The sequence below is a fragment of the Myodes glareolus genome, chromosome 18 (genome assembly GCF_982192425.1).
Source record: "Myodes glareolus chromosome 18, mMyoGla1.1, whole genome shotgun sequence".
NCBI classification, from domain to species: Eukaryota; Metazoa; Chordata; class Mammalia; order Rodentia; family Cricetidae; genus Myodes; species Myodes glareolus.
In genome coordinates this window covers 47,231,223-47,359,094 of record NC_142043.1, presented here as the reverse complement: position 1 = coordinate 47,359,094, position 127,872 = coordinate 47,231,223, and the positions used below count along the sequence as shown (strand labels likewise).

Here is a 127,872-nt window from a genome sequence, read left to right as displayed (position 1 = left end):
CATTGTTGGGCACCAAGTGGAAGCAGGATCTGCAGCAGGGTGACCTCTTTGTCCATAACTACCTTTTGTGATGAATTCACTTTGTTTCTCTGAAGTTCAACCTGGAGAGTGTAAAGTAGGAGCAAGGTCACTCCTTGGTCCCTGGGCTATTATGAGCTGGAAGGCTTGTGTATAAGCTCTGCAAGCCAAGAAGGCTTGAGAAAGCGTCTGGAAGCTGACCTAGGGAATTAGCTGATTTTCAAAACTGATGGGGTGGCTTTATGTCAGGGTTGGCTCATATCAGTGTCCCGAGGCATCTGTGGGTAAATCCCCGGGGAGCGAGAGAGTTTAACCGGATACCTATGGGCAAACCTAAGGTCTTCCAATGCTCTGTCCCTCCCTGCTGAAGGGGGACTCAGGCCACTGCCGAGGAGGGAAGCCTCTGACTTTGCCCTTGCTTCCAGCTTCTCCACTCCCATTAAGTGGAAAACACTCTCTCCCTGAGAAGGGACTTTTCCTGGACCTGACTCTGAGGGGTTCAGGTGACCCTTTGGAATCCAGCTTGAAAGTCCCTCTTGCATGTCCTGTGATCAGCCCCAGCCCCCTCGCTGCAGGTTCCAGCAGTCTAGGGGGATTTCTCACCAAGTGCTGACACAGCTAAGGGGAAACTCCCCTTCACCCTCCCCACAGAGTGTCCTTTAATGCTTCCATTGCACACAGAGCTGCAGCAGAGTCTGCATGCACAGTGCGGCTGGCTGGGGTGGGGAAGGCCAGCGGTAGCTTAAGCATCTTAAGGACCGGTTTTCAGAGGAGCAAGAGATCCCTAAGACCCTTCCCTGAGTAGTGTTGGAGAGAGGAGTGAGCAGAGCTGCATTTGAAGACTGAGACAGGAGGATTACCTCTAACTCAAGGCCACCTGGGGTAAACAGAGAGATCCTATCTAGACTAAATAAATAAATAGGAAAGAAAAGAAAGAAAGGAAGAAAGGAAGGAAGGAAGGAAGAAAGAAAGAAAGAAAGAAAGAAAGAAAGAAAGAAAGAAAGAAAGAAAAGAAAAGAGGGAGGGAGGGAGGGAAACAGGGCAATCCACCTGGGACTGGTTTGAGGGAGAGTCCTCTGACTCAATCTCTCAGTAGAAGAGAAATAATGTTAGACTTTACAGAAGACGCAGAACAAGAGTGGCATCTCAAGAGGTCAATCACTTCGTTCCTGTCCTAGTCAAATAGTTATGAATTCGTATTGAAACAGAAGGCACGGAGCTTAGTGCCCTCTACCAATTTAAAGGCTTATCATCCATCGTGCCTGTAAGTAGCACGTCTTCCTGACAGTAATTTCACAATGAGCTCCCCCACCATGAGAAACTTTGGCAGGCTTCCTGTGTGCCGAGCACTGTGACAGCCCTTCCAGATGTTATATCTCATTTAACCCTCAACCCAGTGAAACTCGTGACCAGGGAGGTCTTTGGGTTGTAAATGTCTCCATCTCTAATTCGTTGGTTTTCTGCTCTCCCCACCCCTTGCTGGGGATTGAACTTGGGGCCATGGGCTATCTCTGCTGCCTTTCTAGGGGTAAAGTCTCCCTAAGTCACTGAAGAGTCTCCAGTCTCAGCTCTGAGTGTTGACATTACAGGTATACACCACCATGCCAGCTCTAACATATTCTTCTGGTAAAGATAAATTTCTAATTTCATCATAGTCCAATTATCATTCTTATCCTCAATGGTTTTGCCTACCTGAAGTTATGAAAATATTTTCCATGACATTTTCTAGAGCATTGTTTGGTTTATCTTTGAAATTTGAATCTATGATCAACTGGAGACAGGTTTTGTGTATGGCATAGGATAATGGTAAGATGTATTTTCCAAATAAATACTTATTTGGGCTAGCATAGTGTTTCATGCCTGTAATTGTAGCATTTAGGCAGTTATGGTAAGATTGCTTTGAGCTCAAGGTTAGCCTGGGCTACAAAGTGAAACTCTTTCAAGAATGAACAAAGCTGGCAAGATGGTTCAGTGGGTGGTGTCAACTGGCAAACCTGATGATCTGAGTTCAATCTCTAGAACCTATGGGATTAAGGAGAAAACAGACTCCTGTAAGTTATCCTCTGACCTAAACGGACTCTCTCTCTCTCTCTTAAGTTGTCCTCTGACCTAGACGGTTTCTCTCTCTCTCTCTCTCTCTCTCTCTCTCTCTCTCTCTCTCTCTCTCTCTCTCTCTCACACACACACACACACACACACGCACACACACACATACTCTCTCACACATAACACATACATACATACACACTTACAAATACATATACACTCACTCCCATGCATACACACTCACACACACACACACACACACACACACACACACACTCACAGACTCCTTCACACACAAATGAAAATGTAATAAAAATTTAAAAGCAACAACACAAAGCACACTTACTTCTGAATCTTTCTGAACTTCCTGTTTGTTGAATTGTTACACCAAGGCTGCCTGTTTTTCATCATTGCCACTTTAAGTACATCATTCCCTGTCTCCCTCCCTCCCCCCTCTCCTTCCTTCTCTTCTCCTTCCTCCCACACTCCTTCCTCCCTCTCTCCTCTCCTCTCTTTTGCTCCCCTGCTGCTGTTGCTGCTGCTGCTGCTGCTGCTGCTGCTGCTGCTTCTTCTCTTCTTCTTCTTCTTCTTCTTCTTCTTCTTCTTCTTCTTCTTCTTCTTCTTCTTCTTCTTCTTCTTCTTCTTCTTCTTCTTCTTCTTCTTCTTCTTCTTCTTCTTCTTCTCTTCTTCTTCTTCTTCTTCTTCTTCTTCTTCTTCTTCTTCTTCTTCTTCTTCTTCTTCTTCTTCTTCTTCTTCTTTTCTTCTTCTTCTCTTTTTTTTGTGCTAGTCCAGTGCTGTCTCTCTAGGCTATATTTGAAACCCTTGCTCTACTTTGTATTTTGAGAGAGGTCCTGTTAGCTTGCACAGACTGGCCTTGAACTTTCCACCCTCTGCCTTAGGCTCGGATTATAAACTTGCAGCCCCAAGGCCAGTTTAAAGCAATCTTGACACCCAGTAGTCTAAGATACCAGCTCTGGGGTTTTTTGTTTGTTTGTATTGTTTCATTTTGAAGAAGATATTTTTATTTAGGTAGAAGAATGTTTTGCCTGCATGTATATCTGGTATCACATTTGTATGCCTGGTGCCCACAGAGGTCAGAAGAGGGCACTAGATCCCCTGGAACTGGAGTTTCAGACAATTGTGAGCCACCATATGTATGGGTGCTGGGAACTGAACCCTGGGTATCCTGCAAGAGCAAGTACTCTTAACCATGAGCACTTCTCCTGGTTTTTAAATTTTCCTTGGCTATTCTTATTCTTTTGCCTTTTCTGTATCCATTTTAGAGTACTCTTATCATTGCCTACAAGAACTTTCTGAGATTTGGTAGGAATCAATCCCTGGTCTGTGAGGAGAATTGTAATCTTTAGAAGACACCAATACCTATCTATCTATTTTTTGTTTGGTGTTGGGTGTTTGTTTTTGAGTTTGAATGTGTGTGTTTAGACAGTCAAGTGTAGCTCTTGACTGGCCTCAACTCACAGATATCTGCCTGCCAGGAAGCAGAATGGCGAATGCCGCTGCTCAGCTCTGTTTCCCCTTTCTTCATGGAAAGGCACAGCAGAGAGATGACGTTTATTTCATGGCTCCAAATATACTCACAGATGATGGTTTAAAATAATTATTTGGGGGGTTGGGAAGATGGTTCAGTGGACCCAAGTGTGATTCCCAGCACCCCAAGCTGCTCACACTTGCCTGTAGTTCCAGCCTCAAGGGTTCTAATGCCTCTGGCCATCGAAAGAATCTACACTCGCATGCACACACCCATCCTCCATACACAAAGTAATAAATAAATAAATACTAAAAGTCCATTCTTTTTAAATACACAGTACAGAGACTAAGGAATTAGAAGTAGGTCAAGGACTTGTCCACGCGAGGGAGACTCACCTACGAACACCTACCAGTGACCTCTGTGAGGGGTTTGCCCAGAACAACACCTTAGAGAACTTCCTGGTTTCTTTCTCTTCAGCTGGACGTCCTCTGATAGCTATCTCCTGCATCTTGGCCAGGGTGGGCTGATGATCATGGACACCCCACGAATCATCTTGGCCTAGTGGAGAAGGTCACATGAGCAGATAAAACAGAATGCAGAGCACGGCTCAAGCCACTGTGCTGTACAATGTCAGGGTTTCCCAGGAGGGACATGGGCTTTTGTATTGTTCTTTCAAGGGTACCCTTTTTTCCCTCTAGACAGGGTTTCTCTGTGTAGCTCTGGCTGTCCTGAAACTCACTCTGAAGACCAGCTGGCTTCTAACTCACAGATAACCCCCTGCTTCTACCTCCTGAGTGCTGGATTAAAGGCATGCACCACCGCCGCCAGGCTTCACATGACTGAGTGCTGTATTTTTGTGAGCTTTGTCATATTTTTCTAATGTTGCTATATGGATTTAACGACCTCTCTGTGATAGGAACAAGCTTTCTTTCCCTTTGTATATCTTCTCGCTCTGTTCCTGCTGTAAACTCATAGTTCAGCCGCTTCTCTGGCTACACTGCACACTGGTGAGGGCTTACCTGCTTTTGAAACTAGGGGAGGGCAGCTCACTTTGACTCACTATGCTTAAGTGGGCTTTCATCTAACTCTGTGAGAGGGTTTACAGAACATATGAGAAACCCAGTCTCCAGAGACACTCGGGTCACCATTCTGTACCTGTGTGGCTATGGATACACTTCGGCAGCGTCTACAAGACAGGGACAATGATTCTGCTCCTCCTATGGGGGCTGTCTGGTGGCTATATAATGCCTTTATGAATAGCACGAGACCTAGCCTGCTGTTTATCACAATGAAGCAGATATTTTGAAAATAGCTGCCGTATTTTGGTGTTATTCTCTGTGAGTGTGTGGGAAGAACTCCTGTACCCACATGCCCTTGTCTCACAGGCTGTGTGCTTTCTGCTTTGGATGCTGGTCAGTGTCACTGAGTCGCTATGATGAGGGCTGGCTGCTCTGAAACTCAAATCTTTGCCTGACTCTGCTTGGCACATGCCCTGGCATTACTGGTGCCCTTTCACCCTGAAGTCTGTGCTAGCCTTTCAGTGGAGTTGGGAAGAAAGGGGGAGGCGTGGCTGCAGCCCACCTGTCTCCTCTGGGCTGACCAGCCTGGTTACCCGTCACTGAAGCAGGACTCTCAGTTCCAGACACACGTGGGCTGGGCTAAGCCGACAGGGAGAAGACTTAGTGAATGAGAAGAGCAGGCTCGGGAGCCAGAAGGCACCTGAACTCTTTAGGAAGTTCAAGGTCAGGCACAAACAAGCTTCCTACAGGCAGTCCTTTTCAACTGAAATGTCTTTTCTTTGGCTTTCTTCCTAGTTCTCTGCCTATGTTTTTCTTGGTGCCCAATGGTCCTTACAATTATACGCATCTCTTCTGCAAGCGTAGAAACTCCAGAAAATCAAAGGCTTCCTTCGTCTTGTCTGTCACCCAACATGTGACCTTGGTGTGTGTGTGGTAGCTACGGGGTGTGTTTGTTTTGTGCTCGGAAGTTCCTGCCACAACACCTGCTGCTCAGTATCATCAAATGAATGAATGAATGAATGAATGAATGAATGAAAGAAAGAAAGAAACAATCAACCAATCAATCAACCAGTTTCAGGTGTTTATCCCATCCATTTATCTACTTCTTGCCTGGATTCCTGCCTCATTCTTGATGATCTATACAGTCTTGAGTAACTCTGTACCCCAAGGTTGCCTTGAAGTTTGTGATATAGTTCTGTTGACTAGAAAGTTCTTAATATTAGCTGAAATATGTGTTTCTAGAGACATCTAGGTAGTCTTGTTCTAGTCACACAATGCATAAACCCTTTTTTTTTTCTATGATTACCCTTTGCAGGATAGTCCCAGAATTATTTATGAGATACATCGAAATAGGCTAAAGAGTTTATAAAGGGGAAGAAATCGTTGGGCTGGAGAGATGGCTTTGCGATTCAGACCTCTGGTACTCTTGCAGAGGACCTGGGCTGCATTTCTAGAACTTACATGGCAGTTTACAATTGTCTGTACCTCCAGGTCCAGGAAACCTGACACCCTCTTCCAGCCTCCCCAGGCACCTCACATAGCGGCGCAGAGACATACATGCAGGAGTGCAGTCCAAGGGTGAGGAAGACAAAGGAGAAAAGGTAAATCAAGCCAGGCAGTGGTGGCACACATCTTTAATTGCAGCATTCGTGAGGCAGAGGCAGGCAGAACTCTGTGAGTTTGAGGCCAGCCTGGTTTACAGAGATAGTTCCAGAACAGGCACCAAAGCGAAGCAAAGAAACCCTGTCTCGAAAGAAAAAAAAAGTAAATCGAGGCAGAGGCGGATTATAAGGGACCTGAAGTACCAAGTCCAAGAACAACTTCAGTTAGCCAGGCTGTGGATTGTGTCTTTATCTTTGATGTCTTCTCCAGATATGGTGGGCTTCACTGGTAGACCTGAACCATCCTCTAACAGGTGATTATGGCCCTAGTTTACCGGGTATCAAATTCCTACCAGTCAAGAGTTTTCCACATGGCCTGGGGGAAGGCCCAGGCCACCTCCATTGACCCTCACTGATGCATGCATGTCCTATGACTGATTCTCTGCCAACAAGCCTTGGGGTTTGGTTTGTTTTTATGGTTGTGATGTTGCATCCAGAGATGTTGGGCAATCCCCGCAGGACCTTCTGTTCTCAGCTAGAAACCCTGCAAATCTTTCCTGGGGTCAGCAGGAAGGCTTTGTTGCTGCAGACTGTTTGTTTAAAAGGACTTGTGTGATTTCTGTGTGGGAGGGACTGGTGTGGCTCTGTAAAAGAAACCAGCTTAAACTGACTCTTAGACGGTATAATAGTGAGGAGCGCTAGCTAGAAGTCTGGGTCGATAGTAAGAGCTAAGAGCGGACCTTTAGAATACGTCCGAGCAAGCAGTTTTTTCTCTGTGCTCCCGGCAGCAATTGTTCCCATTTATACTCAATAGTTGAGAATAGCCGCCCTCTCAAGCCGATCCCCAAAGGCTAACTGCAGGCTGCTTGTCCATCAGGAAGCAGGTAGGCAGTGGTTACAGCAGGGCTCTGGATACCTCCCAGCCCAGTGTCCCCACTGATATTCAAAGGGAACAAGAAGCTATTTGTATCGAGAATGGCCCTGGCACTTGTCCTATCTCCTTTGCCACTCTCTCAGGGCTTGCGGCTCTTGTCCTATATGTTGCTTTGAAAGTACCCTCACAGGTTAGGAAATTTATAACATTCGGAAATTTATTGGCTCATGATGCCGGAGGCTGGAAGACCCAGGGGCCAGCATCCATTGAGGGCCTTCTAACTCTGTCATCCCTCAGCGGGAGGGCAAAGAGAGACAAAGAGAGCAAGAGGAGGCAGAACTTGAAGATGATACTGACATTAGGAATTCATCCACCAGGTCAGAGCTTCTTAAAGATCACCACCACCACCACCACCACACACACACACACACACACACACACACACACACACACACATCCTTGCATTGAGGCCATTTACAACACCTGATCTTTTGTGTGTGTGGGGGCACTTGCACTAAACACAGCAGGGCAAGCTTAACTGAACAACCTGAAAATCTAGGTCTATTCATTTGCTAAGTAGGATGTTGAGATAAAATACCACTGTGAATAACAGAAACTTGTCTTACAGTTCTTGAGGCTAGAGGTCTGAGGTCTGAGATCGAGGTACTGGGTACTTCGAAGGCTGGGGAGGAAGGTGTCTCCTGTCTATTTCTTACCTCTTGGTGATTTGCATTAAAGCATCACCTCCTTTCCACAGCTGTTCAAATGTCTCCTTTTAAAAATTTACTTTAAAAAAAGCATTCTTGCCCACCATGATGATGTAAGCCTTTAGTCCCAGCGCTTGAGATCCAGAGGCAGGTGGATCACTGTGAGTTTGAGGCCAGCCTGGTGTGCACAGTGAGTTCCAGTCTGAGTTACACAAAGAAACACTGTCTCAAGAAATCACACACACACACACACACACACACACACACACAAAGCCATGCATGTATATACGCAATAATCCTCTGTGTGTGTGTATGTGTGTGATGTGTGTGTGGTGTATGTGTGTGGTGTGTGTGTGTGTGTGTGTGTGTGTGTGTGGTATGTGTGTGTGGTATGTCTGTCTGTGGTGTGAGTGTGTGGTATGTGTGTGGTGTGTGTGTATGTGTGGTATGTATGTCTGTGGTGTGTGTGTGGTATGTGTGTGGTGTGTGTGTGGTGTGTGTGTGTGTGGTATGTATGTCTGTGGTGTGTGTGTGTGTGGTGTGGTGTGTGTGTGTGTGTATGTTGAGGGGTAAGGTACATGCAGTCAGAGGACAATGTCAGGGTCACTTCTCTCCTCTACCTTCACGTGAACTCTGAGATATGAACTCAGTCCTTTAGGCTTGATTAACAAGTGTCTTTACCCACTGAGCCATCTTGCTGTCCCAAGTTACATCAGTCATTTGGGGCTAGGCACTCAGCCTTTCCCAGGACTACAATGATTTTCTTTTCTTTATTTCTTTTAATTTATTTTTTTTATGTGCATTGGTGTTTTACCTGCATGTTTGTCTGTGTGAGGGGGTCGGGTCCCCAAGAACTGAAGGTATAGCCAGTTGTGAGCCACCATGTGGATGCTGGGAATTGAACCTGGGTCCTCTGAAAGAAGAGTCAGTGCTCTTAACTGCAGAGCCATCTCTCCAGCCCCATGATTTCATTTTCTGGTAGTTACAGTCTGAGGACCTGAGGGTTAGGTATTCAACACAGGGATCACCAGGGCCATAACTCATCCAGCAGAGGTAGTCATAGCGTCGGCACAGACACTGCCCTGTTGGTAACTAAAGTGCTGATTCTGACTGATGGGAAACCATGAAATCAGAAAGCTGAAGGTTAAGGGAGAAGACCCATCCTGCTGCAGAGAGTTAAAGGTATAGCTAATATTCCTTAAAGAATGCTGCCATAGCAGTGCAGATTCCCCGTGGCGAGCTGCAGAGCTGGCTCATCCCGGACAGGCTGGTACTGCCATGCGGCCGGGAGAGTCATCCAAGCGGGCGGGTGAGCAGGCACGGCGGATAAAAAGCTTATAAGACATAGTAAATAGACATAAGGCTGAACATTTATTACTTAAAGGAGAGAGAGAGACAAAAAGACAAAGGCAGAGAAAGAGAGAGAAAAGACAGAAAACACGTGTGCACACACCAAGAGAGGGAACAGAAAGAGGCCAAGATGGCGAGGAGAGGTCAGAAGTTGCTGGGAGTGGGCGTGGTTTGCCCCTTAAAGGGACCAGAGATCAAAAGGAATAACAATAGCCCCTTAGGGATGCGGAGATAGCATGGTAAAGAGATAGTTGGTAAAGTCCTTGTTGCGCAGGCCTGACCTGACTGGTCCAGCACTTGCCTGCCATGTGTGAGGCTTTGGACTTGATTGCCAGCACTGCCAAAAATAAAATAAAATGATAACTATCTCAAAGTAATCAACTAATAAATAATATAGATTAGTAAATAAAATAAGAATTTATGGAGGGTAAAAGGATATTTGTCTTGCCTTGAGAAATTTTAAAGTTGTGGTGCCCATGACCTCTGGCCCGAGGCTCCACCCTCTCTGTTCCAGTATTCTATCTCATTGCTGTCTTTCCCAGGGCCCAGCACCCTCTAAGGCATCATATAGAAACTTGTTTATTATGCTTATTTGTCCCCTCCCACTAGACTGGGGCAGAGCTCTGTTTTGCTCAGTGAGATCCTACACACCCAAGGTATTGGCACCCAGCATTTCAATAGTCAAATGAGTGGATGTTATAGCCTATGGCTTACATTCCCAGGTGGCAGATCACGTGACCTACCTGGGGCAGCTGAAGGCAGGCACATTGGCCATATTTGGCCCTATACATCTGTGGCCACTGACCTGCATGCCAGGCCCTCCTTTGGTCTTATCTCTGGCCACACTGGCTTTTCTGTCCCCATCAGTGGTCGAACACATACACTTTGCCCAGCTAGAGCCTCTCTTGCCTGTCTCTGCCTGACTAATCCTTAGTTGCCTATGTACCTGGCTGGAACTGTCTAAAATCCTTCTGTTTAGGCCAGTGCCACTAAGCAAGGAAAAGAACGAACTTGAGACTTTTTTTTTTTAAGACAGGGTTTCTCTGTAGCTTAGACTTTTTTGGAAAAAGAAAAAAAACCTCTGGAGAAACTTTTTCACATTCAATTTTGTGGTGTGTATTTGTGTGTGTGTGTGTACTCATGTAGAGACCCTGGGTCAACCTTGAGTGTCTTACTCAATTGTTCTCTAACTTATTCATTGAGGCAGGGTCTCTTACTGAACTTGGGGCTGGCTCATTGATTCACCTATACTCGTTGGCCAATAAAGTGCAGAAATTCTCTCTCTGTGTCCCTCCCCCTAGTAGAGGACTATAGGCATACACTATTGTGTCCAGCTTTTTATTTTTAGGTTTCAATTGATAAAAAATTATTTTATGTGTAGGGATGTTTTGGCTGCATGCGTGTCTGTGCACCATGTGCATGCTTGTCCTTTATGGAAGCCAGCAGAAAGTGCTGGATCTCCTGGAACTGGAGTTATGAGCGGTTTTGAGCTGCCATGCAGGTGCTGGAGATCGAACCTGAGTCTGATGCAAAAGCTTCATGTGCTCGGAAGTTCAAGTCATCTCTCTGGTCTGTGTCCTGGGTGCTCACAGAGTCAGGTTCTCATGTTTGCGTGATAAGCACTTTACTACTGAGCCATCTTCTCAGGCATTTTGTTTCTTTGCTTGCTTGCTCATTTATTTATTTATTTTGTGTGCTTGCTTATTATTTATTTATTCATTTGTCCGTCTGTCTGTCTATCTATCTGCCTATATATCTATCTGTCTATCTATCCATCCAAGGCAGAGTTTCTTTGCTGCCCTAGAATTATCTTTGCAGACTAGGTTGGCCTCAAACTCACAGAGATCCATCTGCCTCTGCCTCCTGAGTGCTGGGATTAAAGGTGTGCGCCACCACCACCTGACCTTTTAGTTTTTTTAACAGACAGGGTCTCACTATGTAGCACTGGCTAGCCTGGAACTTGCTACACAGACCAGGCAGCCCGGCCTTGAACTTGTTTTGGTCCTCCCACCTCTACCTAAATACTCTGTTTTTGCATTCAGTCTTTAAAGATAATAAACAACTTTTCATCACCTGGCATGGTGGAAACTGCTGACTCTCCTGACCTCTGAACTGGAGACTTGGGTACTGCCTTGCCTTCCCTGAGTCCCAACCTCTCTGAGTCACCCTGGAAACTGGTTCCGCAGGGGCATACCAGGAGAAACTGTGTGGCTAGGTTTGCAGTGATTTATTGGTCCTCTGTTTACCGCCGACTTAGATTATCCTAGGCCATGTGTGCAAACAAAGTAGGGAGCCAGCCTGGTCTCCCAGGGCATCTGGCTGTACTGCTTCTCCTCCCAGCAAGACCAGGGCAGATGCTTCAACAAATGATTGCATGACCGACAGCCCTTCCTAGGAACCTAGAGTTACCAAACAGACCGTTGAGAAGGGAAACCCAAGTAGGCCGTGAAGAATTCAAAAAACCACAGATGTGGAGAGGAGTTTCCCCTCTCTACCCAATCATTTTGTTATTCAATTTTTTTAAGTGGGGGTAGGAAGAGCAAGATAGGGTCTCACAGTACGACTCAAGCCTTCAATTAGAGAGCCTCCTGCCTCAGCTTTCCAAATACTTGAATTACTGGTTTGTACCAACACGCTCAGTTTTGAGATGAGGGAATCGAAACCCAAAGAGGACAAGTGGTGCATTTCAAGCCATGTAGCACATATTCTCAACGCCAACGCAAGAAAACAACTGTGTCTTCTGGGCCTGCGTTCCGGGGTTAAATATCAGGAGTTCTGGGTTCAGTCTCTGCTAGCTGTAGGACCAAGGCATAGGAAGAGATGGAAGTGAAAATTACCAGCTTCTACCTGGAAGTGGGCAGCATGCACGTAACCAAGGATTCCATTCTTTATTCGCTCTATCTGTAGGAAAAAAACCTCAACATGGGGACTTTGAAAAGTTCTTTGTAGGCTGAGCATGGTGGTACATGCCTGAAATCCTAGCACTTGGGAGCTGGAGGCAGGCCAGCCTTGGCTACATAGTGAGTTTGAGGCTAGCTTGTCCCTGTCCCTGTCCCTGTTCCCTGCCCCCACCCCAAATGTAAAGCAGGGCTGGAGTAGAAGCACAGGATAGTCTTCCAAAGGACCTGGGTTCAGTTCCTGGCCCCCCACATAACAGCTCACCATCATCTGTAACCCCAGTTTCAGGGGGTCAGATGCTCTCCTGGTTTCTGCCCGCACTGCACACACATGGTGTTCAGACATGCATGCAGACTACCTCTGTAGCATCTTGGAGATGAGAAAACTCGTGATTACAATGACAGAAGTGGTTCCTTTGGTGACCAATGACAGAACACAGCCCCTCAGGATGAAGACTTTACATCATTCATTTTGCCAGAACATTCTAAGGCACAGGATCCAAATTTTAGCTTCCCTTCATGTATGGAAAGCGGTGTTTTGCCCCTTTTCATTGTTACTGCTGATGCTGTTGTTTTTTGAAACGGTCTCAAGTGTAGTTCAGTCTGGCTTGGAACTTGCTAGGTAGCTAAGACTAGCCTCAAACTTAGGATCCTCCTGCCTCAACCTCCTAAGTGTGGAGATCAAAAGGGTATAAAATCATGCTCAGCAGTGGTGTTTTACTTTTTAGGGGGAAGAACTGGATTTATTATTTACTGATACCATTATAGTGTTGCAAGCTAGTGTTTAAAATTTTGTCAGGTTTTATTTGTTAAAGATGTACTCTGTGTGTGTGTGTGTGTGTGTGTGTGTGTGTGTACACAAAGGTGCATGTGGGTGCCTGCAGAGGTCAGAAGAGGGCTTCAGATCTGCTGGAGCTGGTGTTACAGCTGTGCGTTGTCCGACTCCAACACATGTCCTCTGAAAGAGCAGCAAGTCCCTTAGCCCCTGAGACCTTTCTCCAGCCCAAGGAATTGTCTGTTCCGTAGTTTTGGAAAATTACATGTCCTATGACAAGGCTACTTACAAAGTAACTGAGTCACCAAGTCACTGGCCTGTGTGTGTAGCACTCCCCTTCTTGATGATAGTGTGTTATGGTTCTATGACACTCCTCCTGTAGTTTTGACTGCTTTGGCGTGCTGAGTGCTTTGAACCAAGATGCTTCTGGCCTCTTTCTGCTCCCACCTCCCACCCTCCACACCCTTTCTGCTCCCATCTCACACCCTCCTTCTGCTCCCACCTCACACCCTCCACACCCTTTCTGCTCCCATCTCACACCCTCCTTCTGCTCCCACCTCACACCCTCCACACCCTTTCTGCTCCCATCTCACACCCTCCTTCTGCTCCCACCTCCCACCCTCCACACACCCCTCCTGCTCCCACCCTCCTTTTCTTGGAAATGCAAGGAGAGGCTTTCTCTGAAAGTTCCTTATCTTTCTGGAGATCCACAAGACTCACCTGTCACACGCTTCTCCCTCCACAGTCTCGTCACCCAGGGCAGAGACTGGAGTTGTGTCACAGACATTGTCACCTGTTCTAATGGCGGCCCCTGAGGGACCTTTTACACGCTTCACAAGACAACCTTCCTTTACTGTGCGTTCCCTCACCTCTGACACGCCAAGTATTGCCCCACTATCCTCGGCAGACACCCAAAGCTCCGTTCCCCTCTGTGGCTCAGGATGCTAGCTAAATGTCAACCATCTAGATTCCTTCGAGGCTTATACCTGTGGGAGCTTCTGCTTAGAATCCCATGAGATAATCGTATGTCTTCTCTCTTGTTCATCTGCCTACCATAGATAAATCCTCAGATCTTCAGAAGGTTAAAAAAAAAAAAAGAACTTTTTCTCTGAAGTTTGTAGGAAATTGATTTTGAGGGGCTGGTGAGATGGCTCAGCAGTGAAGGGTGCTCATTACCAGAGTTCAATACCTGGGACACACATAGGTGGATGGGGAGAACTTATTCCTGCAAGTTGTCCCTTGTACTTCACACACGCATTATGTCATGCAGCTTCCCCTGTAAAAACGTATCAACAAGCAGAAAATATTTTAATGTGGGGCTGGAGAGATGGTTCAGCAGTTAAGATCACTGGCTGCTCTTCCAGAGGTCCTGAGTTCAATTCCCAACATCCACATGGCAGCTCACAACTGTCTATAACTCCAGTTTCAAGACATATGACTCTCACACCAATGAACATAAAATAATAAATAAATAAATAAATAAAAATAAATAATAAAAACATTTTAATGTGATTTTGGGGTAGTAAAAGGGAATTAGAAAGGTAAAAGTATTGGATCTGATAGGGCTGGGGACATACACACCTGTGAGGAGTAAAACCTGTAGGCAACCAGTAGCTTGGTAGTCAGACTAACCTTACAAGGCTGGTGGGTGGGACCCATCAACTTGCTAAGATAAGGTCCATAAGGAATGGAGGTAAGACCTAAGAAAGGCTGGACCGGGCTTAGCTCATCACTGAACTCTGAACTTCTGACCTGTGATGGCAGAAGCAGGTGGAATAACAACATGTAAATATCAACTGGAGAGGCAGGCAGAGTGTGGGTGCTGGGGCACAGCTGTTACAATTGCCCCAAGAGAGATGTGACAAACTCTCATTGGAGAGTCAGAGAAGCCCAGCTCAGACAGTGTTAAAACAACTTGCCTGTGCCTTACTCCATCAGACATGTCTGACAACCCCTGCATTGCTAGGAGGAGCACTCTGAGAAGACAGAATCAAGAGAAAAAGTCAATGCTTTCCAAAGAAGCCATGGAATCAGACATAGTGACTCCAGGACTCTGGAGGGGGAGGCAGGATGATCAAGAATTTAATTCCATCCTCAGCTACATATAGAATTTAAGACCAGCTTGAACAACATGTGACCCTATTTACAAAATAAAACAAAGACACACACACACACACACACACACACCCCAACTAAAGTAAAACAGCTTGTGAATATAGCTTAGTTAGTAGAATGCTTGCTTAACATTCACAAAAGCCCTGGGTTTGATCCTTAGCACTGCATTACTGAGCAAGGTGTCAAACGCTTATCATGCTAGTCATTGGGAAGAAGGAAGAGATCAGTTCAGGGGCATCCTTGACCACAGAGTGAGTTTGAAGCCAACTCAGACTGGCCTCACAAAGATCAGCCTGCCTCTGCCTCCCGAGTAATGGGATTAAAAATGTGGGCTGCCACCACCCGGCGCTCGCCTTGCTTCTTACGGTTGTGTAACTTTAGTATGTTTTTTTAAAATTACATTTGGGTGTGTGTTTGTGTTCAGAGAATGTCCTGTGAAGTCAGTTCTCACTTTCCACCAAATGGGTTCCAGGGATGGAACTCAGGACCTAGGGCTTGGCAGCAGGCGTCTTTACTCTCGGAGCCATCTCCCTGGGTCCCAGTATGTAACTTTGTTATCGGGCAAAGAAGTTGGACAGTGTTTAAAGGAGGGTGATTCCCCTTTCACCTCAAAGAATAGTGAACACATTGACAATCAACACAGCATCCACCCCTCACATAGACCTGGCTGGCTGGCGGTGAGGAAAATGAACTTGTGTGTGGGTGAAGGAGGATGCTGGGTAAGAAAGAGCACAGGCATCCAGAGTAAGATCTAAGCGATTTATGCTGTGTGTCAGGCCATGACGCGCAGTTTAACCTGAGTGTCTTTTGTTGTTGTCGTCCAAATTATTTTATTTATTGGAAAGTTTTAAAATTTCTGTATTGGAGTGGGAGTGGGGGAGGGGCCAGCTGGCGACCTCGTGATGTGTCCGAGTACAGCTCGGCTGCTTTCAAAGCTGTTTTGTTGTAGGACTCACAGACTTCCTTCTGCCTAAGGAAGTTTCTATTTGTTTAGCTTTTGAGAAGGTCACTGTTTTTGATGTTTCGTCCATAGTAGGCATCTTTGGGAAGGGTGGGACTTCCTTGGAAAATTGGTCTCAGTTTTGTGATGGCTTGGTCACAGTGACTTTAGGGAATGGTACCTAAAACACGACCCTAGGTAGACCAGGGGGTCACTTTAACCGTGGGACTGCAGTGACTCACTTCTCCTCTCTGCTTCTTGTCACATGGCAATGACCAGGCACTTGCTTTGTTCTCTAGGCGACTCCCCCCACGCCCACCCAACAAACTGTGTCTGTCTGCTTTGCCATTGGCTAATCTCGCCTGTGGCTTCAAAGATTGTAATGAACTCAGCCTGCTTGCTGCTGGAGCTACAAGCCTGTTTCTGGCCCCTGTCTGGTTATGATGGGCTTATAAACTTCTTGGTTTTTTTTTTTCTTTGTTGAGATGATTTCTTTATGTATTCCTGACTGTCCTGGAACTCACTATGTAAACCAAACTGACTTTGAACTCTCAGAGTTTGCCTCTGCTTCCCCAGTGCTGATATTAAAGGCATGCACCCCCATGCCTAACTGCTTATGAACTCTTTGTTGGATTCTGTGGATTACTTTCTTGATTTCTTTCTTCTTCCAGGCTCATATTTGTGGGGCTCATGTGGCTTTTGTTCTGTTTATCTGCCTACTGTTGGAGTATTTTTACTTTCCCAGCTTCCTTTTCAGCGAGGTCTCAGAAGCCACAAATCTCAGATCTCTCCACAGCCCTGTACACACATACACATACACACTCATATACACATATATGTACCCACATACATACACACATGCATATACAAACACACACACACACACACACACACACACACACACACACACACACACACACACACACAACTCTCTAGCTAGCCGGGCAGTGGTGGTGCATGCCTCTAATCCCAGCACTTGGGAGGCAGAGGCAGGTGGATTTCTGTGAGCTCAAGGCCAGCCTGGTCTACAAGAGCTAGTTCCAGGATAGGCTCCAAAGCTACAGAGAAACCCTGTCTTGGAAAAAAACCAACAGTAGGCAGATAAACAGAACAAAACCAACCAAACAAAAAACAACAAAGCTCCCTGCTGAGCAAGGAGTATCAGGAACTGAAGTCAGGGCCCAGTGTTGATGGTGTTCGCCTTAAGGCCAGCACTTGGGAGATGAGCTTGAGGCCAGCCTGGTTACTGCATAGCAAGTCCCAGCCCATCCAGGCCTACGTAGTAGAGACCCTTTCAAGAGGGAAAAGTGTAATGGGTGGTGCACACCTTTAATCCTAACAGTCAGGAGTTAGATCTCCGTGAGTTCAAGGTCAGCCTGGTCTACAGAGGCTACACAGAGAGAACCTGTCTTGAAACCCCACTCCCCCCCTCCAAAAAAAAAAAAAGAAAGTAAAGAAAAAGAAGAAGAAAGAAGGAGGAGGAAGAAAAGGAGAAGGCAAAGAGGAAGTGTGCATGGGAGGGGATGTGCGCCTATATATGGAAGAGATACCACTTATTAGGCCATGGGTGGCTATCATTTTCAGCAGAACCAGATGTGCTGCTGTGAGTGCTTTCACAATTGGTAGGTGCAGGCACTGCAGTGAGATCCTCCCAGCCTAAACTGAAGACACCATGTTGGGAAAAATCCCAGAGCGGCTTCCTTCCTTTCCCAGACTCTCTGCATCAGGCAGACGGTCAGTTTCTTACCGGTTCCCAGCTGCATTTAATCCCCCTCAGTCTCCTGTTTTCTAGGGAGGCACCAAGGGTATCAAAGGACAGTTTGGGGCCCTCAGTTCCCCCTTCACTGACATATGGTTTTTTATTAAACTCCATAAACAACTGCGAACAAATGCGTCATAATAAGAACACCAGTTTTCTCTGCAAACAGGGTGAGGGGTGGGCAGGGTGAGGTTTTTTTTTTCTCAGATCTTGTTATGTACAGAGTATCTGGGAATATTGCTACAGTGTGTAGGTACTGATTGAGGTCTGGTTGGTGTTCTAAAACCTCAGTTTCTAACAAGTTCCCAGATGATGCCAAAGCTGTTCTTGGGAAATGACAATGTGCTGGAGGTGGCTTTAGGCAGCCCTACCTCTCACCAGCCAGCCATGGTCCCCTGATGTTATTCCACAGATTGAAGGACTGTGGGTGGGAGGAGGGCCCCAAAGTTTTAGGTTTCAGTTAGTCTCCCCCGCCTCTGCCCCCACCCCGCATGGGAGGGCAAGCTACATCAGGGCAGGCCTGCAAGTCTAGACCTGTGCTGTAGTCTCGTCTCTGCTGGAAACTGCCAGGCGTTGGTCCCTCTCCAGCCTCGGTGTTGTGTGCTCTCTGGAGTCCATCAGACAGATAGCCAAAGGCCCCTCTCGCTCTTTGTTTTTAATTCATAAATGTGAATAATCAACAAGTCTCCCCCAGGTTCATTTGAAGTCTGAAGCCTTGGCTTTGCTGCCAAACTTCACTTCCCCTTGTGCGTCTATGGAAGATGCCATCTTTCCTGGTTTCTCTGTGCCGTTGTTTGTCAGTCGCAAAGGAGAATCAAGAGATCTGGACAAGTCGGGGCAGAAAAGGAGCCTGTACACGGAGGCACTTAGCATAGTTTTTCCTGAAAAAACAGATCAGTCAAGATAGCTGAATTGGTTTGTATTTGTGTGAAGAATCAGGTGCATGGCGGTGGGGTGGGGAAGCGGACATGGCCCTCCGGTCACCCGGAAGCATGAATTCTAGATTCAAGAATGAGGGGCCAGAGAGATGGCTTAGCTGGTGCAAGCATGAGGACTTTGCTTCAAATCCCCAGTACCATGCAGAAAGATGGGCATAGCCATGCTCACCAACGTTGGGGTGGTGGTAAGGGGCTCAGACAGGTGAATTATGGTGGCTTGATTGTCCACACATCTTCCTCAGGCCTCTGCACTCATGCATGGTATGCACAGCCACACACACGTGTGTACACACAGAGGGGACATTTGGAAGTACTAAATAATTGTATGCATAGAGATGGCAGTTAAGTAGAGGGCTGGGGGCAGTACCTCTGACCTGAAGAAGTAAAAAACAAACAAAGCGGGATGGGGAGTATGCAGGACAGGCCTGGTGTAACTCTTGAGGATCGAGCACTGGAAGGGTGCTGGAACATCGTTAGCCCTTACACCACTGAGAACACACAGTAAGAGTGCAGAGGTATGTGGGCATCAGGGGCTGACCCAGGGGATCTGCATGGCAGAGAGAGATGCCTGGGACTTTTGGCTGTATAAGGGTGAGGAAGGATCCAGACAGCCTGCCAGATTTCTTTTGGGGGACTGAGGGTTGCTGCCATGGGGTGCAGAGGAGGCAAAGAGTTCCATCCTAGACACACCTCATGGCGATAAGGATGGTGCGCTAATGACACCCTCTTTTAAGTACCACCATTCACATTGGGCAGTGGTGGCACACTCCTTTAATCCCAGCACTCAGGAGGTCGAGGCAGGTGGAGCTCAAGACCAGCCTGGTCTATGGAGCAAGTTCCAGGACAACAAGGGCTACACAGACAAACCCTGTCTCGAAAACAAAATAGAACAAAAGTATCACCATTCACAAGGGGATGAAATTTAGGTATCTTCATGGGAACATTTCCATTCCATCTAGGTATCACTACCATACAAGTCATTGCTATGACTATACTGCCATCTGCTTCACCAAATAAGTTGCACCATACTTGTTTGAGAGGCAGTTGTTCCCCCGCCCCCACCTGGTGTGAAGGGTGACCTTTGTGATGCTAATGAAATCTTCGAATAGTAGTGATCCCAGCTTGGCTTCGGAAACACCATCTCTGTCCAGCATTTGCTATTTGCTCTACTGCCCGGTATATTATTTGCCCTCCATTTCCTTTGGGGGAGTAAAGGCTGGGGTAGTATTTCCACGAATCAAGTTGCCATGTTGTTTTTCATCAAACACCATCAACCTTGGTAGGAAAATCAAAGAAAAAAGACAAAGGGCCAATCCCTTGCTCGCTCAGTGTACTGGATGGTTTTATGTCGTCTTGACACAAACAAATCATCTGAAAGGAGGGAACCTCAATTTTAAAAAAATGTCTCCATGACTGGGGTGGTGGTACTGCATGCCTTTAATCCCAATACTTAGAGGAGGCAAAGGCAGGTGGATCTCTGTGAGTTTGAGGCCAGCCTGGTCTACAGAGCAAGTTCCAGGAGAGCCAGGGATACACAGAGAAACCCGTCTTGAAAAACCACAAAAGAAGAAGAAGGAGGAGGAGAAGGAGGGGAATGAGGAAGAGGAGGAGGAAGAGGAGGAGGAGGAGGAGGAGGAGGAAGAAGAAGAAGAAGAAGAAGAAGAAGAAGAAGAAGAAGAAGAAGTAGAAGTAGAAGACGACCAACAAACAAAAACAAAAGGAAAGAAAATCCCTCCATGAGATCAGATCTGAGCTACATTTTCTTAATTAGTGATTGATGGGAGAGTGCCCAGTTCATGGTGGTGCCATCGCTGGGCTGGTGATCCTGGGTTCTATAAGAAAGTGGACCGAACAAGCCAGCAAGCAGCATTCTTCCATGGTCACCATCGCTCCTGCTTGAGTTCTTGTTCTGACTTCCTCCAATAATGAACAGTGCTGTGGGAATGTAAACCAAATGAACCCTTTCCTCCCCAAGTTTCTTTAGTCATGGTATTTCATCACAACAATAAGTAACCCTAAGACACTCAGTAAAATCCCAAAGTCCTTCCTTTACAGACCCATGTCAAGTGGTTGCTGAGATTTGTCTTGTCTGCAGGCCTGCACTGGCTGGAAGTGGCCAGCTGTGTCCAGTATGTAGGGGTTGGGGTGGTGTAGGGGAGCGGGAGTCTTGCTCTGAAGCAATGTTCCTTCTTGAGCCTCTTGAATGCTGGGGTTGCAGGAGTGAACCACCACACCAGGTTCAAGTTATTTTTATGTGTAAATGTGTGTGTGTGTGTGTGTGTGTGTGTGTGTGTGTGTGTGTGTGTGTCAGACCCTGTGGATCTGGAGTACAGGCACTTGGGAGCCATTTTATGTGGGTGCTGGGAACCAAACTCACTGAGCCCCCCCCCCCCCCCCCCCCCCCCGTTTCCAGTCCCTTCAAGCCACCCTTCTAAATAACAAGCTTTTCAGGCCCATAACTTTAAAACTCAGGAGCCTGAGGCAGAAAGATTGGTTCAAGTTCAAGGTCAGTTCATAGCTTTCACAACAGAGTGAGACCCCAGCCTCAGACAAATAAATGCTAATCATCTCCCAAACTGCTGAGTGTATGTCCCATGCCTGTAATCTCAATATTTGGGAGGTGGAGGCAGGAAGATTGAGAATTCAAAGTTACCCTCAGATACATGACCAGTTTGAGGCCAGCATATGAGGACTTGTTTCAAAACAAAGAACTGGGAGGGAGATGTCATTGGGAGGCTGGGCTGAGGCAGGAGAATACCTAGATCAAAACCTTGCCTGCCCTACAGAAAGAATTCAAAGCCAGCCTAGGCAACTTAGTAAAATCTTGCATCATAAAACAACGATATAAGACAAATAAATAAAGGTTAGCCCTGAAGGAGAAATTGGAGACCAACAGGGCTAGTCTTCGGCGCTAGGAGAAAACCCCAGACACCCTATCCGGCGCACACACAGCCCCTACCCGGCCAGCAGGCGGCGCGCACGCGTTATAGGGCGGAGTGCAGAGCCCTCTCCGCGCAGCGTCGGACGTGCGCGCGTCCTAGAACGGCGAGGCCGCGCACGCCCGGGGCTCCCTAAGGCGGGTGGGTCCCCCAAGGCCATTTCCGGGAGGGGCGGGGCTGGCGGAGGCGCACCTCCAATCTCTGCGGCGGCAGCGGAAGGGGGAACTCGGATCCGGCGGCTGGCGGCTCAGTCGCTTGCAGAGCGGAGGCGTGCGAGGTGTGCGGCTGCAAGGCTGAGCCTCTGCGGAGAAGGCGCGGGACCTCGGCCTGAGGAGGTGGAGCCGCCGTGGCGGGCCGGTCGGGGCTGAGGCTGAGGGGAGCCAGGCCGGGCAGAGTGGAGGAGAGAAAAGGGGAGGGAGGGCGAGCTTAGAGGAGCAGGGGCGAGCTGAGGGGGAGGTGGGAGGAGGACGAGCCGAGAGGAGCAGGGGCGAGCTGAGGGGTCGCGAGCCTAGATGGGCAGGGGAGAGCGGAGCTGAGGGGTAGCGGGGCCCAGGCTGAAGGGGAGCGGGGTTGAGGCGAGCAGGGCCAGGGCTGAAGGGGTGCTGAGCTAAGGGCGGGAGTTGGAGGCCCGGGCTGAGCAGTTTCGCGGAGAGTCGGGGTGCCTAGCTCGGGCTGCGGCTGGGCGGGGAGGCAGAGCGGGCGAGGAGCAGCCCGAGATCTGGCAGGCCGTGGGGCTGTGGGACTGTGGGCCCGGGGACGGAGTTGTCTGGAGTCCCAGCCTGGGAAGGGGCGTGTCCCCCTCGTGGACTCCTCGGCTGGGTTTTTCTGGTTCGGCCGGCCGGAGTGTTGATCAGGCAGGCAGTGAAATCCCGAGCCTTCCTAGGAGCGAGGGAGGCAGCTGATCTAGCAGTGTGGCGACGCCTTTACGTCTTAGAGTAAACAGATGTGTTTCCCCTTTTCAGACGCTGAAAAAGAGGAGTCCGGGGAAGACTCCTGCGGAGGAAGATGCCCAGTACCGACCTTCTAAAGTTGGTGAGTCCGACCTAGAAGAGAGACCCTCAGCCCCTCTCTGAGTCATGTAGCGATTTCACCTCTGACGTTTGCTTTTGGTAAAAGCGGAGCATCTCTGCCCCCCCTTTTTTAAAAACCGAAGTTATAGTGAATACAGTATATGCAGATCTTACAAGATCCTGGAGAATCCTTTCCAGACTCACTGCAGATGGCTTGCAGCTTTTCCTGCTGTCGCAATTAGAGCAATTGCTTTTGTTTTGTTTCTGAAACAGTGTCTGGCAGTGTATCCCCGGGTGGCCTGGAACTCAGCAGAAATCCTTGGCCTTGAACTTTTAGTCTTTTTTTTTTTTTTTCACTTTATCTCCTAGTGCTGGGATTTTTGTTTGTTTAGGCTTTTGCTTGGTTGGTTTTTGGAGACAGGGTCTTGTATGCAGTCCTGGTTGGGCTGTATCTTGCTGTGTAGAGCAGGCTGGCCTGAAATTACAAGAGATTTGCCTGTCTCTGCTTCCTGAGAGCTGGGATTAAACAAGGGATCAACCACTAAGCCCAGTTTGTTTTCCAGGCAGAATCTCTCCGAGTAGCCTAGGATGGTCTTGAGCTAACAGTCCTCCACCTTCAGCCTCTTGCTGGGCCCTTTTTGAGATAGTATTTCACTAGGTAGACAAGACTGTCTCTGAACTCCTCATATTGCTGGAGCTGGCCTTGAACTCTGTACTTCAGAGGAGAGACCGGAGTGCTTGCTTTGTCTCCCAAACCTAATTAAGAATTCATCTAAAATAGGTTCTTGTCTCAGATTTAATGAGTTTTCAGTAGGTATTAAGTAGCATTTAGAAATGTTGGGAGCTAGCCGGGATCCCAGGACTCAGGAGGCCGGGGCCAGCGGATCTCTGTGAGTTCAGGGTCATCCTGGTCTACCAGAGTTAGTTCCAGGACAGACTCCAAAGCTGCAGAGAAACCAAAAAAAAAAAAAAAAAAATTAAATAAATACATAAATAAATAAATGTTGGGAACTAAATAAAAAGAATCTAGTCTCTCCATCCCCCATCACCTCCCCCTCCTCCTGGCAACAATTATTACAGAGACACTTGCTTATTGGATGGCTAATGGAGAATGGTTCCTAATAATGGGCAGTTTCTTTTCTTTCCTCTGATCTATCTGGATATGCATGTAAATGATGAATTCCCATACAGAAATAGAATATTCATGTAAGGACTTGTGCGAGGGTTAATGAACTTCTTTGTCTGAGCAGGGCTTGCATTTATTTAGTATATTTGGAATCCTTTTTGTTCTGAGTTATTTCTTTAGCTGTCGTTATACCCATTGATGACTTCCTGATACTCTAGAATGGGGATTTTGTTCTCCTAATTGCAATAAGGAATTGACATAGATATCAATGATCTTGACACATCATTTTCTGAAGATTCCATAGAGATTACATAAAATGCTTTCACTAGAGAAGTTGTCATTCTCACCTGTAGTGTGTTGTTACTTGGGGCAGAATGGTTTTTATTATGATCTGAGTTCAAGGTTCTCTTTCTGCTTTTTATGATAGATAAAACTGACACTTTGGCTGGGAAGAAAAGACTTAAAAAAGTGAAAAAACAAAAACAAAAACCCCAAAAACTTCAGCACAGGAAAATGTCTCAGAATCTCAAAAAAAAAAAAAAAAAGTCTGTGTGTGTGTGTGTGTTGGCTTCAGGGTCTTACATGCTAGGCCTGTGTTCTATTTAAATTCTCATTGCTTATTTATTTATTTAGCGCCAGGTTCTTACTAAATGCCTCAGTCAGTCTTTGAACTAAGAATCCTCTGGCTCATCAGGCTCTGACTAAAAACAATCTTAAAAGTCATATGGTGCTGGGTGGTGGTGGTGCTCGCCTTTAATTCCAGCACTCCTGGGCAGAAGCAGGCGGATCTCTATGAGTTCAAGGCCAACCTGGTGATCTAGTTCCAGAACAGGCTTCAAAGCTACAGAGAAACCCTGTCTTGAAAAACAAACAAACAAAAACAAATTAGACATACATCAAGACTTTATTAGAAGGGCTGGAGAGATGGCTCCAGAGGATGCTCTTTCAGAAGACCCGGGTTCAATTCCCAGCACTCACTGTCTGTAACTCCAGTTCCAGAGGATCTGACACCCTCACACAGACATGCAGGCCAAACACTAATGTACATAAAATGTAAAGATATAATTCTTTAGAAGAAGCAATGTATTAAATACAGAAAGAGATAGTCTATATACTTATTAAATTTTTGCCACAAACTCTGAAAAAATGTTCTGGCACCCTTTAATAAATGAAAAGTAGACTTTTCCTGACTTCCACAGTAGTTAAGTGGCGGAGTTGTTTTACCTCCAGTAAAATAATTTCAGAAGACCCCCTCCCTTTTACCTTTGTAAAACCACCTTTGGGACATGTGTCTGGGAGGTAGAGGATAGTTGATCACTGTGGCTGACCTCAGAGAGTTTGGGAAGACCAGAAATTGGAATTATTTGGGGGGCACTTTGGGAATGCATGTGGGGAGAAGATTCTTGTCTCCTGATATCTTTCTTGAAAGTCCCTGATGTATTATAAAATCTTGTTTGTTTTTCTTTATGTAGCAGTTACTGCCTTGGAGTTTTGAACTTTGTGCCTATTGTAAGGACAATGTTAAAATGTTTGGAGAGCGTTACAGAGTAATTAGTGTAAAGGGGATGTCTAGGAACAGCACTGAGAACCTCTGTGTGAGCAGTATGTTGGAGAGAAAGGAGGAAGATCACCTAGAGTCCACCTATAAACAAGGGGCTTGAGTTCTGTGTGTTCCTGCCTTCAGTTTTGTCTGTCTGGCTTGGGAGGTTTACCTGTCTTTTTTCCACTTGGTCACGCGACATGTCTTGGGACTGTAACACTTTCCATCTATGTCTCCGGGAGAACAAAGGAGCATGCTTCTCTACGGAGAATATCTCAAGAGGGAACTCAAGTTAGGTAGTTTCGTAGCAGCCTTTCTTCATTCAGGCGACACTTTCCTCCGCACTCTTCAGCTGTAGTTCCGTCTAATGGTGTCACTTTGTAAGTTGTCAAATGAATTCATAAAGCCAGGTAATAGGTGTTTTTTTTTTCTTGCCCAAAGATGAAGAAAAAGTTTGTAGATATTCTATATAAAACAAACTTACCTTATTTTGACAGTAATTTTTTTTTTCCCTCCCGATACTGGGTTTCTCTGTGTAGTTCCCGGCTGTCCTGAAAATCACTTTGTAGACCAGGCTGGCCTTTTGAACTAAAAAAGATCCATCTACCTCTACCTCCCGGCTACTGGTTTTGAAGGCAAAGTGCCACCACTGCCCAGCTGGTAAATGTTTATTTGGATAAGTCCTTAACCTAGGTAGTTTTGCTTCCGAGAGACTTTTGACGATCTTGGATAGACATTTCTTGACTACTAGCATCTTCTAGGTAAAAACCAGGAATAAAATCAAGCATTTAATAATGACCATGGCCTCCCCAGTCTATAGCAGGGATGTGTTATAGAATGTCTGCAGTCCTGAGGTTGAGAACCCAGTCGGAGGTCTCTAATATGCAGCCTTTATTTTCCTGTGAGTAGAGAAATGAGCCTCTTGCAGTGTTATTTCAATTATTTTGCCCGTGGCTCAAGCCCTGTTAATCTTGATATATCTGGATGAATCTATAGTGTGATCATATACAGGAGAATGAAATCCTGAAGAAATAAATGCTTTCCTAATTCAACATTTCTGCAGCACCCTTTGAAATCAAGCCTCATTCAGTTTTTATTTTTGGTTCAAAAATAAAATCTTGGGGCTGGAGAGGTGACTTCGGTGGTTAAGAGCCCTGGCTGTTCCTCCAGAATACCTAGGTTTGATTCCCACATGGTGGCTAACAACTATAAATCTAATTCTCGGGGATTCAGTGTCTTCTGGCTTCTTCCGAACCAGGCACACAAGTGGTTCACAGACATACATGAGGGCAAAATACCTTTTTTTTTTGATTGATTGATTTTCCAAAGAGCACCAGAGCACCACATCAATCCATTGAACATCATGATTAAAAGGAAAAAAAAATCAAATCTTTCCCAGTCCTTGAACTTGATCCATGACCTTTGACTCTTAAAAGAAATTATTTTAAATATTTATCTTATGCTTGTAATATGTGCATGTAGTGCCACAGAGGCCAGAAGAAGGCATCAGATCCCCTAAAACTGGAGTTACAGACAGTTGTGAGTCACCATGTGGGTGCTGGTAATTGAACCTGGGTTATCTGGACTCCTATTCACTACTGAGTGAGCCCTTTTGCCTTGACCTTTGACTCTTTTTCTGGGATACTTCCTTTCTGAATCTCAAGTGTAATTTAAGAATAGCCAGGCTGTGGTTGGTGGCACACGCCTTTACCAGCACTCAGGGGCAGAGGCAGGTGGATCTCTGTGAGTTCAAGGCCAGCTTGGTCTTGTGCTTTGATAGGCTCTAAAAAAAAAAATACAGTGAAAACCTGTCTCAAAAAAACAAAAACAAAAAAAGAATAAACTGAAATTGACACTAAAAGTTATTTTCTATTGTTTGAGCCTGGTTCCTTGATTGTAGGATTAATTGGAAGAAAGGGAAATTCTTTTGACTGACAGAACATTTAAAATTGTGTGAGCACTCCAGAGGTAATTGTAGGGTGGATACTGTATTTGATATTGTTCTAGTATTGTGATAAAGCAGAACTCTAATAATTTCTCCAGTCTTTAGTCTAAAGGAAAGGGGAATTATAAACAAGTAAGCTACAAATCCCATTGTTAGCCTAGCTTTGCATTCTGTGTGCTAGTCATTTTTAGTAACATTTGCCTTCTTAATTAATGAACATTACTCTAATATTACATACAGTGTGTGCACATAGGTGGCAGAATTGAGAAGCAGCCTGGGGTTAAGAATTTTCCATGGGGAATTGATTTGCAGTGAATCAGTCTTCATGCATAAGTACACAGAGCCCAATTACTCAGAGAAAGAAACCCATGCAGTTAATGGAACAGTGGAGGCCAAATTGGTGTGGCTTTATCAGTCATCTGGCACAATCCAACTGTGTATTCTGAGTGTTCTAGGGACTGTCTAGCAAGGCAGGGCAGGCTTAAAGAAAGCTAGTAAGGAACCATGTGTGATGGCGTATATACTAGTCAATGTGGTACATATTAGTCAGGGTTCTCTAGAGGAACAGAAGTAATAGAATCTGTCTCTGTCTGTCTGTCTGTCTGTCTGTCTATCTATCTATCTATCTATCGCCCACAAGGCTGGGTGTCTCAGCTAGTCTTCAGTATACATTGGAGTCCCAAAGAAACAGGCTCTAATAGCAGTGAAGGAATACCTCAGCGGCAGGATGTGGGAACTTGCTAGCGAGAATGAGGGCAAGCAAGTGAACAACAGCAAAAGCTTCTTTCTTCCGTTTCCATGAAAAGGTGGCCCAGATTTAGGGTGGGTCTTCCAACCTCAAATGATTTGATCTAGAAAAGCCCTCACAGGTGCGCCCAGATGCTTGGATTTTTAGTTAATTCCAGATGTAGTCAAGTTAACAACCAAGACTAGCCATCCCACCTGTCATCTCAAACTCAAGGGGCAGGAGGACCCTGACCTGAAGACCTGACTTAGTTAAATACTGAAATCCAGGCAAACTGGGCTACATGGTGAGACTGTGTCAACAAAACAAAACACCAAAAAAAAAAAAAAATAGGTAACCAAAAAACCTGACAGGGAATGGTTTGGAACATCCTGGCGCTAGCAGATAGAGCTTCTTAATCTCTCTTAGGTCTGAGAAGGCAGAAGAGGGAGTGTTTATTTTTAGAACCATGGGAGTTTAGCTGAAGGGGCGTGGCAGGTATCCTCTCGGATAGTAGCCTCTGGGAGGACAGGCCTGTAGGAAGGGAAACAGACTATTTTCCCACCCTCTGATTTTTCCACTGAAGTTAGCATTCCCCAACAGAAGCCAGAGACTACAAGGAGCCTAGTTAATTTAATTCATAGAGGCAGCCTTGTGAGGAACGTGGTAGAGCTAGAAAAGTTTGGATGGAGGAACTAAGGGAGGAGAGATGCTTAGAATGCTGAAGTCAAGTTAGTTTTTCCAGGAGCCAGTAAAGAGAATGTTGAGAAGGGACAGGATGGACCTGTTAGTAACAGGAGGGTAGAACCACCGGCCAGCAAGCTCAGAGCTGCTTTGTCCTGGTTCTAGTCATAGAAATTTAATTACCATTATGAAGCGCCTTTAGAAACCCGAACTCCAACAGTCTCTTCCTCTATCCCCTTCCCTCTTCCTCATTATATCTCCCCAACACTGCACCCTCCCCCCCAACCTTACTTTTTGGAAAGACAGGGTCTGGACCTTTAGCCCCATTTGGCCTTGCACTCAGGGTCGGTCTTTCACTCCCTCAATTACTGGCATGGATCACCACACCTAGCTTAAAGTGCCTGAATGTGGAAGCCAGGGGTCACCTTATCGTGTTGTTCCGTGGGGGGTCATCCGCCTTGTTTGAGACAGTCTGTCACCAGGACCTGGGGCTCGCTGATTATATTAGTCTAGGAGGCCAGTAAGCCCCAGGTATCTGCCTTCCACTGCCTCCTAAACTGGGATTACAAATGGGTGCTACCAAGCCTTGCTTTGAATATGGATGTTGGGGATTGAACATGCAGCAAATACTTTACCAGTTTAGCTCTCTTCCTAGTCGCAAAGGCTGCAAGTTGTAATTGTACAGGTCAATAAATAATTTCTGTATGGATATGCTATTACTACCTAGATCAAAGCGAAGAATTCCCAGCACTCCAGCAGCTTCCTCATGCCCCTCCACTCCTACTTGATGACGGCTCCAGGTGCTTATTCCTCCCACTTTAGATCACTGTTGATTTTCAGAATTTTAAGTGAGAACATACATTATTTTGTGAGTGGCCATTTTGTTAAGTATTTCATCTCTTTATGTTTTTCTTCTTGCTATTATTACAATGTATAAATAAATATTGCAATATATTCATTTTATTCTTGAACATTTGTTTCCGGTGTTTGGGCTGGTATGAATGACATTGTTACATTCTTGAACTAGTCTTTTTGTAAACGTCAAACAAACATTATGTCAAAATATATAGTGCCAGATTTCTATAGTAATTTTTTTTCTTTCTCTTTTGAGACAGGGTTTCATGTAGTCAAGGTTGGCCTCAAACTTCATCCATAGTCAGGACTGGCCTTTGACTTCTGAATCCTCTTGTGTAACACAAGTGCTGGAATTACAGGCGTTTACCACCCCCATACCTAACCTTTTTTTTTTTGTAGTTTTGAGACAGGGCCTTCCCTACAAGGCAGCACTGGATGATCTTGAATTTGTTGCCTAAGTCCTGGGGTCTGCTGCTTAATTTGTTTTTAGTTTTTGAGATGTTCTTAACTCTGTTTATACCTCAGATTATAACCTTAACTTCCATTCTTCTTGCTCTCACCTCCAGAATACTGAGATTACAGGCATGCCCCCAACCACACCCAGTTTATGTGGTGCTGAGGGTTGAACCCAAAGCTTCTTGCTGATTAGGTAATTTTGCCAGCTGAGTTACATCCCCAACCTTTAATTTTTTTCTCTTTATTTTTGAGGCAGTGTGTGGTAGTTTGAAGGTAATTGGCCCTCATAATCTCATAGGGAGTATCACTGTTAGGTGCAGCTTTGTTGGAGTGTGTATGATCTTGTGGGAGGAAGTGTGTCACTGGGGAGGGGGGTTGCAGTTTCCTATGCTCAGGATACTGTCCCGCCGACTTCCTATTGCATGCAAGTTGTAACTCTCAGGTACTATACCACCGTGTCTCTTGCATACTACCATATTCCCAGTCGTGATGATAATGGACTGAACCTCTGGAACTGTAAGAGAGCCACCCCCATTAAAGATAAGACTTGCTGTGGTCGTGGTGTCTCTTCACAGCAGTGAAAACTCTAAGACATAAAGTGTCACTGTGAATCTTAGGCTGTCCTTGAACTCCTTAAATTTGCAACTGGAGTGACAGAGTTCTCTAGACATTTTTTCTGAAGTTTGTAGTCACTGTTTTGAGCTGCCTTTGGCAGATAGGTCTAAAGTGGACTAGATCAATTATTTATTGAGTTTCATTCAGCCTTAATGGTTCCTAGGTTTAAAAACATTAGAGGGAAAAATTTATTTCCAAATTCTTGTGGAGGAGTTTAGGGCAAAGATGCCATGGTGAACCTGGTCTTTGTCTAGTATTTTGTTTTTGTTTTTTGTCAAAGTAGAAGAAAGCCTGTGATTGTTTGGCTCAGCTCGTTTTGAAAATATTTTCACACACTTTCCTAGCAGTCTGTTTGACTGTCAGAAACATACGAGTTTATGATCTGCAAGCTAAGCTAAGTCGTTAGTTGATTTAATTCTATTTTGTTGGCAGGTTAAAGGGCACTTGTAGCCTTCTGACTGATTTATTTGGTATTGAAGGTTAAATGAGCATATGCTTATTAAAATATATTCTGTTATCACCGTCTGTGAGAAAGTACAATGTCAAGCACAGGAATTAAAGTGAAGGCCTTTTCCAGCTCCACTGACTTGCTTGATCAATGCAAAGGCTCTTTTACATTGCTGTTTGTGAAAAGAAAAAAATGATTAGCACCAGATAATTTATTTGTCAAACATTTAGTAAGTGTTGATTATCAGTAGTGATTTGGTGTGTGTGTGTGTGTGTGTGTGTGTGTGTGTTTAGACAGGGTCTTAATTTTGTAGGTGAGGCTGGCCTGGAACTCAGCAGTCCTGCCTTATTTTCCCAAGTGCTGGTATTATAGGTGCTATGCCCAGCTTCTCCAGTAATTAAAGTGTGTATGTGTGTGTGACTCATACAGGTAAGTCAGAGGACAGCTTCCTGGCATCAGTTCTCTCCTTACACCTTTATGTAGGTTCTAGGGATTGAACTCAGGGCACCAGGTTTACTTGGCAAATGTCTTTACCTGCTGAGCCATCTTGCTGACTTTTGATTATTTTTTTTCCCTTTAAAAGTTTTTAATACCCACATAAACTATGTGCAAAGGCAGTAGTATTTATATTTTTTTAACTTTTCAATTTTTTAATGGGGACAGTCACTTAATAAATAGATAATCTTGTGAGATGGGGGTGGTCTTACCCTGTAGATCCGGCTGTCCTGGAACTTGCCAGTAGACCAGGCTGGCCTCACTCACAGACCTCCACCTGCCTCTGCCTCCTGAGTACTGGGATTAAAGACAAGTGCCATCACACCTGGCTCACTAAACAGATTTTTGAATAAGACAAATGATAGTGGTAGAAATCTGCCTGCTCTTTGAACTTAAGTCCAATACTTATCCAGAATGGGAATGAGGATAAAGGGGGAGGGGTGGAGATTTTCCAATTTGGGTTTTTATTTTAACTTATTTTTTAAGTGTGTGCTTAAAAAAAAACTTTAATAAGGTCAAATATTATTCATATTTAAAATGTAAAATGAACATATTAAAGACTTTTGTTCATATTAGGGAAACTTGTCACTTATAATCTTTTCAAAAGAGAAATCCAAAGCACACGTATATTTATAGAGCAGGGAAATTGAAAATGAGCCCAGTGTGGTGGCACACACCTGTAACCCCATCCGTTGGGAGGTTGGTGGAAGAGATTTCTGTGAGTTTGAGGCTAGTCTGGGCTTCCTGCTAAGTAACAGGTCAACCAGGAGCTGTATGCTAGTAAGTCCCTGTCTCAAAACAAAGGGAAATAAACCAAGAAAAGAGAATGTGCAAGCGGAGACAAGATAGTTTCTTCAGTAGTGGGGATGGAAGTTAGAACTTTTACTGAACTTTGGCAAACTTTGTTGCTTATATTTGAAAATTTGTTTGCCTGTCCATCAATTATCTACAGGTTGGCGAGCTGTAATGTTACCTTAGGGTCAGAAACTGTAACCCAGAGGGTGACCTAGATAATACTGGCTTTCTATTGGAAGCAAACATTTTCCTATTGCTTTTCACATATTATTAAAATATCTGAAACTCTGTCAGATGTTACTTCTAGATCGAATCCTCTCACTGCTCATTTCTGTTTTAAGACGTGGATGGTAGGCTTTCCCAAAGGTATTTATGTAGGTTGTAGGTCAGAGAGCAAGATAAGATCAAGTCCCTGGTTTGTTCTTGTGAACAGGATTGCAAGTTTCCAGTTGCTTAGTGACTCAGCTGGTGCATATTAAAATTTCTTAGCTCTCTGTAATGCTAGCATGCATATGTAGGGGAAAGATTTCCACCAATATTTAAAAATTTAGAAAGTCAGGGCTGGAGAAATGGCTCAGCAGTTAAGAGTATAGGGACTCAAGTTCAGTTCTTAGCACCCATATGGTGGCTCACAACTACCTGTAACTTCTAGTGAGAGCTGATGCTTCTGGTCTCTGCAGGCACTTGCATGCAATGTAAGTAATCCCATATAGACATGTACGTATACACATATTTAAAAATAAAACCTGTAGAAAATTTTAGACGTCTAGGCTTCTTTTTTTAAAATTATTTATTTTAATTTTATGTTCATTGGTGTTTTGCCTACATTTATGTCAGTGTGAGGGTGTCAGATCTTGGAGTTATAGACAATTGTTAGCTGCCAGGTGGGTATTGAGAATTGAACCTGGGTCCTCTGAAAGAACAGTCAGTGCTCTTAACCGCTGAGCCATCTCTCTAACCCTAGGCTGCTTAACTCAGTAATAAAGATAATCTAGTATGGTTAGTTATATTTATCTAACTTATGTGCTAACTTTATCCTCAGTTGTCATATGCTCAAAGAAATTAAATCTTCATGAAGAATATAGCTTATTTTAATGGATCTTACTTGTTCAATAAATTGACATTTCTAGTCTTCAAAAATGTCTTAATTACTTTTCTACTACCCAGAGGGTAGCATGGCAGTAAGCAGGCAGACATGGTGCTGGAGCAGTAACTGAGAGCTTATATCTGATCTACAAATGAGAGGTGGAGAGAGTTAACAGGGAAACAGTATGAGCTTTTGAAACCTCAAACCTTGTTACACATTTCCTCCACCAAGGCCACACCTCCTAATCCTTCCCAAACAGTTCTACCAACTGTGGACCAAATATTCAAACATGAGCCTATTTAGGGCAATTCTCATTCAAACTGCCACAAAATAACAATACATGTCTTTGTGCTTTGAAAGGCAACCTGGCTGGGTCTACACAGTAAGCCATTATGATAAATGAGTTTGGAGCACATTTAATAACACATTGGAGGAGCTTGCATAGGCTGAAAGAGCATTTCTCTATGAAATCTGTTTTTTCTTTTTTTTAATTTGGGGAATTTTTTTTTTTTTTTTTTGGGCTAGGGTCTGACAATGCATTTGAGTGCACCACCACACCTGACTCTTAGACTCTTCTGTGTCTCTCAGCGTTTCTTTTGCTAATTGAATTTAGTTCTTCACCTAATTTAAGCTACCTCTAGTACATATGTATAAGATGTATTTTTATTACTTTTTACAATTATTTGTGTATGTGTGAGGGTGTACATACGAGTGAGTCCAGTGCCTGTGGAAAGTAGAGGGCTTGGATTCCCCTAGAGCTGCAGTCACAGGGTGTTTTATTCTCCTAATGTGGGCACTAGGAATCAAACTCAGGCCCTCTGCAAAAGCAGTTCTTCACTGCCCAGAAGTCTTGCCGGTCCGTCTAGTACTTTTTTGATGGATTTCAAAAGAAAGGCGCTCAGAATTGTTACTAGAAGAAAGCAGCTTGTTTTTTTTTTTTTGTTGTTGTTGTTCGTTTGTTTGTTTTTTGATGCCTTGTCCTGATTGTGCACACACGTGAATTGATACACACACACACACACACACACAAACACACGCACACACGCAGTACTTTGGCTCTTCCACTTCTGTGAGTTTAAAAGACTTTACTTTTCCACCAGTGTACTCCCAGTGATTGGGAACATTGTATTATTTCTCCTGTGGCCAGGGTTATTTGATATATCAGTGATTGGAGAAGAGTTTTACTTTAGTACCTCAAGGCTGCAGGTAGAACAATTAAGCTTAGGAGTGCTTGTGGAATAATCCTGAGCATACAGTCTAACCTTCAGTGGGCAGCTGGAGAGAACCTGTGGGCCTGTATGCTTTCTGAGATGGATCTCAGACACTGATCACCTGGACTCCGCAGGGGAGGTTTAGGGGAAGTGTGCAGTTTGTTCTTGATGGAGCCTGTTTCTTCTGTATCACATCTGTTTGGCTGCAATGGCTGTTGGGTTTGTTGCTCAGTTCTCACTTCTTTAATGACCCCAGAGAGTTTTCCCTTTGGGCTTATGAGCTGCTTTTGCTGATTAACTCTGCTCTCTTTTGAGGCTCCTAGAGGTAATGTTTTCTTACCTGTTTACTTTGTACTTTGAAATCTTATAGAACGTAAGATTCTGGGTCTCCATCGTAGAACTCTCAATTGGTTTTTCTTTTCCTTGGTAGCTAATTTCTGCTCTAAAGCTCAGCCTTTTGATGAGGTGTGGGATGGGAAACAAAACAGATGACTAAATGAGAGGACGGAAATGAATACTTTTCCTACCCCAAGTCTGTTCTTTTTCTTATCAGAATCTGAGAACCAGGACTTTCACTTTGTAATAACATAGTCACCATAGTGGACCATACTAGGGAAAGCAAAATGGTGGTTTTTGGGTGTGTGTGTGGGGGGAGGCGGGGGTTCTTGTTTTGAGACAGGATTTCAATGTGTAGCTTGGCTGCCCTGGAACTCAAGTCTGTAGACCAGGTTAACCTTGAACTCACAGACTGAAACAGTCTTTAATATGTGATTCTGTAGAAAAGGACACCAGCATAGAGACAAGGCAAAAATGGCTGGTGTGGTGATTTTGTTCAAGCCGGTGGTTTTTTAAATCCCCGATTGTGAGAAGTTTCTGCCTTCTTTTTCCTATAGGCTGGTATTTCAGGGAATTCGTCTTCACATTCTTTTAGTACCGACCCCCCTCTAAATTGCCATCATTTAGGATGCAAAGCCTTATCTCATTTTTAAGCCTTATCTTCTTTTCTGATTTGGCCAATCAGTAAAGAACTCTTGAGTGCCGGGGGAACTGCCAACTAGGGCAAAGGGGCCCAATGCTTCCTGCTTGTCTGTGTCTTTTTGATGAGCACTAAGTATACTTTGTACTATAAATGGATGGTAATGATTTAGTTTTTGCAGAGGTTGCACCTAGGGCTTTATGCATGCTAGATAGGGCTCTCTACTTTTATGTCTTTCTTTGCAGAATTGCAAGGTAGCTTTAAAAATTTTTAAGTGTCTATCTAAAAAATAAATACTAGGAACAGTTGATCTAGTTGACCTGGCCGATTTATGGGACTGGTTTATTGCTTCCTGAGAAAGCTTGGAGAATTTCTCTTTCTTCCTTCCCAAGAGCTGGGCAATTGGGTCTCAGCAATGTAAGTGAACTGTTTGCTGTTTCTCTGTAAAAAAAGGATAGGGAAAGGGTCCTGACCCATTTCTCCCTACTCCTTCGAACCAGGGCGAATCGAGTGATCTACCAGTTAGCACCATCTCAGCCCTCTCACCTTTTTGTTTTTATTATTTTGAGATAGAGTTTCACTAAGTTGCCTAGAACTTGTGTGCTCCTGTTTCAAAATACATATTTCTGGGCTTCTTCGGCAGTAAGTGAACTCCTAGTGGGGATATTCTGAACTCTAGTCCTTGGGTAATGTGACAGTACTCCACTGATTTAGTAGAAAGTGGTAAGCCAGAAGATAGATTCTTTTGCAGGTCTGAGCTGAGGGGAAGCACATTTTGAAATTAGTCTTTGAGCCTTAGTTTCTTTATCATTGAAATGAGATTGGAGTAGATAGTCTTTGAGATTATTTCAAATAGTAACTTTCTGTGACTTTGAAGTCAGTAATTTAAAAAAACATTTAAAAAATGTTTTTAAACATTTTAAATGTTTAAATTTTTAAAAATTTTATGTGTATGATGTTTGCCCGTATGTGTATATGTATCACATATGTGCCTGTGGAAGCCAGAACAGAGTTTCTTATCTCCTGAAACTGGAGTTATAGATGGTTGTGAGCAGCTCTGTGGGTGCTGGGAACTGAACCTGGTTCCTCTGCAAGCTTTCCTAACTGCTATGCCATCTCTCTAGTCCCCAGAGTACTTTTTGAACTTATTTCTTTTATTAGCGGTCTATTTCTTTTAGAAGCAGGTAGCAGGTGTGTAAGCCTGTAGTTTGAGAAAGCCGCACTCAGGGACTTGGCCTTTGAGACTCCATTCTGGTCATTTGGCAGTGTCGTTCTTGGTTGTGAGGGTAGTGAAGCTGGGGGCCCCTACTTTGGCCGTTGAGAGAAATGACATGGGAGGAGCTGTGGGAAGCGCAAGGGTCGAGCCTGTGCATCTTCTGGTTTGCACGTCTCATAGTTTGGTTCTGTAAAATGAGGTGATGGGAAAGAAAAACAGAACCGGTTTGTGTCCTTTTCCCTGCCCCCACCCCCACTTTTGCAGTGTGATCTTTGGATGTCAGTATCTTTGCCTGTGCAGGACAGATGTGCTCTGACCTGTGATACTGTGATTGGCGAGCTTGTCAGCTCAGTGGATACAGAGCTCAGTTACCAATGACTGGTCTTTCTTTTTCCATATTCAGTCCGAAGCCATTGTGCCCTGAACAACTTCAGTGGCAGAGGTGTAAAACTTCCTGGGATCTTGCAAAGCACATGATCTAAAGGATATAAGTATTACAGCTATTTCACTTTAGTTGAGGAAGCGCTGAAGCAGATGGAAGGTTAACTCAGGTTATTGGTATTCTTAGCAGCCCCAGAAGACCGGGGGTTAAAGTCTGTGCTGTTCTTCCTGGAGCGTTGCTCCAGGTCAGATTAAATCACAGTGCCCCTAGACTAATGCAGTTTGACTGTGACTGACACATTAAGAAATGACCAATTCAAGGCGTATTAAATGTCAAGCACATTAGAAGCGCAAAGAAAATATTGTACTGGGGTAAAAGGATCAATCTTCTGTTGGGAAATAGCTTTCCCAGAGCTCTGATGGTTTATAGAGATCCGGAAAATCGTGACTGTTTGAATGTCTTCCTGGGTGAGTGGCTGACTTACTCTCTGCTTTAGGTCTCCGTTATGACCAGATGTGTGCTTTGGGACAAGCAGGCAATTTGAGAGGTTTTGATCATACAGTCTCAGCTTACATTCCACTATTCAAAAGCCAATAGTCAGTTGTTACAGGAGACTGTAGATGCTAAGTTTTAGCTTGGGATTGGTTGAGCTGATGTGAAAATGAAACAGGAGACAGATTTCTACGGGAGCAGATTTTCCTTCATCAGAACAGTGAAGGGCAGAAATCTACGAGGGAATGGAAACTGCGCGCTCAGGTTCAGGGGGCTTGGCGTTCATAGGTCGGGCAAGGAAACTTTGGGGTAGAGGATCCCACATGTAGAGCTGTTCCTCTGCATCTCGAGGTTATAAATACCAGTGGGAGTTGGTATGTTGATTACTTGTTATCAGAGTGTCAGTTTCCCTCTTTATAGCGTTTCCCAGCTCACCTGGATTTTTGGGGTTATTGGCCCTTAAATTCTTGTGCCAGTGGATATTGGTAGGTAGGTAGGGCTAGATATATAACTTTAGTTAGATGTGAGTGGTATCATGTACCTAAAATAGAGTCTGCCCCTAACATAGATTATAAATAGAAAGCCCTTGGGGTACTTTTGAATGCAATGTCTTAGGCAGTCTTTTGCCCAGGGACTCTAAGAATCAAGCATTGAAAGAAGACTGGAAAGATTAGGGTTGTAGTTTAGTGGTAGGGTATACACCTGATATGCGAGAATCCTGTGGCTCAGTCCCCATAACTGCAATAGCAACAGAGGGAGGGAAGGTGATTGAATGTTGAGTTAGGAAACTTAGGTTTCTGGTTTTTCAGTCCGTCCTGAACCTTTCTGTAGGATGGTAAGCACATCATTTCAAACCCATGGGGCCTCTGCTTATAAAGTGAGATTGTTTATGTTCTTAATCACTAAGGTTCCCTTTAGGTCCTAGATTCTGTGTTGCAGTGTTGCATCAGGACCCAGCTTGGGGTTTGTACTGTTTTTAAGACCCAAAGGAGCTGCCTTTTTCCAAGGAGATAATGCTAGGTTACTCCACAGAACTGTTCCGTGAGCCGTCTGTGTGGTGAGGCGCTTCTTCATTGGGGACTGAGCCTGTTGTTTGTAGTAACCCAAAAAGGACTTTGGGATGAAGCTGGAAGAAATTTCCGTGATTATATTTATTTGCCTACACAAGTTTGTCATGAACCTTTTTTACTTTGTTCTTACTCTGTCTTTGGAGATAGAGAATTTACAGTGGAACTGAATTCTAGGATTCCCATTCTCTTCCTGTTAATGAACACAGTTGGGTCCAGTGAGATAGCAAGGGCTAAGAGCAGGAGCTGCTCTTACAGAGGATCTTAGTTCCGCTCCAGCACCCACATTGGGTGGTTTCCAACGACATGTAACTTGGAGAGAGTTTCTCTCTCTCTCTCTCTCTCTCTCTCTCTCTCTCTCTCTCTCTCTCTCTCACACACACACACACACACACACACACTTGAAAATTTAAAAATAGTTTTTTAAAAGAAATTGACACCGTCACCAAGAAAGTATGTTCTTGCTATATTTAATTTTGTAATTAATTAATGAAGACTATCTTTATACTGTAATTTTAAGGCTTTTGAGCATTTGTTTTTCATTTCCTGTTCTTTGCTTTGTCTCTAATGTTATTTTTCATTCATTGCAATGAAGAATCAATATTTTATGTTATCTTTTGACACTGACAACATGTATTTTCTATGAGAACTAGGAAATACTACTCATAACACAGGTTTTGTTTTGGTTCGGTTTTTCAACACAGGGTTTCTCATTTGCTTTCTAGCCTGTCTGGAACTCACTCTGTAGACCAGGCTGGCCTCAAACTCACAGAGATCTCCTGCCTCTGCCTCCCAAGTGCTGGGATTAAAGGTGTGCACCACCAACACCCAGGTCATAACACACTGTTTAACTATGTGATTTAATCACAGCTTTGACCCTAGACTCCTCTGGTCTTTCCCAATTTTTATGCTGGAATTGCCATTGCTTTGTAGGATTGAAATTGTTGATAGCAACAGTGGACTCTGGGGAATGGCCACCTGTTGTAGAGCTGTTTCCATGGATAGCCCTCAGGGAACCTAAAACCTGCCTATTGTTAATTGCCTTTTATTAGTCCAATTACTAAAGGTATTGTTTTAGTCCATTTGGAATGCTGTAACATAATGCCTTAAACAGTGGCTTATAAACAACAAAACCTCATTTTTTTTTTTTGACAGTTCTGGAGGTTGGAAGTCTTAAGTTCAAGGCAACATAAGTTGAGGGTCCACTTCTAGAAGGTGGCACTCAGAAGAGAGTTCATATGAGGCGTTTCTAGACATTGTCTGTTTGCTGTGACCTCACTTAGAAGTAGCAAGTTCACTCTCTGGGGTCTGTCTCCTGTAAGGAAGCTAATTGTAATCATGGCAGCTCCTCCGTGATTTCATAACCTCCAAAGGTTTCTACCTCCTGATAACACTAGCTTGACGGGAATGTAAGCTTTAGTCAATAGCAGGTTCAAGCAAGATTTGTTAAGTACCCGTTCTATTTGTGAGATTTTGTATTCTTAACAATAATAGATATCCAAGAAGAAGAAAACTCAAACCAGTACCATCTTTTTTTCAAAACATCTTCTACCTCTTTAGCTTTCCCTTTCTTCTAGTCTTATACAGTTAATGGTAAACCACTTAACTGATCTCTCAAACTTGAGTTTGAAAATTTGGAATTATTTATACTATTCTCAGTCCATAATTTCTCATAGCCCAAAGTTTTTGTTGTAGTATCCTTCTGTTGCTGTGCTCAAACACTGACCAGAGGCTTTGTAGGAAAGGAAAGGATTTATTTGGCGTCTACTTCCAGGTCGCAGTTTGTCGTTGGTGGAAGTTGGGGCCCGAACTTGAAGCAGAAACCTCAGGAATGTTGCTTGCCACTTTACTCACAGGCTGAAGCATAACCCAGTGCAGTCCAAGTACACACCAAGTAACAGTCAACACAGTTCCTTACAGACATGCCCACAGGCCAGTGTCATCTAGCAGTCCCTCATTCCAGACTTCCTTCCTCGAAGACTAAGTCATGTCTGGTTGATGTTTGAAGAAGCTAACTGTGATAGCCACTAAATCCAGTTTCTACATCTTTAGAAATGTCTTTCAAATTTGTATTGCTAGTTGGGTATGGTGACTTGACTCTATAACCCCAGCTGAATCGTTAAGATTACTGCTAGTTCAAGGCTATCCTAGGCCATGTAGTGAGTTCTAGGACAGCTTGGGCTATAATGTTGAGCTCTTATCATTAAAACAAAACACAAACTACCCCAGTTTTGCATTTTTTTTTTAATAATGAGGAGAGAAACGTTTGTTAGGGTTATGGCTTCAGAAGGTAGAGTTCATTGAGGGACTAGAAAGGCATAGAAATGTGGTGGTCAGAGCAGGAGACTAATTAATCACATCACATTTTTTTTTATTAGAACATAGGAACCACAAAGCAGAAATATGTATTTTTTTCTTATCAAATTGATAAGAAATTGATAGAACATTCCAAGTGTTATGTCAGGGCAAACCCAGCTCATTTCTCCCTTGCCCTTTCGAGCAATTACTCAACTGAACTGCTTGTCGCTGATACCTGATCTGAGTCATCTTCAACAAATAATCTTTAAGCAAAAAGTCACTTGCATGTTCAACAATTTATGTCTTTTTTATTGTCCTGATTTATTTCCTTTTTACTTAGTATTATTTTTCATAAATTTCTTTATAAAAAGATCTTTATTTTTAATGTTTCAACATGGATATATAACATGTGTTATAGTGTAAGCATTTCCCTATCTGGACATTTACATTTCTTGAATTTTTCTTTTGTTGTTAACAAAAAGCATTAAAAGGAACACACTTGAACATTTCTCTCTGTGAACATAATAAGAGGTTTATAGAAGCCCCCAAAGTGGTGTTTCTGGCTCAAGTAGATAAAGATTTACAACATTAGTATATGCCATCTACTTACTTTAGCAGAACTTCTTATCGATTTATAATTGACCTTTCATGCTTTTTATTTAAGCCTATTACTGTTACTGTTGTTGTTGTTGTTATTACATAATTATTGAGAAAGGGTTTCACTATGTAGACTAGGCTAGCTTGGAGCTCAAACTCATTATCTTCCTTGCCTGTCCCATCCTTCCAAATTCTGGATTATAGGCATGGCGTGCTTTTATGGCTAGCTTTCAAGCCCATTTTTAAAATTTATTATTTTTTTTAAAATTTATGTGTGTTGGTGTTTTCTTATGGATGTTGGGTACCCTGAAACTAAAATTACAGAGCTGTGAGCTGCCATGTGGGTTCTGGGAATTGAACCCAGGTCTTCTGGAAGAACAGTCAGTGCTCTTAACCACTGAGCCATCTCTCCAGCCCCCCAAGCCCATTTTTAATATTCTCCCTGCCTCACTTCTTGGCTTGATGCATCCCTTTCCCCTCCACTATCCACAACTGTGTTCGCTTAAGATTGTGTGCTTGCTGTGTGGTGGAACTCAGCAGTGGATAAGACAGACATGGTCCCAGATCTGTGTGGCTTCACTCTTACCACGTGGTAAGAATGTGTGCTATACCTAGGTTCTTTTTATGCATTTTCAGCTGCAGTACTCTTCCTGTATGCCATTTTTTTAATGTCCCATAGAATTTTTTTACCTTTTTAACTAACTTAAAATTTATCTCTCTCAAGCCGGTCATGGTGGCATATACCTTTAATTCCTGCATTCAAGGCAGAAGAAGGTGAATGAGAGGCCAGCCTGGTCTATATTGTGAGTTCCAGGACAGCCAGGACTCCATAGAAAGACCCATTTTAAAACAAATATGTTAGCAAAATTATTCTCTTTATCATTCTTCCCTTTAGTAAAGTAACTTTTTCTTGTTGTTTTCTTAGCATACACTGGCCCCTATCTATATATTTTCTTCTGAAGAATTTTGTCATTTGTATGGATGCATGTAATGTATATACGAAAGTGTAGGGGCAAGAGAAATGATTTGATTAAGAGCACTTTTTGCTCTTTCAGAGGACTCTGGTTTAGTTCCCAGTCCCCACATGGTAATTTATTACTATCCTAATTCCAGTTCCAGGGTATCCCATGTTTTCTTCCAACTTCCTCTAGCACCAGACATGCATGTGGTATACAGACATACATACATGCAGGCAATACATTGATACACAGAAAATAAAATTTATAATGTAAATACATCCCCCTTCACTGGGGGCAAGGTACTAGCTTAGTGCCTTAAAAATGTTAGCTAGTAAGCTGGGCAGTGGTGGCACACACCTTTAATCCCAGCACTAAGGAGGCAGAGGCAGGTGGATCTCAGTGAATTTAAGGCCAGCCTGGTCTACAAAGCAATTTTCAGGACAGCCAGAACTGTTACACAGAAAAACCCTGTCTCTAAAAACCAACCAACCAAATAGACAAAAATAAAAAAAAAAAATAATAACAAACTGTGAGTGAATAACAAAGTATCCAACAAACTAAGTTTTGCAAGGCGCTATATCCTAGTAAATAGGCATAGAACAGGTCCTAAGGGGCCTAACCTTGTAGTCAGGGAGATAAGAAATGGAAGAGAAGACTGCTGTAATGCTGGTTGTGATAAGCCTATCATAAATTAATACTTGACAGAAATGTAGAGATGAATTTTTAAGAGTGAGATCTGTCCAGACTTGATGACTCCATTCTGTAATCCCAGTTGTTTGGGAGGTTGAGGCAAGAGGATTTAAGTTTGAGAACTGCTTTCCCTATAAAGTGAGTTCAGGACTAGCCTGGAAACTTAGTCATAGTCTGTGTCAAAATTATAAGTTAAGAAGGACTTGGGATGTCACTCAGAGAGAAACCGTCCCAGAGTACTAGCAGTGAGATAAAGGTGATCCCTAACACTGACGTGATCAAGATTAGTCCTCTTATTTTACAAAATAAGCAGATCAAAAATTGTATCAAAGTCCACGTGGCACTGTTAGATGGAGCAGTTGTAGAAACTTTGAGGGGGACAGAAGATAAGATTATTGCTGAGGTGTGGCCACATCGTGAATATCAGCTTTGCCCTTTAATGAGAATTGAAGAACAGACTTCCTTTCTCTGCATTTAGTAATGTTTCTGTTTTTTCTTTTACATTTCTAGAAGGACTTTGAGCCTTACTTGGAGATTTTGGAAGCATATTCTACAAAAGCCAAGAATTATGTGAACGGGTATTGCACCAAATACGAGCCCTGGCAGCTAATTGTGTGGAGTGTCCTATGTACCCTGCTGATAGTCTGGGTGTATGAGCTTATCTTCCAGCCAGAGAGTAAGTATACTGCTTCTTGTGTAAAGGTGGGTCGGAATGTCGGTTGATGGGTTGGAAGCATCTCTTGATTTAGTTCTGCCTTTTAAAATCTATTTAGATGGGAAATAGATCCTAATTTATGAATTATGAATTCTGTTAATACTTTTGGATAACTATTACTATTTCTGGTTTTGTGAATTTTTTTAATTTGTAGTTGACATAAAAATTTCTTAGCTATTAGTTACTATAAAGATTCCCAGGTGTCTCAGAGTATAGCTTACACACTTTTCAGTACCAGTTTCTTCCTAGAACATAGTGTGCATTTGAGATTCCCAGAGTGCAAATGCATTGCTTTCTTTGGAGCAGTGCTCACAGAGCTACCACTTGTCCGTCAGGGGGCCCTAGGAATGTCTGCATGAGTAGCATGTGGCTCCTCTTCCTTTGGAGTTGTGCTTCTGTTAAAAGGACAGTAATCGTGACTTCTCAGAGGGACATGGAGCTGCTGGGAATGAGCTTCCTTTCGGTGGTTGGCTTGCAAATGTCCCAACCTTCCTAAGGCACAAGCACCTTTCCTGCACACCTAGACCTTCAGGTGACTATGACCGTAACCTTGTAAGTTACTTTCTCCCACAGGCTGCTGTGCTTGGGAGGTTGTTTGTAATCAAACAGTAGAGGTTGGCAGTGGGTGTTTTGTAATGCTCTCTGGGGTCTCCCTACACTTACTAATATCTTGAGTAACTTCCTTAGTAGAAAAAAATAAATAACTTTTAAGAAAATCTAATCATTTTTCGTTTGTTTGCTATTTCCCCATTGCTCTACCTCCTCCATGCCATCTGTTGGGGATATTTTAATTTTTCTTCTGCTTTTCTTTCCGTTTCCCCAGGAGAGTCAGTTTAGAAACTGGATTTTTTTAATCTTTTTTTTTTAAAAATGATTTTATTCTTATTGTTTTTATGTGTGTTAGTGTTTTGTCTGTATGTGTTTCAGTGTGAGGGTGTCACATCCCCTGGAACTGGAGTTACAGACAGACAGTTGGGAACTGCCTTATGTGTGATGGGAATTGAAACTGGGTCCTCCGGAAGAGCAGACAGGGCTCTTAACAACTGAGTCATCTCTTCAGACCTTGGTGTTCTTTTTTTTTTTTTTTAATTTATTAATTTATTTATTTAAAATTTCCACCTCCTCCCATCCTCCCATTTCCCTCCCACTCCCCTGGGCCCTGGTGTTCTTTGTAGGTTTTTTTGTTGTTGTTGTTGTTGTTTTGTTTTTTTTAAATCTTTTTATCAGTAGCATTGCAGCTACAACAAAATAAATGTTGCAAAACATGACAGCCGAGAGGCAAGTTCCACTGCTTTAGAGCCTTTTAATTAAAGTAAAAATGAGACGTGACTGTCCTGTCTAAAACTATAGTTCACTGCAGCTTTAAAACACTGTCTTTAGTTTCTATTCCTCATCATTACTAGATTTCCCCCTACACTGTTGATGAGACCGGCCTTTCATTTCAGCTCATGGTTCATCATGTATGGCTGTAGCCTTAGTTGTCTGTTCAGGAAGTGTTTGATTCAGTGGCAAGGAGCCATTGTATTCATTTATTCATTTATACTATCTTCTCCCTCCCTCCATCCCTCCTCCTCTCCCCCATCTTATCTGTCTTTGTCTTGTTTCAACTTTAGATAGAATCTCACTATGTAGACCATACAGACTTGTATGTAGCTTGCAGTGGTCCTCCTGTTTGGCTTTCTTTCTTTTTTTACTGTGACAGATACTATATATGTATCTGTGTTGCTTTTTAAAAATATTTTATATTTTATGTGTGTTTTGCCTACATATATGTCTGTGCACCATGTTCATGTCTTACGGTACCTTTTTAAGCTTGGGAAGGTGCTTGCTGGGACCCAGCACTGGACCTTGTGTGTGCCAGGCAAGTTCTCTACCACTGAACTATATTCCAGCCTCTCATTTTGGTCATTTCAAAGTACAAAGTTTAGTGACAATTACATTTAATCCACATTGTACATTCTCTATCTTCAGAATTTTCTCTTTAGTTTAATTTGAATTTTGAACAAACAGTTCCCGAGTCAGGCGTGGTGATGCAGCTTTGAGCTCCAAGCCCTTGGAAAGCTAAGGCAAGAAGATTAGAAGTTTGAGGTCAGCCTGGGCTATATTAACCATGTTTTTAAGCCCAGAACATTTCAAAGCCCCCATTTCCCATTTTCCCTGACCCCTCAAATCACCATTCTGGGTACATTTCATTTTAAGATTGTATATTTATAAAACCAGACTAAAGTTAGAGCTGTTGACATTTTTACTTACTTGTTATAATCAGTATTGGTTTTAGGTATTTATTTCTTTAAAACATTTATTAAACTGTGAATATTATGTACAACATACTGTTTTGAAGTATGTATGCATTATATCATAGCTAAGTTGAGCTAGTTAACATTCATTACCTGTTTTCTGTGATTAAATATTTCAATTGTCAATTTGCTGTGCCATGAATTTGCTGACCTTGTAGCAGAAACAGAACCATCTTAGGTCCTAGTGTTTGCTTACTTGCTGATCCTGAACAGTTCATATGAAAACTACCAAATATATTATATTAGTAAGGTATGCTATTTAAGTCTTTGTGGGTTGAACTCCAAGCCATTTTAGCTTTTAATATGTATTTTCATTTTTTTAAAAAAAGGAGCCTGTGCTCATTGTAGGAAACTTTTATACAATATGGATAAGCCACCGAGACCAATTAAAATCTTGCTACTAGAGAATACCAATTATATTTGTCAGGGTTCCTAAAGGAACTGGACCAATAAAACAAATACATCTTATGAAAGAGATTCTTTAGATTGGCTTACATGATAGGGACTGAGTAGGTCCCATAATGACTATCTTAGTATTGGAAGGCTGAGACCCCAGTAGCTGCTCAGTGTAAAGCTGGGTCTTTTACAGTCCCAGGCTTGTGCTCAAGGCCTGTGCAGAGGATTCACGAGAGCCACTGGTCCTAGTCTGCCTTGGAAGGCCAAAGACAATAGGTTCCGGTGGCTGAGAAGGATGGCAGCAAGAATAGCAGTGGAAATGCCCTGACTAGGCTTGTCTCTTAGTTGATTCGAAATACAAAGGAGCAATCAAGATTAACCATCACACGACTGTCTATTTCTAATCTGAATTAGATTGACTGAAACAAGATGAAGTTTTTATAGTCTAAAACTAGTTGGACATTATCAGTTCCATTTGACTTGCCACATGCACCCATACCAGTTTTTATTTTGTAATTTCCAAATGGAATGTTGAACACATAAGAATGTGTGTTACTCCTTCAGAAGCTAGACCTTGTAGCCCATGCCTGAAATCTTAACACTCAGAAAACTGAGGCAAGAAAATCTGTACGTGGAAATGGTTTTGGACTACAAAGCAAGTTCAGGCTAGCCTGGACTATAGAGTGAGACCCTGTTTTAAGGAAGGAAGGAGGGAGGTAGGGAAATAGGGAAGGAAGGAGGATAAAAGGATGGATGGATGGCCTAGGTATTATTTTGTTAGAATTATGGAATTGATTTTACCCCCCTTGGTCTTATTAAAGTATGCTACATAGTAGAACAATCAAATTATTTTTAGTGTCGTGCACTTGAAATTTGAAACCTTAGCCTAGTGTTAAATCTTTAAACTCTGCTCTCCTTCTGAGGGTAGGAGGGTAATTCTGGAATATATGGTGGAAGTCAGGGGAGGTGAGAACCTGGGGAGGGGTTAGCAATGTCTGAGATGCCAGTTCTTCCTTAATTCTGACTGAGGAATATGAGCTCATAGTTTCCTCCTGTGTACTGTTGATTTTAACTATGACTCTGCAGGTAAAGGCACTTGCTCTGCAAGCCTGGCCTTCTGAGTTTACATTTCTAGCACCCATATAAAAAAGCCAACTACAGTTTCATGTGTCTGTAATCTCCGTGCTCCTATGACAAGACAGGAGTTAGAGACAGGAGAATCTTTGGAAACCCACAGACCTGTGTATACATCCGTGACCAGCGAAGAAGAGACCCTGTCTCCATGTGGAATTGGAAGGCAAGGACCATTACTCAATGTTATCCTCTGTCTTCCACAAGCACCATGTCCATCTCTCCCCCAAATACATTAAAAGGAATTTTCACTTTATATGTTTATTTAGAGTCATGGTTTCACGTGGCCTGGTATGGAACTTACTGTGTAGATCAGAGTAGCTTCAAACTCACAGAGGTCTGCCTGTCTCTGCCTCAAGCTACTATTAAAAGCATGTGCCACCATACTCAAAAGGAAAGAAATTTAAAGTCTTTATTTATTATGGAGGTGTGTATGTATGTATAGGTATATATATATGATGTGTGTTTGTGTGCCACAGCATGCATGTAGTCAGAGGATAACTCTGGTGTCAGTTTCCACTTTCTACCTTTACGTGGTTTCCCAGTACTGTATTCAGGTAGTCAGACAGCAAGTACCTTTACCTGCTGAGCCATCTTGCTGGTCCAGAAGAATTTTTGTCTGTTTATTTTTTTTTGTTTTTCAAGACAGGGTCTCTTTATTTAACAGCTCTGGGTATTCTGGAACTTGCTCTGTAGACCAGGCTGGCCTCAAACTCACAGAGATCTACCTGCTCTGCCACCCAAGTACCAGGATTAAAAGCATGTGCCACCATGCCCTGCAAGAATTTTTAATGTAGAAAAAGGGATATAGTTAATTCACATAAAAAGGCTTAGTTGTATGTAGATGGAGGCTGTTTGTTTGGTCCTGGCTGCCCAGATCCGAAATAATCATATAGAAACTATATTAATTATAATACTGTTTGGCCAATAGCTTAAGCGTATTTCTAGCTAGCTCTTATATCTTAAATCAACCCATTTTTATTATTTTATATTTTACCATGAGGCTCGTGTTTTACTGGTAAGGTTCTCGAGCATCTTTCTCCTTTGGCTACGTGGCCTTTCCTTTGACTCCGCCTGCTCGCTCTCTATATCTTTTCCAGCCTTGCTATATTCTGTTAAGCCATTGGTCGAAAGCATCTTCTTTATTAACCAATGGCAATAAAACTTTTTTTTTTTTTACAGGGTTTCTCTGTGGCTTTGGAGCCTGTCCTGGAACTAGCTCTTGTAGACCAGGCTGGCCTCGAACTCACAGAGATCCACCTGCCTCTGCCTCCTGAGTGCTGGGATTAAAGGTGTGTGCCACCACCACCCAGCAAAACATTTTTATAGTATGTAGAGGGGAATCCCACATCAGTTGTACATCTAGGAGAAAACATTCTGAAAACAAAAGAGTGCTTACAAATCAGTGGCTTCAGTCTCTCTTGTTGCTTTATCATAGTGTGGGTCTCAGTGGTTCTATTGCCAGAATTTGCAGTGTTGATGGGGTACAGTAGTAGAAGGACAGTGCTACCTAAAGCAAGCACAGTAAAGCAAAGATGCAGGCAGGCCTTGATGAGTGCCAGGGCGTAGACATGCGTGGGTGGCACTAAGTTAGAAGTTATCCTACCCAGATTCCTTAGGAATCATCAAAGGTTCATAATTCAGTTCTGCCTAGGATAAAAGCTGGGTGAGGGTCTCTTAGTTGCTCCTGGATAACAAAAGAATCTGTACAGAGCATCTGTGTGCAGTATGGCATGTTTAAAAGATTACTTATTTTTAGCATGATTTATAATAGCAAAAATTAAGAATGTGTTCCTCAGTAAGGAGAACATTAAATAGATTTCAAAACTTTCCTTTAATGGAATGCACATGTGCATGCACGCCGGCACATAGCCGAGCATGTGCACACAGCTGCTCACTCCTTACACATACACAGACAGAAATGAATGAGGCAATGCTAATCTCTAATACTTCTATGGAGGAAAACAAGTTAGTACAGTAGTAGGCTATACTATTTCTTCAGGAAAAAAGAAATAAATGGGAATTTATTTCTACTGTTACTGGTAAATACATCAAACTCTAGAAGTGTATACTGAAACAAAGTGCACATGTAAGGGCAGACTGAGGTCTGTTTTGGAGAGAAATGAGGGGCACATAAATATAGTACTCAAATTGAAAGACACTTTCCCTCTGGCGGAAGTGAAGTTGTAAGACAACTGAATACTAACTAAATAGTTACTGTCTGCTGACTAGTAGGTTATATCCATGGGATTTCATGAGACTTATAGAACTGTTTGTTTCTTGTAGGTTTATGGTCACGGTTTAAAAAGAAATTATTTAGGCTAATAAGGAAGATGCCAATTGTTGGACGCAAGGTAGGTGCAGTCTGTACGGATCTCCCTGTTTGGTGTGTATACCATTTCTTTCTGTTTTTCAGATCAGTATTCTCAAGAAAGAGGAGTGATTTTTGTCCGCCAAACTTAGGGGGCATTTGACGGTGTTTGGAAACTGGTTGGGTGACAACTCTAATGGCAGGCTTCTAGCATCTATGGGTGGAGGCTGGGTGACTGTAAAACACTTCCCAGTGCGTGGTATGGATGGCCCCACAGCAGGTGTGTATGGCTTAAGCTGTTGGAAAGGCCACATTTGAGAATCCTCACCTTAACACTTTCTCCAGAGGGGAGATGATGAGTCTGTTAAGGAGCAACGTGAAATGAGAAAACCCGACTGAGTGAAGTCTTACTGTGCTTTAGAACGATATTTGGCTGGACTGAATTTAGATACACATCTGGGGATTAGATCACAGGTTGGCAAACTTTCTGTGAAGAACCACGGGAAACATTTTTGAGTCTGTGGTTCCCAGAAAGAAGATAGGTAAGGAATGAACCTGCCTATGTTCCAGGGGAACTGTATTCACAAGACCAGATAGGCCTCTGGCAATAATTCCCCATTTCCAGGGTTGGAAACTTGCGAGAGATAACAGTGGCTTTCTTGCCCTTTGCCCCTCTTCCCAGCAGACCTGCTCTCTTCACTTTGTACTCTTTGCTATCACTCACGTGGGATAAGATTTCTCCTCAGGGCTGGGCTCTTTATCAGGGGGAGGGGGGGGATAAGCCAGTCTCCTTGCAAGATGTAAAGACCTGTGAGTTCTGAGAGTCTTCAAAGCCCCAGAGTCCTGCTCTGACATGTCTCCTACCTCTCTGGCTTTCCCCAGCTTTACTTACTTTCAGTTTTTCCTACATTTTCACTTTGAGTCTTAGAGTGGGGGACGGGAGGCTTCTGTGACAGGCTGTGTCACAAGGGAGAGGACTCCCCATCAGTATTCCTTGTGATTTGAATGTCTCCAGCCTTCAGTTACAAGAATGATTTGATTTAACTGATTGACTGATTGATTTTTTTGCAGTGTTCAGAATAAAATCAGGTACCGCATACAGAAAAGGCAAGCTTTCTGTCACTGAGCTGCATTCCCAAAGAAACATTCTTTCTTTGATGATGGCAGTGGAGGGATGGAGGGCTTGAGTCTGGGACCTCCCCAGTGTAAGGCAGGCTCTTGACTGCAGAGCTGCCGTAAAATGTTACGTTTGTTGAGGTTTGTTATTAGCAGTGGTGATGGCATCATTGTCGGTGATGGTGACGGTGGCGGCGGTGGTGATGGCGGCAGCAGTGGTGATAGTCGTGACACATGGGACCTCAGACATGCTAGATGCTGGGCCGCACTTTACTGCTGAGCTGCATTCCTAGCCCCTCGACAGTTTTGGGTTCCAGAACCCGTTCTTAAACTTATAAAATTATAGAATTAAAGATCCTTAGAGGCCATGTAGGTACCTTCATTTTCCAGATTCTGAGGCTTAGAGATAGGAAGTTATTATGTGCGTTCACACGTACACGTTCTCAGTATTAGTTTTTTTAAACTGTTTTGCCAGTTGAACAGCAGTAAGTCCTTCCTTTTATGGAACTTGCAGTTTAGTAGAAAAGACAGAAAGCCAATAAGCATAACATTTGCATTTTATAATTTTATTAAAATTTTAAATATGAATATAAATTTTATGTAAGTTTAGTATATAAGTATATTATATAAGTATATTATGAATTTATAAAAAATAAATTTTATAATGTAACGAATGTAAGAATTGGTGGTGGGAAGAACTTGCTGTACTTTTTAATATACTTCCCAATGGAATTTTTTTCGGGGTGTGTGTTCTGTTTTCGCTTCTTAAAACAGTGATCTATGCATGACCGCTCAGCTTTCATAATTTCTTTCTCATGTATGGTCACTGTACATGCAACATGATCTTCTATTTATGACTTAAAGAATAAAGAACACTTCTATGCCTGAAGCATGCTTCAACGTTGTCCAGTGGTCTGCCCCTCAGTGCTGACATGCTCTAAAGGAGGAGCTTTTCTGTGACTTCACTGAGGGCTGAAGATCCTTCATATTCTAATTATCCGTGGCTAGGGCTGAGAAAATGAAAACTGGTGTGAGATCTTGGGCATTAGACTTTACTGACTATATTGCTGAGTAGCATCTCTATTGACTGTAACACACAGCCTTTCTCTCCATACTTACCACCCAGGTCTCAGTAGTAGCCATGTTGTGTCCATAATTTGCTGTTTCTCTTGGGCACCATTAGTAGAATTTTGTCTCTTTTGCTAAAATCAAGCTTCAAGAGATGAGGGCTTTTTTAATACTGTGTATTGGTTTTTTGTTTTGTGTTTTTCAAGACAGGATTTCTGATTTCTATGTATAACAGCTCTGGTTGCCCTGAAACTCACTTTGTAGAGCTGGCTGGATTTGAAGTTAGAGATCAAAGACGTGTACCACTACCTCCCAGCCGTTTTTTTTTTTTTTTTTAGTATTTTAGTGGCTGTATCCCTAGCCTATAGTCAGATATTTGTTGAGCAAGTGAGTAGGTAAATGAAAACAAATGGCTCAGAAAGTATTCCTTTGAGGATGGAAAAGAATCATAGTTGATAAATTTCATGGCAGAAAGGACCATAGTTTCTCCTAGCATTTCTGGGTCAGATGGGTAAAGCTGCCCATGGAACTTAAGGAGTCGTGGTATAATCATTCTGACAGTTCTTAGGTCCGTGTGGGCACCTTGGGAGCTGTGTGACTCTCCATACTTGTGGTACTTTTCAAATGTCTGTTAAAGTTATTTGTCAATTGTAAAACAGCCAGGATCCCTTTTTGGTGTAGCTTGACCTGTTTTGTGGCAGTCTTTGTCAATCGCAGTATCACTGTTGACAACACAGCAACAAAGGCCTTATGTTACACTCGGGCTAGTGCTGGCTTAAGCCTGTTCAAACCAAGTGCAGTGCAGTATTAGTGATGTCAGCACAGCTGGCCGAGGACGACATTTACTGCATCTTTGACTTTTAGAAGGAAAGCTGGTTTCTTAAATTTCTAAGAGGCATTGTACACACTGGCTGGCTAAACAGATAAATGTTCATTTTCCTTTAAAAAAGAAAAAAGGATCAATCCCTTCTAATTTAGTATGCCTGTGTGGTGTCTGGTGCTGAGCCCTTGACCAGATCTCAGATCTCAGATCTTTGTACTTCACTCTTTTACCTCTCGTTAACTGATTTTTTCTTTGTCCTTGGAGATCGAAGAGCAGTTGCGGAAGACGAAGAAGGAGCTCGTCAAGCACATGCCGTTCCTGAAGGTGGACAGAGAGTACGTGAAAGCTCTGCCTGCTCAGGGCCTGGGCACGGCTGAGGTTCTGGAGAAACTCAAGGAGTACAGTTCCATGGGTAAGCCTTGGCCCAGGGTGCTGCCTCTGTCCGTCATTGGCTAATGTTGACGTAGATCAAGGATCACATGTACTGGAGGACCCATTCCCTACTTCCAAGACCAGATTTCATATTGCATATTGTGATATCAAAATTCATATCAAAATTGTGGTATCTGTTTCAAGGCACCGAAGATTACTATAACTCCACCATCCAAAGATGAGCACAAAGCTGGGTGTGGTGGTGCTTCCCATAATTCCAGTATTAGGAGGCTGAGATAAGAGGATTGCTGCAAACCCAAGACCAGTCCAGGTCTTGTAGTATCAGGCCAGCTAGGACTTTAATAGATACTGTTTCAAAAAATGAACAAAGATGAACACAGATGATAAAGATAGGTAGGTAGGGGCTAGGGGTTTAATGCTTGAGAGCATTGACTACTCTTCCAGAGATCTGAGAAATTCCCAGCACCCACCTGGTGGTTTATAACTATCTGTAACTCTAGTTCCAGGCGTTCCAGATACCTCTTCTGGCTTCCCTGGCATGAGGCTTGCACATGGGTACACAGATACATGCAGGCAAAACACCTGTAAACATAAAAAAAATTAATTGAAAGAAAAAAATAGGTAGGTGGCTGATGGATGAATGTACAATTGGTCTGTATAGGTGTATATTTGTCTACACATACTGAGCTGTACAGATGTATTGGTCTTCTATATGCATTGACACATACCATGTTCAAGAGCATAACTGGAGAATCATTCAGGTTCACAAATGTCTGGATTTTCAATTTTAATATGACCTTGGATTACTTTCTGTGTGCTCCAGTTTATTTCTACAGTCTCCACTTCCCTAAAAGTCAGATTAAGAGATTAAAGGAGAGCTGGAGAAATGGCTTAGAGGGTAAGAACACTGACTGTTCTTCCAGAGGTCCTGAGTTCAATTCTCAGCAACCGTGGTTCACAACCATCTGTAATGAGACCTGGTGGTTCACAACCATCTATAATGAGATCTGGTACTCTGTTCTGGCATTCAGGCATACATGCAGGCAGACTACTGTATATATAATCAATAAATAAATCTTAAAAGAAGGATTAAAGGAAATCATACATGAAAACATGTAGTAGCTGGCATATGTCATTGAATACTTGTTCAGTAAGTGCTAAGTATTGCCGTTGCTGCTATTAACATAAACACATGCATATCTGTTAGAGACTTTTGGTTTTTGAAAGAGGGTCTTAATATAGCTGAGGGTGATCTTGAATATTTGGTTTTCTTGTTACTTTCCGTAAGCTTGGATTGCAGGATGTGTCACTGTGCCCGGTTTATGCAGTACTAGCACTGAACTTACAGCATGCCAGTCAGGCACTGACCAACTGGGCAACATCTCCTTCCAAATACGCTTTTTAGTTTGACATTTTAAATTATAAATACGTAGTAAAAATGGAATAGCAGCTTCCTGTGTGCTCCTCACCCTAATTGTGAAACATGTTACATTTGTTAAAACTAGAAAATAAGTGCAGCTACAGCAGTATGAACTAGGACCAGATTCTGTCCTAATTAGTTTTTCTTTTCATATCCATTTTTCTGTTCTAGGGCTCAATTCCGATTGGACTTTAACAGCCTTTAAATTTTCTAATGGATAGCTGTAGATTTCTTGATATTATGTAGTATGGAATTAAATATGGTCTGGTACAAGTATGTCCAACCTGTAGCCCATGGAAACATGTTTCCCAACATAGCTGTGTGTGAGGCTCAACACGTTTGTAGACGACAGTGCCATATTGTGACATATAAGAGGTTGAGTACGCCTGGTCTAGGATGTAATAATACGGAATAGTTAGCAACCCTGGGACCTGCATTGTGTAAACGTCTGTGTTTTTCAGGGCGTGTTGCTGCCTTGCTTCCTTCGTTTCTTATGTCGTAACCCATCTGTATTCTTTGGAATAGTTAAAGAGCAGGATGTGAAACTGCATCCTGTCTCTCCGTAAGCATGGTGACCAGAGGCCTGAAGACATGTGTGGTACACAGCCATGTCCTGTAGGAAAAGAGTGAAAGTAGATGGAGACACATGACTGTTCTTGTTAGAACTGCAGACAGAACTGTGCTTTGGAGGGCTAGTAGTTCCATGCACTTTTTAGTGTGTTTCTGCAACACCCCTCTCACAGACCACTTTTAATGGGGTGCAACTTTGTGATCGCAGAAAGAGCCGAAGGACCCATCTCAACAGCTTTGTTAGTATAATACAGAACCTTTCTGGGAGAGCAAGTGGAACTTTGTTGGGGGCCCTTCTTGCCTTGTCTCGTGGTCACTTCCATGCCACTCTTGAATGTTAGTTGTGGCATGGGCAAGTGCCTATTGCAGTGTGGATTAGGGTGGGGCCTGAGCTGGAGGTGCTCCTCATTGGTACACTTTGTACTCTGGCTGCAGCTCTGGAGTTTATATAGTGAGATTTCATACTTGCTCGTTTCTGTCAGCTCTGCTTAGAGCGGTTCCTATACTTCCTGTGACTGGCTAGGGAAATGAGGGGATGGGGAAGCTACTACAGAAAAGGGTCATATGGAGAACAGGAAATACATGGAGGTAAAGGGCAGCTTTTATGTTCAGAGACAATAGCTGAGGGTGAGGGCAACATTACTGTCTGTCCTCATTATGCCTTGATGTAGTTCCTATTTTCCCACAGTTGTTGACACTAATGAATAACCTTTTGTCTCTATTTTGCTGTGGTAAATCATTATTGAAACTCTTTTGGTTTTTAACATAAGAATAGCAGTGAATTTCACTCAACTTATTCATTTACTCTTCTTAATTTTTTTAAAAAATTATATGTTTGGGACTGCATTTGTGTGGGAATGTGTAGACTTGAGTGCAGATCCCCTCAGAAGCTAGACGAGGGCATTGGATCTCGTAGAGCTGGCGATACAGAGGTTGTGAGCTGCCTGATGTGGGCACTGGGATCTGAACTCTGGTTCTCTGCAAGTGAATATATATTAACTGCTGAGCCATATGTCTGGTTCCTGAAATTTTTTTCCCCATATGCTCTAAAGTTTTTGTCTGTCCTGTATGTGTTAATATCTGTCTTCCCAGTGATGTTTGCTCCTGACTGAGGGCCCTTGACTTTTTTCTGCAGATGTCTTCTGGCAAGAAGGGAAAGCCTCAGGAGCTGTGTACAATGGGGAGCCGAAGCTCACAGAGCTGCTGGTGCAGGTGAACACTGGGTGCTTATGTGAATAGGTGCCATTTCTAGTTCATTTAACTATTTAATTTCCTTTTAGTAGTACAATAATAATATCACTTAAGGAAATTTTATTGTTGAAATGAAACCATAGCAATTTAGAAGTTTATTCTCATGCATATGGGATGAATGTGCACAACATTGCCAAATGCATTCTCAAATTATGACAAAGTGAAATGTCATTTATACCTCTGGACTTTATGGGGTTCCCTGAGGAAGCCATATTCCTAGTGAAGGATCCTGTCATTTGAGGATACTGTTCTTGTTTTTTGAGACAGGGTCTCTATATAGCCCTGACTGTCCTTGAGTAGCTTATGTAGACCAGTCTGCTTCAGACTCACAGAGATCCTCCTACCTCTGCCTAAGTGCTGGGACTTTGCTTGGTTTCATTTGAAATTTTGTTTTGTTTTGTTTTGTTTTGTTTAAGACAGGGTTTCTCTGTGTAGTTTTGGAGCCTGTCCTGGAACTCGCTCTGTAGACCAGACTGGCCTCAAACTCATAGAGATCCACCTGCCTCTGCCTCCCGAGTGCTAGGATTAAAGGTGTGTGCCACTAACGCCCAGCTCATTTGTAATATTTAATGCTAGAACCAAAGTTGTTTGATATGGGAGTCAGGGTAAGGCTGCTTGATCATAACGTTCTCAAAGCATACCCCATAAGATGATCCTAACTGTAGAATGGGATGTAGCTTTGAAAGCCACTCTTACAAGAAGTTACACTTAAAGTTGTGATCTCTCAGACCTTGTGTTTATCACTGTGAAACCACACACACCTTAGTGTTAGAGGTTGTACTTAGTTCTGCACTGATATAATATCCTGGTCATAATTCTGTGTTTAAACTTTTCATTATCTGTCGATGAAGCCCAGGTCCTCATGCAGGAGGAATGATGTGTCTCTGTACCGTCAGACTACCTGTTGTTCCAGCCATCCCTGGTACCTCCCATGTAGGCATGTGCCTTGCTCGTCCACATTCTTTCCCTCCTGTTCCATATGATGAATTTCCATTCGTCTCGTGAGCACTCAGGATGTTAGCAGGTCTCTCGTCGGGCCCCTTAGCACATATTCATTCAACAACAGCGGCTGCTCTGTGGCAGGCAAACCGTCATTGCTTTTCATGTTTGGTTGTTTTCGTTCATTATTGCTAGAACCCTGTAAGATAGACACTACTAGTCCCCTTTGCCTATGAGGAAACTGAGCCTCAGAGGGCTTATTTGACCTGTACAGCTAAAAGTTATAGCCAAATCTGTACGACTTCGAAGTGATGGTGATCCTTTGGTGCTACAGTTGAACACTTTTAACACTTCTTCCCTTATCACATTGTAAAATCACTTAGGTACTTGTCTGTCTCTTCTATTATATTTTGATCTTTAAGTTGGGGAATAGTTCATACACTTTTTCCAGTTCCTACTGTCGGACCCAAAACCTGATAACCTTTGCTCGGTGCATGATTTTCACCTTGTTTAGTGTAACAGCCTATCTCATGTTATACCGTTATACCTCTTTGCCTTTCTTGCAGGCTTATGGAGAGTTCGCCTGGAGCAACCCGCTGCATCCAGACATCTTCCCTGGACTACGGAAGTTAGAGGCAGAAATTGTAAGGATGACTTGTTCCCTTTTCAATGGCGGACCAGATTCCTGTGGATGTGTAAGTGGCTTGTAATAGACGTTTTAAAATAGTCTACTGTACAATTATTATATTGTTGTTGTAGAATGATCTATGAAAATGCTGTTGTACTTTTGGAATCCTGAGTGTCAACATTTTGGTATATATCTAGGCATTTTTCCTCTTTAACTTCATATTTTCAAAAACCTTTAAGCCTATATAGAGTTGCTAGGACAGTTTAAAGAACACTGTGGGTTCACCAGATACTTTGCCACCTTTCTCTACTTGAATATTTTCTCCTTCTCTTCTCATCTACTCATCTACATATCTACTGATCTACTACCCCCCACCCCCGTTTCTTTTTGGTATTCTGAGAAAGAGTCTCAGAGCCCAGGCTGACCTTGAACCTGCTTTGTAGCTGAGGATAACCTTAAATTGAAACCCCTGCCTCCTCTCTAGTGCTGTGGATGTGTGCGTGTTGGCTTTTTCTTCATTTTCTTTTCTTAAAGTGCTTTTCTTAGCCCTAACATCCCATTGAAAAATGTCACCTTCCACACTAGCGAGGTTTTATTTCTTGTACAGCGGGGAGTTTGGGGTTTTCTGCATCTCCTGTTGCACTGTGACCCTGGGCAAACCCCTGGTCCATGCATTGTTGGAGGGGAAGCTCCAACTTTGGCAGATTGTCTTGGAGAAAGTTGATTGTACTTTGTCTTAGGGTTTAGCTTGTTCTTAATGCTAGTTCAGTGATGAATATAATTTTTAATGCTTTGTCAAACTTTTTAGTTTTTATGTAAGTAAAGTTGCTTAAGGTATTAACTATATATTGCTGGAAATAGAAATTCCATCATTTTTCTTACATGACAGGCCAAAATCAATGGAAAGCCTCTTGCCCTCATACCTTTTTAAAAATTTATTTATTAATTTAATTTTTATTTTATGTGAGGAAGTCAGATCTGGAGTTACAGTTACCAGCTGCCATGTAGTTGCTGGGAATCGAACCCAAGTCCTTTGGAAGAGCAGCAGATGCTCTTAACCACAGAGCCATCTCTCCAGTCCCCCCTCACATCTTTTGTAGGCTATTTAGGTATTTGCATGTTTCCTTGGGTCTCCAGCTCTCCAGGCATTGACTGCACCACACAGCTCTCTAAGTTGAGAATGGCACTGGTATTTCTGTCAGTCTTTTTTTTTTTTTAAATCTGGATTCACTATAAGTGTATCTCAGATCTCTCTCTTTTTTTGAGTGAGAATTTTTTATTTTTAGGGGTGCTTATTCTGCTTCTTGCTGTTCTTGACAAATTTACTCCTTCTGTGAGTGCTATTTGCTATTTTGTCGTTGATCTGTTGTCTCATTTTTTTGTTTTGTTGTCTGACTTTGATCTCCTGTTGTATTCATTATGATATTATGGTTATGTGCTAGAGTGGTGGTTCTTAACCTGTGGGTCAAGACTATCAGAAAACACTTATTTCCAGTGGTCTTAAGAACTGAGACACCTGCTGCTCAATAGTGAAATTGCAGTTATGAAATAGCAACAAAAATACATTTATGGTCAGATATATATGTGTTTTTCAATGGTCTCAACACTTTGTTGAAAACAGAATTGCTACGGTGAGACACCATTATAAGGAAGCCGCTTCAGCTGTTTCCTCATGAGTTGGGCTTTCATTTTTCACACCCAACCCTGTATTTACAGTAGTTGCCATTTGCTTTATCCTGGTTCTGCGGTAATCTCTCCTGATGGTCTGTTTGTGTTGACTCAAGGTGGGTGACTAGTCTGCCCGGCTGGCTGAAGTTTTGTTCCTTCTCTATTAGAATTTCAGGGTCTGTTCTTCAGAGATTCTATTAAAAGTTCTCTCCGCACAGTTGCAAGAGGGTAGTCAACTTAGAGATTTATCCACCACGAATCCCTGAGGTCTTTACTCTTACAGGGGTCAGATTTGCCGTCTTTCTGTGTTGCTTCTTTCTCCCCATCAGCCATGTCCACTACACACAGAAAGGAAGAGGACAGGGAAGCCTGCTTCTCTGAGGATGTAGTGGGAGACTGTCCAGGGCTCTGCCGACAGCCCTGATTCCCGGGGCTGAGCAGGCACCGTTCGGTTGTACCTCTGCAACTCTTCTCTGCCAGTGTTTGAGGTTTGTCACATAGACTTCTCTTTCCGTATTTGGTGGTGATCACCGCAGAGCTCTTGGTTGTTGCCATTGTTGTTGCTTCCTTTCTTGTTTCTTTCAGGTAATGTTAACACAGAAACACAGCCCTAAGGACTGTCATACTGCTGCAGTGAAGCCTTGTCTCTTTCCAGTTACCTTTTTGTGGTGTGGCAGGGAGAAAGGACAATGTTCAGTTCCCAGTCTGTCTCCTCTTGTGTTTAGACTTCTATAGAGTGCTCTCTTTGTTTCCCTCTCTTCCTCCCTTGGTCTCATTCTCTTTTCCATCTCTGCATCTCTCTGTGTGCCTCTCTTGATAGCTGTTCCTGGTGAAAAAGAACTCACTGTTGAGAGAAGCAAGAAGATTAGGCTTTCCCAAATTAAAGGGAAATCTTTAGGCTGAGCCTAGCTGTGGGCGTTAAACAGTTCTCAGGCCTTTCTCTTCTTTTCCTATAGTAACTTCATTACCTCAGTCACAGTGGATGAGAGGACAGACTCATATACTAAAAATCAGATTACAGGGAACGTTGGCTGGCTTGCATAAATAATAAATACCACCATGTTTGGCCATATCTGAAAGAAAATGTTTTATGTTCTTAAATTATGTTCTCAAAATTTCTATATATTTTGAAAAGAGTCGATAGATACAAGTGACTTGTGACCTGTTTTCTAAATCCATAATTACATTTCTGTCCTGAAGACAGCACACATGATGCAGATGACTGGGGAATTGGGAAATGTTTTTGTTTAGGTCATTGTCAGACTTGTCAGTGTGTAAGGCCTGGTACTTTCCCAGCTGCCCACACAGCTGTCTGGTTATCTCATGTGACAGCGCTGAGGTTTTAGGCTAGACCACAGAGTGTCGTTGTTGACTTAAAGAGTTAATCTTAACTATTAGCAGTCTGTCTATCCCAGCATAGAAATGTCCAGACAAGGGTCCAGTGTCCGTTCTGTGAGCTGTTGTAGGGAAGGTGGTCACATGTTTCATGAAGGGCTTCCTTAGTCAAAAAATTACTTAATTTTCTGGGTTAATCTTTTTCCTAATTCTTGACCATGGGATTCTATACGCAGTGGTATCTTTATCCTATATGTAGATGTTAGGAAGGTTTAGTAATCATTCTTCATTCTAACGCTAATTAGTATATAATCCAGAGTACAGAAAGTTTTATTTATCAACAGATATAATGGGGAATGCTGAATGAATTGCCTAGGATCTTGAGTTTTGTTTTGTTTTGTTTTTTTGAAAAGAAAAATCCAAGAGTAGTGTGTATGACTCTTCAGAGTTGCTGAGTCTGAGCTGAGATACTACTAGCCTTCAGTTGGAAAATTATTCAAGCTCAGATATTGCTAAAAGATAGTGAGGTAATAGGATGTGTTTACTGAATGTCAAGTCGGGTTTCAGAAGTGTTAGTTGTTGGACACTGGCACACCTGTATCCCTTGTCGTCTCTGCAGCATTGCCCACGCCCTTGTCTGTTTCTGCATCCAACATTTTTCAGGTCAAAGCGGGGTGTACCTCTTGATCCCTGCCCTTAACTTACTTCTTTTCTTCACGTAGGTGACATCTGGGGGCACAGAAAGCATCCTGATGGCTTGCAAAGCTTACCGGGACTTGGCCTTAGAGAAGGGGATCAAAACTCCAGAAATGTATGTATGTGTATTTATTTCCCCTCTGATTATTGTCTGTTTGAAGCAGTGCAGTGTCAGCTGAGCCCATTCTGTTTCTCTGGTCCTTCTCTTCCAACCCTCTCTCCCTGGCCCAGCTCCTCTACCTCCCCTTTACCCCTTCACACCCAGTAGTCTTCTAAATGGAACAGCTGGCTATGTGAGCTTAAACACAGTGAACACAGTGAGAACAACATCCTTTTTCCAAAGGAGACAGAGTCCTCTGCCGTTAGTTTATCCAGAGCCTAAGGAAACTGTCTTTGCAGTATAGCTCAGTGAATGGTTCTGAAGTGTCTTCGACTACCTCAAGTGCTCCACAGGAACATTTCCTCTTGAGAGATGTTTCTAGAAGAAAGAATTCTAAAATGATTTTTTTTTTTAGGTTTAGTTACTATTATTGCTTTTGGTATAGATATATTTTGGTTCTTGGCTGACTTTCTTCTAAGTCCACATCTATACAGGGTACTGATATTATACCTTTTAGGCTAGTGCTTTTTGGTTCTTTCTCCACGCATAGGTAACTAAGTAGTTTCTGCTCTGAATGTCATCAAATTGACTCACTTTGCCTAGGAGAACAAACCTGGCTACTATCGCCATCTTCACACGTCAACCTTTGGTGCTTGGCACTTAGTCATTGTAGAGAATTTTCTCTCTTACAGAAACAGTAATGGTGAGAGTGGAGTAATGGGGATATCTGGAAGCAAATATGTACCTGTGACTCTGTTTTCTCTTTGAACATTATTCAAAAACTATTGGTAACCATGTAGGAGAGACAGATTTTAGTTTTTCATAGGTTGGTGATTGTTCAGAGCGGGCAGGCCCCTCTGGCCTGCGGTGTGGCTGCTGCTCTTCACCTCTGCTGGGCATCCTTACTGTCTGCATCTTGCTTCTCTCAGTGGTCCTTTGGATGGTCTGCCTCATACACCGCATCCGAACCCTCTGTCTGGTAGCCTTTTCCTGTCTGAAGCAATTTATGCTTCATGACCTTTTGTGTTCTGAGATTTCCTTCCTGTTGTCAATTTTTATGTCCTAAATACTAGGAAGAAACTGTCTACAGAAAATCAATATGGCTCTTTTTGTTTATACCAAGAACGTATAAACATAATAGTGTGAGGGAAATTAATCAGACGTTTGAACTAGTTACTTAAGTTGCTGCAGTGTTCCCCTGGATCCTGTTGTGCTCTACATTGCTCTGTCCTCTTCCTCCCCATCACCTAGTGTGGCTCCTGAGAGTGCCCATGCTGCATTTGACAAAGCAGCTCATTATTTTGGAATGAAGATTGTACGTGTTGCAGTGGACAAGAAGAGCATGGAGGTGGATGTGCGGGTGAGTCCTCTGAGGGTTCAAGGGGCAGAATGTCACGCTGTCTATCCAGTCCTACACAGATGGACTCCCCTGCTCAGAGTAGAGCAACTAGAGCAGAAACTAGACTGACAGTGCAACAAGCAGCCAGATTTCCGAGTGCTGACAGGTGGATGATACTTACAACACCTTTACTTTCTTTTCTTTATTTGTGAAATGAGCATGGATGTACTTGGTCCCAACACCCCCTTCCATGGACCTGAACTTGTTTTTATGTCTCACATATGTATAGAGGAACTTTTCCATTTATTGAAGCTGTTCCATTATTGGAATTTGTAGGCTGCAAAGTTAAATCAAGTTTTTACTAAATCTTGACTGGTAAATTGTGGGGCTGGGACTCACAGTTGCCTCCTTTGCCTCGTAGCTCAGTAATTGTTTCTATTTCCATAGCGGTTGCATTGCTCTCAGGTAGTGTTTCCATGTGTACTTGTGTGAACCCTTCATACCAGAAGGCAGTCTTCCCAGGGTGCAGAGACAGAGGGGGCACTTGTGAATGTGGACTCTGAGCCAGTGGTCCATATTGTCCTTACAGCAGAAGTCATGAGCAGCTGTGACTAAGATTCTTATTTCTCTTAAACCTTCAATTCCTAGGCAATGAGAAGAGCCATCTCCAGGAACACAGCTATGCTCGTCTGTTCTGCCCCACAGTTTCCTCATGGTGTGATTGATCCTATTCCTGAAGTGGCCAAGGTGAGAAACAGGCTATGCAAATAAATACTTAAAATAGATGTGATGTACAGGGCTTTGTGAAGAGAAGGAGTTTTGACTTTTGGGTTTGAACATAGCAGGGATTGCTAGCATTCATCAACCCTAAGGCAAGCAGGCCCCTATACCTCTGTTGGGTGCCTCTGAAAGTCACTGGCATCTTGGTTGGGAAAAGGATAGTACATGATCCAGGATGCCTATAACCCAGGTATTTTGAAATAGATGCTTAGATTCCTACCAGGAAGTAGTCTGCCATTAGGAACATGTCTACCACATATGACTGAAGTAAGACCTTTTCCCTCTAGAGGCTGTTAAATCAGAGTTCTGCTATTTCTTACACGATGGGGTAGGGAAGCTTGAGGTCAAGGTGTATTTAAATACAAATTACATTTCAGATGGACTCTTTTGAAGACTAAATATACATGAAAAATAAACTTCATTTAAAAATGTTAAAAATAACTCTTTGGGGTTTGGGATTGTGGATCAGTTGGTAAAGTGTACTCCAGGGCGGCACCAAGTCCTAGTTTTGATTTTCAGCACCCCATGAAATTGGGCATGGTAACATATGCAAGTCATCTGAGGCAGAAGGGTCAGAAAAGTTAAAGGTCTTCCATGTGCTAAATATCACGTTCAAGGCCAGGCTGGAGTATATGAGACCCTCTCTTCAAATAAGTGTACAGATAGCCACTTTTTAACACCTATGGAATGTAGTTCAGAGTAGCCTCTTTCCACTCATATCCTGCTAAGGGTTTATGTATAAATCTCCTATGTTCTTTTTTAACTAGCTGGCTCTCAAATACAAAATACCTTTTCATGTGGATGCTTGTTTGGGGGGCTTCCTCATTGTCTTCATGGAGAAAGCGGGGTACCCACTGAAGAAACCGTTTGATTTCCGGGTAAAAGGTGTGACCAGCATCTCAGCAGATACTCACAAGGTGAGTTAAGGAAGTGGCCAGTTGCTGGCAGTTGGTGAGTTTAGCTGTTCTTCACAGAAGGAATTGGGTGAAACATTAGTTTCCTCACACACATTATAGGGTTTCTCTTGCTGTGAAGAGACACCACGGCCATGGCAATGGCAACTCTTATAAAGGAAAATATCTAATTGGGGTTGACTTACAGTTCAGAGGTTTAGTCTGTTATCATCATGGTGAGAAGCATGGTGGCATGCAGGCAGACATGGTGCTGGAGAGGTAGCAGAGAGTCCTATCTCTGAATCTGTCACATTAGACCTGGCTTGAGGATCTGAGATCTCAGCCCCACCCCCAGTAACACACTTCCTGCAATAGTACCACACCTTCTCCAAAAAGGCCACACCTCCTAATAGTGCCAGTCCCTGTGAGCCTATGGGGCCATTTTCATTCAAACTACCACACATACCAACTATGAAATAAAGTCTGACTCTTGTCTGTCATCAGTTAGCTGTCAGGTAGTGGTTACAATGTGGAGGGGACAGCTCATGGAGAAAAGGAGCTCTTGCCTTTGCTTCTACTATGAGGATTTCCCTGTATACCAACAGCCAGGTTCATTGTGCCAAAAATCTCTGAAGTCTTGAGGTTATTGAGGTTATTGATACTGGAGTTCCTGAGCCTAAGTGACAATGTGCTAGTAGCAGTGTTCTTTTAAAAAAGAAACCCATGTGTTCAGGAACTGTTGGTTTACACTGTTTGATGTGTCTGTGCTCGCCACCTTTGGTGGACTGAAATGAAATCCATCTTGCTTGGTTGGCAACTCTTGAAAGTTTATCCAGATATAAACAATATTAATGGCTTCAGGGATGTGTACCTTGTTTTGGTTATGTTTCTGGAGCTTGTTTTAAACTAGATCATAGGGAAGACTTGTTTTTCAGACTCTGAATGATCTACAATACAATTTTAGTTACAGTTGTCTACCCAGACAACTCCTGTGTCCTTTCCCCTTTAACTGTCCTTTTGCTATGTGGGTCCGAAATGAAACTTGTATTAGCTGTGGTAAGAGTTCTCTAGGCGGAATGGAGTTGCACAATGTATTCCAAGATGGAATAAGTCATTTTGGTTTTGTAACACCAATATATTTTTTTTCTTCTTGTTCTTCTTTTTTTAATTTTAATTTTGTTAAGACAGGACTTCTGTGTAATAGCCTTGGCTGTCCTGGAACTCACTCTGTAGACCAGGCTAGCCTCAAACTCATGGAGATCCACCTGCCTCTGCTTCCCGAGTGCTGATATTAAAGGCGTGCACAACTACTGGCCGACTCAGTATGTTCTTAAAAAGAAGTGTAATGTCAAGCCAAGAAAATACGAACCAGATCAGATAGTAATTTGAGCTTCCAAGTGACTTGAGTTTCATTTTTTTCTTGGATTTTACTAGGAAAAAATTATCCTTATTTTCATACTAACATGTTATTCCAGGGGAAGTTTTTGTTTTATTTTAAGACAAGGTATTTATACAGCTTAGGCTGGCTTGAAATTCACTATGTAGCCCAAAACAGCCTTGAATTCCTGATCCTCCTCTCCACCTCCGAGTGTTAGAACTATATGTGTGTGCCACTGTGCTAAGCTTCTCAGAGAAAGAATTTTAAGTAAGGAAAGTCAAAGGCTGACTGAGAGACAGGAAACCTAGTCTTTTTTTCCCTGGATCTCAGATTCCTCATCCCTGACAAAGAGAGTGTGGAACCCATCCCCCGAGTTCTTTCTGCCTATTAACTCTGTTAAATCTGAACCTTACCCGAATGGGAAGCATCATAGAACTCCCATAAGAAAGCAGGCTTTACTGTGTGTGGCAGTGTGGACAGAGTTGCCAGGTACTACCACACTCTGACCTCTTTGCTTCTCCCCTCAGTATGGATATGCTCCCAAAGGTTCATCAGTGGTGTTGTACTCTGACGAGAAGTATAGGAAGTACCAGTTCTTTGTTGCTGCAGATTGGCAAGGTGGCATCTACGCATCTCCAAGCATGGCTGGCTCACGGCCTGGTGGCATCATTGCGTCCTGTTGGGCTACCTTGATGCACTTTGGTGAGAACGGCTATGTTGAAGCTACCAAACAGATCATCAAAACTGCTCGCTTCCTCAAGTCAGAGTATGTGTGGAAAACGGGGTTCTGCTTTGTCTCTTGCTCTTTCTCCTAGTTGGCCTAAGGCATCTCTACTTGGTAGCACGCCCTTTGACTACTTACTGTCTCCTGATAGATGGGGGTTTAGACCAGCCCCTCACCAACGGTGCTCAGGGAGGAGATACTTGCATTGCATTCTGTGGTATGACTTGGGAGTGGGGTAGACTGGGAGAAGCTGGTGGTTCTGGACAGAGGTTAGGGCTTCTGGGATTTTGATCTCCATAAGAATCGCCCATCCCAGCCTGGCTTCTGGTATAAAAGACAAGAAGACTATAAAGTCCCAGAGGGTAGCCTGTATTCATCAACTGAGATGAGGACCAGAGGAGTGGATATGGCTCAATTTCTTTCTCATTTGCTTATTTTTAGATTGGAAAACATCAAAAACATCTTCGTTTTGGGGGATCCTCAACTGTCAGTTATTGCTCTGGGTTCCCGTGATTTTGACATCTACCGACTATCTAATATGATGTCTGCGAAGGGGTGGAATTTTAACTACTTGCAGTTCCCCAAAAGGTATGCTTAAAGCCTCTGTTCCTCCTTTCACTTTATGACCTTACGAGCTGAGGGAGAAAGTAACATGATATACAGAGTTCAGTTTCTAGAACCCAGCCCATTGGTAGCAACTGGAGTTCATAGACATAAGGAGCAAAATGCTTTGCTTTATGTTCAAGTAGAACTGACAGCCTCCTGAGACAAGTTGTCACTTGGAAGGTTTTTCTCTGTTCTTTCTCCGGCCTCTATAGTCTGTGATCCATCTTGTCCATAGCTGTCAGCTCACTTTTCTAAGGTACTCTTACCTGAAGAATGTTTATTTCATGCAAAGCCCTCTAAAGATTCTGATCATGCAGGTCTGTTTGTACGCCTGTCTACAGCCTGCCTTCCCTAGGTCACAGTCATTGCCAACCCCATCCTTCTCCGGAGTGAGTTAGGGTTTCTTAAGAGTGTTGAAGTCCTTAAGACCCAGCTCTATGGTTCTTCCCCACCAGGGCCTACCCTCTAAGATGAAAGCCTTGAACCTGTCATTGCTCACACACATGATTTACGGAGCCATCACTGACAGTTTATGGGATGGAGACAAGACAGAACAACCAGCTGTGTTCATTTTGTTAAGGCGGTTCTTGGCCATGCTGGAAAACCCTAATTTTCTCTCTTAAAAAACCCATGGGTTTGAGAGCTTTGTCCCAAGGACCGGAAAGAGCAGTAGTGCTGTCCTCCAGTGCATCCCTTCCTGGGGGCGGCTTTATTGTGGGGTGGCTTTCTTTTTCAGAGTCTGTCCCTCTCACGCCCTCTCTTCTCCCACAGCATCCACTTCTGCATCACGTTAGTACACACTCGGAAGCGGGTGGCAATCCAGTTCCTAAAGGATATTCGGGAATCGGTCACACAAATCATGAAGAATCCTAAAGCTAAGACCACAGGAATGGTAAGGGTGCCAGGGCATCCCCACGAGGAAAAGTGACCAGACTCTTTGGAGGCTGTTTCTCTTCAGCTCAGTACACAGCTCTCCTCAACAGTTAGTGTTGCTGCTGGGCCTGCTCCTACTTGTTAGGTATCTCAGATGGGTAGTAGAAGCTGCTGGATGGAAAAGACAATGAGCACTCACCCTCCCCACCCCCCTAAATAGTAAACCCCATAGAATAGTTCTTTACTTGGAAAGCCAGGCTGGAAAGTATGTGTAAAAAACAGGTGTTTTTCTGATGGAAAGATAGGATGCCTGGGTAGGAAGTGGGGCGGGGTGCATATGAATGACAGCCATACTTCTGTCACTAATAATATGTCCTCGGTTGATTTTGCAGAGTGCCATCTACGGCATGGCCCAGACAACCATTGACAGGAATCTGGTTGCAGAAATATCCTCCGTCTTCTTGGACAGCCTTTATAGAACGGACCCTGTGACTCAGGGCAGCCAGATGAATGGTTCTCCAAAGCCCCGCTGAACTCTGACCCTTTGCTAGTTCCATGGAGCTTCAGGCCTTCAGAAGGTTCTTGGCATTTGGAACAGACCACACACAACTTGATGTCTGGATCTGCTCCTGAGAGCACAATACGATAAACCATACGGTAGCTTCAAGCCTCAGGACTCCTTTTCTTTCCTTTTGTGGCTTTTAATTTGAAGACCCTGAAGGATTCCACTGAGCAATGAGTCTGCCCTGATTATAAATGTTACCCTAAAAATTGTTTTAACCATATTCTCCTCTAACATCTTTAGCATCATCTTCACTTAATCATTGTGTCTGACCTGTCCTGACTTCCTAGGGAAAGTGAGATAGCAAGAGGGTGTCTTTGCTACCTCAGTCCGATGGTTTGGCTCTCAGGCAGGGGGCATTTATGTACTGTGTTTCCCAGGTGGGTGTTTCTATGTCCCAAGCAGGAGGTGATTTCAGCCTCTGCTTCAGGAGATGTCACTTGACTCTCAGGATCACTTTCATTGCAACTCGTTTTACTTTTCCAAGCACAGGTTGGCCAGGTCATTGACCTGTTTTTTGCATAGCCAGAGCACATTCCCTTAGCAGAGTTTGAACTGCTCCTTTGTCTCCAGTGCGTGACCTTGGTTGCTACCCTCAGTGGAGAAGCCTGTGGCAGTGATACTTACCCATGTTCCTTCTACACTGTAGGATAGGAAGGGAAGGTGTTTTCAGAGACTCCAGGGCCTTTTGACTGCGGTGCTGCCTCAGGATAGGGGTAGATCACACCTGAGCCCTCTTTCGGGCCTGATTAGCCGAAACCATATTTTCTATACTTATGCACACTTGTGGGTGGTGGTCCTCCCCTTCCTCATTGCCTTAATCTATCATGTAATGAGAATCTGTTTTTATTGAAGGAAACACTCCCCAAGTGTCCTTGACTTTCCTAAGTGGTGTGAAGATGTACAGGGGACCCTTTCTCCATCAGTGTGTTCTTCCTGCCTCTTCCCCCGATTCAGCTTCCAAAGGTACGATGGCATTTTAGCTTCAGGTGTTCCTCAGCCCCTGATAAAAGGAAGCTGCATAGGACAAGAGGCATTTTGGAGTAGAAAGGTATGGCCACAGCCATTTTACCTGGGGCCTAGGATTCCTTCACAAGACTTGATTGCCCAGGGTGATAGAGGGACAGAACCAACCCCTGTGCCAGCTTCCCACTTGCGTCTCCCTTTTAGGGATGGGGGCTCTGATCTAGGCCTAGCCCGTCCTCCCCTGATGATCATACCATGTGCCTTTCTCCCCAGCAGTGAGTAGTAAACTTACTCATCACACAGGTCCTGGCAGAAATGGACCAGTCTTTGAGGTGTGTCTGTGTGTAGGACAAGTCAGCAGGAGCCTTGCTCTGTTCTCTCCCCTTCTCAGGGATTCTGAGTATTGCTGGCTGGGAGAGAGCCAAACCACCAGGCTCTTCCTCACCTTCCTTGGGAAGTGATTTTCAGCACTGTTCTGACCCCAGAACTGTTACTAGCTGGCTCATTGCATAGCGAGTGTGTATGTCTACTTCCCTCCTGTATGCTCTATAGTGCACTGTTGGGATTCAGGGATGCTTGATGCTCGCATGTGTCCGAAAGAGGCTGAGTTCCTGAGCACTTCCAGTGGTGAAAGCTATGCAAGACTCATCTCTGGGTCTACAGTGCATCATGCTAGAGAGGTCCAGGGACCACCCAGCAGGCACCACTGGCTTGTCAGTGCCTAAAATGGAGAAACAGGTCCTCCATAGTCTCAGAGGACCCAGAAACTGATTCGCTCCCTTCCTTTGTGACAGTACTGGTATGGGGTGATGGTGTTTTTCAGAGGGACCTGCTGTAGCTACTTTATGATTAGGAACTTTAGTGTGACTTCAGGCTGTCATTTTGTGTGTCTTTGTGTGTGCATGCCATGCCTAGCCAGTGTCGGGGTGGGTAGGGTGTCTAGTATCATGTGGCTTAGTAGGTGCCACAGTAGCTTCTGCAAGCATCGTGCTGTCTTGCTTCTGTATTAGACGTAGGTAGTACTGTGAATATACTGCCATGTCACTTTTAATATCACCAGTTTTATACTTGGAAATGGTACTTGCCTCTTTGAAAACTGTTTCGTCTTCTCTAACCTTCTCATCATCTCCATGCCCTTTCCTGACTGCAGCAATAACTCTTTAAACAGTTTAATAATTAAATATCCCAAACTATTAAATCATTGGATGGTTGTGTTCATTTTATACAGACCACAATACAGCAGTTGTTGAACGGGAAAGCGGTCCCTCACATCGTCCCCCACACCCCAACCTTGGAGGTAAAGTTGTGACATACCTGCAGCCATGTCCATCATGTCTGAGTCTTCAGCAGGGAGCTTAGTTGTCTCGGGAGCTGGTTATGTCTGTCTGGAGAGGTCTATAGTCTTGGGCTTTAATTCCCTGGTGTCTTGGTCCTGACCTCTTTTCCATCCACTTATACCAGAACATACTGATGGATTAGCCATCTGGGTGGTCCCCCACCAACTGAACAACGTGGCTCTCTGTCTGGCAAGTCAAAAGCCCATCATTTGGTTTCGGGCCTTTAACACTCCTGGATAATGGCACTGGGTGTCAATTCTCTTTCAAATAAAAAAGAAGGTTTCCCATGGTGGGTAGCCCAGCTTTAACACCAGCAAGCTGTCAGTGCATTCTGACTTTGGCAGAATAAAGGCAAAGAATGTTGTCTTTTCTATGGATCCTGACAAATGGCCCAGATCCCTGGTCACTGGAAAACCCTAAGATCGTCGTCAGTACACTATAAGATGCTCTACAGTATATACCCTAAGGTGGTCAATCACCAGTATACCCTGGGCAACTAGCTGAACTGATGGCCGTATATCTTTTTGTCTTTGGTGTGGGTCTTGATGGTACTGAGTTGCAAAAGCCATGGCAGGCCTTCTCTCATAGCCACCGATTATAGCCTAGGTGGGCAAAAGTCAGGCTTTGACAACACCCTCCCCAGTACTGGGTACTGAACTCAGGGCCTCGTGCACGGAGGGTAAATGTCCTACTACTTTGCATTTTTAAATTTTGAGGTAGATTCTCACTCAGTTGTCCAGACTAGGCTTGACCATTTGATTCTCCCTTCTCAGTCTCCCAAGTAGGTGGCTTCCAGGCCTGTGCCATCAGGCCCAGTTTGACAGTCTTTTCTTGCCGTAGAGATCCAGGCCTTCCTTCCACTTGTGATTCCATGCGATTGTCATTTCACCCTTCTCTGTTTAGTGTCCTCCCCTAGAACTTCAGTGAACTGTGTTGATCTCAGAATAAAACTAGTTCCTAAAAGCTGTTGCCTGTCATTTGTAGATAGCGGTTTCAAATCCAGATCCATGGTGAGTGGACTAGGAAGGCCTATTGACAACAGAGCCCATCCTCCCTGTTTTCTGTTTATCCCATGTCCTCCGCTGTTAGATACAAGCACACTTGAGAACTTTGTCTGAGTGTCCGGGTGGTCTTGATGGTGAGCTGTGCAGACAGATCGCTCATTTCTCAACGTCACCCTCTGCCTCTTCTGGCCCTGGGGGGACCAGCTTACCTAGATTGACTAGACTCCAAGCCAGGGGTCATAGGTGAGGATTACAGTGGGGTGGGCTGCTCCACCTGCACTGGGTGGAGATGAGATTGCTCCCTTTCTTACCATCTTGTCACTTGGGCATTTTCTACTCTTGTGAATTGCTAGCCAGGGACCTGACCTGTGTAAACTGTCCTTAACTGCTCCAATAGCAGATAGCCCATTAATATACCTCCTTATTCTCCCTGTAGAGTAAACAGCAGGCAAGCCCTTTGCTAAGACTGAAAATTGCAGAAGCCATCAGAACTGGAGGTCTGTCTGCTGTTGGACTCTGATGTATGCCTGTGAATTAGGAAGTGTATTGGGAATGACGAGTATACGCAGAAGGGGACTGGGTAAGGAGCTGGTTCCAGTGATAATGGTAGCCAAGTTGGCTAGCTAGAGGAGCAGTTCCAGTTTAGAGCTCAAGATCCATGAAGTCAGGAAAGTACTGATAATCCCAGCTCAAATAGGAGTCCAGAGTTCTATGTGAAGGATAGGCAGCCTTTTTGCTCTAGACGAGCCTTCAACTGATTGAACGAACCTTACCTATATTAGAGCAATCTGCTTTACTAAGAACCAATTCAAAGCTTAATGACCTCAACGAGAACCCCTCTGCTCCAGCACAGCCAGAATCCTCTTTGGTCAAATGTCTGGTACCTCATGGCATATCTAGGTTCATTTATACAAAATTAGCCATGATAGTACAAGGAAGAAAATAACGGTTGCAAACTGCATGCATCTCTAGATCTATGTTCACATGCTGTATGCACACATTGCCCTATTCCTGGACCATCAGCAGTTCTGGTCTCTGGGGATATAACTGGCATCCTTCCTTGTCAGCATCAGTCACTTCTGTGTGCCCTTAGCTCATGCCTCATCTTGTGACAGTTCATGGTTTTTATGTCTGATTACCCCACATGACAATGAGCCTGCAGGCAAAGTCCTCGGCTCCCTCCTTTCCCTCAGTACATTGACTCTACCTGGCTGCCCAACAAAATAAGAGTTTCTATTCAGTTGCATTTTAGCTGGGGACAAGCTTGCGACCTTGATGGGATCGTTCCTGTTGGCTGAACATGTGCAAAGCCCTGAGTTAGATCCCCAGAGTCACAAAAACCAGAATAGACCCCTCAAAATTAAGCATGATTATGTCATGATTATGTATGGGTGGTGGTGGTGTACGCCTTTAATCCCAGCACTAGGGAGACAGAGGCAGGTGGATCTCCAAGTTTGAGGCCAGCCTGGTCTACAGAGTGAGTTCCAGGACAGTCGGGGCTACACAGAGAAACCCTGTCTCAAAAATACAAACCAAAACCCTGTGCTGGAGAGATGGCTCAGAGGTTAAGAGCACTGATTTTCTTCCAGAGGTCCTGAGTTCAAGTCCCAGTAAACCACATGGTGGCTTACAAGCATCTGTAATGAAATCTGGTGCCCTCTTCTGGACTGCAGACATACACGCAGACAGAATACCGTAAACTAAAATAAATCTTTAAAAAAAAAAAATCCATACTTGATTTCAGTTTGTCATGGCCTGTGGAAAAGAAGGTTCCAGAAGCTGAACCAATTGATAGCATGGTTTTATTGGAGGCATCAAAACATGTTTCTGTGATACAGTGGGGCTTGTTTCAGTTCTGGGGTCTAAGATTGAACTTTATGTCATGCTTTAACCCAGCTACTTGGACAGTGAACTAGAAAGGGTAGAAAAGGAGCAAAATGCAACCTGGAAAGAACACTGCTGCTGCTGGGGAGCCTATGGAGGAAGGAAAACCTTATCCAAAGTAGTGTAGCACGGCAGAGCCCCAGTGAGGAGCGTGACACAGGTGAAGGTTGCAGTTCTTACCGCTGACATTGACACCTACATCTTCTACACAGGGACCCGTCTCTCAATGGAGGTGGTGCTCACTGCAAGCAGCAGGGACCAACGGCCAGCCTCCTTGGGTTCCTCTCTGGGTTCCTGTTCAGTCAGCACCCCCACCCCCACCAGGAAATAAAAAAGGGTTTATGTCATAGACACAGCGACTTGTTCGATGAAGCTAGCCAGGTTTATGTCCCGTTCTGAAAGACCGGCGCACTCGTGGGTGCTCAAGGTGATATGGACCTGAATGAGAGAAAACCAGAAGTTCAGTGACAGGCAAGCCCCCTCCCGAGAAGAGCAACAGAGCCACCAGCTGTGCGCTCAGCTCAACCAGGGACCGCAGGAACTGGCCACTAGTCACCCCCAAAGACAGCAGGTGGTCACTGTTTTCCTGACCGCTCTAAGAAAGGGGCACACCTGCTGACACACCATTTTCCTTCGATAGTTTCCCAAAATAATGGTGATTTCAGTAATAGGATAAAAAGAAATTCACAGTCAGAATGGAAGCCAGGGGCCAGCAAGATGTCTCAGTGGGAAAAGACATTCGCCAGCAGGCCTAACAACCCGAGTTCAACTTCCAGGATCCACAGAGTAGAAGGAGAGAACAGACTCCCACAAGTAGCCATCTTGCTTCCACATGCACAGAATATATGTGCCCATACACTACACATATGTTTAAAAAAAATCTTTTTTTTTTGAAGACAAAAGCTAAAATCAGAACTGAAGGTGGGCGTCCAAACACATCCTTCATGTTTTTATAGACAGTCCAGCAGCGCTTTCAGCACGTCCATAAGACAGTCTAAGCTGCTGAGAGAGACAACCGAGTTCCGTCTTACTGTTCCCTCTCGTTCTTTCATCCGGAATAAAGCCGCTGGTGCTATTAACAGTGCCCTCCCTAATATCTGACTGCAATTGTTCAGGGTATTTTACTTTGCACTTATAATCAGCCCTGAGACGGGCTGTCTTGTGGGGAGTCTCTGTTGGCTCTAGGAAGGGGACAGACAGACAGGTGACAGAAGGGGCATCAGCTAACTGGTGAGGAAGGGCCCAGGGTCAGGTCCAAGAGCAAATCTTCAGGAAGACAAGGCTCTAAGATGGGAGCAGGCTCACCTTGTTGTACACGTTAAACCACTCGGGATGGTGGTCCAGCTTCTCAGCCTGCAAGGCCACTCTTGTCATGAAGCCAAAAGCCTGATGAAATGAAGGGAGACCCAGACCTCGTCATGGCCTAGATACAGGAGGATAGCTTAGCTTCTTCCAGGGACCCTGGAGCTCTAACCTCCCCTGTGACATCCTGTCCCTTACTCTGAGGCCCGTGTTAGTGTTACATCCCCAGTGTGGTGCGCACAGTGCGGGCGGTTGGTGTCTGCCAGTATTTTGCTTTTAACGTGTCTTTAGAAGGACACGCACTTGCTACCCTTTGGAGGACCGCCTCCTCCAAGGACTTCGAGTTCAGGGAAGGCGGGGCCCAAGGCCCTTCTCTTTGTAGCCACTTGGAAATGTCCCCCCCCCCCCCCCCCCGTGGCTAGTAGGACATGGCCTGAGCACAGAATGTGGCCCGGTCACCCCCCACACACACACCACATACCCTGTTGAAGTCTTTAAAATGAAACTGTTTGAAGATGGCATCTCGGCCTTCCAGTTCATTCCACCCTACCGCCCTCAGATTTGGCAGCAGCTGGTCCCGCTCCTCAGCACTCAGCCTGTGTGCCTTGCCAGCCTAGGAGAGGGAGAACAGAGGCCCCTGGGCATTCCTTTTATAGGTCAAGAACATGCCCGACTTTTGGGGAAGAATTTAGCCGGTGCTGGCTGCTGTGGATACAAGTGCCCTGCCCCAAGCCACAGGTCTTTGGGTTTGCAGGGAAGCGCCCCGCTAGGAGGTGGGGTCTGGGCTGGCTTATTGATAGACTCTTGGGTCCTGTATGTTTTGTTTTGGTTTTTTTTCAGTTGGTTGGTTTTGGTGTATGTATGTGGGTGGGTACATGTATGTGCATGTATGTGTGAGGAGGCCAGAAAGCAATCTCAGATGCCATTTGCAGGTATCATTTGCCTGTAGTTTAATAAAAAAAAATTGCATTAAAATTTTTATTTTATGTGTAAAGGTGTTTTGTCATCACATTCTAGTGCCTGAAGAGGCCAGAAGAGGGTGTCGAATACCTCAGAACCAGAATCCCTTGCAATTGTGAGCTGTCACATGAGTGCTGGGAACCAAATCCAGGTCCTTTGGAATAGAAGCCAGTGTTCTTAACCATGGAGCAATTCTCCAGCCTCCTCCCTACTTTGTTTGCTTTATTTAGACAAGGTCTCTCACCAAGTAGGCTAAACTCACTGCCATTGAGCCTCAGAGATCCATCTATCTCTGCCTCCCCGATTCTGGGATTACAAGTACAAACTACATTTTAAAAGTGCTTCCTTGGATAAGAAGACTGTGTGACAGGTTCCAGGCCAGCACTGGGGCCTACAGACCAGCCCTGGGAACTACAGACCATCCCTGGGGTCTATAGACCATCCCTGGGAACTACAGACCATCCCTGGGGTCTACAGACCAGCCCTGGGAACTACAAACCAGCATTGGGGTCTACAGACCAGCCCTGGGGCCTACAGACCAGCATTGGGGCCTACAGACCAGCACTGGGGTCTACAGACCAGCCTTGGGAACTACAGACCATCACTGGGGTCTACAAACCATCCCTGGGGCTTATGGACCAGCCCTGGGGTCTATAGACCAGCACTGGGAACTACAGACCATCCCTGGGGCCTACAGACCATCCCTGGGGCTTATGGACCAGCCCTGGGGTCTATAGACCAGCACTGGGAACTACAGGTCATCACTGGGGTCTACAGACCATCCCTGGGGCTTATGGACCAGCCCTGGGGTCTATAGACCAGCACTGGGAACTACAGACCATCCCTGGGGCCTACAGACCAGCACTGGTGTTTGTGCTCTGCCTCATCACTCCGCTTCACTGACAAGGGATGGCCGAAGAGAAGGAAACAGAAATCTGCACTGTGGTTAATAATAGGGAAGTCTTTCCAGAGCCCGCTGATAAGCTGGGCTCTTGTAACCAGGCAACCAGATATCAACCGGGTACCAGAACCCACTGTTTTGGTTTTTTCTTGTTGTTTATTATTTTGGTTTTATGTTTTGTTTTGTTTTTCTTGACTCCCAAAGGAGTAGTGGGTACAGGCGAGCTGGAGGGATGCTGGAAGGTACGGTAAGGTGGGGGTGGGGGAGAGATCGTACCTTCTCTTTAAAGTTTTCCAGAACACCCTAGTCTTAGAATGACAACGCTCTGCACTCTGGAGTCAGAAGGGTAAGGGCCTTGTTTGCTTAGCAAAGCTCTGTCGGCCTTTGGCAGTGTGGGTCCAGGGATTACTGATTATCCAAGCCTGTGTCTTTGGTCCCCAGTGACCCTTCCCAGGCCACAGCTGCCGAAACGGCTTCCAACTTCCAATCCCCCGACTGCTCCAAAGGTACAGAGAATTGCTCTGCTTGATAAGAGTTTCAGGGTCTAGCAGTTCCAGGGGCACCCCTTTCCAAAGGACCTAAGATCCTGACCCACGAAGGTGGGACACAGAATCCCAGTTAGGTGCTTGGGCGGGGCGCAAGACCGGAGACAGCACTAGGGTGCCGAGAGAACTGAGCCCCACCAGATTCGGCACCCCAAGGGACCAGCTAGCTGTAGGGCCAGGACCAAGGCATGGAGACCCGCCTTCCTGACACACCCCGCCGAGCCCGTCAGCAGGCGGCCTGGAGTCCAGACAGGCCAGGCTTTGGTCTCTCCAGGCCCGCCACCACCGCCACCTCCCATATCTGCACCCCGGCGCCCCCGAGGGCGGCAAGGTGACCCTAGCCCAGCGCGATGGCGCTGCCCGCACCCTCAACATCGGAGCCCTAGCCCGACTTCCCGATCCCGGCTCAGGGTTCGCCATACGTCCTGCGCTTACCATGTCCAGCGCTGGTAGCAGGTGGCGGCAGAGAGGGAGAGGCGGCCGGCAGGCAGCAGGCCACCCGCGGGGGCGGAGCAGAGATCCGGCCGCCGCCGGGTAATAATTAACATGGGTCCTCCTTGCTCCACGCCCTTCCAGCGTTTTCTATGCCCTGTGCTCTGTGAGCATGGCTGTGTGATGGGCTCCAGGGCAAGGGCTTTGGTTCCTTGCTCTGCTCCCTGTCTGCTGAAGGACTCTGAGTGCCAGACTGCCTGACTTATTGGTAACGACAACGACAAAAGCCACCCAGGTAAATGTGACACACACTGAATTACACATACATAAAGATCACCATTGTAACTGCCCTGACAGGAGAGAAGATATCTAAAGGGAGACACTGTGTCCCTCCCCTGGGTTGTCAGGCCGTTGAAACAATGAACCCTAAGAAATCGAAATTTCTCTAGGAGTCTTATGTTAGGAGAAGGAAAAGGCTGGGATCTGGTGCCAGCCAGAAGAGAAAGTTGACGACTGGAAAGATGTCACACCATTCTGACAACTTGCCAGACCACCTTGAAGGTGACCACACCTTGGCTGCAACTGCTTAGCTAGGCATTCCCCTTGCTCTCTGTTTAAATCTGAGCCTTACAGCAGAAGGCGGACTTGGAGGATCCTGGACTTTGTTTCTTTTGCTAGCGTGTCCACATTGAATATAATCACCTTGTTCTGCATTCCACTGTTTTAATTTTCAGAAAGATTTACTTATTTGTTTGTATGTGTGTATGTATGTGTGCACACATGAGTTTACGTGCACAGCATGCGTGTTGGTGTCATGGAGGGCAAGCGGAGAAGGGATCCCCTGGAACTGGAGTTACATGCTGTTGTGAGCTGCCTGATGGGGTGCTGGGAGGCAAATTCAGATTTTCTGCAAGAACTGTAAGTGCTCTGAACCCCTGTGCCATCTCTTCAGTCTCTCTGTGCTGACTTTGCTCTTTAGTTGGCATACAGAGAGCAGGTGGCCGAGCCTGGCTTGTTAGGGCTGCTAGGGTCCACACTCTGACCCTAACGACTCCAGTAACAGGGTGAGATGTATCTTCTCTTAGGAAACCGTTGACCTAGTCAGCTCTGAAGTTTCCTTGTGCCACCTGATACCCTCTCTCCTTCCAGGGCTCCCCCTAAGCCAACCGTTTACAATTGCTGTAGCCTGTATTTTCTGCACAGTCTCATACATACAACCATATAGTATTTACTCAGCATCTTTGCTTTGAGGCCCAGCCCTGTGCCATGTGCCAATAGTTCTTTGCTTTCATGGCTAAGTAAAATTATTGTTTCCTTAGCTGTGGAAGGGGTGGTGGGTATAGGTGAGTTGTTGGGAGGGGGCTTCACTTTTTCTTTAACATCGTCTAGAACTTCCTAAGTCAGACTGACAACCCTCTAAACTCATTGATTGGCTGTGAATGAAAGTTTCTGAAAAGAACTACCCCTCCCACTGAGCCTTCTACAAGGCTGATTAACTGATGTGGCAGTTCTCAACCTTCCTAATGCTGCGACCTTTTAATACAGTTCCTTGTGCTGTGATGACCCTATCTTAGAGTTCCTATTGCTGTGAAGAGACACCGTGACCACGTCAACTCTTATAAAGGAAAAAAAATATTTAACTGGGCTGGCTTACATTTTCAGAGGTTTAGTCCATTATTGTGGTGGAACACAGAGGCATGCAGCAGACATGTGGCTGGAGAAGGAGCTAAGTGTCCTTCATCTTGACTTGTAGACGGCAGGAAGTGGTCTGTTTCACTAGGAGTAGCTTGAGCACAGGAGACCTCAAAGCCCACCCACGCAGTGACACACTTCCTCCAACAAGGTCACACCTACTCCGGTAAAGCCACACCTCCTAATAGTGCAACTCCCTTTGGGAGTCATTTTCTTTCAAACCACCACAACTCCCAACCATAAAATCATTTTTATTGCTACTTCGTAACTGTAATTTTACTACTGTTATGCATTACAATGTAAATATCTGATATGTGACCCCTCTGGGGTTCGTGACCCACAGGTTGAGAACTGTTGGGAGCCTTGGTGGTTCTGGAGAGTTGAGAAAGCGGCAGGTCCAGAACTTTATCATCTTGGGTCATCTTCAGCTCCCTTAATAACCATCTATTTTGGGCTGGAGAGATGACTCAGAGGTTAAGAGCATTGCCTGCTCTTCCAAAGGGCCTGAGTTCAATTCCCAGCAACCACATGGTGGCTCACAACCATCTGTAATGAGGTCTGGTGCCCAGAAGGCATACACATAGACAGAATATTGTATACATAATAAATAAATAAATATTTTTTAAAAAATAACCACCTATTTCCCTCTGTATGTGACCTAGCATGTTGGTGGCTGGTAGATAAATCCTTTGAAGTACACAGACAGAGCCCTAGTTTTCATCAACCCAGTGGCTAGAAATGGCCACCAGATGGCATGTGAGGTCTCTGGCTGACATTGCCCACTGTTCTGGAACTCATCTACTTAATGTTTCTCCCAACATGTTTGAAAAACGTCTTCATTTTTAAAGTTTTCTTTGTTCTGTTATTAGAAGAATATGAAACTGTTAACCATATTGGAACATGGAATTTGGAGTAGTTGAAGTGAGTGTTCCTGGGTTTCCATCACTCTCATCCAGCTCCAGAATATACTCTCTGTCCTTTTGGGGGTGAGGGATGTGTGTGAGTGTGTGCATGCGTGCGTGCGTGTGTGTGTGTGTGTGTGTGTGTGTGTGTGTGTGTGTGTGCAGGTACCCACAAGGGCCAACTCCCATACAGCTGGAGTTATAAGCAGTTGTGAGCTACCCCAATGTGAGTTCTGGGAATTGAGCCCAGCTTCTCTGGAAGAGCAGTAAGTGCTCTTTACTGCTGAGCCATTTCTCTAGTCCCTTAACGCTCGATACTTCCTAAGAATATTAGGCTCGTGGTTAAGCACCGTTAAGTGCTGTTGAGAATGTTAATTCTGTGATTTGTCTTTATTGCCTGCTCCCTTCAGTGGATTTTCCTCTGATGGTGTTTTTTTGCTTTACTGTCTTTAAACAAACTAAGCTGTTAGGAACTAGCCTCTCCTCTTGATTGACAGCCGCAGGCCCTTCCTTCCTTTGTGCCTGCCTGCCTTGAGCTGTGTGTGTGGGGGGGTGTCTGTCAACCAAGCAGCCCTTTTCTTAGCAATTGGCTCAACTGTTAGCAGGGCAGACCAGCTGCTTTGACTGCTCTCTGGTCACTCGCAGAGAACGCCGCTCCAGGTGCAAAGGCCACTGCAGTCAGGGCTGCAGCTGGAGCCAGACCTGCTGCTGGAGGCTTTGCTGCAGTCATGGCCAGTCCACGCAACAATCACAGCCTATAAAAGACGGGCGGACACAGGCCTTGATGAACTGCGGACAGTCTTGTTCTCCCTACTGCACCGTTTTCACTCGACGTAGGGGCGGGAGGGACCTCCCCAGTGGTGCAGTAAGAAGCCTGTGGTTGGTGTAATAGGAAACTTTAAAAAAGCAAGCAAACAAACAAAAAGCTACATTTATTTGCATGCTTACTTGCATGCATGTGTGCATGTGGGCACATGTGTGCCACATGGATGTAAGGAAGCCAGAAAACAATGTTCAGGAGTCAGTCAGTCCTCTTTTTCTATCATGTGGATGCCAAGTATTGAACTCAGGTTATCAGGATTTAGCAGCAAGTACCTTTACCTGCTGAGCCGTCTCATAGGCCCAATTCCTCCTTTTTTCACTCTATTGTCCGGGCCTTTGTTAGAAAACCAATTGACTGCGTGTGTGGGTTGACTCTGGGTGCTCATTCATCTACTATGCATGGAGACACCCACACCACTGTCCTGACCACCACAGCTTTTTAATAAGTTTAAAAGTCTGGTACCTAAGTCTCCTAGCAATAAAGCATTGTTTTTTTTTAATTAACCTTTCTTCCTGCATACTCCGCCTCCCCTCTGTAGCAATGTAGCTAATGTGCTAATATAAATTCTGTTTTTTGTTTTTGCAAAATTTCTGCTGCCTCATATACACATAATTTATGTACTATATGATGTATATATTACAAGAATACTATATTACACATTGTTTTGTATAAAACATAACACTTAAGCTAGAACTTTTGTCCTACCCATGATGCCTCAATCTATAAAAATATTCTAACTACTGCCCTGTATTCGGTGATGGAAGTCCACCCTGGTTTCTCCGCGCAATGATGGCCACTCAGGTTGTCTTCAACTCCTTACCATGACCACACCACGATCACCCCAATATCGCCTGAGCACATGCTCCCTCAAAACCCCCAGGACAAGGCTGCATTTGTATCTCCAGCAGCTCCCAAGCTGACAAACACAACCCGCACAACCAGCACTTCCCCTCACAGGTGTGCATCTCAGAACCTTCCAGATGTTTCCAGAACGGGGACGGCAGCAGCTGTTCTCGCACGTCTCACCTTTGGCAGCATCAGACCTCTGGGGGGAGTGTGAGGGGCTGACAGCTACAGAGAGCCGGAGGCCTTTCTCTGTGAGTTGCTCTGGTCCCTGAGGGCAGTGAGGATTTCACAGGCGTATCAGCATTCGGAGTGCACTATCTGTGAGTTGCTTTCTAATATCCTTTTTGCCCATCTTCTAGAATTCATTTATTTTTTTCTCTTTTTAGTTGACTTTTTGGGAGTCCCTGTGTAGACAACACTGCTTCTCAGCTTTGCGTCTTGTGAACAACGGCCTCTGCCTTTCCTGTAGATGTACACTAACTGCAGCCATGGTCTCTTGTAGGTTATATTTGTTTACTGAGGGAGGAAGGAGGAAGGAAAGGGTGGTCAGCTGGCAGGCAACTTTCTGGAGCGGATTCTCTTCCTTTGATCATGTGGGACCCAGGGATTGAACTCAGGTCGTCAGGCTTGGAAGCAAGCACCTGTAGCCATCTTGCCAGCCCATAGGAACACGGTTCATCTTCCTGTGTTCTTCGTTTAATAGTGGTTCACATTCATGGACATAGGACAGTGGTCCTCTTCACTTGGTGTGTTTTCCTTTTAGCATTTTCATTTTTGTCTTGGTGTTTGGGACTGTAGCCCTCACACCCCCAATTTTCTGTGACCCCCTTGCTTGTAAACAACTTGTTTTCCTATGCTTGCAGCTGCTCTGAGCACAAGGGCCTCGTGAGTTCCTGATGGCAGGGGAGTGGTTTCTGGTCGGCTTGCAGCTGAAAAGTCCTGAGAGCTGGAGCGTGGCCATTAGTCAGGAGAGCCCTATAGAAGCTGCCCTGGGACACACTAAAGAGGGCATTCTTATTTCAAGGATGACGTGCCAGTGTGTGTTTCAATCTCCAGCCCCTTGACCAACTTGCGAACCGTTGCATGGTAGACAGGCAGTACGATACAGGCAGACTGTACATCTTGGGAGACAAAAAAGTGTTTTACAGTATAGGCCACCTAGTGAGCCTATTGCCTCTCCCTCCCAAATGCTGAGATTACAGCAACTAACCATGAGCCATGTATTAGCATTTTCTAAAGAGGAGCTCCCAATAATCTTTCCATGTTAGCAGAGGGACACTGTTGTGATCACTGTTTTTTGTTTTGTTTTGAGACAGGTTTCTCTGTGTAACAGCTTTGACTGTCCTGGAACTTGCTTTGTAGTCCAGGCTGGCCTTGAACTCACAGAGATCTGCCTGCCTCTGCCTTCCAAAGGCTGGGATTAAAGGCATGCGCCACTACCACCAGGCTGTTTTTCTGGTTTGGAGACAAGGTCTCTTGTAGTCATGGCTGGATTCAAACTCACTGTGTGCTGGAGGATGACCATGACCTTTTGATGCCCCTTCTACCTCCCTAGGATTACAGGTGTGTGCTGTTTTGCTTTTTTTTTATTGCCATTTTGAATGCAGTAGTGACTTCCCACACAGTGTGCTTGCTGGCTGTCCATGACAAAAAATGAAATTCGCCCCTCCTACCTCCCTAGTGTTGGGATTACAGGTGTGTACTGTTTTGCTTTTTTTTTTATTGCCATTTTGAATGCAGTAGTGACTTCCCACACAGTGTGCTTGCTGGCTGTCCATGACAAAAAATGAAATTCTGATAGGTTCTATCTGTGTGTGTGTATGGGGTATATCACCCGGGTGCCTGAAGCCAAGGTTGGTCTATGTGTGTATGGACGGGGCATATCATCAGGGTACCTGATGCCATGGTTGCTCATATTTGGCTTAGGACAAATGCTTACTGCTTCTGGAGCAAAAGCTGTGTTTCATGTCTTTAGAGGCTGTCTTTATTTTAATAATCACCATGGCGTTTGGGGAGGGCGGCAGAACTGGAGATTCTGCCCCGCAAGCGAGCCTTCTCCCACAGAACTACAAGAGAAATGGCTTCTCCCTGAACCTAAGGAAACAAGTCCTCACCGTAAAGAAAATCTTCAATAATCGTTTTAGGATTTGAAAGGACAATCGATCCAGTACGAGGAAAATTATGTGTTTCAAGTTTGTTTAAAAATATTCTTTATCGAATTGTTGTAAACTAAAGATAGCTCCAAATGAGAAAGAAAGAAAGAAACCAAACAACAAAACCAACCTTTCTTATGTGCAGAAAGTACAACTTAGAAACAAAGCTGTTTTACACACCCTCCCCCTCTCCAAAGTTCTGGGAAAGAATTTCCAGGCCTTCACTTAGACCAGCACCATTGACTACAGCTTGCTGTTCCAGAATGCTGCCAACAAAAGCCCAGGTAGAAATCTTAATCCGGGAACTGGGAGAGTAGCTCAGTGGGTAAAATGCTTTGGCTGTAGGAAACTCATGAGGGCCTGAGTTCAAATCCCCAGCACCTGTGCACAGAAAAGAGGCATGGCGGCACCAGCCAGTGATCCCAGCGCTGGGAAGGTAGGGAGAGCATGATGGGGGCTTGCCCAGCCTAGCTGAGTTGGTGAGTTCCAGGCTCAGTGAGAGACCCTGCCTCAAAAGAACATGGTGCGGAGAGCTGGAGAGATGGCTCAGCCATTAAGAGCATTGGCTGCTCTTCCAGAGGACCTGAGTTCAAGTCCCAGCAACTGTAGGGTGGCTCACAACTGTCTGTAACTCATTCCCAGCACCCACATGGCATCTCACAGCTGTCTGTAACTCCAGTTCCAGAGGATTGGAAATCCTCATATCAATGTACATTTTAAAAAGCATAGGGTGGGGAGCAATCAAGTAAGACACCTAACATCAGCCTCTGGCCTTCACATGTACCCACAAATACAAACTATATACAACACATACACACACACGTCATAATTCAGGGTGGACAGCTGTTCAAATCTGGCGTTATGAATCATTTGGTTCTTTCCCCTGCCCTGCAAAAACAAACAGCAAAAAATACAAATGAAAATAAAACCGAAAATGAGCTAAGCATGGATACACATACCTGTAATCCCGGCACACCCCTGTAATCCCAGCCCTCTAGAGATTGACGCAGGAGGATTTCGAGTTCAAGGTTAGCCTGAGCCACACAGGCTTGTCTCAAAAACAAAATATTGGAGAGCATTTGCTTGCAAGCATTGCACACCTTACGTGTGGAGAACTTCCCAGGACTGCTGGCTCTGCTCACCTGAGCGGTTCCTCCTCTGCCAGAGGAAAGGCTAGAGCCTCTCACAAGTGGGAATACTTGAGAAGGCACTCCTATAACCAGGGCGGCTATCAGTGACTCATAAAGATATGACAGGGATTAAGTGTTACACAGACGTGCCCTTTGAAACCCAGATAAATATCTCCCAACATCTCTCCTGAAGGACACGGAGAAGCGGGGAAGTGGAAAGAGAGAAAATCTGGTCCTGGGATGTGCCGTTAGAGGAGGGGCTAGACTCAGACCTCACTCTTCCCAGATCTTTCGATTTTCTCCCATCCCCCTTCCTTCCTTCCTCTCCTCACCTCAAGTTAAAAAACAAACTAAAAACAAACAAACAAACAAACAAACAAACAAGGACAGGATTGCTCCTAGAAATGGTGGAAGAGGCTTACTGTAGATAAGAGGGAGAGAGCAACCGACAGAGGAATCTGGAAGGGTCCAGACTGAACTGGGCCATGGTGAGAGGGTGGTGAGAGAGGGAGAGGAACCAGGGGTGATCCAGGAGACAGTGAGCACCAAGAGGCCAAGAGACAAAATGGCTGGCTTTGTAGGGATGAGCATCTGCAGGGAGGGAGGTAAAGCTCAGGGCTGGGAAGGTAGAGGCTAGGGGGCCCAGTGTGAGAGGAACCAGGACTCTGTGCCAGGTACTGGCCATTCTGAGAGGCATTGGCAGCAGCTGCAGCTCTGACATGTTAAATGGGCACCTCGGCCATTTGTCCCAAGTTTGAGACCCAACATTTCGCTCCCTTCTCTCTTCTCCATACCTTTCCCGCCCCTTTCTCTCCCTTCTCCCCTACCTTACCCCCTCCCCTCCTGTTCCCACCTGCCTTTTGTTTAGCATCTTTCCTCAGCTCCATTTTGTACCAAGCTTTTTCTTTTGGGCCACCAACCAGCTCCCAAATGGAGTCTTACTAGTTTTGAATGCCCAGCCTAGCTTAGACTTGTTTCTGGCTAGCTCTTTTGGTTTTTGTTTGTTGGTTTTGTTTTTCAAGACAGGGTTTACTCTGTGTAGCTTTGGAGCCTGTCCTGGAGCTCACTCTGCAGCCTCAAAATCACAGATCTGTCTGCCTCTGCCTCCCTAGTGCTGGGATTAAAGGCCTGCACCACCACCGCCAGGCTAGCTCTTTTAACTTAAACTAACCTGTTTTCTCTTTGTCTACCTTTTGCCTCAGGGCCTTTGACCTTTCTTCCTCTGTATATCTTATATTCACAGCTTCTCCTGTCTGTCTGCAGGCTGCCTGCCTGGCCTGGGCATGCCCCTTTCCTTCTCCTTGTTCTCTTTTTTCTTTTCTCCTCCTGTTTATTCTCTTTGCCCGCCAGCACCCCCTATCCTCCTGCCTAGCTATTGGCTGTTCAGCTTTTATTAGATCAATCAGGTGCCGTAGGCAGGCAAGGTGAAACAAATGCAACATCTTTACATAGTTAAACATACATCCTTACATCATTAAACAAACATCCTTACATCATTAAACAAATGCAGCAAAAGCAAATGTAACACATTACATCTTTGCTCAGTTAAAATGATATTCCACAACACCGCTCCCTTTTCTTCCTTGAACCTGACAGTCTGCCTCTTCTGTCTGGGATATTCTCTTTACTCAACCCTTACAGACTTCAAGGTACAGGGAGCTAAGGTCCCCTCTCAAACAAAAGTAGACAAGTATGAAGGTAAGTGTGAACTCCCGGTCCCTGGGTGGACAGTGATGGAATTAGAATCTGGTGCCATTGCCCATGGTTCTCAGGTCCCCAGCAGGAGCCAGTGACTGCCTGCTTAGGTAGACAGATTTCTTGGAACCACTTCGATCACCCTGCTGTCTTTCCTGCTGTAAGACTTTTCTCATAGACTTGCAGGGAGGGAGCCTTTGGTATGATCTGCATCAGAGAATTTCTTCCACTCTCATTTGTTCTTCAGCTTTGCAACTTGGACAACCTAAGCATTAAATTCTTGCATAGTCCAGTCTGTTCGGCTTGTTCTTTATGCTTCCAGATCTCCATATATATATGTGTATACACACACACACACACACACGCAGGTTTTTTTTTTAAAGCCAGCTGTTGAAAGCTGTGTCAATCTGTTAGACAGGGTTATATATAGAGCCAAACGATCGCCATGTTGGGGAGTTTGGCTGGGCCTACTCACAAAAGGTCATCACAACTGGGCTTGTTGACTGTCAGCATTCACTCTTGGAAAGAGGTAGGGAGGATTATGGGACCCTCACCTGAGTCTCCAGCCTCACCTCCCAACAAGTTGTATACAATTCTGTCCTAAGGTTTCTTTCTGGGAGGGGCTAGGGTGTATAGGCTAGGAAGTCTAAGGGATGGGCTCCATCCATGAGAAAGACCTCGTCTCTGCGCTGTAAAGAATTTCCTTTTGGCCTTTTGAGGGGGCACAGTTACACCCCAGTAAGTTACCCTTTACCTAGGTTCTGTAAGGAAGTCCCATAAACTGTTGGTTCCCCAGAGTGAATTTTGGTGGCACTGTACCTTGGTATGTTGTTGAGATCTTAGGAGAAGGGATAGATTTTAGCAATACCATCTCTCTGGCATTTCCTGGGGGGCATCATGTGAGATGCAATAACAAAACCCACAGATGTGAGAGCATTCCCAGTGCTTATCCCTCATTCGTCCAAGCAGATAAGCAATTATCTCCAGCACTGATGCTCCTTCCTTCCCCCTGACCTGGACACCTGGTGTGGTTAGTTAGTTTTCATTGTGGTGGACTGGGTTTGGAGTCACCTATGAGGCACACTTCTGGGCTGGTCGTTGACCATTCCAGAGGACTTTAACTTACGGAGGGAAGACTCATCCTGAGTGTGGGTGGCACTAACCCATTGAGGCACCTGCACTACAGGATGGTATGTGCGCCGGGAACTAGGCTGGAGATTTAAAAAGCACACACACACACGAGAGAGAGACAGAGAGACAGAGAGAGAGAGAGAGAGACAGAGAGAGAGAGACAGACAGACAGACAGAGAGACAGACATGGGTCATCCTTGCAATAAGAATGCCAATTTTATTGTGCTCCAGGGAAGCTTATATAGGGATCCTTAACTAATAGCCACACCCCAGCTCTTGGGCTTTCCAGCTGTAAAACCCACCAGAATTCACTCCCCGGCCATCAGGAACTCCTGAGGGTCTCGTGCTCAGAGCAGCTGCAGGCACAGGAAAACAAGTTGCTTCACTCCAGCAGCCAAAGGGTCTGAGGCAGGCAAAGAAAATCAAGGGGCCAGGGGTCTGCAGCCCCCCCCCCCAACCCATGACCAGGGGTCTTTGACTAAGTGAAAAGGGAAGATGGAGGAAGTGAGCCGAGCACCAGCATTCATCGCTCTCATTCCTAATTGTAGACACCGTGTGACTGGCCGCCTCCTGCTGCCACGCCCACTGCCACGAGGGATTGCAACCCCTCACATGGTGAGGAAAACAGGCCCTCCCCTACCTTAAGGTGATTTGGTTGGTATTTCCTCGCAGTGGTGAGCAAAGTACTGACAAAGACACAGCGACCTTTGTAACCCTCCAGCTACGTCCTGGCACTGGTCTCTGCTTTTTCTGTCCCATCCCTTTGATCTGCCAGCTCTAATGTGTGTTTGAATTTCTCTAGCTTCAGAGTTCGTTTTGAAATCTGGTTGGTCAAGTTCCGTCCCATTTTTCTTGTTTACCCTTCCAGATGAGCTCTCTAGTCAGCTTGTCAAGTTCTATAAAAATCCCCTTAGGAATCTGATTGGATATGCGTTGGATTTATAGATTTAATCTGGGGAGAATTGACATCTTTATATTATTGCGCCTCCCTGTCCCCAAGTATGATATATCACTCCATTTACTCAGGCCGTCTTCACGTCCTTCAGTAAGCTTTTATTGTGTCCCCGTATGAAGATGTGGACGTTTCTTGTTTATTTGCTTTTTTTTTTTTTTTGAATAGGGATTGGCCATGGCACATGGGATGTTTTTCCATTACCGTTCTAATTGGTCTTCAGGGTGCACGGGAGCTGTGTGGATTTTAATGTTTTCTCACCTCCAGTCCTGTTGATGAACTTGATTCGTTCTTTTGTTTGCTGGTAGGATAGGCAGACTGTGGCCTCTCTGAAAGTCACAGAGCCCTGTCCCCTCTTGGATGGCAGTTAGGACTGCTTGTAAGGGCTGCTGCTGTGTGGAGCAGAGCTGTTGAACTTCCGTGCGGTGGTTCTGGGCCTGTGTCTGCACCCCAGAGCTGTGCTCCCTCTGTCCAGCCCTTTCTCTGGTTTCCACAACATCTCATGCTGGGAGCCGATTGCCACGATACTCTGGATACAAAGGCTCTCCACCCTCGGGGACTCTGGAGTGTGTCGCAATTGTCTCCAACCCTCTGGGAGTGTCAGCTGTAACCAGGGCCTCTTCTCTGCACTGCCTCCTTCCCAAGATGGAACTCAGGGATTTGTACAGCCAAAGAGGGGATTGCCACTCCCCAGGAGCCTGGCTGAGGTCCTTGCTGTCACTGGATTTGGTGTCACTGCCATGACTTGTGTCTTGCTCTCTCTTGTCCTCTCTGAAGCCTCCTCAGGCTCCCACACAGAGCTGGCAGCTCTGAGCACAACCTGCTCTGACAGAGGGCATTGAAAGCAAGCCTCTGACCTCAGCGACGGAGACCACACTCAGGACATGCTCTGTATTTCTCCACGGAGTCAGTAGTCCTGATTTCTGCCTATCCACCAGTCCTGAACTGGCCACCTCTGGTCCTTTTCCTAGGCCACAAGCCTGGCACTCCTTCCTTCCATTCCCAACACAAATGTCTGTCACAGGGATGTGGTTAGCAGAGTTCTCATTTGTGGTGGTGATAGCTCTTGCATCCTCAAGGGGACAGACAGCTGGTGGTGTTTGGAGACATTTTCAATAGTCTTATCTAGGGATGGAAGTGGTACAGTCTCCAGTGGGTACCAACTAAACATGCTGCTAAGCATTACCCAGAACTGGGATAGTTCCAGACACCAGCGGCTGAGGCTGGTAAACCTCTGCCTCCTACGGTGCCACTCCTTGTAAATAGGAGCCACAGGTGAGGGCTCTACACAGATTCCAGTGCTCTAGTAGTTTCACTAAAAAGAGCAAAAGAGCCAGGCAGTGGTGGCGCACACCTTTAATCCCAGCACTTGGGAGGCAGAGGTAGGTGAATCCCTGTGAGTTCGAGGCTAGCCTGGTCTACAAGAGCTAGTTCCAGGACAGTTAGGACTGTTACACAGGGAAATCCTGTCTTGGGGGGAAAAAAAAACTAAACTAAACTAAAAAAGAGTAATGGTTGCACACGTCTTTGATCCCAGCACTCCGGAAGCAGAGGCAGGCAGACATCTGTGAGTTCGAGGCCAGCCTGGTCTACACAGTGAGTTCCAGGCCAGCCAGGGCTACAGAGAGAAACTCTATCTAAAAAGCAAAGCAACAACAAAACAAAAAGAGCAAAAGAAACATCTGAAATTGTTTTACTTTGCTTCCCTCAGGGAAGGGTCTCACTGGTCCTGACAGGTCTCAGACTCATGGTATAGCTGAGGATGATCCTGAACTTCTGGTCCTTGTCTTCCTGGGGACGAGGCCTTCCTCATCACAGGTGGTTTATAGCACAATGAGGACCAAACCCAGAGCTCTGTGTGTGCTAGGCAAGCGCTCCACCAACTGCGCCACGTTCCCAGGCCTGAAATTAGTTTTAATTTAGTGTCTGGTATTTATCCACCAGAACCCAGGTGTTATCATTTTACCATGCAACCAGAATAAAATTGAAACACATCACTTTTTTTTTTAAATGCTAGGTTTCTGGAAGACAGTGTGCATCTTGGGCCTATACCATTTTTCGTATTAGACACTAAATTTTCATCAGCATTGCTTCATCTTTAGTTAGATTTCATAAAATTGGGGTTTGGTATCCAAGTGCTTTGTATCGGCATTTACGTGTAAATCAAAATGAAATAAAATATCACTTGGTCACAGGTCCGACATAATCCAGTGCTTACTGGTCACAAGTGGCTGCAGCTACTAGATGGGACCACACAGGCCTGGTTGTAAGAAATAGAGCTGGAGACAGAGGCAGGGGTATTTATGTAAGTTCGAGACCACCCTGGCTGGCATTGTAAGTTCTAGGTCAACCCAGGCTACCTAGTGAGCCCCAATAATAACAGCAACAAAACAGAACAAAACAGAAGAAAGAAAAGGAGAACTTGGGAGCTCATGGGGATCCTTCAGGAGGAAGCAAAGCCCACTTCCTTTCCAAGGAGCCACCTGACTTCCGGGGACAGAGGGACCTTTGGGCACTAGTGGTGGGAACTAGACACACATTTCAGTCATGTGTCCTGGCCATGTTGAGAGACAGTATACTGTCATGACTCGGTCCCCACAATGCTGCTGGTGATACGTGCTGTGACAGAGGGCGTGTGGTCATGCTGGAGCAGAGGCACAGGGACTTTCCGTGTGGGTGACAGTGAAGCAGGGCTGGTGTGTTTCTTATTGTTCACAGGAGACAGTCAGCCTGGGATGGGGCAGGGAGTGTTCGCGGGTGACCTGGGAGAGAAGGCGACTTGAACAACACCAGGACTGTGGAGGTGAGGGTCCTGTAAGGGGAGTCTGTATGGGACGGGTGGGGTCAGGAGGGGTGCAAGGTGAAGGTCTCTATAGTAAGGTCAATGCTTCAGGTTATGCGTGGGTGCATGTGTGCGTGTACGTGTGCGTGCGTGCGTGCGTGCGTGCGTGCGTGCGTGTGTGATGGACAGGAGAGTTCTCTTGGATACTTAGACACCCTTGCAATGATGCCTTCTACCAACAGGGGGCAGGGCACCCTCAAGAAATGATACAGGTTCCCTGCAACTCTGCAATGGAGGTGAGAACTTTCAGTGTTCAGAGGACATTTTCTAAGTTCCAGACTCAATGCTGGGACCTTGGTGAGCCACAAAGGGCCCCATCATTTGCAGGATGTAGCCCTAAGAATGTGGGGACTCCACAGAGTCAGTGAAGAATCTATCTGTAGGAAGACCCAGGAAGTGTTACCGAAGGGCGGTGCCTTTCTTTTCCTTAAGTGGTAGAAACATATTTTTATTAGTAAGAACGGAACACGATTCTATGATTTTAGCACTGCTAACCATCAATTTCTTTCCCACTGCTGTTTGGTGCAACTGCGGTGTTCTTTTCTTTTCAGTGTTTGAGAATCTCATCATGCGTATAACATGTTTTGATCAAGTCCACCCCCACTCCTCCCCTATAATCACCCCCTTGCCCACCCGTTACTCCTTCACAATTGTGTGTGTGTGTGTTAGCGTACTGAGTCCTCTTAGTGCTGCTAGTAGGGGCCTGGATATAGGACCATGCATGTACCAGAGTGTGGGCAGCCTTATCATTAAAGAAAGCTGACTCTCCCTCCCTCAGCAACCATCGATTGCCAATAGCTCCCAGATAGGGGTGGGACTTTGGGACCGTCTTTTCCTCCACACTGGGATTTTGTTTGGCTTGATCTTGAGCAGGTGTTGGGAATATTATTATTATTATTATTATTATTATTATTATTATTATTCACTGTTTTGGTTTTTCGAGATAGGGTTTCTCTGTAGCTCTAGAGCCTGCCCTGGAACTCGCTCTGTAGACCAGGCTGGCCTCCAACTCACAGAATCTACTACTATTAGTTTATTAAATGGACATGGTATTAAGCTGGCTCCTTATGACATCACTATACTCACTGGTTGGGGCATTTCTCAACCTCCCTCATTGGGGGAGCTTCTTTTTGCAGTAAGTGGTAGTGAACACAGGGACCCACAACTGGTCAGTGTGCAGGGAATAAGAGACTGTGGAGTGCCTAGCCCAACATGGAGCTATACCTTATCCCTGCCTGTCAAGGCTCAGGGAACATAGCGGAAGAGGGGACAAAAGGATTCTAAGAGCCAGGGGTGGGGACGGCTTTAAGCAAGTAGTGTTTCCCAGACACAAACAAGGCAGCCACACATGTGAAGAATCTCCTTGAACTGTCCAGGAAAGAGGTCACAAGATTGCCACTCAGGGGAGGGGCATGGCAAAGCAGGGCTGAGGAGGTACCCCCAGCCTGTGTGCCCAGGCCTCAGGGATACATCTACAACACAATTCTTGAAGCTAAGGCTAAGGGGTCATTGAGGAAGACGGGGGCAGAAATACTCAAAGAGCTAGAGAAACAGCAAGTTCACTGCGAGATTGTGTCTCCTAGAAATTCCAGAGAGGCTAAACCCCTGAGATCTCACCAGCATGACTGCCAAAACATGACCTGAGGAAGGATGACACCAAGAGACACACCAGCATAGAAGGGGGAACGCTCACTCAGCCTCAACCCTATATGAAGAGAACTACAGGCCACCAAGGAAGGCCGAGAGTAGGAGAAATAGTCTCTCTCCCCCGGGAAAGAGCACACTAATTGGCTATGCATTACCAAATGGTCAGCCAAGAGAATATATATATCCACGCTATATGGACTGAGCAGGTTGTATTTCTATATTAGAAATGTGTGACCTTTAGTAAGTCCCCTCACTTCTCTGAGTTTAGACTAACTCTGCCTTGATCAGATAGAGTCATAGTAAAAGGAAATGCTCTACACACATAAGAGGGGAGCTTTCCCTGGATGACCACAGAGAGGCTGATAGCCCGAGTATTCAGAAAGCAGGACTCCAGAAGACTGTAAACTTGTTTATATGTGTATATGCATGGGAGTGTGTATGAGTATGTGTGCACATGTTTGTGTGAGTGTGCATGTGCATGTATATAAGTGTATGTGCATGTGTATGACTATATGTGCATGTGTGTATGTGCGTGTATGTGTATATATGTAAGTGTGTATGTGTGTGAGTCTATATGTGCATGTGAGTATGTATATGCATGAAAGTGTGTATGTGCTTGTATGTGTTTGTATATATGTGTGTGTTTATGTGTATGTGTGTGAGTGTGTATGTATATGTGCATATACATATGTATACATGTATGTGCATGTGTAAATTGTAGTGTATATGTATGTATGTGTATGTGCATGTGTGTGTATATATACATGCTCTCAGAGGTCAGAGGAGGGCAACAAGTGTGCTTTATCACTCTTTACCTTCTTCCTTTGAATTACAGCCACATACAACCACACCCAGATTTTACCTGGGTTCTGGGGATTTGAGCTCCGGTCCTTACTCTTGCAGAGTGAGCCATCTTCCCCACCTTAAGCTGCTTCCCCAGTCCCATTCTAAACTTCTTCTCCAGCTCTGTTGCTGGTTTGCTGTGTAGCCCAGTCTCTGCGCTCCATAAAACCATGGAGATGATGATGCTCTGTGCCTTGTTGTCAGCCTCCCAGCAGCAAGGGTAGACTACACACATCTCCCTGCAGCAAGGGGAGACAACACACAGCTCCCTGCAGCAAGGGGAGACGACACACATCTCCCTGCAGCAAGGGGAGACGACACACAGCTCTCTGCGGCTCCAGGGAAGGCCACCATAAACGAAAGCATCATGGACAGCACCCACATTGCCGGGCAGCCTTGAAGTCAGCTGGGGAGCTGACCCGTCAGGAGGCTTAGCTTGGGCAGGGCGTTCTCTGGGCTCCAGTGCTGTTTACTGGCGTTGTCAGAACAGCCCGGCCTCTAATTAGCTCTTCCACAGTATGCCCAGGAGGTGAGCAGGAGGGCAGGTGCGAGCAGAGCTTCAGGAGGGGTGGGTGGGGCTGGGAACAGAATGCTCCCCCGGTTCCCAGGGTCCACGTCTGCCATCTGCCTCTATCCTTACTGGGGCAGCTGGGTTTCTCTTTCTGGACCTCAGTTTCCCCTGATGGAAGGTAGCGTGGCATAGTGGGAAGTGTGGCTCAGGTTGCTGCCTCGTCCTCTCTGCTTGTACCGTTGAGTCTGTGCATCTTGTCTGTGGCCAGGTTCTCTTGTGGGGCCAGCGACTGTCATGGACACACAGGTGTAGCTCAGGGTCTGTTTCTTACTTGTGCCTAGTGTGCCAGGCTGACCTCAGGTTGACCCCAGGCTGACCCCAGCTGCAGGGATCTGCTTAGGTACAACATGGGGTTGCGATATGATCCCTCTGCCTCTGGCAGGCCCTGTTGGATTGTAAGTCCTCAGCTGCCCAGGCAGCCTGCTGTGGCATAGGGATGGAGTCCTGTCCTGCGGATGAGGCTAGTGACGGTCACTTTCCACCCCTAACGAGGCCCAGGCGGACTCTCCCCATCCCAGCTCCCCCAGTGCCTCCTCTATAGACAACTGTTCTCATTCTGTCTTCCTTTTACTACAAGACCTATTTTTAACTTTCAGCCTTGGGGGAGGGGAGGTAGGGCTAATGGAGGGTGATGACTGGAGCCTTCCCTCTGTCCCTGTCTGTCCTCCCCCTCCTCCCTAGTCCCATCCTCCCGCTTTGTCCCTGGCTCTGCCCCTCTCCCTGGCTCATCCTACTTAATCTGCCTCAATTCTCCAAAGGTTCCCACTAGGGATATCTCTATGCAATGTCCCTCCCACCCACCAGGTGGCAGCAGTTGTTCACGGTGTCCATTCCTAGCACGAGACAGACCCCACCCCTTCACCACAACTGACTACTTGGGTGGCTGTTCTGTGGCTGCAGACAACCACTCTGTCCTTTTGGAGCCTGACCTTCCCATGGTGTCCATAACCTTGAGTTATTCCGGCCTCTTCTGGCCTTTCCATTAACTGTAGACATCAGCTGGTGACTTGGGAGCAGCGGGGTGCCTGCTTGCTGCCATGGAGGCTTCCCTGTGTGCCACCAGTCTGCAGCCCCAGTTTTTCAAAGGATCTAATTGGCAGTGGGGTCAGAAATTGTGTGTGTGTGTGTGTGTGTGTGTGTGTGTGTGTGTGTGTGTGTGTGTGTGTATGTATGTATGTGTATCTAGGTCTGCTTGGGCTGAGACCAGCCTTGACTTCTGTTGGACAGAAATGGGTTTGTCCCCAGTGCATGGCAATGAGCGCTTCTCTCTGCCTGGCATTTTGGCTGTTGCACAAAGCACCAGGCTAATGACCGGGTCAGTAAGGAAGAATACAGAGCCACTGATGAGAGGTTGGTTCCAAACACCACCTTGAGCCCATCCCCAGCAGTCTCCAACCTGATGATTTCTTCTGAGGCCATCTGGAGTTTTCATTTGTCACTTCAAAAATATGTATTTTTATTTTATGTGTATGGATGATTGCCTCCAATCATTGCAGACATATATACCACATGCATGTCTGGTACCAGCAGAAGCCAGAAGAGCGTGTTTGATTCCCTGAAATTGGAGTTACAGTTGTGAGCCTCCATGTGGGTTCTGGGAATCGAACCCAGTTCTGTTGCAAGAGTAGCCAGTGCTCTTAACTACTGAGCCATCTTTGTAGTCCCTCGCTTTTTTCGTCACCTTTAATTGCCTGCTTTCTGACTGAGCCCGTGGGCTCAGCCTGGCTTCTATCCTCATCCACCCACCCTCAAACCCCTGCTCTTCTCTGTGTTTTCCTCCATCCTCTGGCCTAGAGCCCCAAGTTCCCAGCATAGCCTGTGTTCAGAACTTCAGGCCTGTGGTACCAGCATCCCCACACGTTATGGATAGAATGCCTGTGGCCGCACTCAGTATGCACTGTGAGGTTCTGGGGAGATGGCTCAGTCAGCAAAGGTACAAACACGAGGACCTAAGTTCACTCCTTAGGGGCACATTTAAAAAGCCTGGTGTCTCTGGCATGGACCTGCAGTCCCAGGAGGGTCCTTGAAGTTTGCTGTCTGACCAGCCTGGATGAGATGGCAAGGTCCAAGTTTAGTCAGAACATTTTGGTGGTGCACACCTTTAATCCCAGCACTCACATGAGAGAAGCAGGAGGATTTTCAAGGCCAGCATGGTCTACAGAGGCTGTTCCAGACAGCCAGAGCTAAGTGGAGACACTATGTCTCAAAAAACAAAAATGAAAACAAATGAATAACAAAAACACCTAATGTAGAGAGCAACTGAGAAAGACAGTGTTGGCCTAACACACACACACACACACACACACACACACACACACACACACCACAACACTACACATCATCCTTCTGCCCTTTGTCCTTTTCAACTTTCTGATGTAGGGCTATTGTCCTTCTCATTGGGTTTATCCATTCAACTTTCCATATATCTGTCCTTTTATTTGTCTACCCATCAATCCACCTGCCCCCTTATCCATTCATCCATCTCTCCATTCAATCACATATATTTCTCCATCCATCCATCCATCTGCTTACACATCTATTTACTTATTCATCCATCCATCCCTTCCTCATAACAGCGATGTTAACAAAGCCTGTGTTTATTAAGCACCTACTTGGTACCAAGTGCTGTTCTAATTAATTTCCACATGCTAACTCATGCTCGAACAAATCAATGCAGAGACAAGGAGCCAGACCCAGGCTTAAGTAACTCTGGGTTAGCATACTGAGCTTCAGACAGTTGCTGCTCAAATCACAGGTCTGGGAGTTGTCCTGGCTCCCTCTTCCTGACCTACCTATCACGACATCCAGACGACTTGACCTCTAAAGTTCAGAATCTGGCCTATTTCTCTGGCCTCACTCGGGGAGCCTTTCTGAGTTTACAGCAGTGGCATCTGTGATGCATGCCCCTGAACTGGTACCCTCCGGCCCCGACCTGCTGGCCTTCTCTGAGTGCTGGACCTGATTGAGAACAGGTCTACAGGGCAGGGCTGAGGCTGCATCATCTTGTCTTTTACTATCATGCTCCAAGTGCATCCCGAGCCAGACCCAGCCCAAGTGCTTGCTAATGTTGACAGAAGAGAGACCTGAGGGCCGGCTTGGAATCCCTCAGAGTCCTGAGCACACTTGGATGGGGTTGGCCTGTGGCTTTCAGGAATGTCCCCAGGTTCCCTGACAACCTCTAGATATGGGCACTTGCTCACTAAGCTGAATCCTTCCTCGGTTGGCTGCAACTGCTCAAGCTGCCAGGTTGGGTGAGGGCCAAGTCAGACACAGTCAAATAACCCAGAGCCTTTTCTGATGCTCCTCCCGTAGTCCCTTAGAGGCTGCGGATGAGAATACCAGAGCTGGGGAGGGTGGGGACTGTGCTGTCCCCTTCCTGATGGCTGCCTCCCCCTAGGGAAACACTTGCAGAGGTATCACAGGAGCTGAGACCAGCTCAATAGGGGACAGCCATGCCCACAGCCCATCTTGCAGTCTACTGGGCTGATTATCTGGAAGACCTGGGGGCTCTTCCTAGCTCTGCAGGAGACAGTTTCTAACCCTGGGATAGGCTGAGGCCGCAGAGCTAGGGAGTCCTAGAGCTGGGCCACATTTGGGGTACAGGATCCCCCAGTGGACAGTGCCTCATGCCAGCTATCCTGCATGGCTAGGCTGGCTGACACTTGCCCCACCTCATGCTATCATGGTGTAAGAGCACTGTAGTTTGTGGGTTCCTGCCCCCTCCTGCTCCTTCTCCTGTTGCCCTCTGTGGGAATATCCCCAGTGACTCTGTCTTGTGTGGGTTCCCACCATGCTGGCAGGAATGTGTGACCCAGACATAGAACAACCCACACAGCACCAAGTCCGGCTTTTGTGGAATTCTGGGTGCAGTGGTTGAGGGCGCAAGTTCCTGTGTTCTGCTCTGGGACCTGTCTCAGCCTCACCGGGCTGGTCCTCCAGCTGCCGCTCCTGTGGTCCTGAGTGTCTTCCCGCAGCCTCGTTGGTCTCTGTGGGCTCTGAAGAGTATCAGGGCACACAATCTTTTGGGGATGTTCTGGCTCTCCCTTCTAAATACACAGAGAATCACAGAGAGGTTAAGTGTCTTTCCTGTAACCTCATAGGTCTGTGGTAGGTTGGCCAGGAGTGTGGGCGTGGCCTGTCCTGGGTCCACCTCCCTGGCTGGCTAATTCCCAGTGGCTCTGCCACCAGGGCCAGGTGAAGGTCAGAGCTCTCAGGGCCAAGCACTCAACATCCACCTGCCCAGCCCACAGCAGCAGGCCTTTGCCTTGCTGTTGCTGGGCCTCTCCAGGCTGGTCCTTCTGCCCTCTGTCTTCCCTCGCCCTCTTGCCCTCCAGGAACACCTGACCCTCTTTACAGTGCACCGGGCTTCCTGACAGGTTGAAGAACTGTGAAACTCTGTGTGGGCTGAGGCCTAGATAGAGGAGTAGCTCCCCTAGGCTCACAGCGGGTTAACATTAGCTCAGAGTCACCAAGGGGCCTCCTGATACCCTACGGCAGCCATTGGATACTGGTGATAGATTCCAGCAGGTAGAATTTAGAACCCGTGGAAGACACGCCTCTAGGAACGCCTGCAAGGCCTGCAAGGGATTATTATCTTCATTAAGCCAACTGGGGCAAGAAGACCCAACTCAAATGTGAGCCATCATCCTATGGGCTGCCATCCTGGGTAAAACAGAGAGCTAATCCCCTCACCCTACTGCAACATTTGTTTCTCTCTGCTCCCTGAACCCCAACATTTGTTTCTCTCTGCTTCCCGACTTCAGATACACTATCCAGCCACCTCTGCTCTTGCCACAGTGCCTTCCCTGAGACACCTTCAGACTGCAGATCACAACAGTTTCTCCCTTAAATTGTTTATTTTTTGGGGGAGGACTCAGGTGTTTTGTGAAAGTGCTGAGAATACAGGCATGGGTGCAAAGAGGCCAGGGCCTTGGGGTGGGTTCCTCCCCAGGGCTTCCAGGGAGGGGTCCAGCCTCCTACACTCAGAGTCTGTAAAGAGGGAGAGTTTTGAACTATCTGACTGTCTCCAGACTGGGGTCGCCCGAGGGAAAGGCTGAGATCTGACCCAGTCATTCTGAACCTGGTCCCTCCTGCATAGTAATGGGGGACATATCTCCCGGGAGGCCACCCCTCTGCCACAGCTCAAATGGGATGGAGATAGCAATAATTCCCGTGGGGGCTGAGCTGTCAGAGATGGTTCATGTTTCTGGGGTTACCTGTGTAACATGAGGGGCCGGCTTGTTGGGGTTTCTGTCCGGCCCAGTACCCCAATAAGCCAGCAAGTCCCAAGGAAAATCACACACAAGACTTCATAAGATTATAAACTGATTGGCTCATTAGGTCAGGCTACTTATTAGTTCTTATAACTTATGTTACCCCATTATCCTTATCTACATTAGCACACAGCTCAGTACCTTTTTCAGTTGTCAGCTTACATGTTGCCTCTTCGGTGGTCTGCGCAGGAGTGCCGAGGGACCTCCCTGCTTCCCAGAATTCTCCTGTTCTCATTGTATCACCTCTACTTCCTGTCTGGTTTTCCCGCCTATACTGCCTGCCTGGCCAATCAGCGTTTTATTAAAATACATGATTGACAGAATACAGATAATTCCCCTGCACCATTACCTGTCCTGATGCTCAGAAGGCCCACAGAAATAGGAAATCTTAACAGAGGCTGGGTATTTAACACTGAGGCTGGGCTTGTCCTAGCCTCAGTATGCAGGGAGAACCCATTCCGAGGGCTCACTGTAGTGATCAAGTGAATGGGCTGCACGGAGCAGCCAAGGGGTGGGGGGGGGGGAAATCTGGGAAGGCAGCATCAGGCTCAGCTGGGGAGTTCTGTGGTTGATTAGTGATGTCTGCCAGGGTCAGGGTAGAAGATGGACTGTGGGCTTACTTGCTTTTATTTTTGGTGTATAACATGTATGTGGGTGTTATAGGTGCCTGTGGAGGCCAAAGGACATCCTCAGGTGTCATTTCTTTTTTTTTCTTAAGATGTATTTATTTATTATGTATACAGTGTTCTGCCTACATAACCAGATCTCACTATGGATGGTTGTGAGCCACCCTGTGGTTGCTGGGAATTGAACTCAGGACCTTTGGAAGAGCAGCCAATGCTCTTAACCGCTGAGCCATCTCTCCAGCCCCTCAGGTGTCATTTCTTAAACAGGGTCTCTGAGTGGCTTAGAGCTTACCAAATAGGCTAGATCAGCTGACCAGTGAGCCACAGGGATCCCCCTGTCTCTGCATTTTAGTTCTGGAACTCCAAACATGCTACATCATACCTACCATTTTTTTTAAATGCAGGTTCTGGTGACTGAATTTAGGCCCTCATCCTTGCAAAACAAACACCTTATCAACTGTACCATCTATCAACCCTCTTGTTCCTTTCTTCAGCTCTGTCTATAGGATGAGAGCCATCGGACGGCACTGCCATGCTACCTCCTGTTCCTCCTAAGTGTTCAGACTCCTACTCTGGGCCAGGTGGAGGGCAGAGGGGACAACATCTCTTCCCTGAGCCCAGGAACCTGAGCGACAGTTTCAGAGGAGAGTCTTTCCTCACACCCCAGGGCATGCTGGGAAGGCTTTGCAGGTGGAAGGGCAGCTTCCCTGGCCCCGGGTGTATTGCAGCCCAGGTGGCAAGTGGCTCCAGGCTGTCCATCCCTCCCTCAGTCTCTGGGCTTCATTTCTGAGAGCCTCCTGGCACACAAAGTTCACAGCCGTGAAGGACACTCTTTGTTGCTAGTTCCGTTTTCCATGTGGGAACTGGAGGGAGCTCCTGCTTGAGACTGGTGTGCACCCTGCAAGTTGGCGGTGGCTGTGGCAGCTCTCACAGTTCCTGGGTCTGTCAAGGAGGTTCCCAAGAGTGACCAAGCTCGAAAGCCATGTACAGTTCTGGATTCTGAGCTCTTCATGATCCAGAACCTCCCCTGTTGGTTGAACTTCTTAGCAGCTGCCCCTATCACACCCCTGGACCTCAGCATGGAGTGGGAGCTGTGACCACTTGTCTCCATGGACGTCTGTTCAGGCTTTTCTTGGGACCCCACCCTGCCTAGGCCTTCAGACACTGAAGAGAGACCTGGCAGGATCCCGCTAGCTGCTGAACCATCCTGGGAGGAAGGGCAAGCCTTTCTTTTCCATTAGATGGGACATTTTGGTGTCTCGCCCATCCTGTGAGATGTATCAGAAGCAAGGCTCAGTGCCAGGGAGGCCAGGGCACAGGCCTGAGGCAAGGGCATGTTCAGCTTGGCTGCTGACAAGTAAACCTTGTGACCATTGCCCCTTTCAGAGCCCCGGCCTCTTCATCTCCAAATTGAGAGAGGCTCAGGTGGCTGAAGTCTTGTCTAGTTTCTCTCTATGTCTTTAATAATTTCTCATTATGTTCTAGATGACCAATAGCAGAGTCATTCTTGTAGCCACATTGTGAGCTCGGGACAACCTGGAAAGGGCCAAAAGATCATAGAGGCCCTTGACACCCACCCTGCCTCTGCATGGTCCCCCACTAATCTCCATCTCCTCTCAGCCGCTCCTTGTCCCTTCCGTTCTCCCGCGGCTGTTCTTAATTTGGTCGTCCGCCCAGCATGGTGTGCTGTAAAACGCTGGCTCTCAGCCAGGTTTGCATGGTGTTTTATTGATTTCATTAAGTAAGGCTGTAAGTAGGGCCCCCACCTGCGCGAGGGGCTGGGCTGAGTATCCACAGGGCAGCCGGTTGGCATTGAAGACCCAAGAAGGCTCCGCTGGATGCAGGGCAGCCTGTTTGGGGCCTGCGTCTCCAGCGACCTTCACCTCCATCCCTCTGGTGTTCTACAGAGGTGCTGTCACAGCTCCGGTGACATTGTAATCACAGCTTAGCACCTCGGAAGGAAGGAGAGAGGGCCTTGAGGACATGGGCCAAGGCTGCCACCCTCCTGCCCCAGCCTGGGGTAGCTGCCTTCCTCCTGTGGGTGCCTCCTCCAGCTCTGCCAGGGCCATTCCTCCATGCCCCTCAGTGGATCTGTGTTGGTAGCTTGTGCAGCCCCTGTCTGTGGCTAGCTCTGTCTGACAGCTTAGGTGCCCTGGTGGAGGCAGGAGTGACTTTCAGTGACCTCTGAACTCCTACCCAACCTCTGAACTCCTACCCAACCTCTGACCCAGGAGTGCTGGCCTGGGAGATAGAGGTTGATTACTGGTCTGACTTGGCTTCAGGGATGCCCCCATATCTCAACTGCCCAAGGGGAAAGTGGTAATTTGGATAAGAATGGCCCCCATAAGTACAGGGATCTGAAGGCTTAGGGAGTGGCACTGTTTGAAAGGATTAGGAGGTGTGGCCTTGTTGGGGTAGGTGTGGCCTTCTTGGAGGAAGTGTGTCACTGGGGGTGGGCTTTGAAGTTACAAAAGCTCATATCAGGCCCAATCTCTCTCTCTCTCTCTCTCTCTCTCTCTCTCTCTCTCTCTCTCTCTCTCTCTCTCTCTCATGCCTGCAGATCTGGATGTAGAACTCTCATCTGCTTCTCCAGTACCATGTGTGCCTGCTACTGCCATGTTTCCCAGCATGGTGATAATGGACTAAACCTCTGAAATTGTTAGCCAACCCCATCTAAATGCTTTCTTTGATAAGAGTTCTTGCGGTCATGGTGTCTCTTCACAGCAATAGAACAATGGTTAAGACAGTGTGTCTTTCTGGACTTGAGTTCAGGGGGCTGGAGTCCCGCTTAGGATATCTTGTGTTCTGGATCCGGGTTGTCATCTTTCCATAGTATATGAAGACTCTTGGGCCACTAGGGGGCTGGACAACCTTCTCACAACACAGGGCATCTCGTCTGTGGGCCTCTGCCAAATATAAAGTGTCACCCGCCCCTCCCCAGAGACTAACGGCAGCTCATGGAGGCTATGCGATGGGCCTCTGGTCACCATTTCAGGCACAGCTTAGTTTGCACCCAGCCAGTCTCAGGAGGGTGCCCACAGTGGATCTCTCCTGGCATCCCTCTGCCCACCTCTGCATCTGCTCCTCTTCCAAGACCTCAAAAATAAGGTTGCCAGGGGGACAGTAAGGCCCTGGAGACGGAGATGCAGCTGGCAGTAACTGGCTGGCTCCTTTGGAGAGGAAGTTGGAGGATGCTGGAATCGATTACTTTTCCGCAGGGAGGTGGGATGCTGGGCACGGATGGGTGGAGGACTGCAGAGGGGCTTCTCTGTACAAGTGAAGTGTGGGCTGGAGATACGCCTGGATAACTCAGAACCTGACCATTGCTGACATGATCTAGAAGTCCATTGCCCGGATGAGAGCAAGGAGGCTCCAGGTTACATGGTTGGGAGGAGTCTCCGTGGGGGACTCCCACATGGGCCCTGCTGACCCATCTACATTGCCTCCAAGATGGGCAAAATCAGCTGGCTGGGTATCTGCTGGGACAGGGACGGGTGGAGTCGGAGTAGGGAGGGGCCAGGTTTGAGTCAGGGAGGGGTGAGGCAGCCGACAGGTGGCACAGCCCCTCAGAAGGTGCCACCACCTGAGTTTTTCCCTAGTTCACAGCCACAGGCCAGCATCTGAGTGCACTTACGATGGCCCTGGGAGCCCCGCCTCCTCCTGAGGCATTGGCCTGGCCCTCCCATCCTCTCCCCAACTTCCACTAAGTCTGTTGAGTCCTTGCTTCTTCTTCTCTCCTCTCTCTGTCCTTTTCTCGGTCTTAGACATGGTTATCTGGGTTCACCCACCAGCTGGCGATCCCTTCCCAGTCCCCAGGATCCATGGGGCAGGGGAGCTATCTGTTGGGTGAGTGGACTGGGCTCTCTGGATGCCTCACTCCTGCTCTGTCTTCCCTTCCATGATGTTTAAGACTCATCCCCAGGGCTGCACTGATGTAGGTGGGCCTTCTGTCTATGTGTTATTTTCATTGGTTAATAAAGAGACTGCCTTGGCTCTTTGATAGGACAGAAAATTAGGTAGGCGGGGAAGACAGAACAGAATGCTGGGAGGAAGAAGGCAGTGAGGCAGACGCTATAGCTTTCCTCTCCAAGATGGACGCAGTTAAGATCCTTCCTGGTAAGCCACTACCTTGTGGTGCTACACACATTAATAAAAATGGGTTAATCAAGATATGAGAGTTAGCCAATAAGAGGCTACAGATAATGGGCCAGGCAGTGTTTAAAAGAATATAGTTTTCGTGTTATTATTTCGGGTAAAGCTAGCTGGGCGAGTGGCAGGACGCAGCCCACCATTCCCTCTACACTGCACCATCCTTTGTTCTTTTTGATTGCTGTGTGGTACTCACCAGAAGACTGTACAGTGGTTTATGTGTCTGTTCTATGGGTTCTTGGCATTGGGGCTTGTAGTATGAGGGGGCCGGCTTGTTGGGGTTTCCATTCCTGCCCAGTACCACACAGCCGGCAACTCCCAAGGAAAATCACGCACAAGACTCCATAAGGTTATAAATTGATTGGCTCATTAGGTCAGGCTACTTATTAGCTCGTATAACTTATGTTACCCCATTATTCTTATCTACGTTAGCCACATGGGCTCATTACCTTTCTCAGTGTGACAGCTTACATGTTGCTTCTTCCGTGGTCTGCACCGGAATGGCTGAGGGAGCTCTGCTTCCAGAATTCTCCCAGTCTCTTTGCTCCACCCCTACTTCCTGTCTGGCTTTCCCGCCTATACTGCCTGCCTGGCCAATCAGCGTTTTATTAAAATATGATTGACAGAATACAGATAATTCTCCCGCACCAGGGGCTGCTCTCCTTTTGCTGGCTACAAGTAAAGCTTTGATGACTGTTTTTGAGTATGTCCTCCATCAGTCACTTCCTCTTGCTCCCATTGGGTAAATGCCAATGAGTGGGCTTGCTGGATCACACCTAGTTCATGTACTAAGCTTCAGCCACTATTGCCTACTGGTTTCGCTCCCACCAGCAGTGCAGGGGAGTTTCCTGCTCAATGTAGCCCTGCCAGGACTTGGAGGTAGCTCAGTGGCTTTAACTGTTTCCTTGGCTGTCCATAACTGTTCTATGTCGAGAACCCCCGCAGATCCTGCTAGGGTCATATTTTCCCTTGATCTCTCTCTTTCTCTCTCTCCTGTCTCTCTGTCTCTAGACTGCCTCCAGTGATGTATTAGAGGGTGACTTTCAACTTCTGATTCCCCGATCTTGCCTCTCTCCCAAGTGCTGGAATGACAGGCATATGCCACCAAGCCCCAAGGCTGTCCTTGGTAATCCTCCTGTCTCGACATCCCAAGGGCTCAATTTCAGACATGCTTTTCAATCTCTATCTCCTTCTAGCAGGCTCCCCGCCTTGGCTAAAGGCTCCCTGGGTTCTGAACATGGAGTGTCTTAAGTCAGGGGACCTTTTCTGGAGGCCCTAGTGATGAACAGTTCTCGAGCAGAGCAGGAGACCAAGAAGGCAGCACACATCTGGGACAGCCCCTGACCAATGTGATATGTGCTCCCAGACAAACCTCACCACGTGTCCTGCCTCAGTTTCCCTTCTGTGACACAGAAGAATGAAGCTTCCTTCTCCTCCATCTCACTGGGTAGTCATAAAAGTAAATGAAGATTGGGCTGATGCCTATCCCAGCCCTGAGAGGGCAGATCTCTATGAATGGAGGCCAGCTTGGGCTACATAGTGAAACTCTGTCTCAAAACCAAAACAGTCTACACCTCAGGGATCATTGCAGGAGAAGGGGTGGAAAGATAGTAAGAGCGAATGGATCAGCCAGTTTGCTGGGAGATTGTGTCTCCTAGTAATGTCAGAAGCTACAACCCTAAATTCTCACCAATGTGACTGCCAAAGCATGAACTGAAGAATGAACAATAGACATGCCAGACACACATATGACTAACATTACACAGACTGAGCAGGTTGTATTTATGTTTTTAGGGATATATATGTGTACACACGCAAACACACACACACACACACACACACACACACACACATCTGGCAACAATTAATGAAAAAGAATCTATGCATTTAAAAGAGCAAGGAGGGCCATATGGGAGGTTTGGAGGGTGAAAAGGGAAGGGAGAAGTGATATAATTATGTTACAATCTCAAAAAAATACCCCAAATAAACATTAAAAACAAAGCAAGGCCAAGCATGGTGGTGCACACCTTTAATCCCAATGCCTGGAGGTAGAGGCTGGCAGATCTCTGTGAGTTTGCAGCCAGTCATGACTATGTAGGGAGACCTTTGTCTTAAAAAATAAAACAAAGCCAACTAATCAAACAAAAAAATGAAAACAAAACAGGAGTAAAAAGATGTCAGATGAGAGTGTGGCCCACGGATAGCCCAGAAGCTACTACTGGTCCCTTGTGGGCCGGTGGGCACCCTCAGTCCTACCGTTCCCATGAAGCCCTGGCTGGGAATGATAGCAGGGAGGAGACACTGAGCATGCTCAGAGGGAGCATGACAGGGAACCTGGGCTGGGATTCACCGCAGCAGAATGCAGCAGGCAGCTGTAAATTCTTTCTTGGTCTTTCCCAAATGTCCAAAACATTGTGCAAGTACAGTTAATTTGTTTACGGAAGTGAACTTGACAGCCAGCCCTTGAAGACATTTACAGAGAGTGGTGTGATCTTTTCCTGTGTGTTATACATGGCAACATGTGCACATCACCAGCATCCCCACATGTACACAATCTGCCTGCTTGCCCTCTCTCCCTTCCTCCCAGTGTGGCTTTGAACTCATGGCCCTCCCGCTCCAGTCTCTCAGCTGCTGAGATTATAGGCACACGCCACCATATTTAGCGTATGTATCTGGCACTGACCTCTGTGTTCTAGGCTGTCTTGGGGTAATGAATACTCCAAGTCCTGAGATGCCCACGTTGCTGCGCTGGCCTGAATTCATGTGTGTTGGGGCATATGATTTTAAGGTGTGTTACTTTTGTTTATGCTACATTTGATTAACTCTGTGAAGCTGTGTTACGGTGCCTGTCTAAAACACCTGGTGGTCTAATAAAGAGCTGAACGACCAATAGTGAGGCAGGAGCAAGGATAGGCGGGGCTGGCAGGCAGAGCGGATAAAGATGAGGAGAAATCTGGGAGAAAGGATCTGGGAACGAGAGAGGAGGAGGAGAGCTTCAGGGGCCAGCCACCCAGCTACCCAGTTAGACGCGAAGTGAGAAGGAAAGAAAAGGTATACAAAATAGAGAAAAATAAAAGCCCCAAGGCCAAAGACAGATGGGATCATTGAAGTTAGAAAAGCTGGTGAGAAACAAGCCAAGCTAAGGCCAGGCCTCTGTGTGGGATTTATTTGGGAGCTGGGTGGTAGGTCCCCCCAAAAGCCAAAGAGTAAAGAGTAAAAAACAACAGCAACACATATGTGCTTGAGGTACAGCGTGAGTTCAGGCCAACCTGGGCTAACCTACTTGTGAGTATCTGTGAGATAGCCTATGGGTCTGGGCTTTTCCGAGGACTTTCTTGGGCTAATGAGCAGGGCCTGGGGGGCATCTTCATTACTGAGAAAGATGTAGGGGGACAGAGCTCAGACCCTAGTGACTCTAGTGTATATGTGTATATTATAGAATATAAAACACACACACACACACACACACACACACATATTTGGAGAAAGGGTTTCATGTAGTCCAGGCTGGCCTCTAACTTTCTATCTAGCCAAGGGTAACCTTGGGTTTCTGATCTTTTTTCCACCTCCCCGATACTGGGATTAGAGGCATGTCTTGGTACTTTCTAGCTCTTTATTGTGGGAAAGAAGCCTCAGTTTTCTTTCTGTTAAATGGGAGCAAACAGCTGGGTGACGAACATGGGACTCCTTGGAGAGTGAGCACCTGGGATGCAGGAGGGTGGCTCTGTGGGCTTTTGTGGGTGAGAGGCTAGCAAGAAAGGCAATGGGTGGCATACAATGGGACCATTGTGGCTTCTGGGAGGAGCATAAAGGAACACCTGCCCTTCCTGCTTCCGCCCTTGGAAGGCTATGAGGCCCTAGGTGGAGGGCTGGCTCAGTGCCAGCCTTCCCAGGTCCTCTCTGGCAGGCCTGGCAGCTGACCACCTGTCTTCTGGAGAGATGGAGGCAACTGAGGCTCATTGGGGGAGGGGAAGAATTCCAGGTGTTCCCAGCTCAGATGACAGAGTGTTCTATAGGCTATCACCTCTGGGTCCTATCTCCTGCCACCTCCCAGCTCCTGATGACCTCTTCTCTCTGGCTTCCTGAGTTCTGTGTGACCTCCTGGAAAGACTTCAGGTGTGTGTGTGTGTGTGTGTGTGTGTGTGTGTGTGTGTGTGTGTATAGAGCAGGGCTGCAGCAACCTTGGTGTCGTTGAGAAGCCATCTTCCTGTTTGGTGGCACAGTCCTCTGAACCTGACATTCTGCTGCCCCTCAGTGCCTTCCTCCTGAACCTGTCTGAGGGTGGGCACTGCACAGCCAGGCAAACATGGTCCTTTCCTCCGACAAAGTGTACCTGATGTTCCCCCTGTCCTTCCTCTGGGAGCCTTCTCAGATTTCCCTCCAGGGAGATGTAGGTTCCCTTGGGGTCCCCCTGGAAACTGATTTCTGGGAGCTCCTCCCCGCAATGAGAGGTGGGGTGGCCCCATCTGGAACAGCACGACCGCTGAGGTTCTTCATGAAGTCTTTGCCTCTGGGTTGGCCAGCTCTGCCAACATGACTGTTGCACAGAACCTGTTGCCCTGAGCAAGCTGCCTGGAGTTCTTCCCTGGTTGGGGACCCTGGGGAAGAAGAATAACTATTAGCCTCAGTCCTTCACTGGGCTCAGCAGCAGATCCGACAGTTGTGGGTCAGTTCCTTGTTCTCCTGTTGGGCCAGATCTGGGTTGGTAAGCCTGGCTCCCGAGGAAGGGGCCAGAACGTCCCACCCTCTCCTACCTTCCAGGTCCAGGGCTCTCGCTTCACCTGCCCTGGTGGCTCTTGGAATGAACTAGACTGTGGTCCTTCAGGGCCACGTTTGTTGGAGAAAATTATCTTAAGGTGTGTTACATTTGTTTGCGCTCTGGGGCGTTTTGTTTAGCGATATAAAAATGTGTTGCTTTTTTTTTTTTAATGTTGCGTTTGTTTAACTCTGAAGCTGTGATTCTTTGTCTAAAACACCTGATGGGCTAATGAGAAGCTGAATGGCCAATAGCCAGGCAGGAGCGAGGATAGGCGGGGCTAGCAGGCAGAGAGTATAAATGGAAGGAGAAATCTGGAAGAAAGAGGAAGAAGCAGGAGAGAACAAAGAGAAAAGGATGGTTGAGGCCAGCCAGCCAGGGAGTCAGAGTGGAAGAAAGGTATACAGAAACAGAGAAAGATAAAAGCCCAGAGGTAAAAGGTGGGTGGGATCATTTAAGATAAGAAAAACTAGCTAGAAACAAGCAAGCAAAGGACGGGCATTTATAAGAAAGAATAAGACTCTGTGTGTCCATGCGTGCGTGTGTGTGTGCGTGAGAGAGAGAGAGAGAGAGAGAGAGAGAGAGAGAGAGAGAGTGTTACTTGGGTGCTGGGTGGTGGGCTCCCAAAGAGTAAGAACAAAGAATGCATGTTAATCCCCCTAGTGATCCCTACCAGTGATGGGCTCATGTGTGTCTTTTTCCACCTAGAGAATCCCTCCCTCTGAGTGTCCCCTTCTTCACCTAGGAAAGTCTTCTTGGAGAGCTCAGATGAAGGGCTCTCCCCCCTGCTGGGGTGGCCCTCTATGGCCTTAGAATGTGGTAGTTCTTTTTTCTGTCTTCCTAGCTGAGGCTGCTGACTCTGTCCAGCAATAATGAGTGTTGACGCCTACTGTTTAATATCAGCTTCCTGGGGACGGGGGAAACAGCTCAGCCTGGAACAGTGCTACCTGCACAAGCCTGAGGCCTCGAGTTCAAGTCCCAGAACCCACAGAGGCAAACCCAGGCATCGTGACACATGCTTGCAACCCTAGCTCTGGGAGGCCGAGACATGTGGGTTGGTGGAACCAGCTGGCTAGCCAGCCTAGCCTACTCGGCAAGGCCCAGGCCATGGAGAGACCCTTCTCCAAAAACAAGGTATACAGTTCCTGACCTCTGTCCTCCACAGTATTGCTCACCCTCTCTCTCTCCCTCCCTCCCCTTCTCCCTCTCCTCCCCCCTTACACACACACACACACACACACACACACACACACACACACACACTCCCTACCTTCTGGATCACATTTTTCATGTGGAGGCTCCCTGACAGTAGGGAGGTACTTTCCTGCCCTTGAGTGAAGCATAGACAGGAGACTGAAGGATGGAGGCGAGATGCAGGGGGCCATCAGAGGGCCTGGAGATAGGTTTAGGTGTGAGAGGGGGGAGCATGGGAACCGCTGTCTGTGCTTGGCCGGAAGTCCCATGTGATGAATGTGATGGCTTTCCCCTGGGACCAGGGGCTAGTGGCAGTGGCGAGTGGGGTCTCGTGTTGGAGGCAGGGGTTCTAAGGGGTTCTAAAGCACAAGTTCTTTGGTTTGAATAGCTTGGAAGGGAGGGTTGCTAAGGATAGGAGTTCATTTGAAGTTTGAGCTGCCTATTAAGCTCCAAAGGGACAGCGGGACAAGTGACTTGTAACCCCGAGCTTAAGTGGTTTGTTTTTTTCTGTCACGTGTGAGTGAAACTATTAATGAGCACCCGTCCAATAGGACACTACTGCTGCTCTGGGTACCACCGTCTGTCTTTCCCACTCTGACCACTAGGTGGCAGCCTAGGATCCCGCCAGGACTTTAAGAGCAGGGAACCCTACTTAGGGTTGGCCCATCCCAGCCTACAGTTTTAATGTGGATTCTCCTCTCTTTACCCTCCCACCAGTTCCTTGGAGGCTCTAGAGCCATGTCCCCAAGGGGTGGCAGTCCACACTGGCTACCTGGGTCTTCTTTCTGAGGCAGCTCTGGGCCGGGCATGAGATGCAGAGGACATGCAGCATTTGGTACACACAAACACACTCCAGATTGTTCTTCATAAATCTGAAATTCACCCAGTCACCCTGCAGCAGTGGTATGGGCCACACTGTCACTCACACTCCTGTACCTAGCCCAGAGTCCCAACCTGTCAAGACTGACGGCTGCCAATGACAATTCATGGTCACCTGCTCTGGATACCCATGCACCTGTCTGTCTGTCCATCCTCTAGGAGGACGGCCTAGAGCTGAGGACACAGAGACCCCTGACCACTGTTCTCCGCCCCTATCCTTCCAGGCCCAGCCCTTCTAGCTCTCCTCTGGAGACTTTGCAGAACCTTTATGGTTGACTGTAGTTTATGGTCCAGTCAACCCTGGAAGAGAAAAACTCGCTCACAGAGACGTTGTCTACCTCTTTCTTCCCAGCTAAGAAACACGTGGTTCTGGCCCTGGAAGGCCAGCTCTAAGATGTCCCCTAGATACCCATTCTATTCCCTCGTGGGCAGACACCGGTGTAGAGATTGAGTCCTAGAGATGACAGACACTCCACAGACAAAACAGCATCCCGGCTCCAAATCCGATGTCTTTCCCTGCATCCTCTAGGTTCTGACTTGCCTCTGGCCCCTGAGCTCTGTGTGTAGTACCTTCTGTCCCCCAGAGGTCCCCTTAGCCAGCCCTAAGCCAGGCCATCTGCAGTGATCCCTGCTTGGGTCCTTATAGATGCAGCCTTGTCCACCCTCTCCACCCGAGAGAAGATTCATGAGGCAGGTGAGTTGGTTTAAAGGGACTTGGAGTCTTTTTATCACCTTGATGGCCTCCATGGATTTTTGTCTCGGGGAGTATCTTCAAGACTTTAATTAAATCAGGAACTCGGGCCCCGCCAGCTTCCCGCCTGCTTCCCGCCTGCTTATCGGCTTCTTAAGACCCTGATTCATTACCCAGGATTATTTTTTTTCCATCCCTGAAATAATCTTTAAAGGCCTTCTATCAGGGAGATTAAAGCCGTAAGTCATACACATCCACGTGGGTGCTTTGTTTCCTCTGCCCATGGGTGGGCATGAAGCCACCCCAATGGCCTGGGCTCTGGTACTGTCCTGGGGTGGGGCTTCCAGCTGGGTGGGGAATTAGATAGAGCTGTGGGTGCTGGGCAGACTGGCATGGGGATGAGTAGATGAGAGAGAAATTCCCTGCTTTATGAATCGTCTCCTTTCTTTAACACTCATGAGTCACCTTTCTCGGGGTCTTTCCCTCTTCTGGGCAGAGCAGGGCAAGACAAATGGTAATGCTCTTAGGAGCAGAGACCGGCAACCAGGCACATCTTTTCCTTGTTTCTTTGAAGTTGTAGCAGCAAGGCTTTCCTTGGTGGGTGGCAGCAGTCCCCGAGCACCCCTTTAATGGTGACTTTCCCCTGAGCCAGCTTCGTTTGAGGCATAGAGGTCTCATCCAGACCCCCAGGCTTTTGGCAATGAATGGAGCATTGAGTTTTATCTCTTATGGGGACAAAGAAATTGCAGGTATGGAGCAATGAGGGCAGGTCTTCTGGAAGAGGCAATGATGGGAACGTGGGTCAGGGCTCAGGAAGTTTGCTTGTGTCTGGTTCCAGAAGGGGATGACGTGGATCCTAAGAGCCAGGTCTCAAGTTCTGCTTTGTCTCTTTAAAGGGGGTGGGGTGGGGGAATATGAGGATGGGGAAGGGGCTTTATCCTTAATGGAGACCAACGATCCCATAAGTTGCTGGTTACATGGAAAGTGTCCCCTGTCTTGGTTGATGGTGGGTGGTAGTACTGGCCATGATGTCCCTTTGACAGTGGCTGCTGTGTAGGTAGAGGTGGGGAATGGGTTGGAGCTTGGGGACATCTCATAGGAAGGTCTTAGGTGAGTCTGACCAGGGACTCAGATTCCTTTGGACCTTCTTGACAGGGGTCACAGGCAGCCCCAGGACCTCGTGTGTGAGTATATAGAGCTGGGATGAGGGACTAGGGATCTGGGGGCCCGGAACCTTGCTCGGAGCACAGGAAGCGTTGTCTGACCCTAGCACCACTTCTTCTTTCAATCGCCAGGTCCTTGTACACTCTTCTTACACCTTCCGGGACCCCACAGTACCCGGAGCCACCCATCTGGGTAGGCATAGCCCACCTTGGCTCAGTAGAGTTGAATCCCTGTGTCATAAGTTTCTAACTGGGTGCCCTCATCCCAGGTCCCCTCTTCTGAGCTCGTTTCCTGGTAACTGGCTGACCCCACATAGTGCAGACTTTCAATGATTGATGGAATTAGGCTTTCAGTGAACACTTATTGACGGAATTAGGCTGAGGGAGGGGAATGGGCCCACACGAGGAACTTTGGTAACATGGGACTCCCCAGAGGGATGTTCGAGTCCCCGGTGAGCCTGCATTTCAGTCTAGAAACAAGACACATCCCTTGGAATGCTTTGGCGTGGGCACCGAGGGCTCATGGTTCCCAGGACTGATGGTAACAGATCAGGTTGCTGGAAAGGTATCCGTCACCCCAGCCCCTTTGCCACCACATGTGGCCAGATGTCATGAACACACCGGAGAGCTCCCATCTTCCTGGGGTAGGACGGGGCAGCATTGAGCAGGTGCAGGCTTTGATCTCTGCCACCCAGGTGGGTGGACACTCACATTGATTTGTGTCACCCAGGATGACTTTGTTTTCTAAAACAGAACTCGAAAATATCAAGCTGCAGAAGTTTTCAAACCCAGACCAGCCCGACTTTCTGTCTCATCCGCTCTCAATACCGGTGTGCTCTGTGCATGGTCATGTGCTTGCAGAGCCCCAGGGTGTTATTAGACAGTGATTGAGTCTCAGGGGATAGAGGTTGACCCGTGGTGCCTTCAGGAGTTGGGGGTGACTGGCAACCATGGGGAAGCAATTAGCTCCTGATCCCCAAAGGGCAAAGGCCTTTGCCTATACGACAACTACTTCTCCAATACTCTTGGTTTGCAGCAAGCTTGGTGCTGGCTGTGCTATACACACCAACTTTATGTCCTAATGGCCACCGTCCTAGCTCACAGGTGAGGAAATGGAGATGCTGGGGCATTCATACACTCACTCATCTGATCCTACCTTACTCAGTATCTTCACCGGCACTCTCCTGTGTGGGAGAGCCAGGAGCTTGGCTGAGGCTTTCCCTGCTCTGTCAGAGGCTGGCCTCTCCCTGCAGGATTGCTGCCTGGTTGTAGCAACTTGAGCTTGAGAGAAGCCCCAAGATTACAAGGTTAAGATCCCAAGGAAGCCAGATATAACAGCATGCACCTGTGATCGCAGCATCCGAGGCGGCTGAGGCAGGGGGATTGTGAGATCAAAGCCAGCCTGAGCTACACAGCAGCACCCTATTTTTAATCAAAACAGACAAATTCATGGAGCTACCCATTCAAGAGATGGGAGGCCAGGCTGGACCTGAACTCAGCGGCAGAGTCTCTTGGTCCTGGCGTTTGGCATCTGGTCTTAGCTTAGCTCCAGTCCTAACCATCCTGTGGGTTCCACTCACACAAAACTCTGTTTGGAAACAGGCTTACCCATCCGTCCTCTCTCTGCTTGCCTTGGGCCCTCAATGCCCACTTCCTCACTAGGGAAGCCCAACCTCCTCCACCCGTGTCTTGGATACACCATGGTGTTATGGTTTCTTGTATCCTGATGACATAGCTACAGCGGGGCACAGGATGATCAAACAGTGCGACTCCAGGTACTCAGGGCACCGCGCGCATGCGCGCTTCCCTCTGCCTCCCTGGAGGGAGGTGCTTTCAGTGCTACTTCCGGCTTTTAGTAAAGGACGTGTGGGCTATCACCACATCAATGTACAGTCAAAGCCTGTGAGTCCTGGGTTGGTTGCAGGAGGCTGGGGAGCCCAAAGCCTGGAAGGGGGAGGCTGCAGAAGCAGGTTCTAAATCACAGTCTTGGTGTTGAACCCACAACTGTTGTGAGCCTCGATTCAGTTGTGAAGAGGGCTCTCACCTTGGTGAGACTGTGGTGGGGGTTGGTGGGGTGATGGGAGTAACCCCGTTTCACCAGTTTGGGCACGTAGTAGATGGGCTAGAGGATGCTGGGGAGGAGGCGGGGCATACAGGAGAGGATAGCCCCTCCTCTTTCTAGATGTAAGCTGCAAAGGGCGCTTCATGGTTCTGCCTCTCACACCCCAGAAGAGACCTTTGTATTACCACGTGCCTGTTCGCGGGTGGGGGAGGGGCGTGAACAGCCTCCAGTCAGAGCATCTCCCCCTTTTATTTTTTTCTGTTGTAGATTGGGGCAAGCAGCTAGGCTGTGGTTGTTTTCCCAGCAGCTGCTGGAGGCGGCAGGCCTAAAAGAACCCTGGGAAGTTCCCAGCCCTGCTCAGGTGGGAGGGCACTGGGACTCTAGCCCCACCCACAAGAGGTCCCGTTTGCCTGGGCTGGTGGTCGTCAGGCAGTTCTGTATGCATGTAGCCCTAGGCTGCTCTTGGTTTCCGGGCTGCCTAGACCCGAATAATTACACAGAAACTATATTAATTACAATACTGTTTGGCCAATAGCTTGGGTGTCTTTCTATCTTGAGTTAACCCATTTCTTTTAGTCTGTGTATTACTACGAGGCTGTGGCCTACTGGTAAGGTTTCAGCGGGTGTCTTTCTCCTTCGGTAGCTACATGGGGTCTCCCTGACTCCACCTACCCTCTCTATATATCTCTGTCCGGATTTCCTGTCTGATTTTCCTCTGCCAAGCCATTGGCCGAAACAACTTTATTCATTAGCCAACAGAAGCCACACATATACAGAAGGACATCCCATACCATGCGCAAGTATTCTTAACTTCCCGTATGGATGGATCTGGTGAGGCTCCAGGGCCTCTAGCCTAGGCCTCCATTGTCACTGACCCAAGGACTTGTTCTTGGATTGTTCGTGGCTGTTTGAGTCTCCAGATCCAGTTGATCTGGACCTCAGAACCCCCTTTAAACAACTGGAATCAATGGAGGACCCAGCAACTGCTGCGCCATGGCCACTGGCCTATGTGGTCCATAGGGGATGCACAAGGAATAGCAGGCGACCTTTTCCTGCTTCCTGGTCTAGCATGTGCCCTTCACCAGTGTCAGCATCCTAATCTATGAGTAAGGAGAGGAGGATGGAGAGATGACAAAGTGTGAGGTCACACACCAGGCTGCTCCACACGCTTTAAAGTCAGACATTACCAACCAATAGGGAGCAGCCCCGGAATCCTTGTCAACGCAAGAGCCAGGGAACCTTAACTGGTCAGTTCATGAATGAATTGAATTTCTAAGCACCAAAATAGTTTGGGAGAGGCAAGGTCTAGCCGTGTCCCACAGAGAAATTATCTAGTGCTCGCTGTGTGGAAAGAGGAAGAGAAAGACGCTGGTGACATCTCTGTGGGATGGGCCTTGATCCAGAGGGAGGGTCCACCACAGGGTTGTGGAGTTAGGAGCCTCAGGCCTCTCGCTGTGCATCTGCTGCCCACCCCACTCCTTACCCAGCTCTTAGTCTAGGCAGGACTTGATACCCATCATGCCCACCTTCCTTTATTGGGCACCTCATTTGTGCCAAGCCATGAGCAGGGTCTGCACATCCAAGGCTTCTTTAGTCCAGCTGCCTGCACTCCCACTCGACAGACAGAGAGGCAGAGGAAGAAGCATCTGTCGTGACTTGGTTACCCAGCTAGATAGGAGCTGAGCTCAGCCCCTGTCTTCCCCTGCCGGATTCACCCAGGCTAGAAGCCAGGTCCCCAACATCGAATGAATTCCATAATTTGTAAACTCAGCGGAGTGGCTTTTACAGAGGCATGTCGGGAAGTGATAAACAATATCTTGGAGAGATTTACAGAGCCTCTGAACGCAGCATCTCACTGACTCCTGCTTTTGCTAAGAGCCACATGCGGCCAGAGCACAGGACCAAGAAGGCTTTTGTGGCTGACAGCCAGGCCTTTCACGGGTTTTTACAAGACAGGTTTACTGCCTGGAGGAGCCTGAGGACACAGGGAGGGGGAGGGCTGCCTTAATCTGGGGCTCAGGCAGGAGGAAGACTGCAGCACAGAGGAGGCAGGCCTACCCCTCCCTCAGGCCCCACTCCTCCCTCCAGCTCCACCCCGCCCTCAGGGGCCTTCCATTCATCTCAGGCACCCAGGAGGGCATCTCTAGGTCAGGGCCAGGAACTGAGGGCCTGCATTCCCGCTCCTCCACTCCTCCGACAGTATACAGTATGCGACCCATTGTCCTCTTTTCTTAAGCTGGGACTTAGTTTCTCCATCTCTAGGCCAAAAATTCTCAACCTCTACTAAGCGTCAGAGTTCATAAAGCAGCTCTGCCCCAGCCCTGTGCGCAGAGATCTGGTCCCTCTGTGGGTCCCACTCTAACTCAGGTGGGCAGCATGGGCAGAGGTTCCCCTCACTGCCAGTTAGCTGGGGAGCTCAGGAGGTCATGTTGCCCCATCCCTCTGCCTGAGTCTCATTTGCTGAGAGCAGAAGCACCTGGGCCCAGGCACAGTAAAATGCATGGGGACATACATTCAGTCTCCTCACCCCATGTGGTAGGCCAGCATCAAGTGACAGGAGCTGCGTGTGCCTGCACCACACCCGCCATGGCCCTGCTCCTCGACGCTGTAGCTCTCCCCATCCTCCCTGTTTGCCCAGATTTGTAACTCTGCCTCCTCTCAATAATGGGGAAGTCGAGGCCCTTGAGATTTGGAGAGGGTTTCCTAGGGAGTCAAGCTGGGTTGAGGGTGACAGCCGCGGAGGGACAGTGGCAGTCAGGCATATGCTGGTACTCACTGCTTCTCACCAGTTTATAGTGGGCACGTGTCATTTGCTACAAAGGACTGGCCCACGTGGCCCAGGGCTGTGTACAGGGTCGCCAAAGGTTTGGAAGCCTTGATAGAAAAGAGTGTTCAGTGACCCTGGAGGTGGAGATGGGGGAGGGGTCAGGGGCTATCGCCCAGCTATCAAGACCCTTCCAGTGTTTGCAGATGTCCTGGAATGGAATCATGGGAGGTGGCAGGAAGAACCAGCTATGTGTGCAAGAGGAAGCTGGGGAGCCAAGGGCAGGGAGTTGATTGTTCTGTTTTTCTGAGACAGGGTCTCACGCAACCCAAATCAAGCTGGCCTCAAACTTGCCATGTAGACGAGTATGGTCTAGAACTCCTGACGGCCCCTCTGCCCCCGTGCCCCCCTCCTGAGTGCTGGAATTATAGGTACATCATCACATCTGGTTTCTGCAGTACTGGGATGGAACCCGGGCTTATGCACCCCAAGCAAGAAATCTACCAACTGAACTACATCCCAGGCTTGCAATGTGGTCTTTAAAGCCCATACCACAATTGGAATCTGTTTCGGCCCAACATGCTCAGAAACCAAGGGGAGGATCTCTCAGAGTATAAGTAACTATTGTGTTGTTCCTGGGACTAAGTGTCGCCAGGAACATAGGATCATTGGTTCTGAAGCCTGGAAAGGTGCAGGCAAGCCAGGACGGGTTGGTCGCCTTACATAAGAGTGTCCTGTGGGATTGTACCCGTCCCAGGTCATTGAAACGCTGGCTTTGCCACTTGGAGACTGGTGAACACATGCTGGCCCTCATGACCAGGAGTGCAGCCTGCTGAGGTGGCAGGAATGAGTGGAGCCTCTAGACCTGTAATTCTTGGTGACAGGAGACCGGGTCCCATACTACCTTTACTTTTTCTCTGGGATTTTCTTTTTCTTTCTGTGTAATGGGGGTGTGTAGCTGGGCATGGTGGCTCCCTGTTTGAGATTTCTACTCTGAACTGCAGCTTCTGGGTAAACTCCCTTCTTGGGTACAGGGTGGGAGTGGGGTGGGGTGATGTGTTGGTTTGTCTGCAGGATTCCAGTATGGTACTGTACTATTCTTTATTACGTCTATTTAGTGTGTATGCACCTGCAAGTGTACTCACACACGTGTGCCGCAGTACACAGCTGGAGGCCAGAGGACAGCTTGTAGAAGTCTGTTCTCTCCTTCCATCTATCATCCGGTATTCAGGGGTTGACCTCAGGCAGAACAGCAAGTGCCTTATCCACTGAGCCATCTCGCCAGCCCCTTCCTGATGACCAGATCTGGGACTTTGGCCAGTTTTTGTACAGGACTATCCTCTGAGCCACCCTGCTAGCATCTTCATCAGACCAGCTGTTTCTGCTTGCAAACGATCATCACAGTTGGGTCTACTGATGGTTGGTCCTTCATAGAAGAACCCTCACCTGAGTGTCTAGCCTGCCTTCCTAACCCGTTGTATGCAATCCTTTTCTAATTGCACGTGGTCTCGAGGGGATGCTAGAAGATTTAGGCATGGCAGGACTCAGGGAGAGGGCCCCATCATCCATGCTCGGACCTTCCATAGAAGTCGCTTTAAGGTCACCCACGCTCCTGCCCTATTGTTCTGGGTGTCAGCCCGAGTAAAGTCATCGGTTCCCAGAGTGACCTTGGTGGAATTCTATCTTGGTTTGTTTATGGGATGGCAAGAGAAGGGGGTAGACACTCTACATATTCCCAAGAGAAGGAATTTTAGCTACAATTGGTAGCACAGGCAGGATACAACAAAACGAAGATCTGAGTTTGGGAAGAGCTGAAGTTAATGCTGTCTAAGGATGGAGTGTCAGCGGAGGAAAATTTGACATGACTTCTTGTCCCTGTGTGGCATGAGGCAAGTGTGACACCGGCATGGCTGAAGCAGAAGGTTGTGAGATATGTAACTAAGGGGTGGCTGTCTTGGGGAAACCTTGGTTGTAACATGAGAAGGCCGGGTCTGCTTGTTGGGGTTTTTGTCCTGCTCCGTTCCCCCAGATCTTTAGTCCCACAGAAAATAACACAGGAGATCTCTATAAGTTATAATGCTGATTGGTCCATTAGGTCAGGCTACTTATTAGCTAACTCTCACATCTTGATTAACCCATTTTTCTGATCTGTGTTAGCCATGTGGCTCAGTACCTTTTTCAGTGGGGCAGCTCACATCCTGCTGCTTCGGTGATCTGGGCAGGAGTGGGAGGAACCAACTTTCTCCTCCCCAGAATTCTCCTGCTCTCCTTGCATTATTTCCACTTCCTGTCTGGTTTCCCCGCCTACACCTCCTGCCTGGCCAATCAACGTTTATTTAAAACATGATTGACAGAATACGAACAATTCTCCCGCACCACTTGGTGGTATGGAATGGCATGCCTGCCTGATGGGTAGGGTCCGTGCTGGGAGTAGAGAGATGCTTGGAGAACAGCTGAAGGTCTAGCACAGACATTGCAAACCCTGAGAGTAGCATACCAGGGGTGGAAGTACCAGCAAGCAGCTGCAGAGGTGACCTGGCCATGCTATGGGTTATAATCTGAGACCAAGGTGGCCGCATGGAGGGTGACTGCAGATGTAAGGAGGTGAATTGCAATGAGAAAAAGACATGGAACTCACATCCTCTAGGTTGGCCTCCATTCTCTGGGATAGTTGAATAGAAGAGGTGGGGGGGGGATGGTGGTATTTATTGGCTTTTCTTATAGCTGGGAGGCCAAAGTGGACAGAGAACCCAGATCACCTCTGTGTTAATGAGTTCTTCCCGGAACCACCAAACCTTGAATCTAGGAGTCAGGTAACAAAGAGGAAAGAAGTGAAACAGGTGTCAGAAGACAACTGGGGAGTTTGATCTTTGACACAGAGAAAGGAAAAAATGTGATCCAGCATGCAGACACGGGGATCTTCGCGAAGGTCTGGTGTGGGAGACCCCGGTAATCAGAATATTCAGGGTTAAAATTGCTGGAATTAGGGAAAAGCTTTAAACAAACAGTACATGATCTCTCAGAGCCTGGCTTGTGGGGCTGCAGGATATGGGGACAGATGGGAAACTGAGCGACATGTCTTGACACACGAGCTGCATAGCCTGAGGCAGAACCAGGGGAACCTGGTCCCTGATGGACTGGCTCACATGAGCCGTCAGAAACACATGGTCATCTCCAGTGGAGGCCCCCATAGATAGCAGGGGCTGGAGGACAACAGGGAAGGGACAGGCACTACTGAGGGATCTAGGTATGTGGGGGAAGCGATGGCTGCAGTCCAGTTCATGAGAAAGGATTGTGTTCATGAGAACTGTGAGGAACCAGACTCAGTGAGGACGGCCAGGTTGGAATGGAGCGTTAGCAGCTTTTCTGAGTCCTTTTGGGGGGACAAGATTGTTGTCAAGTAGGAAAGGCTTTGGGGTCTCGAAGCAACTTAAACCGCCATGTAAAAGTGTCTGTAAAGTGAGAGCAGCCGAGAGAGAAGAGGAAGGCAAAGCAGGGGAAGAGGTCTGTCTTGGCGAGCCCAAGGCAAATGGCAAAGGATTTGTGTTGAGCCCAGGTTCCTAAGGTGGGTGAGAAAGAAAGCCAAATTGTCTTAAAGAGATTTTGGAAGGCTTTAAAGCCCAAGAAACAGTTCACAGAAGGCATCCATGTTAACATAACACAGCTGAAGATGATTAAGCCTACCCCAGGGATGGGCAATTATCACCTCCACACCAGGCTAAACAGGCTGCAGATCCCTCCTGCCAGAGGTCAGACTAAGTGTGGGGATGCCACAGCCTCCCCCAGCAGCCGGGTGTGGCAGATGGAAAGGCAACAGCTGCGGCCAGTCACAGCCACAGTGCCAAGCCAGGGCCTCTTAGGACCCAGGTAACCTGCGGGCGCTGCAGAGAAGGGGGGGGGAGCTCATGCTCGCTTGGTCCTCATAGGGTAGAGCAGCTGAGCAAGCCCCACTGGGTTCATCCAGTGGAGAAACACTTGGGCTCCATGGAAGAGCTCCAGCACGCTGACGTGAAAAGGCTTGGAGAGAACGATTGGGAATTGGGGAACGCTAAGTTAGTGCCTCGTATCCACGCCACGACCCCAGCACTGATCAGTTGAGGAAGAAGTTGATAAAAACGGATGGAATCTTTCAGTGCTGCGTTGGGCCTTAGTTTTGACGTTGGTGTGGCATCTTGGTTTTGAACATCAATAACCACCTGACACGTGCCCGGGACAGATGACAACAGGCTTTCAGGATGTTTCCCCAGGGTTGTCTCTGTAGCCCCACTCTTTGTCATGGGGATGGTGGCTCAGGATGCTGAACTTTTCTGCCCATCCTCAGGAAGAAGGTTTGTTATCCAGACGGCATAATGCCAACCTCTGAGCGTATAGACGGTTTGGGAACCCATGTGAAGGACACGGGAGTGTGTGTGAAAGAGCAAGCTTGGGAAATGAGTTTGCAAAGGGTCCAGAGGCCAGATGTAACTGGAGTAGTCACGGGAATTTTACGATTGGATAAGCACAGGTACCAAGACGGAGAATTCTGCACCAGCCTGTGCCTGTAAATGCTAAGGAATAAGTAAGGGTATCTTGTGGGAATGGAAAGAGGGGCTCCTGGAAGCCACAAGTTTGTGGGGAATCCCAGTGCTGAGGAAGGGTCAATACAGGCTGCTGTCACTGCTGCGGTTACACTCCAGAGTCAGATGCTGAGGGCTGATTGCTGAAGGTATTACATGCGCTGTTTGTAGAAGTTGGAGAAATTTGGCCCAGACTGAGCTAAAAATGTCAATGTCTCCACCCTTCAAGTTAGCTACTGAAGGTATTACATGCACTGTTTGCAGAAGTTGGAGAAATACGGCCCAGACTGAGCTAAAAATGCCTCTTCCCTTAAAGTTAACTCCAGTTAGTGCCAGTCAGAAGTTGTTACTAAGGTTGCTGGATCCAGCCTGCTTCATGATGGACGTGCCAGGCAAGATACACCAGCTTGTGTTATGGTGCTCGCTCTCTCTGTCTCTCTCTGTCTCTGTCCCTATCTCTGTCTGTCTCTCTCTGTCTCTTTTTGTCTTTCTCTTTCTCTCTTTGTGTATTTATAGACAGTAACAACTTTTGGTTTGGACTTAGGGCCCCCTCAGGGAGATTCACATCAAGTGCTGAAATCTTAGACAAAACCCTGTAACTAGGGAAGTCATAGGCTTCAGCGGAGAAGCAACTGCTACAGCTTTGTTAAATGATGTAGCTGCTAAGATGTGTTCCCCTATTGGTGTTTGCAGTCGTAGGTTTTTACCGCAGTCAGTCTCTTTGGTAGTTACTCATTTTTCTATTTTTTTTCTTTTGGTTTTTTGAGACAGGCTTTCTCTGTGGAACAGTCCTGGCTGTCCTGGAACTCACTCTGTAGACCAGGCTGACCTTGAACTCACAGAGATCTGCCTGCCTCTGCCTCCAAGTGCTGGGTTTAAAGGTGTGGGCCACCTCCGCCTGGCTGTTTCCCCTTTTTTTCATCCTTTTCCTCACTTGTGTTTTGTAGTGGGAGGAATACCTTGAGACTTGCCCAGGTTGAGAGCACATGAGGGTTCTTTACTTTGCTGGAGCTGGAGAAGAGTCAGACATCTCTCTCTCCCGTTCCAAGGACCACGGACCCTTGCAGAGGAGAGGGGTGGAAAGAATGGAAGGCCTGGAGGACAAAAGGTTGCAGGGTTGTACGGGACCATCCTCGGAGCCAAACCACCGCCATCTTCAGGTCAGTTGGGTCTCATGCAAAAGACCATCGTGGCTGGGCTTTGTTGGCTGTTGACAATTCTTTATAGAAGGGGATGGGTGGCTGGGCCAGGGACCTTCAGGTCAGTGGCCTGTGTACCCAGCCATTCCTCTCAACCAGATGTATACTAATTCTACCCTGGCTGCACATTACCTCAGGGAAATGCTAGTATATATAAGCTTGGAAGATTAGGAGAACAGATTCCATCTACACAACCACAGGTGGGTACAGGGAAGTCATCTGTGATGGGTGAAGACTGTCCAATGTGTTTTTTTAAAAAAGATTGTATTTATTTATTATGTATACAACATTCTGCCTCCATGTGTGCCTGCAGGCCAGAAGAGGGCACCAGATCTCATTACAGATGGTTGTGAGCTACCATGTGGTTGCTGGGAATTGAACTCAGGTCCTCTGGAAGAACAGTCAGTGCTCTTAACCACTGAGCCATTTCTCCAGCCCCCCAGTATGGTTTCTTTAAGGCCACCCAGGCTTCTGCCTATAATTCTTTACTAGTTGCCAAAAATAGGCCAAATATACTCATTGGTTCCCCACAGTGAACTTGGGTGAAATCATATCTTGGTTTGTCATTGGGACATTAGGAGAAGAGGGGTCCACACTGTTTATGTTTCCCCAGTGAAGGAAGGAATTTTAGCATTACTAGCCTAGAAGGGCCAGCCCTCCCAAAAAAAAGCCCACATTGGAATGTTAAAGACTTTCCATAGTAGAGAAAATACTGGATTTAACATTCAACAAATGCTAAACTCTCAGGGTCCAAGAGTCAGCCACTCAAACACTAGCCTGAGGGATGTTTATAAAAAATGCATTTTGGGGCTAGACTGCTGGTGACTTCCAGCCAGAGCAAGGCCAGAGCTTATGCTAGGTGCTTGGTGCTAGGTGTGTGTGCATCTTTAATGTGCGTGACAGCTGTCTTCTTGTCCTCCAGCCTTCTATCAGCCTTCTATCCCCTTGGATGGGGACAAACTACCTTCTGGAGAGGGAGTGGGTGTTGTTCGGCATGCAGAAACAGGTAGGGGACAGGGCAAAGAATGCCATCAGCCTGGGGAGGGCTGGTTATTGTCAAGTGTCTTGCAGGTCTGTCTCCATCAAAGGAGTCTTAACTTCCTCTCAGTGCTTCCTAAAGGCAGTGCTGACTGGATCAGGGAGCCCAGAGGAGATTTCCAGCTTAAAAAGGGAAGATGTTTTTAGATTCCTACTATTCTCCAGTGTAGTGGCTACAGAAGGGGCAGGAATGAGTATCTTGGTACCAGTGGTAATGAAAGCCAAGGATGGTACTTGGTCCTTTGCCCTGCTCATATCAAGAACAACAGGTCTAAAATATTACCAAGGAAGATGTGACCCCTGCCCCTCCGCTTCCTCCTTGCAGCCTAGGCTCAGACAGAGCACTCAGAGGGAACCATGTCAAGGTTGCAGGATGAGATTCCAGTGGCCTCTGTTTTTCTGAGAGAAGCTGGGCTTAGTGAAAGTCACCATGCCAAGGCAGGCTGTGTGGCCAGCAAGCGTCCTGCCCTTGCAGGAATGCAGTTGAGACCTGCATTGATCACCTTGGGCTTGGCACGCAGGGCAAAGGGATCTTGATTTCAGGTGTGAGGAAGGGTTTGCATGTGAGCAGCCGCCTGACCTCTGCGGTTCCCTTGAATCCAGAGTTCCTTGGCAGAGAGAAACACACGCAGTGCTCTGAGTGGCGCACAAGGTTACCGAGGACGGAGCAGAAACCCGAATATAGCCGGTGGGAGGAAGGCGGCAGCTGGGAGGAGAAAGTAGGTCCTTGGAACAAATGAGGTGGGGCACGAAATTAACGAGGCTGGAGAGGGCTGAGCTCAGGGACTCATTTTTAAAAACTGTCTCTTAGCAAGAAAAACGAGGGAAAGGAATTTGGATGTTGGGAAGATAATAGAGGCTGGGAAGGTAGCTCTCTGGCTGGCCTTTTGCAGAACAAGGGAGAGATGCAGATCAGTGGTCTAGGGTGACCCCTGTTTGCCAGGCAAGGCACACAGACCTTGATTGATACAATGATGGGATGGGGGCAGAAAGCAGGGTGAACTCCTGCCCACATCTGGCAGGATGGCTTCCTCTGGTCCAGCCCTTTCATTTAACTATTGTGCTTGCCAAGCACTGTGGTCTGTGTCTCTTGTCCCCACCCTCACCTCTGACCTGCTAGTTTTTTTCATTTAGCTCCCATCTTTCTGGTCCCATCCCAAAGACTTAGGGGAGTCCTCTTCTCTCCAGAAACAGGCTCAGAGTCCACCCTGCTGCTCCTGTCCTGAAAATTTACTGGTCATGCCACCCACTAGGCATCTAGAGCAGGCACATGTTCTTAGGAGCCTAGATGTCTGTACAGGCAAGCTCATCCTACCCGATGCTAAGGGTTCTTTTTGCCTGGTCACTCTATGTTAGAATGGTGGAGAGTGGGGCAGCCTGTGCCACTCCCTGGGTGACTATTAGCACATACTCTTGCCTTAGGTCTCTTGGATCCTGTCTACCGTTCTGACTCAGGGCAGGTAGCCCTCCCTGCTCATGCCGTTCTTGCTATTGGTTTGGGGCTCTTTGGGGACAGATGTTCTGTAGCATTCTTTTAGGGGATGCTCCAGGCCCTGGTCTGATGCTGGGAGCTAGAGGGTATGCAGGATAGATAGATACATGCACGCATGCATACTTGTATTATAGCTGGGGCTGAGGCATCCGGTGTCGTCTTGGCGTGATTCTATCCTTCACTGGATGGGGAAAGTGGAGGGAGAGGAAGGAAACATGGGAGGTAGAGGGAACAACATACTCCTGGCTCAGATGGAGCCATCGGTCCCCTGCAGCAGTGTAAGATCTCCTTCTTGCTTCTCTTTGCCACTCGGGAAGAGGCCGCT

The 127,872-nt window shown here is 46.4% G+C and overlaps 2 protein-coding genes across 2 annotated transcripts; one reads left to right on the top strand and one right to left on the bottom strand.

The window, feature by feature from the left end:
* Window positions 1-21,652: 21,652 nt before the first annotated feature.
* On the top strand, window positions 21,653-71,311 carry Sgpl1 (sphingosine-1-phosphate lyase 1). The gene is made up of 15 exons (XM_087898141.1): window positions 21,653-21,802; window positions 22,430-22,499; window positions 43,646-43,811; window positions 49,961-50,028; window positions 53,257-53,404; window positions 56,511-56,587; window positions 58,132-58,260; window positions 61,919-62,007; window positions 63,244-63,352; window positions 63,980-64,078; window positions 64,879-65,028; window positions 66,910-67,148; window positions 67,548-67,694; window positions 68,484-68,604; window positions 68,978-71,311. Exons 2-15 carry the CDS (start codon window positions 22,473-22,475, stop codon window positions 69,116-69,118), a joined length of 1,710 nt encoding a protein of 569 aa, XP_087754267.1. The 5' UTR covers window positions 21,653-21,802; window positions 22,430-22,472; the 3' UTR covers window positions 69,119-71,311.
* Window positions 71,312-74,239: 2,928 nt separating this feature from the next.
* Window positions 74,240-78,608, bottom strand: Pcbd1 (pterin-4 alpha-carbinolamine dehydratase 1). Its single transcript, XM_087898142.1, has 4 exons — window positions 78,482-78,608; window positions 76,122-76,253; window positions 75,644-75,724; window positions 74,240-74,776 (listed from the first exon to the last, which is right to left on the bottom strand). The coding sequence occupies exons 1-4, from the start codon at window positions 78,482-78,484 to the stop codon at window positions 74,678-74,680; spliced, it is 315 nt and encodes a 104-aa protein (XP_087754268.1). The 5' UTR covers window positions 78,485-78,608; the 3' UTR covers window positions 74,240-74,677.
* Between the last annotated feature and the right edge of the window lie 49,264 nt (window positions 78,609-127,872).

Bases quoted from the DNA above. Each gene is read 5' to 3' on its own strand.
- Sgpl1 (XM_087898141.1), top strand. From the start codon at position 22,473: ATGCCCAGTACCGACCTTCTAAAGTTG. The intron at 56,588-58,131 runs GTGAACACTGGG...CCTTTCTTGCAG, and splicing joins TCACAGAGCTGCTGGTGCAG to GCTTATGGAGAGTTCGCCTG. The intron at 63,353-63,979 runs GTGAGTCCTCTG...TTCAATTCCTAG, and splicing joins GCATGGAGGTGGATGTGCGG to GCAATGAGAAGAGCCATCTC.
- Pcbd1 (XM_087898142.1), bottom strand. The intron at 75,725-76,121 runs GTATGTGGTGTG...TCATTTCATCAG, and splicing joins ATTTTAAAGACTTCAACAGG to GCTTTTGGCTTCATGACAAG. The intron at 74,777-75,643 runs GTGAGCCTGCTC...TCTCTCATTCAG, and splicing joins GGTTTAACGTGTACAACAAG to GTCCATATCACCTTGAGCAC.